This window comes from Symphodus melops, assembly GCF_947650265.1.
Source record: "Symphodus melops genome assembly, chromosome: 18".
In the NCBI taxonomy this organism is placed as follows: domain Eukaryota; kingdom Metazoa; phylum Chordata; class Actinopteri; order Labriformes; family Labridae; genus Symphodus; species Symphodus melops.
In genome coordinates, this window is record NC_136708.1 from 2,918,740 (window position 1) to 3,052,781 (window position 134,042).

Sequence of the window (134,042 nt, forward strand, 5' to 3'; positions counted from 1 at the left end):
GCTGACACAAATAAAACATCCACGTGTCCAGCTGTGAGTTAGAAGACGTACTCGTCTATTTCAGGAGAATGGGCTGCTGTCTCTTTGTCCTGGGACTAAGTTCTGTTAGACACATCATCGTTAGACATCTTCAACTCTCATCTGTCGGCTGTTTCTACAGACACATTCGCTTACACTGTTCAGCACGTTTCACAAACTACATTTCTATATTAGGATAGGATATGTAGTTAAACAAAGACTGTTGATGGGTTGAATAATATAAATGTCCCTAAAGCTGAATCTATCAACAGACAGGATAATATTAACGCAGCATATCACGGCCGTGGTTCTGATCCAACAGACAACACTGTTCAGTGTGGAGCCATTATATACTGTACAACAGGTGTCATAAATTCCTTCCCACTTTAGATATTTCTATACATGGTCTGAAGAATCACATCACCTTTACTCTTTAAATGTCAAACCTCTATTTGAGGAACACTTCATCATTGTACTGTCAACTGAGGCCATACATTATACTTTTGTGATACCTCATATATCGTGTTTCTCTTCAAATATGGTCATATCTTCTCAGAATAAATCTAGTCTGCTAACAGCAAAATCATCTCTACAAGATGTAACCAAACTGAACGTATTCACAGAAATCAACTGTGAACATGCAACTACATTTTTTAAGAGTCACAGATGGTTCAGGTCCAACAACGACTTTGTTTGGTTCAGGATTCAAATGTTCACTTTATTAAAACCATATAGGGGGGAATTCAATCGGAATAGCTAGGTGCTGTTTTATCAATTGCCTCCGCTATCTGCTCCATCTCAAGGTGCGATTCCCCGGGTACATTACACTAATGATATTCAAGCACAAACATGTCCATGAAGTTTTTCTTCTCGATGAACTCTGGTCTCGTTTTGTGCTGAAGGATTGGGAACAAAACCTGGCTCCGCATTTTTTAAAAACCGGAAAATCAATCAGGTGTGAGCTTACGCTATTGCGTCTCATGGGTCCTGTAATGTAATGTTGCTCATGTTAATCTAATGACATGACTGAAGCGCGAACATACATCGATATTCAATTAAGATCAATTAAAACACACAAAGAAGATTTCTGCTGGTCTTGATGTGCTGAGAGGAAGCAAAATTGTTTTCTTGTTGGAAAATCATTTCTAGAAAGGGGAGGGGCCTAACCTCCATGGCCGAGCAGGCAGGAATAAAGAGCACATCCAAACTTTGTATCAGCTCATGTTATTGAAGAAACAGACTAGTTAGCTTCATAGAGGAGGTGATATGGGTTACATAACGTGTTCAAACGAACACCAAGAAAACAAAACGTTGAAGAAATGGATTCAGTTGAGCTTTTTAGAGGAGAGTTTTGTTTTTTTTTCAAGTAAAGTAAAACAGGGATTTTAGATGGAATCACGATCAGTTTATCTCACGAGTCGTCTCGACCTTCCAGCAGACATTCAGAACAGTTCATTTAAGCACGCAAACATTCCCAGCGCACAGATGCTGTTTGCTCTGTAGCACAGTTAGAGGAGCATTAAAAGCTCAGCTTGGTGAATTAAGAGATTGTTTCGTTTTCCCCGGACGAATAGAGACGACTTTTTACTCAACACTCATGAAGACAAGAAAAAAAAGCTATCATTGAAGACGTGTAGAAACCGTGAACGTTGGCTGTACCTGTTTGAGCTCGAGCTGAAGGAGAGTTAAAATCCCTTTTTCAGTTCGCTTCTCAATAAGCTACGGTTAAATTCACGTGGCGATCCACAGAGTGCAAACTCCACCATCGTCTCAGGTTCACGCCAAGCAACAGATCAGCACACAGTAAATAATTCACATTATACGTTTTCATTATGTAAAGCGTTAAATCGAGCAGATTTGCACACACCTCCCAACTTTCAAATCCATGCTCAAAACTCACCTCTTTAAACTAGCTTTTAATACTTAACTTCTTCTGTCCCCTCTTCTCTTTCTGTTTCTCTGTCTTTTAATGTTTTTTACTGTTTTTACTGTTTTTAACTGTATACTGTGATTTTTACATGTAAAGTGCCTTTGAGCTCCTGTAAAAGCGCTTACAAATAAAATGTATTATTATTATTATTATTATTATTATAGATTTGACAGTTTTTAACCAGGGATGTAACGGTGTCTTAAATTTCACGATATAGCGGGGAAACGAAGTGCATTACAGAGACCATCATCCGTCGACCTCTTCTCGCTCGAACACCGGCGTGAGTGGGGAGGGAGAAAAGAGAGAGAGAGATTTTAAACTGAGGATGTTCCAGTGGCTGTCGGGTGGACGATGTCGCTGTTTCAATGCATCACACTTTTACAAAAGATCAAAACAAGAACACAAAATATTCAGTTTAAACAATGAAGATAAATGTGTGTGTGTGTGTGTGTGTGTGTTTGTGTGTGTGTGTGTGTGTGTGTGACGTCTTCGTCATTGTTCTTCACTGTCCAGAAAAGGAAGTTGGCCACATGTTTGATCCCTCTGGGCGTCGTGGGCAGGGCTGGACAGTGAGAGCATCCAGACCCGATCTGCCAAATGCTAAGGAAGGAAGAACCTCCCCACCCCACCCTCCAAAACGGCGAGCTCCATGCAGCAGGCTGTGGCGCTCTGGCTGCTCGCTCGGCCCACCCTGCCAGATGGAGGGCTAATCACAAGAACAGCGTGCAGCTCCAACCCCTGAGTTAGCCCTGCCTGTCTGGACACAATGCAGGACGTTAAGCTCTCCGTCTCACTGTATCCGACTGTCTCACTGCTGTTTGCTCGCTCCATCTGTCGTCCTCCTTCTCTGATCCTTTTTCTGAAGTTTGCCTCCAGTTTCCTGCCACGTTGTTGCTCAAAAAAAAGAAATGAATTAAAAATAAAAATCTGAGAAATCTTGCATGAAATCCTCGAGTAACTCTGCGGGCAGCCAACAAGAGGAGCAATTTATTTTATTCCCAGAGATGCAGTTATGTTTGATCGTCAGCTGCAGACGATTCTCCAGAGAGGCCGAGCTGCAGGAGAGAAGAGGGACTATCCGAGGTCGATGGTATTGAGCCCAGATTTCTGTCCCTGACGAGATTAGCCTTCAGAGGGAGACAGAGATGTTAGGTAAGCCACAATTTGAAAAGAATTGCAGTTTATAGATTATCTGTAACCTTGTGTTCCCCAGAAGAGACCCTCTTCCTCACACTTATCTGTCAGTGACACAATCCCATCATGATGACACACAACACAACATGATCGAGAGGGGCTCCTGTGTTTGTGGATGTTCAGGACTCTCTCACAAATAGAATTTAAAAACCTCCATCTCATGGCCGCGGTTGTAAAAACGTTTTCATACTGATTCAAATAAAATAGAAGAATGACGGCCGGCAGAGCAAAGACGGGGTTTAAAAGTGTGAATGGCGACTTTTCAGAATGGTTTCAATTAAAATGCATCCGGTGTCGTCGACTCCTCAGTAAGGAAAGCAGCTATTGGCTCTGCTAAATGCCAATTTGCATAATTGGCATTTAGCATGTATTTGTAACAGACGCTGTAGCCGAGGTGTAATGTAATGTAAACATGTTTTGAACTACAAATGAACTTTCTCCTGTTGATTCTTGGTTTGTTTGTTTTTATTACACCATTGAAACTTCACACAGCCTCCGAGAGGATTTTGAAATCCGCCATATTTAGTTGGCAGCATCGTCTCGTTGGATGGTCCCATAAAGCAGCCGAAGGTTAAAAAAAGCTGTAACGTTTTTAAAGAGTTACATTTTCAGTATAAAATAAAATAACTTTCTTTTGATGAACTCCTGGAAACATCCTGATATTTTAGGTTGATTTGCAAACGGACACGTTTTTCACTCCAACCTGCCGCTCCCTTTGTAGACTTCCTGTGTGACGTCGGGAAGAGCGGATATGAGAACGCAGCAGGACATGTTCAGGGTGGGGAAAAGAGAAGGGGGGGTTTAGTTCAGATTTCTGATCACCAGTATGTTTGTCTCCACTCTTTTGTTGATACTGTGAGTGTTTGAAGCTCATCGTTCACACTGAGGAAAGGAAGCCAAACTCTCCTGGTGACAGACGTCAGCAGTGGGTGATTTCACGTTTAAGGTTTTTAGGATCATTTTATCATGTTTCATTTATAAAGATCGCGTCCATTAAGGTTCTGTGTCATATCTGAGCCTGAGCACGGATCAGCTTGAAGAGAGGACTCTGAGGAGCACCCTTCATGTCTTTACCCCCCCCCCCCCCCCCGCCCTTCATCACGCTGCACGCTCTGTCTGCAAACACAAGGTCAGAGGAAACAACATCTGCATGCAGGACATGAGACTTTTTAAGCACAGATTATTATTCAAATGGGTTCGGGCTTGGAGCTACATTTCTTTTAAAATAAAATTGTGTCATTCCAAGAATTTCAATTTTTGTTGATAAGTCAAAAAGTTAACAAAATCCTCCTAAAATCCCGGGATATGCATCTGATTGTTTTTCCTGACAACAAATATATATCAGACCTCTCATGTAGAGTTCTGTATTATTTCTTTGGATATTTTTGTCTGTTCCACCAGACACGTATTCGATCCCTCGCCACTCCGTTGCATCAACGGGACTGTTAAGTTTTTACTGTATTTTTGATCCAGTTTGTGTTTCACCTCTGCAGCAAATACAAAATGCTTTTATTTGAACCGGATGTGAAAGAAAGTAGACGAGCGAGCGGAGCTGTCACGCAGCGCACACATGTGGTGTAAGATGGTCCTTTAACTATCCACCTCTTTCATTATCAGTGTGTGTGATGTGTTGACGATGATGATGATGATGATGCAGGTGTACAGTGACTCCTGCATTAAGCCACATAAACTGTGGCTTAAACTGAGTCTGGAGCCTTATAAGAGAGAGTGGTGATGTAACTGTTGTGCATGTGTCCTCACCTTGAAAAGAGTGCAGATTGTTTCATTGTGTTGACGTAAGCTGCTGCGGTGAACCAGTGAGCTGCATGTTCTGCAAAGTCACATTTCTGTTTTTGTCAATAATATCTTTAAAAAAAGAAGTTCAATGACTGTGTTAAAAACATCTTTAAAAAATCAAAGCTCTCCCTCTCTGCAGGGATTCTTCCTGTAATGATTTCAGACACTCAGAATAAAAATCTGATCCTGCCAGTGACAGGTGCACATGTTTCTTCTGGACTACAACCAATACGATCTGTTTAATAATTTTATCAATGTACTGGAGACATTACAAATCATTGTACTACTTTTTATCATTCAGATTCAAAATGATGTCAAAGATAAGCTCTGATTTAAGTGACAGAATTTTTGTTTTCTATGTTGCATTGTTTTTGGTATCAATTGAAAGTTGCCCTAAAAATGTCTTAATCAAGAATTTAAATGCAGAATGTGCAACATTTTACACATTAATACAGATAAAATACATTTTATTATTTGTAAAGTCTGAAAAAATCAATTTCTGTGCAATATGAAGCGAACTAAAAAGCGCTTTTTTTTTTTTTTTAACTTTATTCATGCCCATGGGGGAGTTCAAAGGTACAAAGACGCACCAAGTGGTCGACCCGCATACACCCCTGACACAGCAGGGGGAGCAATTCTGGGTGAAGTGTCTTGCCCAAGGACACATCGGACATGTTGTTACTTTCCAGTTTGAGAGACGACGACTCTGCCAACTGTCAGCCTGCTGATAGAGGAGGTGTCGCCAGACACAAGTTTGTTTCGGTTTCATCACCTGGATCAAAAAGTCGCAGATTCTTCCTTTAAACCTTATTGGAATCATTTTGCTTCATGCACACTCTTCTTGGGCAACCTGATCCATCCCTACACGTGGTGCAGAGGGGCCAAAAGCCTTAATATCTATCATCCAGTCCTGCTGGTTAAAAGCTGTCAGGACAGAAGATGAGTATTGTCTGAATCTCTCTTTGCAGATGAACACTTTCTTCTCCTTCTTTGTTCTCTCACATTAACCACAAAGTACCTTCAGAAACTCTCTGAGTGATTTCTGGCCCCAGTTTGTGGCTCTGAATGTAAAATGTGGAGTCAGGGCTTCTCATGGTCCGTGGCAGACGTGTAATGGACACTGACAGGCCGGCCCAGCTCCTCTGCTCTGCTGCAGCATGTGTGATGGAGGCTCATTAATTACCTCGAGCAGGGCGACCATCCGCAGCCTTCAGGTCGGCCTGCCCATCACCTGCCTGGTTAAGGTTAGAAATCATTCAGAGCTGGAAACGCACGGGTCCTCATCAGGGGGAGAAAAGCAGCCGTTGTCAGACTCTGTCAGGCCTCTTTTGTCAATACAGAGGAAAAAATGAACAAGACAGGCAAGGTGAGGTGAACTGCTGTTTTAGTAATACACTGCAAGTGTCACACAAAGAAAGAAAGTACAACTAAAAGACAGACAGCGGCTTCGCAGCTATCTCTCTTAGTTTCAGTGTAACATGAAATGTTATGTCTCCTTACAACAGAACCATTCGGATCAGATCAAATACAAATTGTGCCGTAAATGTTTTGCTCCTTCCGATGACCTTCATATGGAACTTCTGAGCCTCATTTATGCTGTATGTTGTTGTTGTTGTTGTTGTTGTTGTTGTTGTTGTTGTTGTGTCGAGTTTAGTTCCAACACAACATGCGTACATTACAACATTAATAACTCCAGTTCATTCAGCAAACAGCTTAAATGTGTATAATATAAAGCCTGTTTAGAGCACACATAATGAACCACTGCTTTCATTGTCAATGATCCCGTGTGATACTCATGTCCAGCTTTAATGTTGTCACTCTGTCAAACATACAGAGTAACTATTTTTTTATTTGAAGCTCAAGAACGTCATTATATATCTGATACTGGCATCACTAAAACTCCTCATTTCAGCCTGTCTCTTTAAGCCCCCGACCTCACGTGCCCACTTCCGTCTGATTGGCCAGCTCTCTGGAAGCCTTCCGAGTGGGGCAGAACACTGCAGGGCTGCCAGCGGTCCTGCCGTGTGTGGTGTGTAAAGACTGCTCCCGTCTGCTCGGAAGGACGTCGGGACCGCTCCGATCATAAATCGGGGATATTCAACATGTTGGCCCGATTTCTCATTGTGTCTGGAGTGTCCCCCCCCCCCCGAGGGGAAAACGAGCACGAGCCTGTTGACTGTTTTGCATCCTCTTCATCCGTTTGTTGAATCACGTTTAATCTCGAGAGGTTTTGCGAGATTTCCCGTCTGACCCGGGGATGTTCGCGAGTGAAATCAGTTTGTGTGTTTTAAAACACTGCCGTGTGAATCAGCCTTTAGGAAGCGTGAGCTGCTACTGAAAGCTGCCGTACTGTTGCTTTATGTGCTGCTGAGATAAAAACGTCACGTAACTATCACTCACATACATCGTTGGTGTTCTCTTATTCCAGTTTTCATGAGAGAAGATCCCTCCTGTAATGTTTAGATTCAGAGCCCCCCGGGGAATTGAATTCCCTGATTTGTGTGTTTATTCTTGTGCGTCGGACAACATTGAAGCATTTTCGGCTCTGGAGGTTGTTTTTTCTCTGCTGGCCTTTCGTGGTGTTGTCTGCGATTCTTGAGAAGGTCAAATAAAGGACATTGTGAGCTCACAGCTTTCAGTTTACTGAGGTAAGACAGACTTGGGCAAACATTTTGAACTGTGCCTCTGCAGCCCTGACCTGCTTTTCTACTGTAATGGCATTGCATTACAGCCAGTTCCAGCTTACTGAGTCTTAAGATTGAGCCCTTTGCAGTTCAAACAGGTGTGACATTCAGACAAGCTGTTCTCCTTTGTCCTTGCCCACAATGCCAGATCTCCCAAAATGTAATGTTCTGTAGCTGCCTGATGCTTGAGCGCTCAAAGGGACTGCTGGGAGAATTGATCAGCTGACATTCACCCTCTCAAGGTTAATATAAAATGTGTAATGTGTTTGACATATATAGTCAATGTTCCCTTTTTTTAAATATTTCTTTTAGGATTTGTTGACCTTTATTCAACATTCATATGTTGAGTTTGGTCCTTAAATCAACATTTATTGTGCAGTGGCTCTTCTACAGTCTGCTGAGGCCTGAAGGGCCTCCAACAGTCCTCTTAGTATTTCCTTTTTCACAGAGTTAATGCACACTATGTATGAGATCCATTGCTGTCAGGTGGGGCCCTCTCAGGGAGGTTTCCTACTGTCAGTGAAAACTGCACATTTGAACCACTGCCTGTGGAGGTTAAAGCGGTATCCTGCCCTGCCTGTGAACAAGCAGCACCTCAGTCATTGTGTGTAACCTCAGGATGTTAGAAGAGTCTTAACCAAGCGAAAAATGAAGCCAATACTCAACCGACCCTCCTTGTTTAAAAAAAGAATGGCTGAACGACGTGGTGTCTTGTCGAAATCTTTCGATATTTATGGTTGAACATGCGTCCCAAGTTTCCTATGTTTCTGAAGACTCTGGGTCCTTTCATCGATCATATTAAGAAGGAAAGAAATCAGAATGTGGACTGATTGTATTGTAATGCTTAATTTCACATGGGCTGCTACTTTACGACCCTGAACTGTGCTCTTTTTTATTATTGATATTTCACTTTGACTCTTGGTTGTCCTGTCTTGGCCTTGTCTCTTGTTTTTACTCCCTGATCATCAACGCATCAAAGGACGCTGTATTCTACTTTTGGACACATACTCTCTTGACTTACCTGGGTTGAGTTGTTGTTGTGTTTGTCCTTTCTGTTTGTTTTTATGTTTTGAAAAAAAAATCGAAAATGAGTCAAATCTTGAAAAAATCTTTAAAAAAAAATAAAAATGCAGCATGCATTACTTTGTGTTTGCATGCCTGCACTGCTGCACACTTTGCTTTGCTCCAAACACCTTTTTGTTTGACTGAAATAAGAAAAACACATTTTCAACGTAAACTCCAGAACGTTCAGAGAACGGATGTGTTGTTTTCCCTTTTTGAAGTAATCACACTTACTACAAATATAAATGTGATTTTGATCATTTTTCTCCAGGAGCCGGACTCAGACTGTCTCGCCACAATGTCAGATAAAACACTGCAGGTTATCACAGGTGAGAGATTACAGACGGACAAACAGAGAAGAAATTACAGTGAAAACGATTCTCAGAGAACGACTTTGCTTTTTATTTTTCGGCACGCAGACAGATTCTGGTATCATGACCGGCTTTCTGAATAAAATCTCCTGGTGAAAAGTGCCTCTAACCTGTGATTTATTCATGCTGAATGCTCCACATTTCTTTCTCCCTTTGGTGGGGCATGAAGCAGCGCTCGATTTGTTTATCAAAAGCTGATAGAAAAAGCGTAATTCATCCTGGAATGAAGCCGCTCATTGCAGTCAGTGAACATGAAAATTGGATTCAGGTAGATAAGTCAATCTGTGGGTCGGATCCTTTTACTGTTGACCTGAGAGCGGGTGGGGGGGGGGGGGGTGAGAGAGAGAGAGAGTGCTGCTACAGCGTTTCCATACGTTTCCATCAGCCCATAAATGTTATTTTCGTACCTTCTGTTTAACTGGGAAAAACTGAGAATTGGTTTTAACGTCTTTCTGTGAGTGTTTGCTTTGAAAAGGTTTAAATTGCACTTTAAGTTCTGAATAAAGCAACACATGAAAAAAAAATGTAGTTCTAATTCAATCTTGAAAAACAGAGTTATTTTAGAGGTAAATGTCAAGCAATCAACTTTGCATTATAGAGCTGCTTTCAGAGGAGATGAGCATGATTCAGAACCAAATCCACTTGGCCGGGCATCAGATCTCGGTGATGTATTTTAAGAAAAAGCCTTCTGTGCATGGCTTTGTGTTTGTAATAAAAAATACAAAAAATGAAAAAGTGGTCCCACAACATGAAAATGTCTCTGATAAATTCATGTAATCTCAATACGAGTGTGAAGGAGTTCAGCAGTGTCTTCACTTCCAGTTCATCACAGAGCTAAAATGATCCGCAGCAGACGAGTTTCTAGTTTATGAAAGGAAGTTTGTGGAACGCACACAGAGGCTGGTACACTAACAAAGTTTGGTTTCACTCAGAGTTTGGTCAAATTAAGTGCAAATAGTTTTCATTTAAAGGCCTGAAAACCAAGCGCACCACTCACTAGGGAGAAACAACAACAGTCCAATCATTTTCTACAGCACTTTTCCCCCCGTTCGTGGTTACAAGGGCTCGAGCCAATCCCACAAAGTCCTTTCTAAAAAAAAAAGAAAAAGCATGCATTTTTGCTACTGTAAATAAATGTTTAAACTTATGCACATTATATCTTTAAGGGCGCACTCACACTACATGTGCGTAAGCACGATGGTGTATCTTTTCCAGCGTTGTTTTCCTCTAACAAACGCTCAGAGGAACTGTTAGCATAATGCTAACTGATGAGCGACATGTTTTTACCTGTACGCCCAATAGCATAAAAACTGGAGTAACACTGGATTTGACTTTAAGTCGTCCTTACATCTGCAGGTTAACTCGCCCCATAGCAGTTAAGCGTTATGTCCTCATAAAGCGGGTTTTTATCTCTCCACGTTTGGCGTGTGTTCAGTAAAGTGCTGAGGTCTGGTGCTCATCGTGGTGGAATTACCATGAAAAACACTCGAGCCTGGACTCTCCAAAAGAGCGTTTGTCCCAGCAGGGAGTAAGAGCAGCGTGTTTATCAAAGGCTTGACGCCGCACATTCTCTTATCAGCTCGTTGCACTGACATGTTCCTGTTGGGGGGAAGTTGTGGAAGAACTAGCCCCCCCCCCCCTCCTTCCATCTCCTCCTCCTGATTCTCTCCACTCAAGAGCCTAGAGCTGCTTTTCTTCTCGCTCCAGCGCGAGGCTTTGCTGGGGGCTCAACTCCATGAAGACATGAAACATAATGAAGAAATGAAAACACTGAATGCAATAATTTCACATTCAGACAACTTTGTTTCAAAGACGAGTTAATGCTAATGTAAATACTCTGTTGTTAGAAAGGATGGTGTATTAATCCTGGTTAAACACTGTGTCGTCTTATGAACTCTCTCTGACTGAATCCCCTGAAAGGCTTTCCCTTATAGACTTTGTTTTACCAACTGAAAACAAATGAGATGAATATGGTTTGCACCCGCCTTTGAAAAACAAGCAGAGCCTAGAAAGTTGATTCAATTGTCCCAAAGGCATCACGTCATCTAATTCATCTATATGAACTATACTGAGTGGTTCGTCAAACTGGGCTCCATGTGTTGCAGCATGTAAAACTCTAGAAATCACTTTTTTTTAAAATCTATTTTTAAGCTCTATTAGCAGAAATCAGTGCTTCACTGCAAAGTTTACTTTGTCTTTCGTTTTATTTGGTTTACACTTTTTGTTCTTAATTTGTGTTTAGTTTTAAAATGTTCTAATTCTTGTTTGTAGTTTAGTTTTTCCTCTTTAAAAATTAATCTGTTTTACTCTAGTTTATATTTATCTGAATGTTAGTTTGAGGCTTTTCTTTTCTTTTCTTTTTTTTAGGTAATACCTGTCAGGTAAAAGACCCAAATCAGACAAAGAGGAAGTATTTTGTCATAAAATCTGAAAAGGTGTTTTCACCAAAAAAAAAAAAAAAAGGTAAAAAGATGAAGAACTGCAATAATGCACAAAAGAGAAAACATGAAACCTGACATGTGCTGCATCTTCTGTTGTTGAAAAAAGAAGCCGAGGCTGACGTGCAGTTCCTCGAGTGTCCACTCGGGGCAGGCTGCAGAAGCACAGGAAGTCACACACACACACATGAAACAGCAGACATTAACACGTTTACTGTTGAAAGTATGACACTCAGCTCCTTTCTTGATCGGCACACTCTGTATGACGGAGTGAATTCATTGATAACTTATCTGTTTTGATTTCATGAACAATAAGAGTTATTCACTCCAGCGCCCCCTGCAGGAACAGACGGATCACATCACTCAGGCTTCGTCCATAAATATTTACAGTCTATGGTTTGAAATAAATAGGATACGACACGACACAAACTCAAGCCAATACGAGAGTCCAGTAGCTCTTCTGAAGCTGCAAAGTGAACCTCCAAATATGAAAGGCCTTGACCGATGCAGCGTATGCATCTTTTTGTGGTCTTGGACAAAAAGGACGCATTTGTAGGAGCCTTTGAAGTGGGACGGTCCTCGATGCTCCGCTGTGATGCAATCGGTTCTCAAACCCGCCCGCCGAAGGATGAACCCTCTCTCCTCTCCAGCTCTACCTTCCGGTCCGAATATGGCCACTCCTGGTTCTAAATAAAACATGGTGGCTTGACAACCGGCTTCACAATTGGAAACAACCTCAATTCACACAGTGTATGCCCGGCATAAGTTAGTCTGTGTTTAGTGTTGTATCAGGTCAAAGCATTCAATATTTCTAGATTTAAAAAAACCCAAAATAAACTGTAGATAGAGGAAGACATCTTCAGCCATATTGATAGATGTATTTCAAGTTGTGACCTTACAAAGCTTCAGACACAAAATGTCAGCAGCAGCAGGAGGAGGAGGAGGAGGAGGAGGAGGCTTTATTTGCAAAGCTGTGATCAAACAGCAGACTGCTCCGAGATGATGAGGAGCACACACGGAGTCTCGCTCCCCCCCTGAATGTAGAAACAGACACAGAATGACAGACAGACGCTGCATGTGGCCCAGCCTGACTTCAGTCCAGTCCTCTGCTTGGCAGCTTCTAATTCCTGTTCCGATTGAAGGGTTTCTACGTTGCCAAGAGCTAATGGGTCATGCGACGTCCCCTCAGGACACCTGCCTGCTTCATATCAACCCCCCCCCCCCCCCCCTCCTCCTCCTCCTCCTCTTGGCCTTGACATTTGATCACGCAGAGATCCTCCTATTTGTTTTGGATCCTCTCTTTAATGCCGCCTTCAGGGGAGAAATTGACTGCTGGTTTTCACTTTGTTATATTTACAGCCAGTCCAATTGAATTTAAGCGCTGGCCTGAATTTCTGCGCTTAATAGCTTCATTATGACAGCAGCAATAGATGCACTCTAAGCTGATTGAACTAATTTACTGCCTTGCTCTTTTGTGTTGTTTTATTGTGCAGCTTAAGCTAGCCGAGGGGGGGATTTCCTGCAGCAGGTTTCCGGGCGCCCCCCTTGCCAAACTGATCTCTGAGGCTTTGTTTTCAGCCTTGTTGAACCACTGGAATTGCAGGCAAAGGATTGAGGATGATGTGGTTGTCTGCTGTTGCGGTTCACCCTGTCACAAGCTTTTAAAAACCTGTTCACAATAAGCAGCTGGTGAGGGGGGAGGGGGGGACTCTGTTTGACGCTGGCATGCTCAGACGCCCCCAGGATGCGTCTCCTGGCCATCCTCCCCATAAAACACTCCTGGCCGCGTGTGTAAAAAAGCAGCGTTTAGCATAATGAAATGTAGGAAGCAATCAGTGAGAACAGTGACAGAATGCAGACTGACACCCGGGATATTTCCTGCTTGGGAGAAGTCTAATGTGGTTTAAACTCACATCCAGTCTCATAACTGCATAAATAGAGGCGGGAGCGCTATGCAGATGCTACCCATCCGAGTCGCTTCGCTTCACCGTCCGCTCTGATGCACACACACACACACACACACACACACACACAGAGGCATGTACAGCACAAAACAAATGAGCTTAATTTACAATTTTAAACTTGGCTCAATCATGCATCCTTTACATTAGGTCATTGTTCTGTGTTTCTACACGTCGCCTCTTTTTCTCTGAGCTTCGGAGCCTCTGGGTCTGGTTTTGAATTTTATAGCAAAATGTGAAAGTCGAGATGCTATCGCTAATTGCTCTTAATCTCATCAGAAGTTTGCACAGTGTTGCTTTTAGTGATTACATTAATTTACAAAAACACACATTTTGAAATTATCTGGACGAACTTGAAGCAGAATTCTTATTGTGAACAAACCAACACATTTCACTTTAAACTTGACAGCCTGGTTTGTTGTCATAAGATTTCCAATGTGAAGATACTGTAGGAACCATTCCAGTGCCAAACGTGCAGGGGTCCAAACAGTGTGTAACCCATTTTATAACCAAGTCCTGATTAGACCCAGGAGGAGGGATGTTCATTCATGCTGACTGCACATGTTTAACCCCTTGATGCCTGAATTTTTTTTTTTTTTTTTTTTTTTTTTACATGTTTCTGCTTTTAGATGCAAAATAAAGTTGAGAACGTTTACTTGAAAATAGCACATAAATAGATATTACATAAAGATAGCAAATACATAGCACATCAAACGGATGTTGTTCTGTCTCCGGCTGGTCCTATGACAAACTCATGCTTGCTAAAGGTTCCTAGGTATGTATTGAAAGTGCATCAGCCGGCAGTGGAGGAATACTGGACTCTATTTTGGCTGCATTTGGAACGGAAGCGATTTGATGCAAATTTGCGACAATAGGCGTCAAGGAGTTGAGGGTATTTCCACAAACACACACAAGTAGAAAATCAAACAGGCGAGTCAGAGAAACTCTGCTCAACATGAATGACATCATCGCCCCGCCCACTCGCCGGCGTGAAATGTTCCAGATTATCACCTGCTGCGTTCACACCGCAGCTCGCTCCGACTTCAATCAGATTCTTTTAACCAGTGCTTTTGTAAAGGCGGCTTGGATGTGCGTTTCACGGGCGAGAGGGCTCTGACATGTATGTGGTCATGTGGTAGCGTCACTTATTGACAGAGGGAGTATTCATTAAGCAAGCTTTGAAGTGGATGCACGATGTTTTCATCTAAACTCCCACTCCTCCGTCTGCTGAAGTGCAGCCCTCTGAAGAATTCTTGCATGTACAAAAGTGTCTGGACTGAAGTTTCATCCCCCCCCCTGCTACTGTGACTCCTCACAATGGTAACAATTTGTGACACGGCTGCTGATTTTGGGAGGTGAATGGTACATCTGTCCCTGGAAGAGCCAGGAAGTGTAGCACAAAGAGCCGGGTTTGTCACAGATAGTCCTTCTCTGTGTAGCTGCCTGCATACACCTGAGCCAAAGCCGCCTCGCTGGCAAGGGAACCACACAATTGCAGCGCCGGAGCTGTCAGTCAAAGCTCCGGGGGAGCAGAACCAAAGGGGGGTCTCATGTGGCCTGCAATTTCCTTGAGGCCATTAAACGCACCCTTTTTAATTCCCTCTCTAATACGCTTGCTGTTGTCACTGTAAAGTGGTCTTTTAGCGCTCTGCCTCCCATCCACAGCTGAAAGACGGGAACGTGAAAAGCACTTTGCAAAACAAAGCCGAACACATCTGCAGCTGAAAGGGGATGTAATGGTGGACGCGGTCGATCAGTCAGCTTCCATGAGGATCTCAGGCGCATGGGTCAGCTGGATATAAAGGTTCAATCAAACACTCTGTCCATTTGCTTTTAATCTTTAATCAAAGACTTTTTACTCACATTCGGGTTTTAACCCTTAAACCAATCAAAATCCCTGACCACATAAATACCACAATGCGATACTTTTACCAGTCAAGGTTTATACTGAAAACTTCTGAAGTTAGGCGCCCTTTCTTTTTCTTATTTATATATTAAGGATCTTTATGACTCACGGTCACAAAGGTATTTAAACTTTCCCTCTTGATGTCTTCAGCCTGCAGCGACAAACCAGGCTGTAACGGCTGCCTCGTTCTCTCCGGTGAAGGTTGGCTTTGTTTGAGTACGTCCACGACAGGTTTTCAATCCCGACTCAGATTGTTTTTTCTTTCAGCAAATTTCCAAATACGAACCGTACTGTTCCCTTCCACTCGAGTAAAATGCTCACGTTCAAGAGGAAACTGCTCTCCAGCACTCACCAGGAGAATCTTCTCTCCGCTCCGTTTTTAAATGTGCTCTCGGTCTATCTTTGACAGAACACGCTGGATCGACCCAGACAGCTGTGTGTCAACGATTCTAACTGGACTTTTTAAATGTTTACACACACAGTTGCTCTGTTGACTAGCAGAGACACCTGAATGGACTCTACGGAGGTCACTGCTGCTTCATACAACTCTCCAACGACGTAAACCCTGCAGACAGCGCCGGCCGGTTTTGGACGAGAGAATCGGGATTCGAGAGGAAACGAGAGAAATCGTTTGCACGTCAAAGCTCATGACACCTTTTTTTGAGTTTTCATGTGGACGAAGTTGTGTTTGAGAACTTCGCTTAACAGAGGAGGAAATTAAAAAATACCTGCCAACGAGTGGAGTATGGCCTCAAACACAAGTTGTTTTTTTATTTCAATTAAAATAATTAACACACAAAAAAACATGACTTTGACAGCACAGGATTTTTATTTGAAAACTTGAAGTTTTAGTTGGAAAGTCAATCCAACATGTTTTTTTTTTACTTATATATGAAATATAAAGTCAGTGAATGTAAACGCTACCAGCAGCTCTAAAAAGCACCAAACTACTTCAGAGCTCTGCCTATACATTCAGGTAATTTAGGTTGAATAAATAACTTGTTAAACTCCTGAAAAGCAGCTTACCTTTTATTCCCCTCCCTCCCTCTCCACATAAGTGTGCCATACTCAATTTCCAGCTTCAGTGAGAATGAAGAAAGATAGGGGGAGAAAATTGGAAGTTTGGTTTAAAATGCAGACAGCCCTGGCTTTCTGCTCGACGGCCTGTGACATCTCCCCGCACCACACTTTGCATGGCAGAATAGGAGCTTGTAATAGAATTTCCCCCTCCGAGGAGGTTAATTACATCCCCCCCCCCTGTCCACCCCCCCCCCAGCTTCGCTGCAAAATAAAATAAAATAAAACGTGCCACATCGCCTGTAAGCTCCTGTGACAGCCGCAAATCCCCGTCGCCATCTTATCCTTTTAGATTTAATTCCAGGTTAATGTCTGCCGTCGTGTCACATTCATGGGGAGGCCCTCAGGGAAAGTTGAGGGGCCGTCAGCCAAAGTGACTGACATGACAGTTTATGGCAAAGAGGAGAGAAGTGGAGGGAAAACAGGCTGTCTGTCACCGTGCCATGAAGAGAGGTCATCGAGTTTCCTCAGCCAGAGGGGCTGGGACTGTCATGCTTTGACTCTATCGCAGACAGTGGCAGTGAGAAGTCTTAAAGGTCCCATATTGTGGAGGTTCATCTGTTTTATTGGTCTTCTCGAGTACGTTCATATTTTGCTGAAGTTTGAAATGTATAATGTAGTTTCTGCTGCTCCATCTGCCTGTGTTTCTAACGCTCAGAATCCCCCGCGCTCAGTGTCACAACGTGCGCCATGTTCGATCTGCTCTGTTGTCATTGGTCATTAGTTCGGCACGGTTCTCGTAAATGTTGCGCCCCTTTTAGCACGTTGGGAAAGCAGACTGTTGTTCTGAGCGGAGCAGCATGAGCTCGTGTTTGCTACAGCGAGCCAATGGGTGTCACGTGTTACGGGCAGAAAACAAATTTGAATTTGTTAAAACTAAAAGACCAAAACAACAAACAAAATCTTACTGTTCAAAAAACACAAAACGAGGAACAGTAAAAACCTCAAATCAAAAGAGAAAGGGTTCCAAAACACACACACGAGACCGACAAACTGCACTGAACTGACAACATGAGGGAAGGAACACAGAGACTACATGGGGTACGTCTCACTTTGCTTATTTGCAGTCTCCTCGGTCCTCGGTCGAACCGGAAGTAGTTCCAAAGCCGCCATGTTGAGGATCGTCCCAAAGCTCTTATAGCGAACGGAGGAGAGAGGATCGAGGAGAGAGGAGGCTGATCCGAGGAGCGATGACCGAGGAGACACGAGAGCCGACTTCACGGAAGTCTTTTCACTGACAGACACGCCCCCTTCTCGTATATCACTCACTGATTGGACGCTGCACAGGATCAGACTTCAGTGAAACTTCTCAACATGAGCAGAGTTTAATACCGGAGAAAAGACGGACATTAAAAAGACGCGAAACGGAGCGTCGGACATTTAAACAGATGATGAACATCAGTGAGTTTGTAAAGAGTCGCTCTGTGATGAGCTGGGATTAAAAAGAGTCTGATGAAGAGGAGTCCGTTTTATATTCTCACTTATCTTCTGAACGTTTCATCATTTAGATTCTAATCAGTCATTTTCAGTATCCTGACACATAAATATCCGTTTATAAAATACAGAGTTGGTTGTCTAAATACAGGCTAGGTTCAGTCCAAACTGTTTAATAATAATCAATAATTATAGACAATTCAAAATGAAAACTTTTAGACAGTAGAAACTGTCCTTTTGGTTTGAAACAGACTGCAGGTTGTTCTTCATGTGACAGGGCGGGCGTGGGGATTGTTTGAATTTTCTCTGAAACAATAAAATAAACTACAGACAACGCCACCTGGGGACTTGCACCCCAGGAGATACACAAATATGGAAACCAAAACAGGAAAATTAAAGACACATAAGTTCGAAAAAACTGAAGAGGCAGAGTCGTTTTACCAAAATATAAAAAAAAAAGGTATTTATTATAGTAAATCAAAAGGAAACAAAATGTAGGTTGAACCGAAGCTGTAGAGAGGGAAAACTAAACACAAGGACCAAATACTAATAAGTGAATTAAAATAATTGTTTATTTTAATACAAACTAAAATAGTCGAAATCAAATTTACTAGATATATTAAAACACTAATCACAAAAAAAGGAATAAACCAAAACTGAGCTTAAGCCACTTAGTTAAGAGGCAGACTACGCTGAGGAAGGTGCGGGGGTGCTACCACATACTCACCGTTGTGCAGCACAGCAAACCTCACAACAAACCAAAAACGTCAGTGCCTTGTAAGAGTGACCCAGTGCTCTTAACTCTCATGCGAAGTGGAGGAACCTCACCCTGGGTGACTAGCCTCTAAACATAGTGGCTCAGTGGCTGAAAGAAAAGCACAACAAATTAAACCAAACAGAGTAGGAAAAGAACAACTTCAAATGGTGGCAAAACTAAAGCAAACTAATATCAAAACTGAGGCAAAACAGGGCAAAACAACAGCAGTTAAAACACCTAAAAAAAGAAGAAAGAAACCATTAATAAAAACACTGATAACGTGTAAAGTAAAACCAAAGCCACCCTACTCACCAGGAACCCTTCAAACAAATGCCAGGCTGATCTCAGGCACTCAGGTGCATTAAATATGCCGACCTGATTGATGAGCAAAGGGGGGAGGGGCAGGTGAGAGACTGTGTTCAAGAGCAGCATGGTTGGACTCTACTACATTCAGGTGTTTTTTTTTTATCAGGTAAAGACACTAAACACTGTAACTGTGTTTGATTAGAAATAATACAGTACGTGTTTGTGTGTGTGTGTGTGGACATAAACAGCTGTTCGGCTGATTGACAGCTGAACGTGATCAGCTGATGTCGCGTCATGTGACGCTGTCGAGGAAACGACGTCTCATGTGTCTTAAAGCTGATTTCCTCGGTCCTCTCTCCTCGGCTTCGTTTCCTCCGTGCATCTCTGGTGGGCGGGACTAAGACGCAGGTGGAGGAGACAACTCGGAGGACACTCGGTGCAAATAAGGGAACTGAGGAAGGCCCATAGACATGAGCTAATCAGACACAGGTGAGACTAACGAGACAGGTGAGGACAATCACAAGGAACAAAGAACACAAGACCAGAACACTGAGGACAAGTACAAAGTAAAACCTGACACTGACACCAAAACCAGATACTACAAAATAAAACAGGAAACACTAAAGACTTAAAACACAACACAGGAAATAAACTAACAGGCAACATAGGAGGACACGGGGAGACACACTAAAGACTAAAATAAACACAAGACGATGAAACATTAAAACACACAAAGGAAACAATCAACACAAGGAAACAAACAAAACACTAAGGACAGAATGAAAACAAGATGAAACACAGAACACAAACCATGACATTTAGACTTTTAGACTTTTTTTTTTTTATTGTCCCCGAGGGGAAATTCTTTTTCCCCAACATGGTACAGTTTTAAGGGCTGCGCGCCGTCGCTTTATTTCTTTAAGGTTTATTATTTGGACTTTGTATTTTTTTATGGAGAGATAACACAGTGGATTGGGTCAGACATCAAGCAGGGAGAAAGAGGGGAGGGAACTCGCTTGGAGGGCTGCAGCCTCCGTATATGAGCCTGATTCTTATAAAGACAGACATTTTGTTCATGGGGAAAATAATTTAACAAACCGTCACATAATGTGTCCAACGAGTGCCTGTTTGCAGCCTTCGTTATCCATAGTGAAGTAATTATTGTTATCTTGTAAATTAATATAAATAGTTGACCTGCTTGTTAATCTGATCTGCTGTTTTTCTTTCTTGGGGATGCTGAATTTTGATTTGAATAAAACATGTTCAGTTTTCATGTATTCTTTAAAAAGGAGAGAAGCAGTGTAGGCTACTTCATCCACATCCCTCGTGAGGTCCAGCTTTCCAAGTCTGACATCAGCTTTTGGCTGACACTTAGCTTTCTGGAAACTTCTCAAACAATTGCTGCTGCTGCTCACCACAGTGAGGGTGGAGGGTTTTATCATTTCGTCATAGATAATAAAATGCGGGGTTTTCTTTCCTTTGATCCTCCACTCTTAACGCTATCTGAAGCAGCCGAGATGCAGCCTCCAAACATGTTGGTTCATGCATCAGCATCATGGTGGAAATCCCACCACAGGCCGCTGTGCTGCAGGTTAGAAGAGGGGTAAGATCCTCCTCCTCATCCCTTCAGGAGGAGCAGCTTCACTTCTGGTCCTTCAGCCCACGGGAGCTGGAGCAAACGGGTTTGTTACTTCCTCAGGTTACGTGGCCGGCTGCCCACATGGACTGCACATACACGGGAACTAAGTGAGAACACTGAACGTGGACCGTTCGCTCTTTTTTTTTTCTGCCCAGTCTTCTTCATGTTTTCATCGTCTAATCGTATAAGACCAGATGTGAACATTTCCCCTATTGCTCCTCATCTCTGATGAAACACTAGAACAAGTGAGTCTACTGTTTATTAGAGGTTTAACCAGATGAATCACTGCAGGGTGTTATGAACAGATTCATTTGAACAGTGGGTAAAACCTGCTCTGAGTCTCTAAGCCAGCAGAGAAATTTCATTAGTTTGGATTTTAGTGGCATATCGCAAAGTCCTCTGATAGTTTGAATCTTTTTATTGTAGGGTTTTCTTCCTGAGAGATCTCGACTTTTCAGGATTTCATCAAAACAGTAGAAAAAATATATTGAGGCACAGAATGTGGATCAGTACCTTCGATCGGTGCTGCTCAATGTAGACCATTTTAACTACTGAGCTGAACATTAAACATCCATGTTGTTAGTTTAAAACTAAAGAAGCTATGCATGAACCTTGTCTTGAACCAGCCGGTTCAAAGAGCCGTTTGGGAGCCGAGAGAGCTGAGCAAAAATGATCAAACAATTCCATTTATCTGATACTGGCACCATTATCAAGTCTCATATCAAATCTTCTGATTGGCCAACTCTCTGCCAGCCTTTCCTGTGGCAGAACACTGCAGGGCTGCCAGGAGGGCTGCTTTCCAGTGCTGCGAAAAGAGAGCCTGTAAAAGAGGTTTCAGCATCTTACGTAAAATGAAAGTCTTGGTTTCATATCGCAGAAGAACAAGATGTTTAGCGCCCTCTGTGGATTTATCCTGGGATTACTCCCACATTTGTTTACCTCTTGATCTGGAACTCTGCTCACGTTCAGTGTGTAACGCCCTCGGTTTGTTAAACTAGGAAGCAAATGAAATCAAGTTTAAATATTCTCCTAGAGCGGTAGAAAACTTTGGCCGAAGTCAACGAGGGTGGAAATTTGAACTCCAATCGAAAGTCCAGCAGCAGGTTTACACTGAAAGATGGGAAAATCATCTTTGTTTACAAGTAAGGAAAATCTGAACGAAACCACATGGTAGCAGGAAGCTCATGAAAAAGTTTTGTTTTTGTGAATGTTGGGACAAAAATGTGATATTTGCAATCCACTCACTCCTCGTTGAGCAAACGCAGGAATGTGTTAGATTGACCCACATTCATTTCCTCTGACACAGAAACCAGCCTACCTGCACAACTTTACAAAACTCTGAATGCAGAATATGTTATTTGTCCAAACCAACAGTGGCAGGTTAGCTACTGTATTTTCATGTTTCAGTCCCTCGGCTTTAATGCCGTGCGTGGCTTTGAGTAATCCACTGCAGACGATCGTTGTTGCAGTCCTAAAATCCAGCGTGCATGCTCTGACCGCAGAGCCGCAAACAATGACAAGATTACATTGAATATTGAAATATTCCACGGCTGAGCTCAGACGTAATCCCACGATTAATCAACCCTCTGCGAGAGCTTACATTGATCTTTAAGGAATAAAAACAAAGTCATATTTTTGAGATGATGGGGATCCGTTAGTGAATAAGTTAGTGTTCTTTGTAGGTCGGGGAACAGACGAAGTTTCATTCTGTGCGAGTCCACAGAGCTGTTTATTATTTTGTTGATGTAGGTTCATTGTAGATAAAGCTTCCGGAGAGGGAAAGTCCTGCGTTTATTTTTGCTAAGCTTAATTATATTTCTAAATGCTTCAGTGCGGTTTTCAAGAGCAGCTATCTGTAATGTGTAATATTTCATATTTATGAAGCATCTGCATAATAAAGATAAGGTATTCAATTAACTGAGCCATAAAAACTCCATGTTATTAAATATTAATCATTCCACATATTGCTTTGATTTCTAACTACTTAATTACAAACACACGGCTCGCTCCAGCTCCGTGAGTGAGTGAGGGCTTTTTGTCCTCTTTTAGCCGACTGGGAAGAATTCAGAACATCACACACAGCAGTAAAGAGTGTGTGAGCTGAGAGTGGGCCACCCGGTCGTCACGCTGCCCCCTGCTTCATGTACTGAGGATTCAGGCTGAAATCCCACAGCAGGTCTCAGCTCGCGTTCGCATGTCTTCACCTCTTTTTTCTTTTGTTCCATAACACAGAGTAAAGTATTTCACCTGCTTTTAGTAAATTGTTGCTGTACAAATAAAGATTGATTGATTGATTGGCCTCTGCAGATCACTGTAGGAAACACTATACTTTTGTCATAACTTAGAGCAGCACAAGCTAACAGGTGAGTCCTGCTTGTGTGATGTATTGAATTTCATTTTAGTCGTTCAGATTTAACGGGAGAGTTAAAGGAATACGTATCCCACAATCCACTGCGATTCCACCGAGACGCAACAAACATTAGTTTAGCTTTATCAACCTTCCTTCTACATTTCTCTTCTTTGCAGTATATTATATATAATGGTGTCATATACTGCAGTCTCATATGTGGTGTAGGACTTCAGTGGTCGCGTCCTAAAGCTGAAGTTTGCAGGTTTGGAAACATTTTGATGGTAACGGTGAGCTCCACCAATCAGGAACGTTCCAGTGACACTCTGGGATTATGGGTAGTGTAGTTCTTTTTTTTATTTTTTAAATTTTGCTTAAAACACAGTTGATCTCACACATGTGTGACTTCTGCTGGAGTGTAAACTGTCAGGATGTATAAAGGCAAAGAGGAGGAGTCAAGTGCACATAACAAAAAATAAAATGTGTAATTAGACCAAAAAAAAAAAAACTTTCTTGAGAAAGTCCAAATTCAAAAAGAAGTCCATCAAAAGTCAGAATTCAAAAAGAGCAAGACAAGAAGAAGCAATGAAAACACTTGAAACATGGGAGAGTTGACTGAGAGCGAGAGGGAAGGAACACTGACACTAAATCACAGAAACAATCAGGCACAGGTGAAGACAATCAGGACGATCAAACTGGAGGGTAATCAGACAAAGGGAGGACGAGAAACACTGGGGACAAGAACTAAAACTAAAGACTATTAAACAGGAAAGACTTATAAATAAATCAATAAATAATACATGAAACAACACGAAGGATGAAAGAGACAAAATAAATCCACTGAACTCATGACACCATACCATCGTTTTAAACTCAGGTAGCTTGTGGTCAGTCTATCTTGGAGGTTTATGACATTTTGATAAATAATGAAATCCACAATGGAGAAAATGAAAAGGGCTTTTTATTCTGGACCCACACTGAAGATACTCCCTCTCATGTGACACTGCTTTTATGACTTGGTCAGAACTATTTTAATCTAAAATATGTTTGCTCCTGTGTTTGATGGTGGCACTTTTTGTTGTTGTAATTGAGGTCAAATGTTTTCCTATCGATAGATCTGAGCTGGTAGCTACGGTTCGAGTGTCCAAACAAAGACTCGTGTCAAGAGCACTGCTTGAAGGCTTCGGTCTCGTCTCAGCCTCTGACTGGGCAGATTCCAGATTTTAAATCAAGACCACCGCTGAGAGGCTATTTTTGAGTGGAAGGGGAAAAAACCCTTTTTAAAGGAACAAATAACTTAAATTCATTAATGATTGGATTTGTATCCCCTGGTTAGGGCCAGAGCCATCCTTGTTTCATGATCTAGGGTTAGGCTTAAGATTTTTTACTAAAATCTAAAGTCTTTGGTCTTGGAGCACTCTGGTGTCTTGATTAAAACAAAAGTACAAAGACACAGAGTTTTCTTTGTCTATGCTCCTCCCTCACACACACACACACACACACACACAGCTCTCTCTGAAAGTGTACGCCATGTTGGCCTCAGAGTCTGAACGTGGAAAAAAAGAACTGAACTTATTCTGCAAATATCCAAATGTGAAGTAAGGGCACATTATTGGAGGGAGACTTGTGTATGTGTGTGTGTGTGTGTGTGTGTGTGTGTGTGTGTGTGTGTGTGTGTGTGTGTGTGTGTAAACAGCCACCACACACACAGTAAAAGGTCACAACTAAGGTTTATTAGCATATATAGATTCATGTAGATTAAATATGAATTCATCACAATGGATCAATCAAAGTTTGAGAAAAAAACACTTTTTAAATAACCTTTCTTTTCTGACACTGTGACCTTTTAATCATTGCAGCTGGGGGAGGGGAGGGGAGGGTGGGGTGGGGTCAGGGGGGGTGCATGGATTTGTTTCTCATCTGTTTCAGTGGCTGCCTCATTGATAAAATCCATTGACAAATAAAAGGAAAGCCTTTGAAATTGCTGGTTTTCCCTCTGCTTAAGTGTCAATCACACAAACACAATCAGCGAATTGAAGTGGCGCTGTCTCCGAAGTGTGTGTGTGTGTGTGTGTGTGTGTGTGTGTGTGTGTGTGTGTGTGTGTGTGTGTGTTTGATGCAACAATACACAAAAACAGGTCAGGCAGACTGCAGGATTCAGGTTTTTAGCCTGGCGGCAGTGGAGGGTGCAGAGCAGCCCCCCTCGGCTCTGCAGCATGAAATCCCAGGCTGTAGACGGGGATTTGGCTTCTTGGTCTAAAGCCAAGCAGGGAATTGCATGACTGGCCATCACTGGCAGCTACACCCCAACTCGGCCACGCTTCCCCTCTTATCTGGTCCTCGCCATCATGCGGCTGCAGCTCCTACCTCGTGGTGCATAAGCAATATTTCCACCGGCGTCCTCCCCAAACCCTCCCCAGAGATTTATCTGGCTGTTGAAGTAGAAAATGAATATTTTACAGTTCACTTGCCTGATCAATTACCTACAAGCTGTTGCTGTATTTTGTGGCTGGTCGGAGAGAGAGAGCGCTCGTAGGTAGTGATAGAAGGGTCCATAGGGAGCTTTCTCCTCATCCACAACAAAAAAATAAATAACATTTAAAAAAAAAAAAAAAAAAAAGGGTGAATGAGATGATCTCCTGTGAGCCTCTCCTCTCTGTATGCACACAGCTCAGCAGTTGTTGCAAAACAAATTAAAGCTTTTAGGCGATAATTAGCAGCGGGCTAATTTCTAGAGGTTACAGACACAGTGGGCTGATTAGAAGTTGCCAAGTGCTCCTTGATTCAAGGCCAATTTGAATATTTACTAAATAAATATATAATGTCATCAGTGTTCACTGATTAACATCAAACTGTGTTTAGTGTCTTCAAGGAATTGCTTTGTAATCATAAGTGTGACTACCTGCCCGATGATGACTGTGCAGCCTGTGTGTGTGTTAGACTGTTAGACTATAAAAGCAGACAGAGTGACGTACCTCTGAGAAACAGGACTTCATCTGAGTGAATGAGGCACGTCTCTTAATGGCCCATTGGTACACACAACTCGTACGGCCATGTCTGAAGCTAATTAAGATCAGGCTTGTGGAGTACTTGGATCGGAGACCTGGGATGGGAGCCTGGGAGTGCCAGGTCGAGCTATGCTTTTTCATGTTTCTTTGAGGGCAGCAGAGGTGTTGCTGATACGCTGTGGAGAGCTGGAGGGAGGGAGCTGTGATCTTTTGACTTCTTTAACTCTGTTAGATCACCAGTCAAAAGGCCTGAACTGTTATTATCCATTACATCTACCTTATAATTATATATATATATGATTTAAAAAAAAAATCAAAGCTCTTATCAGTCCTCTAACATTGGCAGGTCAATGGCTCAGTGGATATAAATAACTATCTCGTTCCTGTGGAGGAAGGAAAGGTCCATCGTGGATGAAGTCAATCCTACACTCTTGGAAACCTCCATCACATGGTACGGTCTGATTCCCTGTCCAAACATGTCTCTATGCATGCTGGGAGAACACTTTCCACCATTCACACTAGGCCAAGCTGCCTTCACACCACTCCAAGGCTAACTGGGCTAATGCTACACATGCATGACTTTAAGTGACGATGAAGGCGGCTTCGTTTACAGCGAGAACAGCACGGAGAACACAACTGCTACTTTCCTGACTTTGTGGCTTATTTTGCGTTACGTTGGTCAGATACAGCGAACCCACTCGGCCATTTCTAGAATCTCTCTTCAAACCTTTTCAGAGCCAACGAAGTGTACGAGACGGAGCACTCGCACTAGTCAAACAAAGTGGACTTCATTTTTTTATTTGTCCTTTATTTTAGCAGGGAGAACCCACTGAGGCCGAGGACTCTTTTCCAGGTACGCCCTGCAGCGATACACAAATAAATAAAAAAACAGCACAAATATAACTCTTTACAGGAGACTAGCTGGAATACTTTGAAATTCAAAAATTCTACTTATCGTGTTATTCAGGGACAGAACAGAACTTTATATCTGTTTTAACATTAAGTGTGATAAACGTTGACAAAGTTACCATATTTGGTTTAAATGCTACAAAAGCAGGATGAGTGACGTAGGGTGCTCTCTTCTGATTGGCTGAGGGAGGATCACATGCTTCTCCACCTTACTGAGGTTTCAGAAGGCTGGCCATATGTCATGTTTGTGGAAATTACCAAAAATAGTCACTTGCCCTATAAAGGGATAAACAGTTAACAATAGACACTGAAACACATATTTGTACTTGCAAAGCATGTCAGTGTCAATGAGTTCATGTTTTAAGACAGTTGCAATTTGTATCTTGAAGGAGTTCATCAAAGAGGGTGAAGGGGTGAAGCGTGCTACGACAAGGTGCAGAACGCCTTGTGTTGGTGCACCCTGAAATAAGGATGAAGTAGAATCCACACTGTCCTAATGTTGATTCAGAACGTAGGCCTCTATTCTTTAACAAAGCGCTTTATAAAGTGAACTTTGGGACCACAGCTCTTTATAAAAACAGCCCTCTCTGACCCCTCTGGGTGAAGCGCTCTCTATGGACTGTTGTCTGTGATTTGTTACCTCGTGTCTGCGTGCCGCTGATTTTCCTTTGATGTCAAATTAGTGAAGAGTCTGATTATGTCTCAATCAAACACACCCATTGTCCTTGCAATCAATGCCCTGATTGCAGGAGAGACACCAAATGAGCACGCTTGGTTTTAATAATGGAGTCGTACTCATCAGGGGACATTCAGAGGTGTGAGTTGGCAAACCCTGTAATCCCCCCAGGCTGTAATGTTAAAATGAAAACATATAGAAATTCACAGACTGAGAGTGTCAATTGGATTTCTTTTTTTTAAACAACAAAAATAGAGAAACTTAGAAAAGGTTTGTCTGGGAGAACAAATTCTATGCATGTGTTTGTAGCTGAGGAATCTCTGGTCTGATTATTGTAATGTTTAAAAATTAACTATAAAAGGAAGCCATACTGCAAATGTTGTTCGTGGATAACAAATGTATCTGCAAGAATCTTTGAGGACAAAGGGTCATTAGCTGAGACTCATATCTGAATTTCCCGGAGAGAAAAAAGTTCATTGAACACTTGTGTGAAAAAGGAGGGCATGAAGCCAGATTCATAAACAGAGTTTGAGTGATTATTTCTGGCCGGGATAGTGTAAATGAAATCTGACTTTATTTTGCTGCTGTTTATCAGCGGGGAGATGATAAGATAATCCGGATTGTGAAAATTGCTGGATTACACAGAAAATCATCACAATGGGGGGAGTGATGGAGACTTTGCATAAGCGCTTTTCTGTCTGGCGAGAAGTTGATGCAAGTAGATCATCACGTCAGATACGGCGGGGGGAAAAAAAGTAATTTAGGTCTTTGTGAATTTTAACAGTTATTCCACGCTAAGAGCTGTAACAAAGGTTTCCGTAATCCTCACCCTTCATTCAACATGCACGACACACATGATTGAAAAGATTATTGTGGGACTTATTTGATGAGAGCGGCTGGAAATGTCTGCTGGAGAAGAAGAGGAAAAAAAAAAAAACGCAGTTAGCTGGTAGGAAAGTAGCGCAGGACGCGCTCACTCCTCTTTTCTCCAGAATCTTCTCCAGGAATGGTGAACGGAAATCATCGCCATTATCAGCGCTCCTTTTATCCGTCCAAACCAACAGAATCCATCTCAGGCTCATCAACTCATTTGTGAAATGTTGGAAATTAATTTCAGTGCAGTCTTGCTGACAGTGACAGTGAGCACGTTCACTAATTATGTTGTTACCATAGTGACACTGCGGGACAAAGCACGGCTGCTGGCATGGTTTCATTTTCTAAAGAACAATTTTTCTTTTCAGGAGTATCTTTTATATCTGATTTATTCAGCATGTAAGCATTCACTTCTATGAGGTGCAGCGTTTGCATTGCTCCTGCTGAAAATAAATTAAAAAAGCCTGAACATTTTAGTGGCTCGAAAACACCACTTACATGCAAGAGGAATAAAGAGAAAAAAAACAAATGTAGACAGAAGAGGAAATAAGGCTTTCAGGTCGCAGTCTGTGGCGTTCTGATGGATTTTATTCACCGCACAGCCGAGTTCAAAGAGAGGCTGCAGAAATCTCTCTGAGCAACGCCGGTTTCTGATCAAGATTGTATCTCAAGTTCCAGGAAACAACGGGATAACAAAAGGTGAACGCTCGATAAAAACATTTTCTGAGAAACACTAAATGTGTGTTTTATCCGTCAGAGGTGTTGGGGGCGTACAAGAGACCCAACAAGATGTTTCAAGTAAGATTTACAATTTTAAAGTGGATTATTCACATTTAACAGTGGACTATCTGCTATCTGTGTATTGACTTTTTACAGGTTTATACAGGGAAAGATATTTATCTCAACTCATCATGTCAAGTATTTCAACAAAAGAAGGAGCACTAATTTGGGTTTTCTTGTGAAACTTTTTTACTCCTTTTCTAAGATGTATCCGTCGGCCTTCCACCATTATTTGATATGTGATAGAAAACCAGGGAGCGAGAGTAGGGGGGAACAAAAAAGACTAAATTCAGCCCAGACATTTTAAAGGGACACTTCACCCGTTAATACATGAATCTGTTTTGACATTGGGTCATTTATGTTGAAAACATCTGAAATCATTGTCAAGGTTGGTGCCTTATTGATCTAGAAAAGTGTATTTTTGGCTGTTGGATGAAAGACAACAACTCCCAGAATGCACAGCACCACAGGCCACTCCCACTGACGTGTTTCCTCAACTGATTCCGACCGAGATTTCTTCCAGAAGGAACCATTAGAAATTCCCGGCAGAAAACAGACTCTCTGACACCACCAGTCTGCCCGGGCTCCTCGTCTTGTGCCCCGGCTGCTGAGACCTGCCCGTCTGCAGCCGCAGCCTCCTGTTCCTCCATCAGCCTCAACTGTTGGTCGCTTTATTGCCGCTCAAAGAGAACAAACATCCGATTCAAGCAAAATCCCCTTCATCCATATCAGTGTGACGTTGAAACATCTCAGCTTTCTCCACAGAGCCTGTTAGCGTAGCTTAGCAAGATTTCAGCCCCTCTGAGCACAGCGGCCTCTGATGACGCAAAACGACGATTTTCACGTCATCCGAGACTCCTTCTCAGACGAGAAACACGGAGCTCTCCCGTCCGACGGGATGATGAAGGCGGGATGCACGACCATTCAAAAACACGACCAGGTTACTAATGATACAAAGCTTCATGCAAATGGATGAAGAATCCCTTTAAGATAAAACAACATGACAGAAACTAAAGCTGAAGATTTAAGAAATGATGAGCGTTAGATTGTACAGAATCACTCGTCATCCTGTTTTGGTTGTTTCTAGAAAATCATAGCACTCAAAAAGTAGTTGATTATAAATCCAGCAACCGTTGTGTTTTTTTTCCTTTTTTTTTATCACACAGATGTTAAAAGTAGTGGGGTAGGCCTGATCCTCGCCGAGGCTAGCCTGGACATGAGCTCATAAGTTTTGCTCTCTGAATGTATTTTTTGTTCTTCATGCTTGATTTTGCACGCAGTTATTCACGCCACAGTGTGACAGCACGCATCCCTCCTCTCTGAAAGATCACACCACAAACCGGACTCAACGACCCTGTGGTATATCAGCTGTATATATTTTATTATTTGGTGTGTGTGTGAGGCTGGTTCTCTGTCGGATAAATATTAATCGAGTGTTTCTGCCTGCTGGTGAAACATGTCGGTGATAGGAGGATGTGGTAGGAGTGGGGACAGAAATTGAAATGATGGAGCTGCTTTCTGGACTGCTGCTGCTACCACCGAGGAAGCCCTCCTCGGACAGCTTTTTTTAGGGGGGTGGGCAGATAAACAGAGCAGCCTGGGGCATGATGGGAAAGAGAGAAAAAAAAAAAGCTTTGTAATAGCAGGGCATATCCTCCTGTCCTCAAGTGCAGCTTACCATATTTGCATCTGAGCTGCTTGTGCTTTGAAGATTCAAGGATTTCTGTGAGTCTGGACATGAAGCCGGGATTTCTGCTCCTTCACTGTCAGACTCGTGTGTGTTTACCTGCTGTCTGTGTGTGTGTGTGTGTGTGTGCTGCATGCTACTGTACGTGTGTGTGTGTGTGTGTAAAGCATGAATGATGAGTCAGAACTTAAAGCTGCTTTGCATAATCATCTTTTCACCTTTTTGTTCTTACTGTACAGCGTCGCCCAGTATGTACACTTGAGGATAATTGGAGCGCCCTGTTTGTTTATTTGCCGTATCTTTGCAGAATATAATGACGGCACAGATTAATCCATTGAGTAATTAGAATGATTAAGTAGTGAAAGACTCGTCTTGTGCCACTACAATGACAAATCTCCAAACTTGAGGAAAAAGCAAAATTTAAAGTACCTTCATGAATAGGGCAGAAAAAAAAAATCAAAGCAGTAAAATGAGGAATGTTACCACCATGCAGAAAATGTGCACATTTTATGTGCGCAAGTTAATTATGCCACTTCAGAGGAGCTTGTGAAAGGATAAGGAAAGCTGCATAAATTTAGCTGTAATCCAGGCAGGCAGAACTCATTTGCAGGGATGGTCTTATCTGGGCACTGCAGCTTTCTCACAAAATTAACCTTGGATATTTGGGCCCAATTCAGCCAGCGTTTGATTCTCTCTCTCTCTCTCTCTCTCTCTCTCTCTCTCTCTCTCTCTCTCTCTCGCTCCCCCCTTCACTCACACACATTCTCTTCTACATACACCCCCCCGCCCCCCCTTTATACACCCCCTTCACTCTCCCTCTGTTTGTCTTTCTCTCTCAGCGTATTACAATGTGTGAGTCCAGAGTTTATCATTGAAGTGTTTGATGAAATAAATACACAGAGACCATAGATAGATAGATAGATAGATAGATAGATAGATAGATAGATAGATAGATAGATAGATAGATAGATAGATAGATAGATAGATAGATAGATAGATAGATAGATAGATAGCCCCTCACCCAGTGGGTGACACTCCCACAGCAGCAGTTTGTTCATGCTTCAAATAATGCTGCAGATTTAAAGTACAAAGTCAAGCTTTGTCAGGTTCGTCTTTAAGAGGAGCTTTTTGAATGTTTGGTCGTTGGATGAAGGTTGGATCGAGCACTTCTGCATTTCAGAAAGAAACTAAACTACGTGAAGCAGATTCACGGCTAACGTTTCAATGTTTGCTTTATCAGTGATTGTTAACTTTACCTTTATGCAGATATCTGTTTACAGAGACAAATAAATCACTGTTAGAATACAGTCAACGGGAGCTGGTGTGTCATTTATCTAAATACTGCTCTGACTGCTTTTTACTGAGCACACGGACAAACCAAAGCCTGCCGATATGTTATTGGTCAATGCACCTCGGACTGGAGTGGACTCAGTCCAATGAAAAACTAGCGGAGGGATTAACTGACAGAGTTAGCTCGTTACAAAACGTATTACAAAGGGAAGCCAGGACACTTGCCATGCTGCCAGTTTATGCAAACAGGAAGTACATGTTTGTTGTTTCCTTCTTATGTTACTTATATTTCCTACATGCACAGGTCAAGTTCAAACTGCTACGTTTTAAAAGGCTACAAAGAATGATGCTAAATGGACTTGAGCTTGTAAAGTGCTTTTCCAGTCTTCGGACTACTGAAAATGCTTTTAGACATTCACCCACTGACGGGAGAGGCCGCTATGTCAAGTGGCCATTAGTGTTGGCTTATCCCATTCATATGCCGCCAACGAAGCAGGGAGCGACTTGGGATTGACTGTCTTCCCTAAGGACACATAATGTGGCTGCAGGATCTGGGGATCAAACTCTAAAACCTTCCGGTTGAGAGACGACCGACTGAGCCACTGAGCCACAGCCGTCCTCGAAGATACAAATAGAAATCATTATTTTTGTCCTACCTTCAGTGATTTGTGAGCCATGACTTGTCTTGACATGAATAGTTTCCCATTCAAATAATCGGCCTAATCTCTCCAACTGTCCCTTCATACAGTGCTGTGCTGTATGGTGTCAACTGTATTTAGAGCCAAAGTGATAGCAATCATAAAGTATAATAGGCTATGAATAAGTCATAAGCTCACATGATGCGATAAATCTCCTCAGCATCTGGGCTCGTACCCACTGAACTTATATTAGTTGCCTTTATCGCTGTAATTGAGTTCTGCAACACAGAGACACTTTCAAAGCATTCAGAATTATTGAATTGTCGTTTGTCTTGCTGCAGGAGTGTTTTTTGCCCCGATGCTGACAAGGTAATCTTCAAGCAGGAGCTCCAAAAGCGAGCAAAAGGGTTTTTGTTTTTTTCCAAACTCTGACTCTACCCATAATCCTCGCTGCCTGCTGCTCTCACATCATTTTGGCAGTGCGTCACCTGGAGACTGATGATCCTGACAACGTCACCTGTCCCCATCTGTAACACTAATGTCCCTGTCAGGTGATGCCAACAGAATACATAAATCAGCCCTTCTGCCGGGCCGCTAATGGGACATCTCGTAATGTATGTATATCTCCCTTCAGATTCATTCTGTGAGCGCGAAACATATGCTAATCACGCCGCTGTGTCCGTGAGGCATGAGGCTTCAAAGTCAGATGCAAATCTGAAATCTAGTGATATGCATTTTGGTTTATTTTGCTCGTACTAAGGACACTTTTGGATCTGGACTCAAACTTGGAAGTTTTTCGTCGAGTGAGCCGAGAAAAAGAGCGAGGTGAGCTCTGTTGTTCTGAGACTAGATAAGAGGCAGAGGCAAAATTGCCAGTGTTTAAATTACTGCTGTCACTTCTGTATATACACTGTGGTTATTTCAACTTGAAAACATGTACACTTTGATTTGCCCAGCTTCCCCTTTAGACATTGTACTGCAGCAAACCCCCCCCCCCCCCCCATCCAGGACTTAAACCGGTCCAGGGTCAGGAAACGGGCAGCATTACTGCAGACTCCTCACACCTTACACAAACTGTTTTAACTGTTCAAGCGTTACAGATCACTGTAAGCCAAAACACCCCGTCATAAGAACAGTTTCTCCCCCCAGGCTGTAAATGATCAACGCTAACAGTCGAAGAGAATCACACCTGTCACTGGGAAAAACAGGTAACCCTGTTATCAACCACCCACTGTATATGCACATAAAATGATCTATTTTTATTTTCAATAACTTCATCATGAATATACTCCTGTCATATTTTCCTTTCATCAATCCATGCACACTGCGTATGTAAACATGTAAACACTGTAAAAACTCGACCTCGTATGTATTAACCGTGTTACATAATTACACATTTATCATCATGTTCATATCAGCACTTTTGCACTGCTCACCACTGCACTATTTTTTTATTTAGCGTAGTGTTTTTGCTTATATTATGTTTATGTTTAATGTTTAACTTTGTGCATTGAGAGCACAATTCACTGAAGATTAATTTCTTGTATGTTTAAGCATACACGGCTGCTAAAGTTGATTCTGAGTCTGAATTATATCATCCATCATTACCAGACAGCTCTAAAGTCTCAACAGAAAAGACTTAAAAGTTCTGCTGCTAGTCTCTGAATACAACAACATTGCTGGACTAAAATACTTTTGTTGATCTGCATTAAGAATAAAAACCTATTCGGACACTTGGATCCTTTGGAGGCTGTGAGTTGGAACAAGCTAAATCAGGTCCGAGAAAAATGAATTGGCTTTCATACATTGAGCTAACAGCAAGATCAATCTTTAAAGGTCACATATTCTCCTTCTTTTGAATCAGTGTAAATATGTCTCAGAGCTCCTCTTCAACATGTGTGTGAAGTGTGTTGTTATAAATCCACTCTGGTCCTGTATTTGATCATGTCTATAAACCCCTCTATTTCAGCTCTGCTCATAACAGGCTGTTTCTGTGTCTGTAGCTTTAAATATGTAAATGAGCTGTGTCTGACCACGCCCCCTCTCTGGAAGGGCTCGGGTGTACTCGGTGCTTTCTGGCTCCATGTCCTTTTGTTTACGGTGAGAAGGCAGACTCAGAGGGCAGAACAAACACCTAGCTGTGGGAGTGTCACCCACCTGGGGGAGGGGCTACTGCCCTTTGTGATGTCATGAAGGGAAAATCTCCAAACGGCCTGTTTGAGCACACATTTTCTGAAAAGTGGAGCAGGCAGAAGACGGAGAGGATGGACTTTTGTCATCATTAGAAGGTATTTTACATCATATGTGACCTTTAGCTTGCGCCATTATGAATGTTAATATTACTTAAAATAATTATCTTGAATGAGGACATTCAAGCCTCTCTTCACGTCTTTATATTGACACAATACATTCAGTCCAACTGTATAAACACGATGTGCTGTTGCTGTCGTGTTTCTTTTCACAGTCCTCATATTGATATTTAGAAATGTGCTTACAGCTGCTCCATGCAGAACATTCACCGCTGTGATCTCACAGGTCACTCACTCACCTTTAAGTGCTTTGACATTTCAATTTGCATCTTACCTCAAAGAGGGGTCTTCAACCGAATGGACCGCTTTTGATCCTCTCTACAGTAAAGAGTGATAGACGAGCGCCGCAGCTCCCACGCTGCCGCCTCATTTATTCACGAGGGAGTTATTAGTCACCAAATGAGCTGAACTTCATGCAGTCATGCAGGCGGATTGGAGGATTCACTGCGAGCCATTTCGAGAAAAACGTTACAACTGAAAAGAAGATTGTTTCGCACATAATGTTCGTATTCTTGGAAAGAGTGGAACATCTTTGCTGAGCATGACTTCACGACAAAATGGAAGCTTGTCTACAGGCAGATCCGCCCATTAAAGTTATTTTCTATGGAGGAGTACAACGTGCATAGCAATGAAAGGAAGCAGACGGTTCCTCGCTTTTTTTCTTTTTTTTTTTTACCTCTAATTGGACTGAAATTAAGTGGAAGAAATTGCAAGACAATTAACTGTGCTTTTTTTTATCAGGGTTGCACAGTCTGAAGGAGGTTCAGTGGTGGCCCGCCTGCGCTGCCAGCCTCAATCTTTCCCTCTGCTTTTCACAGCCTTTGTTTATCTCATTTTTCAATTAACCTCCACGATTTAACTCCCTTCATAGAGCCGGGTGCATGTTTGCTCCAAAGAACAAATAAAATGGTCTCTTTCTCTCTACCTCTCTCTCTCTAACACACACACACACACACTATCTTTTCTTTTTCTGTTTCCCCGTCTATCCCTCTGACTCCCCTCTCTCTTGGCTGCGGTGTTCTTTCAGCCCAGGATGCTGAGCTTCACAGCGCCTTGCAGGGTTTTAGCGGGCATGAGACTGTATGTGTCAGATTAAAGAGGGGAAATCTTTGGCGTGCAGGGAGAGCTTTGTAGATATGGCAATTTGGTGATAACTTCCTCTTCTCTGCACTCTCCCTCCCGCCTCCTCCCCCTTCCCCTCCCTCCTTCCCTGTGCCTTCCATTTGGAAAGAGACCACTGGCGAGTGGGAGGGGGCGATGCTGCTGCTGCTGCTGCTGCCGCCACTGCTGGAGAGCTTGGACAATCTTTCTCCAAAATCAGGTCCGCCCAGCCATTTATCACAGAGATTGGAATACATGTTTATTTCATTCCCACTGTCTCTGAATTTGCTTTCTAACTAAGCGGCTCAGCTGATCTTGTCGTTTAAATTTTAATTAAAACGCCGCTCAGACAATCTGTCCATGAAAAATGATTGTAAGCTAAATTGGAAACATGTCTCGCCTTCACACCTGAAAAATTAGTCAATGCCTTTAATTAAGCCCATTGATTTCAATCCCGGTCAAATGTGACACTTAGCCTGAGAGAGCAGAGATCACTCTGTGCTATTTCATATGGCTCCATATATATCCATACACTCTTGAAAAAAATAACACAAAGACAACAACAACAACAACAACAGCAAGAGAGGACACAAACCACGCTATGACTCTTTGAAGACGAGCCGACAAGAAATGAGACACATACCACTCCAAAGACTTCAACATAAAGAGTCAGTGTAAGATAGCTATTACCTTCATACAGCAGAACTGTGTGTATATGTGTGTGTGTGTGTGGGGGGGGGGGGGGGGGGGGGGGGGGGGGGGGGGGGCTCTTACATATGTGTGCCTAGAGGCTCATCATCTTACTATCAGCCAATGGCTTCATCCCCGGTTAAAAGTAAGAGCCCCAACCCCAAGACACATGTGGGCTTCTCCGTGATTAATCGTTACTAATGAGGAAGGAGGCCCAGGAAATACACTGCAAATCAAAATGAATTAATTGCCCCGCAGAACGCCGAGTCGTGGAGTAATTGCATTTCTTGTTTTCGGTGTCACAGGGGTGCCATTCCCTCTCGCAATCAAAGGCCAGTTTGAAAATCAAATACAATACCATCTTGGGGCTGCACCGCTTCTGACAAGGCTGATTGAATGAATGTATTACCTGGTGCCCAAAGACACGCACATTGTTTGCCAAAGCCCCCCCCCCAACTCCTTCCTTTTCCCTCCACTGTAGGGTGACTGTTTATCAGTGCCGCAGCACCATGGTTATGGATGATCCAGGAGCGATGCAGTGAAGGTTGTCCCACCCCGAGGAGCCTGAGCGCTGCTTATTTCAGCAGAAAGCTCCAGCCGTGTGCGGGCGTTTAGCAAGCATAAGCACAGGACATGGTGGATGTGATGTCAACAGAGCGGCTCTAATAGATCAATCTGACCCTCCCAGACAAATCTGCCGTTTTATGATCTTGAACACAGCACCGGGCTCGCTCCCACTCAGCAAGTCAGAGATTCTGGAGGAAATAGCTTTAGGATTAAATAAGAAGTGACGGTTAAACCTCCCTATGCCGTAATATAAACCATCTATTACTTTCTACATGTTTTTCTTCTCCGTTGTGGGTGGTACATCTCGTGATGCATCACTGAAGGAATTCAACTTGTAGCCTACAAACATAAACATTTTGAGATTTGTAGGGCCTTAAAATATGTTGAACACAGAATGCGGTCCACGTTGATGTTAGCTAACGTTGACATCACTAGCCTCAAACTAAAAAGTTGTTTTCAGAGTTCAGAGCACATTAAATGTGACGTAAGACGTGATAAGTCCAATGCATAACACAATATAGAAATAAAATTATCATAAGAACCAGATACATTTGTATTTCTTGGCGGATGGAGAAGCCATTTTTAAATGTCAGTTCCTTTTTCTCTGAAAGGAAGAAAAACTCCACAGTTTAGAAATGCATTCGGACAGTTTAGAGAAGTGTAATTAGCATTAGCATTAGCAGACTATTGTGTTATATTTTCAAAAAGCATTGAACAATCATTCAACTTTTCAGTATGCTAAAGGAAACATCAGTATGGATACCAGAAGAGGCAGAACACGTCAGCTGAAATCATATGGGAATGTTAATGAATGAAGACTGAGTGACGTCAGCCATCAGCTTCTGCAGCGGGCGCTGGGAGCTCATCGGCAGCAGCCACCATGCTGGAAATGCTGTCTCATACTAACTGTGGAAAACACGTATTGATTAAAAAAATTAAAACAAAGCCTTTTTTTTTCGATCATCTCGCACTTCCACATGTCTCAGGACTGGAGGTTGCTGCTTGGCTGAAATACAATCTTAACACCCTCAGCTTTTATCTGATAAACCATTCAACTTGTGTCTATACAGTTGAGATGACTTTACCCATCAGGTCTTCCGTTTAAAGGTGCAGGACTCTGGCATTACCTTTTCATATTCTAGCAATTCAACAAAAACAAACACGTTGGACGTCATGAAGGGCGCTGCTGATCAGGCTGCGATTGGTCCGTCTTTCCCTCCTTTACACGACACAGCAAACAAGGTGCAAAGCTCGACGTCAGAATCAGTCATGCGAATCATGTCAGGAAGCAAGTATGTTCGGCCTGAGTTTACAAGTGACCACCGTGTTCAAAGCCATTTCGGTGTTTCCTCTGCTGATTCTGTTCACGCACAACAAGTGAAGAAAAAAAAGGTGAAAACAGCAGCCTGAGACAAATTACCACACAGACATAATCCCCTTTCTCTGATCTCTACTGATTTCACTTTAATATATAAATATATATATATATGTACAACAGGATGGAATTATTCAAATAAAAATGCTCAGTGGAAGTCTGTTCTGTGTACCTGCGGGCATTCAGAGGGAAGCAGGGGGGGGGGAGACAGGGGAGGAGATAAATTGAAGGAAAGTATTGAAATGGCCTCCAAGGTTTTCTCACTGATATTTTGCTCCTCACTCTCTTCTCTTACTTTCTCTCTCGCTCACATCCTTTCTTTTTTCCCGTGTGTCACTGGAAGTCTTTGCTCCTTCAGCTCATATCCTGACTAAGCCTGGTAATTGACTCTGGGCTGTTTGGGTTGATCTCCTGAATCAGACAGTGGAGCGCAGACCTTCAGCCGGGCTCAGCTCACACCCCGGCTTTGAAGTAATAACTGATAGGCGGCTGATAGTCGGTCAGTGCGGTCTGCATTCATTTACAGGAGCATCAGACCGACATCAACCTGGCTCGGGAGTCTGCGTGTCAACACAGATAAAGAGCTGCTGCTGCTAAACATGCAGGTGAGCAATATGCAGGGAATCAGCTCCAGAAGGGTAGAATTTATTCATCTACCAACAAGAAATATGTGATTTAACCAAATCCTCTGTTTTTATGTGTAATAACAAATAAAGACACATTAATAAGTATCCATACAAGAACATACGTGTCCAACTCTGCATGTTGTGTTAGTTAAGAAACTAGCTAGTTAACCATAATTCAGCACAGATTTATTTGGGGGTATGCAACACAAGAAACAAGAGGACAAGCCTGCACATTTCCTGAATGTACAAAACGTTTAACGACCACAAAGTTTCATAAAGTCCTCCTCAAACATCTTAAAACATCATTCCAAGGTCAAATACAACATGCAAGGTGTTTGTTCTGCCCTCTGAGTCTGCTCACTGTAAACAATAGGACATGGAGCCAGAAAGAACCGAGTACACCCGAGCCCTTCCAGAGAGGGGGCGTGGTCAGACACAGCTCATTTACATATTTAAAGCTACAGACACAGAAACAGCCTGTTCTGAGCAGGGCTGAAATAGAGGGGTTTATAGACATGATCAAATACAGGATCAGAGTGGATTTACAACAACACACTTCACACACGTTTGGAGTGCTGTGAGACTTATTTAAACTGGTTGAAGAGGAGGAGAATATATGACGTTTAAGAAAAAGGAAGTTTTTGTTTAACTTAAAATGTGTTGGTTTAGGTTTTGCTCTCCCCTTCTTTGTTTTTGATTACAACAAACATGACAGCTTGGGGATTTTTGGTTCCAACAGAATGTCTCTGAGTGCAGCTGCACTTTTCATTAGACACACATAGAGCTGTTAACGCCTACCCCTCTTCAACAACATGCATTTATTGCCAATGGCACCAAAGACGTAATGAGGAGCCACGTTGACTCACAAGGTTCAATAATAATACAGGATTTTTATTTCCTGCTGCAATCACACGTCAACTCACCCTGACTTCACAGCAACTTATTACAGACGGGGGAAGACTGTCTGGGTATTGTCCAGAAATGTTCAGGTGTCTTTCTTAACAGATTAACAATAATGAAGTTAGGTTTTTAATTAACTGTGCCCACCGGTGACAAAGATAATTGTTTTCAAACTGGGTTGAATTAGACTTGGTCCAGGATGAGAATTATGCAGATTCTCACCTGGAAGACGAGGACATGTTTGTGGTTCAAGCTGCTGATCACTTCTTTCCCACAATCAGTTAATTGGCAGGTTGAGTAAAGCTTTGTGCTGGCAGCAGGTTCAGTGTCGGCTTTGTTGTCTCTCTTTATCTTTTTCGACTGCTCGGTTAGCTCGTCCAAAAGAAGCTGGATCCTTCGTTTCTTTGCATGACATCCTAGTAAATGCCAAGGATGCTGCTGTTCTCCTGCGTGAAAAAAAATCAGATGTGTACCGAAACCTTGACAGCCAGATCTGGGGTGCCAGTAACCTAGTTGTTAGTGTGCGCCCCCCCATGTGGCTACACTCCTTAAAAGTGGGAGGCTGGGTTTCCTTTCCTGCCCATCATTCCCCACCCTGTCCATATTTTTTTTACTCTTTCCCTAAATAATGGCATAAATAGAGCCCCCCCAAAAAAGTTCAATATAAACAAGCACATTAAGGTGAGTTATGTTAATGCTCAACTCTATCATATTACACTGGAAATTAGTGATTGGAATAATTCTCTGGGATGAGTGAAAGCTTCTAGATAGTGTCTGGCAGTGTTATTAATGACCTGTGTAATTAACTCACTGAATAAACAGTTCTCAGGTGAGATGTTGGTGTGTGTGTGTGTGTGTGTGTGTGTGTGTGGGGGGGGGGGGGGGGGTGATCAGGGCTGCAGGTAATCAAACCAATAATGCAGATTTTATTAAATTATGCCAGTTAAATCAGCACTGACAAACAGTAACTGCTAGCTCATTACCCTTCCTAAATCACACCAATCCATTACATTTACGAGCTGCAGATGTTTTCTTTGTGATCCAACATCTGGGAAAAATGCTCCTCTGATGTCAAATCCATAGTGAGAATTATTAAAAGAAACATTTAATTCAAAACGTTTTTACTCCCAACTAATCAAATACAGCTGGTTTCTACACATCTGTGTTATGACACACGTCTATTGCCCCTGACCACCGCCCCAAGTTAGCATTTAGCGTGCAGGAACAGACAGCTGACAATGTGTGTCCGGACCTTATCAGCCAATTCTATTGGAGAACTGTCCAAACAGTTTTGAACCTATGAGTCATTTAGACCCAAAAGACATGTAAACTAGGGCAAAGGGTTAAAATGCAAGATTTCCCTTAAAGGTACAGTATGGACAACTCAACCCCTAATGATCTGGGACCTTTGAAATGTCCCTCATCTGCTTGTGGACTAGCTTAAAGAAGGGGCAAACATTCATAGAGGATAAAGCCTCAACAGCTTACCTGTCATATTTGTTTTAAACTTTTTTGTAAAAAAAAAAAAAAAAAAAGGAAAATCAAAGTGATAAAAAAGAAATCATAGAATAAACATGCCTTCAGCTAGATTGCATTAATGCTAGCCATGTCTGGATGTGTTTTATGCTTTAGCTGCATAAACAGCTTGGGAGGGACAGTTTGTGATTCGCGGGAGGAGGCTGAATCACAAACTGATACCACAGGAGCAAAATGAGCTGCCAGTGGCAGAGCTTTTCACACTGAGGGATTATGCAGGAGTCTCCTGCTGCACCGTCTCTGTACCTGACTGGCAAAGTCGTTCACATGAAGGTAGAGCATCTTAACCCGGCACCCGACGACATCAGCTGCAGGTTCACTCACTGCTGCATGAACACACTGCTGCAGCTTTTAGATGAGCACAAAGCTCATTAAGCATTTTGGGTGTTGTGCATTGTGCACGTGTGTGTGTGTGTGTGTGTGTGTGTGTGTGCCTGCTTATTTGTTTCTGTGTTTTATTCATTTTTATTCAGACTGCAGGACTGAACCAGTGTCACTTATGTAATGTGTAGTTGAAGAATCAGGCGCAGACCTATCAGGTATACACAGGCGCATAACAACACCAGTGTTAGGACCCTTCTGGGGAAGCCATGAGACAACATGGACAAAGGCACGACTCACTAACCAAACAGTTTAATGCTTTAAATCAGAACGTTAATTATTTTTGCTACACAAATAATGTACAGAGATATAATAGTGCCCATATGAATAATAAGCATAAGGGAGAATCAGTGTCCAAACATAACAAACAAAATGGAGTCTAACTGGTGAAGCGAGTTGACCTGATAAATCAAAGACAACCAGCTCACTTCCCTAACTCACCAAAAACAGGAGAAAACAAGATTAACTGTTTCACCTCCTTCAAACACAAAACAAACTCAGAACAGATTAACGGTGGAAGCATGGCGTGGCAGGTTGGAAAGCGAGGAGGGCGGGGTTCACCCAGACACCACAGCAAGGTCATCCTCCTGCTCTTACAGGAAGTGATTGGAGCAGTTGGCTCCTTGGGCCAGTACACCGATTTACAGAGAAGAAAACAGCACAGACGCAGTTAACGCAGTCAATCAAAAATACATTTTACTGTCGGGCTCACGGTCGTAACAACCTCAACTCATTAAGAGTGAGAGGTTATGATGTCATTTAAAAGTTTGTTCTGTGTCAGAGAGGTGTTCCTGCACATGTCAGGCCATACGTATCTGATGCTGTATAGTGGCCATGGTCCAAGAATCTGCATCTGCATTAGACGTGGATGTGTCCACGTTGTCCTCCCCATGTGTTTGTGTTCACAGCTTGCGCTTCATGTCACACGCCGCCCATCTGACGAGCGAGAAAGGCTTCCTAATACTGCTGAACACGACGGGGGAGCTTAAGATGAAACAAAACTAAAAAGGAAACGGTCCGAATCATCCTCGATGTTATTACTGACCAACTTTACCTTCTTTAAGTATATCTGTCACTGGGAGGTCAAAGGTCAACGAGGCAAAGACTCAGCACAGAAAGTGTGGCGATGACGGGACTGAAACAGCAAAACAAGAGACGGAGTAGAGATTTAAAAAAAGAGCTGCTGCTGTGTGAATAACATCAACACATTTATAATAACGTGATCACTGTTGATGATGTCGGGGGGTTGATGGGACATGACTGGCTGACAAATGTTCAGGCACACTTTTTGTCGACTCTGCAAACAAAACAAACAAACAAAAAAAAAAGTGATTTTATTCAGATTTGGCCAATTCCTGATTGGTGCATGGAAACACAGCTGACATCCCCTCTTGAAACCAGCGAGAGGAGCACAAAGAAAGAATATCATGCAAACATTTCCAATGTGAAATAATAAAAACATTTTGATTCTGATACCGACAACGATAATGACGCAAGAAACTCGAGGAGAAAATACATTTGTCAAGCCTTTCAGATGTGTGAAATCTGCCTCCACTCACTGAAGTGACTTTATAATACATGTATAGACAGAACCGACACAAATCTCCGAGAGAATGACTCAAAGTGGATCTTTTCTGCTATTTCATGCTGTTTGCATCTTTTTGCATGTTAATACGACAGGGACTTTTCTGTTTATTTGCTCTGGCTTACATCAGCCTCGTGTGTTGGATGTTAGTTTTACTGCCCTCTGCAGGACACCGGCCCACCACACTTCAACAAACATGCACAAAAACACAGGTACTGCAGATGCACAACCTGTGTTCCATTAAATCCTTTGCATTCGCATTTCTAAGACTGTGCACGAGCACAAACACGGCCCTCTCTCCGTTTGTCTCGTTTGAAGTTCTGCACAGAGTCATGACAATTAATCACACGATGGTACATAACGCACCCTGCACGGTGTTCCTTGGGCCTCTAAATGGGGTAAATAACCCCGACGCTCGCCATGCAGGGAGACATTTCGTCAAACAAATATGATCAAAACAAAACTAATGACGTGTAAATTGTTGATGATGTATTCTGAAATGAGCGAGCCCAGCACTGTCTGGGAGTAATCACAGACACGAGAAAGACATAATCAGGAGGAAATGAATATGAACGTAGCTGCAGCGCACTCTGACACTTACTGTGTGTGTGTGTGTGTGTGTGTGTGTGAGTGTGTGTCTGTGTGTGTGTGTGTGTGTGTCTGTGTGTGTGTGATGGGATGTGTGGCAGCAGGAGAAACATGTGGTCTTTCTGTCATTTGTTCACGGAGAGAAAAAAAAAGTAGCTTGCAGAGAGAATGACACAGATATGAAAAGTGTTCCTCCGTTTGATAAAAGAGCAATCACAATACTGAGTGTGTGTGTTTGTGTGTGTGTGTGTGTGTGTGTGTGTGTGTAAAAGAGAGAGCGAGAGAGAGAGAGAGAGATCTATTGAATTTCCTGAACCAGCCGCTTTTGAACAGACTATAAATGAACTCAGAAGGCTTCATTACGCCACATTGCAAATAAACGACTCACGCTGGTACCAACAAAAGCTGTTATGGTGTTCTTATAGTTAAAAGCATGTATGCCAGACACAAAACTACTTTCTATTACAAATAATACAAAGTGTTTATTATGCTAAACAGGGGAGCGACGCCTCACAGGTACACATGTTCTCTTGTTATGTCAATCAGTGAGGAGCCTTCATGTAAACCAGGATTTGTCCACTCTGCAGGGAAAGACAGACAGACACCAGCTCGACATGTCAATGTAGAATCTGTTGCTTCTCTTCTCTGTTTCTGTCAACTGTGTTGTCCAAGTAGTTCTGATCAATCACGTGTCAGCAGGCTTTGCTGTGTGCTGGAGGACTAGACAGTGTGGCGATGGAGTAAATGGTAAATGCTACTACTCAGAGCGCTTTACACTGCAGGTCACCACGACACATTCACACACTGATGGCACAGGCTGCTGTGTTAAATGTCCATCAGAAGGAACTAATCACATTCATATTCGATAACAAGTGATGAGCAGGAATGCACGCGTGTCTATTCATCATAAAGATCACAACTGAAACCTTTCAGACACCACTGAGAACTTGTCCCCTTGTGCCCTTGGTTTTAGTCGAGTTCCTGGTTGTTGTCTTAGCTGAAGTTTTATTTACCAGCTATCGTGTCCAGCCTGTAATTTCACCGGTGGCCCCCTCCCACAAACAAAGCCGGGTGTCTCTGCAGCCGCTGTGCGACATGTGCAAACAGAATCCAGCCCCTGCCAAGACAGTGAATTACCAGCGCTAATCCCACCGGCTGAAGCTGAGCATCTTACATCAGAGAACAAAAGATTTATTTCCACACTCTGACAGAGGCGGACACACAGCAGGGGTTTATCAGGGTCCTAAGGGTGCTGCCCAGCAGGGATGGAGATGGAGCAGGCACAATGTTTTTTTTATTTGGTAAAGATGATAAGCACACACTGTGTTTGAGGAAATACACAACAGAAAGGTGAGGGAAGAATCAAATCAAGTCAGATTTATTTCTTTTAGCGCCTCTGAAGCCTGATTCATACTTCTGCATTAAATTGACCCTGAAGCGAACGCCATAGGATCGCTTGGACCTGTATAGGCAGAGGCGTGATCAAACAGGACTTCTAAAGAAATATGGAGAACAAATGACAGTCGTCAGCTGGGTGTCCTGCTTTGTTCTGTTTTGCTGCAAAAAAAAGAAAAGTGCAGAAAACAAGACAAACTATAAAAAGGAAATCTTGGCTGATTTTGTCGACTTTATTTAATTTGCAGCGCGAGCTGAGGGTGAGCTGTCAGAGGAAGCGACGCCCAGCTCTCATTGGCTACAGCTCATATTTTCGTCAGTGGGGGGAAACCCCCAACTCACTCTGGAGCAGTAAAATAATGGTAGTAACATCACAGACTTTGGGATTACTACAACCCGTGAATCAGACCCCCACTGCATCCCGATCATTGCAGGGGGCTCATCGGGTCCAAACTCCAGCCTTAAATCATCTCCTGTGTAGCCAGCTTTACTTTGAAAACATTGCAGCCATTAAAGATTGTTCCACAGCTGCTGCAGGAAGCAATGTGTCCGACTATCTCTGATGCATATTTCCAGTTTCTCCTCACAAAGGTGTGAGACACAGAAGAGCGCCGTGTTTCCAGGCAGTTCTCAGAAAACATTTACTGTAACCAAACGTTGTCGTATTAAATCATATGTGTAGGGAGAACTCAGTGTTCCCCTTTTCCAGCTGTGTATAATAGAACGTCCTCCCTATTTCACAGAAAATGCGTCACGTGCAGGCGTTGCCAGAAGTTAATTTAGCATGCCGCCGCTATCTCGCGTTGCTCTACCTGTTTTGATGTCGATGTAAATGTCTGTGTTTGAGGGCTTGAGGAAACATGATTTCTCCATACAATCCGTGCGTGCAACAGATGGATTTTCCCCTCCAGGAGCTGAATGAAGAAAAAGAACATTCAATATGTAATTACCTTCCATAGACATTGTCACGCTGTTGTCAGGAATTCAATATGCACCCATGACACGGTGCGCTGTAACGCGCTGTAAGGAAATAAATGTTTGTTTGGCTTTGTGGAGGAGGGAGAGAGCCACCTCGGCTGTTCATCACGAGGAGCAGGTCGAACCTTCGTCTGATACAGGAGGACGTCTCACTTCACCAACGAGTTCCTGTCCAAACCCACACGCACGCACACACGCACACACACGTACACACACACTCCCCCTGCAGCTACGACCCCATGCAGTATTTGTATTGCTTGTGTGAGACGCTGTCGCAATATATTTCTTATTCTTATTAACTGCATGGGTGCAATTTATTTTCCTCTCAGGCGATGGAGGTGGTTGGCAGTGTGGTCGGAGCTGATAAGCTGCTGCTCACACACGCCGGCCGGCTGCAGGGACCAGATTTACCAGGAAGACAATGTCCACCAGGTCAGGCGGCGCCATGTACAGACACGCGCTTGCTCATTTGTTTAAGTGTTCTTGTGAGGACAACAGCTATGAAACTACTACAACCTCTAACCCTCTGACCTCTCTGTGAAATATCGCCGTGTTCTACAGTAAACGGGGCTCTTCATAAAGAAATAAACAATCATGTCGCTCAAAAGCTGCAGAACAGAACAAACTGAAGTCAGCAGAAGTGTTTCTGCTGTGATGGCTGCAATGTAATCCTAAAGTAGACCTATTAGTAGTATATAAAAGTACATACACTCAAAGTGCTTTATTTTTGGCACTGATAGACATAGCTCCTCATCATTGACTGTAAATATTGCAAAGAAAAGTTATGATGGACATCCTGTCTCAGCCTAACTTTCCGTCAACCTAACGACAGGCTGAGCTGAGGCGGGTTTTAATCATCCTGATGAACCATTACACCGTGCCTACCTGTCACTTATGTCAGCTACGAGCCTAACTGTGGATAACAAGTTTCTCAAATAAAACTCGAGCCGTTTAAAAAAAAATCATTCCCCCGAAAAATGTGTCATTGAACTAATCAGACCGATTTCTTTTTTTTGTTGTACCAGACTGTAAACAAGTTTATTTCTTCAGTAAAAACACCTTTTCTTCCTGTGGTGTGTCTGTGACTCCTGATGTTCCTGGAGCCAGCCTCAAGCACACACTCGACAAACTGCAGGAATTTGCACTGGAGGTTGTCGCTTGTATTTTGCAAGACATTAAAAATAAAAAAATAAAACCCTCCACCTGTTGGATAAAAAGAGTACAAGCCCTTTTTCTTTACTTTTCCAGACTTCCCCTTACCTGGACTTAAAGCATCATATTAGGCTTTGATGGCTCTACCTTGTGTTTAAACTGCAATCCAGATACATTATACAGTAAACAAAGGGTCCAACTAACTAAACTTTCTGCTGCTCTGAAAGAGGCTGAAATAAGCAAGATAACAATGAAATAGGTAGTCAGGACTTTCAAAGGTTTGACAATGAAAAATAGCTCCTTACAGAAAAACACAAAAGCTTTTAAGAATAAAATGAAGGGGTTTGTTTTTGTTTATTTCTTTTATTGTGTGATTTTGGACAGATGTCAAGATGGCTCTTTTATGATTAATCCACCGGCCCTTTTTGATTACTATTTCTTAACCTTAAAGTGGACTCCTGTCCCCAAACACACCCTTTAAAGACCCCTACAAAAAAGACCTACTTTCCATTTGTTGGTAATATTGTCACCTCTCTTACATTCTTTCAGACACAGCACATGCATGCACAATTCTTCTGTTAAACAAAACTTAATGCTGATGATGAATCAGTGCGTCACAATGATGACTTTATACTTTATACGGGCTCCATAGGCTGAGATAAAGCCTCCCAAAGTCATGATTATTCAGCGGTACTGCTTGTTTGTTTACATGAGGAGGCCAGAAGCAGCCGTGTTAAGATAAGGGAGAAAAAGTGGAGCTTGCATTGCACCGTCAGGAGCACAGAGACGTCTATAAAGTGAAAGAAGCGCTGCTCTGTCGGGATATGACAGCCAATCCATCAGAGGAATGGAGGCTGCGTCTGAAGCGCCAAGGAGAGAGTGCTCGGAAGTTTTATAAATAGTTGCGTCTTTTAAAAGGAAATTGGAAGTTGTCAGACACATGCCATCTGCATTTTTTTGGTGGGATATCTCCAATAGAGGCACTCTATGAAGTATCATAACGTATAAAATGGCAGAGCTCAGAGCCGATTGGATCTCTATTTACAGCACAGTCACACAGTGTCAAGGTGCCCCGGCTAATGAATACTGTTTCCATGACATCTATTAACCTTGCTTATTCTTGTGCTGTGTTTGTGTTTGTGTGTGTGTGTGTGTGTGTGTGTCACTGTGTTTTCTGCACATCTATCTCTATGAGGGCAGCCGACCAAAACACTGGAAAGGCTTTTATTCTTGTTTTGCAAAAAGAGAAGTTTAAGTTTGGGACCTCAAGACTTGAGGTTGTTTGAGGTCAAATAACTCCAAACTTTTAGTAAATTGGCTGCAATCAGAATTAAGTTTAAAGTACTGACTGTAGATGAAAGCAAACTCACACAATAAGCCCCCCCCCCCCCCATTCCCCTGCTGGTCTGCTCTCTGCTCCATGGACTAACCGGGCCTGAGCACAGCTACCTTTGTATATAACGGTGTAATCCAACACATGCATGGCTTTAAATGATCATGAAGCTGTAGTTTTACAAGACAGGCAGACATGCAGTTGAGTCGCTGTGTGCACAATGGAGAACAGGGAGAATAACTGTAGACAGGGTTGGACTGAAAAACGGATGGTCACAAGCTCAAATCCGGGTGCAGAAACAAATCTGGATTTTGGTCTTGTAGCTGGAGAGGTGATGGGTCACTTCCTGAGCACTGCTGAGGTGCCCCCCCCAACATCTCTCCATTAGTGCATGTCCATAGGATGCTGTTTGTGCATGTGTTCGGTTCGTTTATCCTATGTGTGTGTGTAGCACATTCAACAACACAAGTGTAAAATTGAATTTCTCCTCTCGTGGTTAACAGAGGATCTCTTCTTCTAGCGTCTTTAGGTGCATGACTGTAAAAAACAGAAGAGTCAGCATGTATACTTTGCTGTGCTACCCAGATTGTAAAACGTTAAAGGACACTGACGACATCTTCCTTTGGTCTGCGAGGTAAAATCCCTGTTTTTGATGGTATTGAAGCAAGTGATGTTGTTGTTGAAACTAGTCGACCGACGGCGTCTAAAAGTCTGGATCCTGTTAGTCATGAACAAGTTTATCAGGACTTTAATTTCCTTTAAAAGCGGGCAGTTACATAAAATCGTGTTTGGCTCATGTTCAAACAAGCTTTGTTCTGTTGTCCTCCTCTGACTTTGCCCCGTTTAGCAAATAAGAGACGATTAAAATAAATGAGCTTAGATTGATCCTGATACATGTGAGGAGAAAGACTGATGGGGAAGGCAAGCAAAAGGGATGATTACAACTGTCCCGGCCTGATGACAAATGGCCCTGAATTGTGCTTTTTTTTTTTTTTAATCAGCCTGCATCAAAACACTTTGAGGATATCACAGCAGCCATCACTGTCATCATCACTATCAGTATTTCCATCGTTTTTGCTCCTGCCCGCCTCTGATCAACATACAGCCTGAGATGCAGCCCGATAGTGTTGGAGGGAAAATGGCAGGTAGAGGAGTCTGAAATTGCATTGATCATTGTGATAATGAAAGTGAGGCCAAGTGTAAATCCAACAGAATTACACTCACTGAAATTAAACTTTCCATGCAGCTTAAACATTTGTACAAAAGGATAAAGCGAAGGCTACGAGAGTAGAGGTGAGACGTTTAATTCTAATCGATGAGGGTTTGACCTCTGCTGGGTCTTCCTGAGGATAATATTGAAGAGGAAACATCATACTGAGAGGGCATGTGATTGTAAAGAACTACACATCTTTTATAAATCACATAATAGATTAAGCTTATAGTCACAGAAAAAAAAAGTTTTGAAATGATTTTCCTAATTTTTCCTCCAAAAGGTAAAGCTAAACAAAAGAATGAATCTGTGACAAACATCAGAAAGAGAGCACACTGTCAATAAAAGTGGATACATTTATTTTGTTCTGTTTATATCACCAGGGGACATATTGTAAAAACAATACGCTTTTATAATGTTTTATGTTATTTTGCAAAAAACAAAAAAAGGTAAAAAGGTAAAAAGGTAGACACAAACTCCAAGATGGAGCATTCTGAGAGAGCTGGTCTCTACGGGGTCAAAAACCTGTTTCTATGGAATATTTAAATGCATACAAAAGGTTTGAGTCATTTAAAAGGGGCCAATGAGCTGCACTAAATTACAGTCAACACTAAAATTTTGCTCCGACACATTAGCCTGCGAGGCTGAATGAGAAGCAGCAGACGATAAAACTCGACTTTAGTGAAGTTTGGTTTAACGGTAGGAGAGGCTGTGCAGGCTCAGCGCAGGAAGCTCAGATCTTGAGAAAGCATCCTGCTGCAGATATCAGTCAGCCTGATGAGCCAGAGGACAGAAGCAATTACACTGAGAGCGAGAATAACACAGGGTTTAGGAAATAAAAACATTACTATAAGGACGCACCACGACAAGTAAGGTTTAAAACCTCATTTGAAGAGGAGTAATTGCGTTGGAAGTTATTTATGAATCCGGAGGTGAAAATGTACCAAAATGTCTGAGTTGATGTACAGCCTCGCTCCACCTCAGGATTTTGCATTTAAATTGGAATATTTGTCCCTACACACGGAGTAAATCATGTGACACCATGTTCTGCATTTATCTTTCATGAAGCCCCTTTTTACATCTCATTCTACATCTGCAGAGAGTGAACTGTGTAACTACCCCACCGGCAGTGCTCCCACTCTGTCTCACAATTAAGTGTTCACTGGTAACCAATTACCTCTGAGGCATGCAGAACAAATTATATTTAAGCGAGTGTCATCTTCAGCTCTTAGTTATACAAACCTCATATTGCAATCTAATGAGCATAGGAGGAAACCTTTTTACTTTGAATTACAGCTGTTGACAAACAAGAGCAGAGAGACTCCCAGAAGTCTTTCTTGGTATCAGGGGTCCTTGTGATAAAGGTTTTAATTCATGGAAAATACATCAATTTTTACAGCATTTTTGTTTTATTGAGTCCAAGATGGATGTGAAAAAAAGTCAAAGCTTACACAATTTAGAACTAGAACGACACAAAGAAATAAATCAAATGCAGCAAAGAGACTAAAATGACTCTTAAATTTGGCTCAAAACATAAAGATGAATGTTGACACCAATCTGAGAAAGTTGTACCTTCAAGATTATTTAAATTTTGATCCAGGATAAGTTGAGGTCACCCAGTTTACATACCAACCTCTTAGAGTAAACATCATCATCAGTAACATTACAATCAGTGCAGGTGAACGTGTCTAAAAGGAGGCAAATCCAGACACATTTAAATACTGGTATTTTTAGGCAAGAAAACATACAAAAAATAAATAAAATAAATATAGTCCCCCCTGCAAAGATAATAACCAACCAATATGCATTACAAATTGAAGGAGTCTTTGCAGATATTAGGTGGCTGGTTGCATACGTATACGTGCTCCTTTGTAAAAGTCTGAATACAACTGAAGAGATGAGGAGCATCTTCTCAAAAGACATCCGTCAATGAGCTGCCTAACAAATCCATACAAAATCTACCATCTCTCCCATAATGATCTTAACGTTTCATAATAGGATAATAGACCTTTGTATTGATTTACATTGGTACTTCTTCTAATATAAAAGGACGGGTCGACCCCTCACTGTAGCCTATGAGATGAATGTTCAGACATTTTCATTAAAATTGTCATTCATGTAGAATTTTCAAATAAGTTTAGTTGTTGACTCCTGTTTAGGAATGTAGTTTTTTTTTAAATGTTGAATGATAGAAATAATGGGAGAGAGTTGTTGTCGTTGGTTAAAGCAGCAGCTTGGGACACTGGTTGGGTTTATTTTTTTAAATGCCTTTGTTGCACAAATAAAGTAAAAATAAAAAATATATATTGTTTTTTCAGTTCCTTTCTTGTAGACATCCTGTATCCCCGTCGTTAACTGTCGCCATGGCAACAACATCCAGCCGTCACTACGTCACCGCTGCTTTCTTTTGTCCATGTAGCATGCTGCTAAAGGGAGAGCTGCCTCGTTCCCTGTAGTTAAAACGAAATACAGAGTGAGTCCTGCTTTACACTTTCGTGTTCACATGAGATTCCGAACCATTTTTAAAAATGTTAAATACACAGAAAAGCTGATTTTATGAGGATAATCGTTGATTCTCTGCAGTGGCTAGCCAGCTAAGCTAGCCCAGCTACGCTCTGTGACTAGCATTCGGTGCTATCACTTATGCTAACGCGTTTTTGTTTTATGTTCACTGTTTTCTTTGTGTTTTATCAATTAACCGGGACACATCACGTCTAATGCAGCTCTCAGTGTTACATTTGTGTGAAGTGGAATTGATTGATAGAGAACGAAATGCTAACGCAAATGCTAGCCTTAATTAGCTAGCTGGCTGCGGTGCCAATCAGGCAAGATGTGGTACTTAGCGTGATGCTGTCTGAATGCTTACATGCTCATGAAGGCATTTAATGTTAAAATGAGCCCGTGGATTAAACTGTCGACGTTGAAAGTTTTGCCTTTTCATTAGAAGTTACCTGCAGCGTTTTGTTTGCTAACAGTTTGCTAAAAGCTAAGCTATGCAGTGTGCATGGTAGGACTGGGCAGTGTTCATGTTAGACCTGATTACTGCATCACTGACAGGTAATAAGAGAAGCTGGGTTCACTGAGATCAAACTCATGCTTTATGTCTTTGTTGTAGAGACTTAGCTTGGTCATCTGTGTGAAGTGTAATAAAATGTAAACAAACAATTTAACAACCCTAGAAGTGAGTAGCAGGCCACTAAATGATGGACATTCAAATATTACAGCGAAACATTACCCACCTGTCTGTAAATTGAAGCTAGCGCAATATCTAATGTGTTTCTATATGCATTGACTGTCTACCAACATTTAAGTGTTACAGTGGCTGCAGACAGTCTGCTTCATGCTGCTTATTGACTGCTTTTCAAGCTCTGTACTTTAAAACTAAAATTGATGAGTTCAGTCAGGATATCCTCTCTAACATACCTTCTTTTAATATGTTAGCAAAGAGAACGTTTTTTTATATCCGCCAATATCTGTATGTCATGTGTAGAAACTTAAGGCTCTTCCCCGTTAATAATAAAGACGCAAATCCTCCTCTAACTTACAGAACTCAAGAAGAGTCATAAGAGTCAATTGAAGCTCACACTTTATTCTTCAGACCTTTTAGAAGTTTTAGTTTCAATCATCTGTAATGACTGACAGTCAGTCTTATTATGTTTGTTTCTCTGTTTGTAGTGGACCGCAGTTTGAAGCGGCGGCAGGTGAAGCCACTTGCTGCCTCTCTGTTAGACGTCTTGGATTACGACAGCTCTGATGACAGTGACTTTGAAGTGGGAGATGCCACAGGTAAGCGCTTTTTTTTTGAGCAACAGCCTTACATTTATAAAAGTTAACATCCTGATCAAAGCAAAGATTCACAAAGGCAGCATTCACTCACATTAAAATACAGTCGAGTTATTTTCAGCGTGCCATAGAGTTTGTATTTATGTTCATAATATTATTATACATTTGTGAATCAACGTGGTTCCAAGTTTCATGGGGGGGGGGGTTAATGGGCTTTGTTCTAAACTTAGTAATGCTGCCATGTTTATAACTGTGATTTCTCCTTTACATTATTGGTAGTCTTCCAGTGAGAGGGTAGGGTTGAGATCATTTCAATAAATATGTCTTTAAAATGGTTTTACTTTAAATACAAAGTTCTGACTGATGCTGGAGCAGTCAGAAGTTGCACTTTACGACCTCGTTGTTCATCTTTTTCCTCCTCTGTCTTTGTTTCGTGTTCTGGGTCAGGGTCAGACGGCACAGGAAACGGCAGCGATGAGGAGGGCTCCAAAGCTAGCGCTGCAGGTTCAGGGAGCGACTCAGACAACGCTGGTTCTGCAGAAGATGGTATCGATGAAGAGGAGGCCAAAGACCTGGCTGCTGAGGACAACTTAACCGAGGATGAGGAGAAGTCCAAACAGCAGCCCTCCTCTGACAGCTCCTCCAAAGACGCCCCCGCTGTCACACCACCCAAGAGCCGACGCAAGAACAAGAAGGCGTCAGAGCCTGAGCCTCCGGTGGCTGCGGGCACCGAGTCGACCTCGACATCAGGCTCCGGCAGTGTCAACACCGAAGAGTCAGAGCCCAAGAAGTGGAACTTCCGCAGGAACAGGCCACTGCTGGACTTCACCACCATGGAGGAGCTCAACGAGATGGACGACTACGACAGCGAGGACGACAACGACTGGAGGCCCACGGCGGGGAAGAAGAAAGGTAAAGCTGCCACTCAGAAAGGAGGGACCGAGGAAGAGGAAGGTGGGAGCGCCAGTGATGATGATGATGACGACGATAACGACGACGATGAAGATGACGACGACGACGATGATGATGATGACGATGAGGACGAGGAAAAGGAAAAGGGAGGGGAAGACAACAACAGCAGCAGTGACAGTGAGAAAGAAGTGAAGAAGCCCAAGAAGAAGGTGAAGAGCGGCAGCACTTTTGATGAAGAGCTGACTAATGACAGCATGTCGCAGGGAAAGGGCAACGAGGTGAGTCTGACCTGGAAGTCAACATTTCAACAAAAACATGGTTCCCTTTTTGCTGCTGAACTGTTGATCATGTTGAGTCCAGCATGGGGTCTTGTTCGTACGTCCTTCAGTCTTGAGTATGAAACATTTGTTTTATATAATAAGTTCACTAAAGTATTGTATTCTCAGGTGTTTTAAAAAAAAAAGTATTTTAGTGTTATTCCAGTACTCTCGAAAAGCTCAAGTCATTATTTCTGCTCAAGAAACACATGTTGAATGACAGATGAGCAATAACTAATGTCATAACTCCTGAGTCAATAAAACCCAAAAGATTCAAGTTAAAGGCACAGGATGTCGTTTCTGCCACTAGGGGGCTCAAAAGCTGGCACTACAGCTGACAGGGAATCATGGGAGTTCTCTCTGCTCGACAAATAGATCAGCCATTTTTCCTCATTTAGTTTCAAAGTATGCATGCGCAGATCAGATGAGAGTTCCTGTTTCCACTTCAGTGTTTTCTTTGCCTGAGTTTTAATTGGACACACTTTCTGTGGATTCTACTGTGTTAATAGTCTGAACCATCAATGGGATCAATTCTACACCGACTCAGCTGTTATCTTGAAACTGGTCCTAGTTATATAAAATCTCTGCAGATGAACTAGTCTGCACATTGGGTACTTTTTTTTGGCACTCCACGAAACCAAACAACAATATGAGTCACAGAGTCAGCGTATAATCCGGGTTTAGATGGTATCGGAGTGATTCCAGGAGAATTTTTCCCTTTGTTTTAATCGACTTACTGCAGCATCCATGAGCATTGTTTATGGGATTTACTAACTGCCAGTTACTGGATCTGTGGGGGGGGGGGGGGGGGGGGGGGCAGATAAGTGGCTTTACTCAGGCTCTGTTTCCTGATTCCCCAGGACGCCTTACTGGACCGCTCCCAGACCTGGAGCACTCAGCACATCCTCATCTGCTGCGTGTGTCTGGGAGACAACAGCGAGGACGCAGACGAGATCATTCAGTGTGACAACTGCGGCGTGACTGTGCACGAAGGTAGGCTGCAGACGATACGTGCTGCGTTTTTTTTTTACATGCACTGTAAAACCTAGACGGATGCCGCTGGATTCTGAGGGAATGCCTTGGAGCTCATTGATGGTGGTTGTCGTGTTGGAAATGTTATCTTGACGCAGCTTTTGACACTCTGGCGAGAGGCGAGGAGGTGCAGCTGAGGAGAGCCCCGACCCTCCTGGAAAAATGTCTGCTACACACTGAGCTGACAGTTAACTCGAACCGTTCAGGTTTATTTAGAACTCTGAGCTGAAATAAAATCAAAACACGAGTTACATAAATAACTCACAGTCTGTACACAGGTGTTGTTTAACATCCATGAAGAACAGCACATAGACTGTGGGTTCCAGATGATATGCACTCTTTGTTTTTTTTTTATCACAATTCATATTAAGAATCAAAGTGGTCATGTGCTCCCTGCAGATACTGTACATGTATGGATGCAGATGTTACAGAATTCACATAAACAAAAGCTCTGGCCTTCAGATCTTTGAATGTGCCTCTGCTCTTATCCTCAACAATAAAGAAAAGCTGTTGTGGGGAATTCTGTGAAGGACGTGGTCGTTATCCGAGATCAGCGTTCATCAGGACGTGTATCATGTCGTGGGTTTGTGGGAAATACCTCAGTACTAATTCTTATAGTCATGGTAACACTGAACACTTGCTCATATGGTGCAGGCATAGTTGTGTTCTTCTTAGTTTGAAGTGACATCCCAGTGATCTATCAGACAGCCTTCGTCTTCAGACGTACTAATGATGCTTTGGCTGTTCGACTCTTTGAACAGAACATGCTCATTGTTTTGGCAGCTTCTCTCTCCTTCAGATTTAACAGTATGCATGTAAAGTCATTTAAGACTCCCCGGAGAGTTGGGACCAGACACAACAGAAGCCTCTTGTGTTGCTGTATTGTTACCACGTTAACTGAGGAGGAATTAAACTTCTTGTTCCAGCTTTATCAGCTGAGTGAGTCTGACTGCTTGGAAACACGATCAATGACTGAGTCCTCTCTGTGGGATTGGAGTTCTCCCACACAGCTGACCATGCAGGGGGGATCAATGGGACACCGCTAATTTTCAGTCACTTCATTTATTAATCTATTTCCTCTTATTTGGACCAATCGAACAGAAGCAGACAAATGCAGACGGACCGCAAAGAGCTGCTTCTTTCGATACAGAGAGGACATGTTTATAGTGGAGAAGACCTTCCTGCTGTCAGTGCAGTGTTTGAGAATTAGATTGAAACAGTATATTTATATATATATATATATATATATATATTATATTAAGCAAAGGTGCGAGGCTGTGTAGATATTTTTTGTCTGGAGTCAAAGAACTACCCATCCCACGATCCATTGCGAATGAGATCGTCTCTTCTTAAAAGTATCTGTTATCGTTGTTGCAGTGTGTGTCGTGGAACTTATAAACTACATTCACAGCTGCATGACAATGCTATGGCTAAATGTCGTGTTCACAACACTGCTAGCGAAACTTATCTGTTTGCATACGCCGCAGAAGGGCGGGAAATGTTGCCTTGGTAACGAGAAGCTCAACCAATCACAGACAGTCGATGTGACACTATTTGTCCCGATATCCTGATGAAATCTTGTTTCTCTTAAAACGAGGTTGATATCTGCTGCAGGAGCTCAAAGCATGGTTCTACACTCGGGGAGCTCGTGGTGCTCAGCCTGCTTTAATAATGAGAATAATAATCTGAGCTAATCTAATAAACTAATAATCACATCCACTATGGAGAAAAGGAATGAGTTTTTGACATCTGGAACCACACTGTTGAGTGGCTAAGTCCAACCCTACAATCCAAACAAGTGTGCGCTCATAAAATCCTGACCTTTAAAACCGCTTCACCTTTGTATTCACATATTGCGCCTCTCTAAACTACTTTACCTTGACATTTTAGGGCTTACTTTACATTTAATTAATATATTTGTTGTTATCGGATGCTTTGATGGTGTCAGACGTATCCTGATACAAATACCATCGTATGAAACGCTGACACATGCAGCGTCATGACCGTGTGAGTGCAGCAGCTTATCACACACCGCTCGGCTGTGGATGATGAAATGAGTTAATGGGCTAACCATTTTTTAACACAGCACATTATGTACGGAGTGTATGTCTAGAAAGTTTGACCAGTTTCATGATGAAACAACCCTGTAATATAATGAAAATAATGAGTTGCATGGGGTTACATAATCAGCCACGATGTCGACATCTGCCCAACACGACAGTGATTGGCTGAACTGCATCAGAGTTTAGCCTTGTAGCAGTGTGCACCTTTAAGAAGGACTTGTCAGATTATCTTGGTTTTATGATATGCAAACACACACACACACACACACACACACACACACACACACACACACACACTGCAGTGGAGGGGGGGAACTGTCCTAATCACCAATTCTCCATAGGCAGACAGGAGATATTAGGAGCAGGTCTTAAATTTATCTTGTTCGTTCGGTCGGCTGATATTTTCTTCCTCTGAGACATGTTTAATCTCTCTGAAAAGACACACAGGGGAGACTAAGTGGTTTGCAGTGGCAGCACTTGCGGCCACTTCCTATCTTCCTCTCCAAGGACATGAACGGTGCTCCTTTTTTTCTTTTTTTTCTTTTCTGGGGCAGTGAAATATGGGACTTAATTCGAGCCATAAGTTTGGCGCTGCTGTTTACTTGTGCTCTAAGTGGACAGATCTATTGTTCCATTGCAGGTTTAATTCAACTGCTCAGCTATTTTTTATTTTTTGCCATGTTGTAGAAGATCTTATCTGTGAGATTTACAGCAAAGCAGCTTTATCTCACGGGGTTTCTCCTCACGTGCCTCAATGAGGGAATGTGCGATGCTTAATGATTAGGTTTGGGAAATAATAAATTCTATTTTTTATTTGCAAATTTTTAAAGTGCCATCCTTCCTCAATGTGAAACAGTTGATTCAAGAATCACCACCATCTTTAATTCAGGAGGAAAATATTTTCAATAGCTCGAAAATACTCTAATCTAAGTTTATTTCATTTTTAAGCTTGGGATAGAGTCAGAAACTGGGTTGAGAGCGAGGTGGGAACGACATGCTGGAAAGTAGCCACATGTTGTATTCTTCCCCTTTCCCCATCTTTGTGTTTTTAAACCAAGGCTATATTTCTACATACTTTATGGTCCTAATCACAAACTAGATGTATAATTACGAGAGTAGGTTGCTTCATCCTGAAGCCATGTAGTGTAATCACTGCAACTAAATCCTTCCTGTAAAAACTGACAACGACTCTGTGAGGATCCTGAAAGAAAGCTTTATAAAACACCTTTAAAGATCTGTCCAAACTGAACCACGTCACGGCCCGTAGTCTTCATCAGGCTGGCCATCATTTTGTCATTTTGAAAAAAAACTCAGTTCACCAAGCCGGTGTTAAAAAGCTGTGTATGCGTTTTCTGTGTTTGACTTGATGAACTCTGTGTTACTTCATGAAATATGTCGAAGTGAAAAAAGTAAGTTGTTTAAAAAAACAAAACAACAGTTCAACAAACTCTGCCATGACGCTACAGAATCTGTTCCTCTGATGTGAACTGTGTTATTTTCCCTGTTGAAGGTGGATAAGGAAGCATGTCCTTGTATTTCTACTCTAGGTGTCATTCTTAAGTACTGCACTGTGATCCAAGGTGTTATTAGCATTAATGAATTCAGGACTTTTCATGCGTTTATTTGAAGGAGCGCTGAGCTGAATCTTTCTTATTTTAGATTTAACTATGTCATTTGAAAGAGCTGCTATGCTGAGGCAGGCCGGTCTGACAAGAAACTCAAAGTATGTCCTTCCCTCCTGTAAACACACGTGTTGATTAGACCATATTAATATCAGTCATTTCCTCATGTTGGAGTTACACTGTTGAATGATAGAAGTGCTAGGGCAGACTTTAATGGCGTGATCAGTACGGAAACAGAGATAGTGAATAAGTTCAGACAAATTGTTGATCATTCAAAACCTTTATTTAATCACATTTTAGATTTTGTAAATATTTGCAAAAACAGTGGCAACACTTTTATTTATTATCTCTCACTTCTCTAGGATCACTTCTGTAGGATTAACCTTTATGCCATGTATCTCTATAAACATTGCATTCTATCAATAATGCACACTGAATGGTAACTAATGACTTACTGAGTGAATGCAGAGGCTGTTTTTTTTTCTTTAACATGATTGAACATTATATTCATGTAGACAGATCTGGCATGGTTGTGTATCGTGTCTCTCTCTTGTGATCTCTTGGGTCTGGAGTCCCTCAGGGATCATTTCTGGGTCCAGTCGTATTTATGATGTATGATCACAATGACTGACAAAACTCTGCTCACTGCAGATTTCCCTAAATCATTTTCATGCTGATGACCCGTAGCGTTACCTGACTTTAGATTAGCTGAGGTAACTGTACGTCTGTACTTAAAATCCCCTCAAACAATCAGTGAAAAAGAGTCTTTTGTCTGTTAGACCTCTGATGTGTTTGACTGTGAGACAATGCTGAAGGGTTGAGGCTCCTGCTTTAGCGTGCTGTTATCATCCCAGCATTCAGGACACCCAAACAGCTGCCACGTGACTTCAAACATGAATGGGAAAATAGCTTTACATGATTTGATTTTGGGCCTACTGCTGCTGTTTTTAGAACGTTTGGATTGAAGTGAGTCTTCAGGTACTTAATTAGCATTTAAGCAGTTTGGTGTGGTCATGAACTGATAAAAGAAATGATAAAAATGTTGCATTGAACTTCCAATGTTCAAAGTGAGATACTACCCTGTCAACAAGCTTTTCCTATTCAAAGAGTTGTGGCTGATTTGTTTGTTTGAGTGCCTGTTACTGCTCTGATACTGGACAGTATCTCATCCACCTCCACTGAAAGGTGTTCACATAAAATGTTAGCTCGTTTTAGATATCACAAAGTAACTTGTTCAAGCCGAAGACAAGGTCAAACAAGGGAGGACTTTGAGGCAGAGATGAGAGACGAGCTGTCAGTAGCTGGAGCTCATAGCAGTCAGTCTTGCAGCTCGACTTCACTGCTTCTCTTTGTTGTTGCTTTTTCACTGCCGTCCGGACGCCATCACTCCCTCTCAAAAAAGAAGAGAGGCCGACATGAAAAGAAGGCACACCAGACCCGGCTTAAAGATCAAACGCTGCAATGGGCATAAGTGTCTCCACAGAGCACATACAGGAGTCCTGTTCTTACCAGCCTGCCTTTTGATTATCACACTCCAGCCAGTTGTACAGACAGACATCGTTACCATACCACACGTTCTCCTTCTGCTGCTTTTTGCCTTTGACTGTAAATTCCAAAGAAGGTATCCTCATTGTTAAGCTGCCACGTGTTGAGTTTTTATCCATTAGGTTGACTGTATATCTGAATGTATGAAGATGTATGGTACATCAGCCGCCTGGGAGTGAAGCCAAAAGATTCACAGCTCCCCCTGCTGACAGGCTGCAGTATAGGTCATAAACCCCACCTCCTCCATTTTGAACACATCGGACATGGGTCAAACCTGGAATCTGTCGTGATAGTTCTTATTCGATTTATGTTTATTTTTTCGTAGTCATTTTAACTGTGTTTTCGTCAGCACAGAGGAGGAAGTGGCTTCAATTCCTCTGTTCCACTGCTCAGATCACGACTGTCAATGTCTCGGCTCTACATGACATTACCAGCTCCATATGTCAGCGCCTGTTGTCGGGATATTATAACGTGACTTATGTACCATGGAAGGAGATGGACACACAGACACGTTGCCCATGTTTTCTAAATGAGTTTTCATTTCTTGTGACCGTCAAATCTGATATTAATTGTTATTCTTGAGAAATCGAATGGGGGAAAAAAAGTTTGTCTCTTAACTTTTAGACCTCCCTCCGAAAGGAGAACTCAAGGTAAATATGTCACGCAACAGTTTTTCACTATAGAAAAAAAGTGTAACGATGCTGTTTTCAGTATTATTTTTTCGTATTAATTTCTGCTGCTGTGGCTTTACAGCAGTTAATAGCAGTTTTGCAAGTTCACATTGCAAACTTCTGCACAATTGAAAATATACGAGACCATTTCCGGGGAATCCCCGGAGGGAGGGGTGACGTCATCGCCCGACAATAAGACTTAAAATATCTATAAAACCAAAACAGCACAAAGGAAAATATTTACAGCACAATCCAGCACAAACGAAGCACAAACAAACGCGACCATTCTGGGTCGATTCGGAGCAGATGGGGGGGCTGAGTGACGTCATCGCGTGAAATTAAAATGCGCTATTTCTATAAATTCATAATAGCACAAACGAAACTTTTTACAGCACAAACCAGCACAAACGAAGCACAAACAAACAAGACAATTCCGGGTCAATTTGGAGAAGATGGGGGGCTTGGTGACCTCAGGATGACCTATATAATAATCTTTAATAACTCAAAAACAGAAACAGCACAAAGGAAACTTTTTACAGCACAAACCAGCACAAACGAAGCACAAACAAACGCGACTATGATCCCGAAGTTTTGCGTGGGTTGGGGGGCCAACTTCACGCAGGTCTTTGAACAGCATCTGTGCCAACCTGCTGCACGAGGAGTGAATCTTTACTTCTTATACTAAACCATTAGAAATGTGCGTGAGGGAGATTTCCTGTATTTGTGCTTCTCTTCCTTTGTGGGAAAGAAACAAACATTCCGTTCTTTCAAATCTCAATACAGGTAAAAGTGCTTCTCTTGGTTCAGTCAACTCTTCCTCGCCCATCTTTTTTTTTTTCCTGCCAAGCTCGTCATTTCTGACAAGGATAATCTTTCCTCCAGGGATTATGAAGCTATCCTGTAGTCATCACTTTTTGTCAGCTTAGCTCATATTAGCCAGCAACCCGTGGCTTAACGGTCTGAGCTTTGTATCCCAGTTCAAAAGGAACACCGAAGATTTGTGCCACGGTTCAGCCGTAATTCGGTTAAACCAGCATGGTGGTCGTTTACAACCCCAGTTTCATGCTTCAAAGCCCAATCAGTGAAGATGAAGAGCCCAGCTGTTGCCAAAGGTATTCCAGTAATACCTTTGCTCTAAAAATAAAGTTGAGTGGAGCTTTATTGGAGCTAGCAGGACTTAGCCTCCTGTCTCATGGTGGGGATGATAATGGAAGTAGTTTTGCCCAGTTCCCGGGTAGTTAGTGAATCAGATGTTCTTGGTTTTGGAAGGTCAGGGTTAATTCCAGCTGCGTCTTAATTGCCCCAGAGGAGTAATCAGCAGCTTGATTGGTGTGACCTGCGTTTGAGTTGGATCTCAAGAAGAAACCCAAATGGCCTGTAAAAACTGAAGATGCTCCCCTCCAACTGAGACAGAGCAGAGTTCAGAATTAGAGATTCACTGTGACATCTCAATCAGAAAAGGACAATGCAATAAACAACTCTGTCTGCCCCGGCGTTTGTTTTCCACCAGCTGCACGACTCCCGAGTGTGGCTGGCAGTGACGGGCATGCAGAACATCGAGCTTTCGATTTGCGAGTCTTTCCTATTGCTCAGAAAGCCTGAAGGCTGGTGGAGTGAATTAGGAGTTAGAGCCTTATCTCCACAGCGGAGGCAGAGCACTGATTGCTGCCCTCATTGGTAGTGAAGAGCACGTCTGCCTGGTGTAATAGCTGCCATAGAAACCACATCAGCCAAGTAATTGTTTAGGCAACCTCAGAAAATTAAAAGGACAACACTGAAATTCTTTCGCTTAGCTTCTTCCTGTTTCCGTTTTTTATCAAATGTTCAATTCGCAGTGCTGCAGTGTCACAGCAGATTGAGAGCTTCAGGTCAAACCTTCTACTTCTTCTTCTGTATGATCCCGAAACTACACGGTTACATTTCCACTCCGATCAACCAGCTGCACACAGGACAAACTGTGTGTGTTCTGTGTGTCACGGTTCTGCATGATTTTTGTTCTTTAGTCCGACTGTAGCTGCCATCAATGAGATTTCCAAACATTGATGAGTTTAATGGTTGTTAAGTCAACTTTGGCGTGTTGATCGGTGGGCGCCTCTGGCCTAGTGGTTAGTGCACACGCCCTGTGTACAGAACATGTAGTAGATCCCCACTCTGTCTATCCAACTCTACCTGCTGTCCAATCTCGACAGTGAAGACATAAAAAAACTGTTGATCATGTTTAGAATTCAAACCAACTTCAATGTATTTCACAAGAAACGACTCCAAACTAAAAAATAAAAGAATAAATGAAAGCAACAAATCAGACAGAAAAGATGTCAAAACAGGCAGCAGCTGCAGCTTTGTCAGCGCGTTGACCACGTACCACATTCAAAGCAACACTTTGTTGCTTGGCAACTCAATTGCTGCTAATAATGTCATCTGAAGTGAGTGTGTTGTGGAGTACAGCCGCTGTACCAACGCGTGTGCTGCAGAATCCTCCAGGATCTAAAGGTCTGTGTGTGCCACTGGTGAGACTCAAGATCACCGACACAACGCTTATTCAGAGCAGCAACGTTGTCATTGGATGAAACATGAAAGTGAGAAAATGATAAATACTTTAAAAATAACACAGAGCAGTCTTGATCCCTAATGACATTAAACTTCATTAAAAGCACTTTAACTCAAATGTTTTTTTATTCAAGGAGATCGAATGGAATCTTTAATATTTACAAGATCCAAAATAGAGTTCAGAGGCAACAGCCTTTTGGGTTTGCCGTTGTTTCTTTATGTTCTTGGACTAAGACAAGGAAGACACATCTCCCTCCCATTTCCTCAGGTGAGGCAGCTCTGTCCTCAGCTTGACTTTTTAAAGCGCCGTGCTACAGGTCATCATGCTGTGCACAGTCATCCTCCATCCTCCACTCAGCCTCACTTTTCTCTGAGCTCCGACAAATTGGCTGGAGAGGCTTCCCAAGCAACATCTTCTGACCATCCTTAATGACTCCTGTTGCTGCCTTCCTTTCTCAAACAAAAGGAAAAGGGTGTTTTTTTTTTTTTTTTACAAAGACTCACCAGCTCTGCTTCAAGTGTGAAATCCCTCGTTTGATCTATTCAGTATTTTTGACCTTAAAAGCAGAATGTGCGACATGTTACACCTAAATAAATCATGACTCTACAGTGAGGGAGAAGCTGTAGTCCTGCTGGCTGTGTTGTTGTTGTTGTTGTTAGAGCTGTGTTTACATGGACGGGACGGACGGCTCCTTGTGTATAAAAGCTTCTAGAAAGAAGAAGAAGAACATACTCACTGATTATTTGAGCGTCTTTCTGTCATTTTGTGTCCATTTTATCTGCTTTGAGAAGCTATGAGTTGTTATAAGTGGGCTAACGTTAGCATTAGCTAACACAACAGTGAAGGACACAGGCGGCTGCAGCTTTGTCCGCTGCTTGCACTTCATGGTGCTTTCTGATTCCTGACAGGAGTGAAGCGGAGGTGTCACCAAACAGACCTCCACTGCATCCAAAAGTTTCTTCTTTTAACTTCAGATAAAAAGTGAAATGTTTGAGACCTGGAGAAAATGAAAGTGGAAAAGTGTATTTGACATCACTGTGTTTTTCATTCACTCTGCACATACTCGTCCTCTTAACTGAAAAGACTGAACTTAAAGGACGCTCTGATAGGTCAAGACCACGACCTTTTGATACACGTCATCCCTTACTCTCTTTTCTTTGCATTTCCTGTCCACCCATACTGTAGATATCCAGTCTAATAAAGAACAGCAGCATTGTAAAAGGTATTTTCTTCTCTACGTGTTTCCAGGATGTTACGGCGTGGACGGCGAGAGCGACTCCATCATGAGCTCCGCCTCTGAGAACTCCACGGAGCCCTGGTTCTGCGACGCCTGCAAGAACGGCGTGACTCCCAGCTGTGAGCTGTGCCCCAACCAAGACGGCATCTTCAAAGAGACGGACGCCGGGAGGTGGGACACAGTCGCACACTGACCCCGCCGGTCAGCCGCCATTTACCAGAGGCAGCGAGTGGAACGTGTTGAGAAACAAATGACGCTTTAGTTAATGACCTCAGCTGGCTGAAACGCTGAAGGCGGCATGGGAAGAATCTGAAAATCGCTCATATATTCAGCAGTGGCACGAAGGGGAAGTTGGATTAAGGAGGAGAGAGAGAGAAGTGGCAGAGGAGTGAGGGAGGAGAAGAGATAGAGGAAGAAAAGGAGTGAGAGAAAAGAGTGTGTTATGTGAAGCGTGGAGACTTCAGCCACGTTATCGCTGATAGTGCTCCTCAGCCAGGCTGCACCCGAATTTACTACTTCACTAGAGCATGAAAAACACAGCAAATTAAACTGTGAAGCTGTTGCTTGCTAGAGATGGATATCTTTATATTGGACTTTGGATTCTCTTCCCTAAAGTCCGCATTTGAAATTGTGTCACAGCAGACTGTAGCTGGAGTCTGGGCCTACACAAATCTATGAATCCATTCCCCTTTTTGAAGCGTCTGAGTGACTCACTGCAGCCGCTTTGATAATATTAAGTGGCTCATTGTCTGCAGTAATACTCAGCACTTAATGCATTATTTACTCACAGCCGCAGAGTTTCATCCTTGTGATGCGAGTGAGCAGAAATCAATACATGGAAAACGTCACCTTGTTAAAAACTCAGTTCTCTCGATGGTCCTCTTCCTGTTTCGTCTCTTCAACACAACAACCTGACTTTCCTGCCTCTGTGTTTTCAGATGGGTGCACGTGGTTTGTGCACTTTACGTTCCTGGTGTAGCGTTTGGAGACATCGATAAACTGCGACCGGTGACGCTCACCGAGATGAATTATTCAAAATACGGAGCCAAGGTATGAAGTCCTAAACATTGTGCTGCAGATAGGAGAGCTCTCTCATGTTTATGATTTACAGTCGTGTTTAACATTCTGCAGACAGAACACGCTTCTTAGATGTTTAGTTTTTACTGCACTTCCTCAATGTACGTATATCTAATGAAGTATTACACATGTAGCAACACTTCAATCAATCAATCAATCAATCAATCTTTATTTATATAGCGTCAATTCATAACAGGCGTTATCTCGAGACACTTTACAAAAGCAGGTAAAGGACCTTACTGTTTGTCTGTTAACATTAACGAAAGAGCAGGTAACAAGACCATGCTCATTATGTTTACAAAAAGCAGGTAAAGGACCTTACTGATGGCTATATTACAAGAGCCCAGCTTAATCCGTCATAGCGTGGCAAGAAAAAACTTCCTTTTAACTGGCAGAAATCTTCAGCAGACCCGGGCTCATGACGGAACAGCCATCTGCTAAACTGTGCTGGGCTTGAAAATGCTGTCTATTATTTACAACCAGCTTCTTTTTGTTGTACATCCATTTCCTGGTTTCAGATTTTAAATCCATGAACTCCACTGAACGGATGATGGAAGGTTTAGAAATATTGATGAAGTGTGCTCTGATTCTGAAAATGTGTTTGACAAGTTGAAAGTCTGATATTGGGTGTTTTTTAAAGCTGAAGCTGTTGGAAAAAAAAAAAGAAAAGCTCATGAGAAGGAGGAGAAGTAGACTCAGTGAAACAGCAAAGACTCTGCGTCCCAGTGTTTCTTTGGTTGCACTCGTGTGTTTTTTAGTTTTTAAACACGTCCTTCACTGCTTTCTGCTCCACTCAGAGCTCTGCACTCTGACCCGACATGCTCCTCAGGTCTCAGAGACGGGTTCAGTGAAGGAAGGCCCTGACATAAATACTATTGACAGTAATGTCTGCATTGTAAGGATCACAGTCTCAGGGCTCCGGCGTACGCCTGCACAGCACACGTCTTTCCTATTTTCCTCACAGTTGTCATTTTAACGCTCGGTGCTCACATTCTTTAAAATGCAACTGAACTTGCGCCCCTCCTAAACATCCAGGGTAGCTTTTTACTTTACATTTTAGTCTCATTTTATTATCTTGACAAACTTCCAAGTTTAGTCCTGAAGCTTTATGCCAACAAAATAGTGTCCAGAGTGTAATTTGATAAACACACATCATTAAACAGACCTGCGGCCCAAGTACATTTACTACCTGTTTAATTTTATTTATTTATTCGTAAAATTGCTGCATGTGTGAGAGAGAGTGAGCAGCTTAGAAATCAAAGGAGAGAGAGTTAGTTGCAAAAAACGAAATTATTTTAAAAGGAAAAAAAACCCATTTGATATAAATACAAACCTAATATTAGCTTTATACTGTCGTTCAGTGGGAAACTGCACATGTGAAAGCTGAAGGATGTTGTGATGTTTGATGACACTCTGCTGTTGTTTTCTTCAGGAGTGCAGTTTCTGCGAGGACACCCGCTTCGCCCGGACCGGTGTGTGCATCAGCTGTGACGCAGGAATGTGTCGCTCATATTTCCACGTCACATGTGCACAGAGGGAGGGGCTTCTGTCCGAGGCTGCTGCAGAGGAGGTGAGCAAAGAAAGAATTGTAAATGAATAAACAAGTGAAAAGGCTTTAAATCTCAACATACACAAATAAAGAGACTAAAGAGGAAATGTGTTTTATTTTTTATTTGATGTTTGAAGGGGAAATATTTTCCTGGTTTTCTTTGTTTGAAGTTCTTTGATTAGATGAAACGGCTAAAGGAAAGGAAATGTTGGGAGTAGAGATTGGGTGCAAAGGTCAGATTCAAACCCACGGCCGCTACCATGACAACTGTAACCTGCGTTTACGGCGTGCACAACATAACCACGGGGCCAAAAGAGAAGTCTGTCACAGCCAATCAGAAGTTTCATCATCTTTGTTTAGATCTGAACGTGACTGACATATGTTGAAAAGTATAATTCTTTTACTTTAGGGAAACATGTTTGTGTGAGTTATTCAAAGTGTTGATCAATGGATGTTGCTGCAGAAAGTCAGTGAACAAAACTATCCCAGAAAAAACATCTATGAAAACAAAAAAAGCTTTTCAATGAATCTAAAATAAAAACTGTGAGACAACTTGTACTGTAAGCAGTGATGATGACACGCGGGTGACAGTGTCAGCCATGGGAGGTGGGAGGGGTTTGTTTATTCTGATTTAAGTTGATCACGTTGTGAGCACATCGTAGGATGCATGAGACGCTCACTTGATGGAAGGTGTGGGTTTCTATATCTGCGTCAGCTTCACAAACCTAAACACATGGTTGACACAATTAAAAGATACATCCACAAATTTATGAAGATGGATGAATCCATGAAAATACGTCCTATCACTTGAGGAAATGACTTCACATGCGCTGCAGATGAAATTTAAACATCTTTACACTTTGTATCAGGTATTGGTGAACCGTTCCTGTTTCAGACCTTTAAGGGTTAATATAAATTCTCCTCTTCTGCTGGGATGGTTCATGTATGCACTAAACATCTATTTCTGCACAATTCAAATATCCAGACAAGTGCAACTCACTGCAAACCACCGAATCCACTAAACTGCAGTAAAATTCTTTAATTAAAATCTAACATGCTGATGATGATCAGCTGACTGATTAGCTTCAATGATTCCTGCACACGGCGAGGAGGCGGGTTTGGGACTGGCTCCTGTTAATTCCATGCTTGTGTTTTTGTTCCCTTAGGATATTGCCGATCCTTTCTTTGCGTACTGCAAGCAGCATGCAGACCGCTTCGACAGGAAGTGGAAGAGGAAGAATTATCTGGCCTTGCAGTCTTATTGTAAGGTCTCTCTGCAGGAGAGAGAGAAGCAGCTGACTCCTGAAGCTCAGGTCAGGTTCGCTCATTCACGTGTTCAACACTTACCATGTTTATCACCTGACAGTACAAGAGGCCACTGCTGGTGAGAAAACAAAACGTCCACTTCAAGTTCTTGTTTGTCTCACTGACGGGCTCAGATTGTTGACTGTGCTCATCGTTATCAATTCAGACTGTCTCCATGAATCAACAAACATACAAATCCTTGTTACCTGTTGTTGATGTGGAGAGCAATCAGAGCGTGTAACATCGTGTGTGTGTGTGTGTGTGTGTGTGTGTGTGTGTGTGTGTGTGTGTGTGTGTGTGTGTGTGTGTGTGTGTGTGTGTGTGTGTGTGTGTGTGTGTGTGTGTGTGTGTGTGTGTGTGTGTGTGTGTGTGTGTGTGTGTGTGTGTGTGTGTGTGTGTGTGTGTGTGTGTGTGTGTGTGTACGTGTACGTGTGTGTACGTGTGTGTACGTGTGTGTGTGTACGTGTGTGCGTGTGTTCCACCTGCAGGCCCGGATCACCACGCGCCTGCAGCAGTACAGAGCCAAAGCAGAGCTGTCCAGAAACACTCGGCCTCAGGCCTGGGTGCCCCGCGAGAAGCTGCCGCGACCGCTGACATCCAGTGCCTCAGCCATCAGGAAGCTGATGAGGAAGGCGGAGCTTATGGGCATCAGCACCGACATTTTCCCCGTAGACACATCTGACGCCAACGCCAGCATGGACGGACGCAGGAAACACAAACAGCCCGCCCTCACTGCAGACTTTGTCAACTACTACCTGGGTGAGGAAACCCCTTTTATTTACTCTCAGCACCGCCGCTGACACTTCTCTGTGTGAAAGATTTACGGCCTTGTTGTCCTCGTGCGCTGCTCTCCGTTAGCGCCATGGTTTTGCTCCTTGTGGCTGCGTTCGCCCTGCCTCACTGGCTCAGTTTCTGGAGAGGGAGCGCTGTACACACATCACAGGAGAACTACAGGATCACGCGGGAATAAAGAGAAAATGTAACTTTGTCTTTATGAGGTTAATTTATTCGATCGCTTTGCTGCGTCAAAAACAGGCTGACAGACTGCGGCACACACAGTATGTGAGCATTAGCAGTGAGTTATTAATACTATTCTTTTGTATCTGCTTACTGTTGTTTTACGTTTAAAGATTTTCAAAACACCAGAAGAACTATATTCCTTCTTTGATCTCCCCGAAGAAAAAGTACAGAGCTCAGAGATAATTAAACAGTTTCAGCTTCCTGTCTCTGTTTTTTTTTAAATGTTTTATCTGACTGATAAAGTCAACAAACTAAAGGGCGTTTAGTATTTATATCCTTGGTGTTTCTCTATAACTGTTGGACAGGAGGGTGAAGTAAAGTGAGTCTTGTCTCTCTCCTCAAATAAATGCTCGTGATGCCAGACGCCGGATGTCGCTAACCTTGAGAGCACTCTTCATCAGCCTGCGGCCGAGCGCCTATCTGCCATCAGTACACCCTCTCATGTGCCTTTTTTTCTTCCTGTGTATAGATTGCGATCGTGCTATTGATTTTTGTCCCATTGATATTCAGAGCGGAACATGCGAATGATCCAGATCCAGGACAACATCTCGGAGCAGAAGAGCCTGAAAGACAAGCTGGAGAGCGAGCAAGAAAAACTGCACGTGGAGTACAACAAGGTGAGCGTGCAGAGCGATGAGGCATCTCGGCTTCAGGTGGACAGCTCCAACCAATCCGTGCAAACTTTACTACGATTATTTTGAATAAATTAAGATGCTCATATTTAAAAAAAAAAAATGTTAACAGATGAAGAAAAAATGAAACCATTGACTTTAGGCGTTTTCTGATTGTGTAATTAAACCAAATGTAATATTTGCATCGTGTCTCCAGCAACAGATCATACAGATGGAATAATGAACTTTTTAACTTCCTACTCGTCAATATTTTGTCCTAATTAATAGAAAGGTTGACTGTGATGTCACTGAAGCCATCTTTAAGGAGTTTTGATGAGAATATCAGTATCTATAAAAATAACAATCCCCAGCCCTATGTGTGAGAAATGAAGCCAATGTGGAAGTGATCAATCCTGCAGTTCATCAAGTGTCCACTAGAGGCTTACTGCAGGAACACAGGAAGTCACATTCACACGATGAGCATTACAGCAAATATAAACATGTTTACAGTCTGACAAAACTGTATATGTATGTATATACTATCTGATTAGTTCTTGTCATCACTGACGCACACAGTGGACAGAGGTTCATTTTTGATTTTGAAAACAATATGTTATCCATACTTAGAGTATGAGTAGCTGAGATGATTGACAGGTCGGAGGAAGCTTAAAACCCGCCTGAGCTCCAGATCTCAGCCTGTCGGTAGGTTGACTGAAAGTTAGGCTGAGACAGGATTTCCAACATGGTGGCTGCTGCTGATGAGCCTCCAGCGCCCCCTGATGGGTGACATCACCCAGCTTTATTTTTGGGCCTTTCATGTCTTTATTTTAGAGAAAGGACGGTGGATGGAGTCGGGAGCCAGCGGTCAGTTTCGAACCTCGGCTGCACGCTTGGACAACTATCCCTGCTGCACTAAGCAGCAGACTACCGGCCCCTTGTGGTTATTTAATTTAAATTTAAAACACAGACGTTGGGAAATTACTGGAAATAACTTCCATCTCTTTCTTTATTTTAACTGCAATTTGCAACTGTGCAGAGCTTATCAGCAGACAGAAGAAAACAAAGTGTTGTTATTTGGTAGGATAAAAAAACCCACTCCGACTCAAGCAGCAGAGCTTTTATCAAAAATTAAGATTCTAATCTCACTGCTGACAGCTGGCATGTCTGTTTGTCGAGACGGAGGCCCGCGAGGAAACGGAGGAAGCAACAACAGACACAGCAGCGAGTAATTAGTTTGACTTAGTTTCAAATCGTCTCTTTAAAAAACGCCGTCTCCGAGCTGGATTCTTCCACACCGGGCTCTGTGAGAAGAACCGAGCGTCTTCCTCTGTGTGACCTCTGTTGAGAGGCTGCTGCTCCATCTGTCACCACGACGACGGGAACACGGCGGCACGGGAAAAGTCAGGAGAGTTAATGTTGCGTTCAGTGTTCCGCCGTGTGTGTTAAGCGTTATTAATGGAGTGTGTGTTGCTAATTGCACGCTTCGAGTCGCTCTTGCGCGGCTTTGGCCTTGAAGAAACTGTCGGTGGGGTGATGTCATTGAAAGCCTCTGTTCGACTGAAACATATGAAAACCCTTTAGACGGTTTCCTTGCTGTGTTGACATTGAGAAGTCACAGTGCAGTCAACATGCAGAGGTTCTCTCATCAGGCTGCTGCTCTCCCTCGTGTGTTCAGTCTGTCACACTCGCTCCTGAAAACCTCTCATATTCAGGAGGAGAAAACACTGACCGACACAGAAAGGTACCAGAGACCAGGCGAGACCAGACCAAGAGGGGCGCTGGTGGCGCAGTGGTCAGTGTTGGTCTGGGTTCGACTCCAACATGTGGCTCCTTTCTGGCCTGTCAGTCCCCACTCTCTCTCTCTCTCTCTCTGGTTTCCATCTTTATCCACTCTCCTAGCTCTCCAACAAAGGCACAAAAAGTCCCCAAAAAAAAACAGAAAAAAAAACAAGACCATAAATATCACTGAAAAATCCTCCTCTTGAGTGCCGGGGGGCGTGTCACTTACTTAGACCGTCACACCGAGAAGGTTTGACCTTAACTCAGGAATAAAAATCTAATTATGAATGAATTAAAGTTTGTTAAAGTTTGAATTGAAGTTTTTCTGTTTATTTTGGATCCCCGTTTGCTTCCCGATAGCGAGGAGCGATTCTTCCAGAGGTCTACAGCAATTTTTCACAATTATGCAAAACATTCAATCACATACACTGTGTCATATAGACAATAACTACAGGAGAATAAAGACGTCACAAACGCGGTCACATGAAAAGGTCCGTAGTCCTGTCAGTAATGAAATAAACAAAGATGAAGACGTGGCTGGGAATCTCTCTTCAGGATGAGATTTTTCTCTTCTCAGCATCAGAACACCCTCGAGATGAGAGCGCTTCACTTCAGCTCAACAGCAGCGCTCGGGGTCAGAGATCTGGTTTGATGATGCAAAAAAAACAAAAAGGAGAAGTTTGAGTCATGGGGAAGGATCTAAATCAGATGTGTAGGGAGAGTTTGCACACGTCTCTTCTGCAGTTTGGGACGACACACTTTGATTTCTGTCATTTTTCTGTGGATGCTGGGTGTCAGGTTATGCATGCACGTGTCTGATGGCTACAGTGTGCTTTTAGAAAGAGATGTTTTTTTCTTCTAATCACAGGAATGACTTGACTGGTCTTGATTTAAAATGCAGTCTGAGACCGAGACCTTTAAAGAGTTGACTTGAGACCGGTCTTTTGACCAAGACGGATTTCAAGTCCGAGAACAATATCCAAACCTTTCACTAGGACTTTATTCTGAGTTTCCCACACTTTAAGCCAATCAGCATCGAGCATTCATCCAGACCCTGGTTTAGGTGTATTTATCTCACAGGCCTGTGGGGGTACTTTGTCAGTGTCCTCATGTTGTGTCCTCTCTCCTCCTGCAGCTCTGTGAGACTCTGGAGGAGCTGCTCAATGTGAACGGGGAGCTGCGCAGCGAAGGCCAGGCCATGTGGACTCTGATGGGGGGCATCCTGGGTCAGGTACTGTCTTTGGTTGCGCTGGTTCATGTTTGAGAGTTTTCGTAGATTGGCCCTCAGCAGCTCCGACCCTGCTGCCTTCCTTTTTACGCTAACCGATGGAGCCGTCATCGGCTGTGAAGTCGGACCTGACAGCCGGGGAGTAAAGCTGCATCTCTCCTCTCGTCTCCATGGCAACCAATTGCTAAAGGGTTTCTCTGCAGCTGATGGTTTATTTAATGAATGTGAAGTGCAGTCTCCAGAAATAGACTGAAATCTTTCCGTTTGTTTGCAGGAAGAGAACAAGCTGGTCACGATAGAACAGCAGCATCAGTCCACTCGTCTCTCTCAACACTCAACATGCCTTTGAATTATCATTTGATGAAACGTTAAATATCTCTTCTGTTCAACACAATGATCCATTTTGTTCTGGTTCTGAAGAGAACAGGACTGGATCAACCTGATCCAGATCCATCATTTTAAAGATTCATTCTTAGTGCTCGACTTCATTCCACCGTGAGCACCGAAAATTCACACAAACTGAAAGTTTCTCACAGCTGTTCTAACATTGTTTTGATCCAACTCATCCAAAAAAGTCTGACTGATCCTGATCCCAGCAGAGGGCTCACAAACACAATCAATCTGTGTACCCGAGTGTCCTCTTCATATCGCGTCATATTGTTACAGTGACATAGCCAATAAGGTAGACAGGTTAAATAATAAATAAAATAAAGGATTTAGTTCATCAGACATAAAAACAAGATCAGATTACTTGATCTTATCTGAGATTGTTCTCCTTTATGTCTTTTCTTTGCTCCTGGTTTATTTTATTTTTTCCACCTGTATGTATGGTGTAAAACAGAGGCGGGAGCTGCGGCTCAGGGTTCGATCCCCAGCTAGAGTTAGCTAGTTAGAAGAGTCCATTTGCTCAATAATGTCGACAGGAATGCAGCTCTGCGGGAAAGGCAGTCTTTAAAAAAACCTTCTAGTTGATTAAAGTGTCTCCAGAAGTGAGAACATCAGAAGACTCTTCATTTAGTCTCCTGATGTTTGGTATCAACAGATCCACTGATGATGATCATCGTGGAGGATAGAGTTGAAAGTTGACCTTCAGGTTTTATTCTTCTTTATAAAACTGCTGTTTTCAAGGTCAACAGTCAACTTTCTCCCCGAAGGAGTGAAAACAAAACATCAAACATGCACCCACAAAAAAACCCGCTGTCTGTTTACTGTCAGGCTTTATTGTCAAGTTTCTCCTTCACGGACATCCCAGGTAAGAGGAAGTGTCGAACTCTGACCCTCTACCTTCACTTTTCAGCCAAACGGAGGAGATATGTTTTGTGTTGTCTGCACCGTGCAGTCACTTCTTTTCTGGATTTATGTTTAAAAGTACCGTCGTAATCCATAAAAAGTCTTTTAAAAGTGTGCTCGTTGAAGAGCCCGAGCCGTGTAGACAAATGGTCGAATGATATTAATGTGGTGGCGAGGCGGCAGAATGGACAGGGACTAGAAGGAAACTGGCAGCGAATCTGCAATGACCGCCATAAATCACCTAATTATGAACACGCACGCTTTAAGTAGCAACATCAGTCACAGCGCCGCATGCTTTTGTGTCATCTATCTGCCACGTTTTCATCTCCTATTTGTCATCCCGCCTGCCTGCATTTGCAGAAATTATTGATGTCCCCAGCCGGGACCCTCATCCCTCTTCCAGTACACAGTCGCTGCTTCTTGTTCCCCGCGCTCCTTGGAAGTTTAGCACGGCTGGCCACTTGACAAGAAAACACGCAGGACATTTTCAAGCAGCGTCAAAGAAAGGGCAGAGTGCCTCGGTAGCTACGAGGTGAGAGATATGATAACAGGGTGTTAAGTGACGAGCGACAAAAAAACCCAACAGATCAGCGAGGAGATAAAACGTGGTCCAAACATCTGAAGCAGTGAGAACTAACCCGTTTCCACCTAGTGGTACGTCTCGGTATGGCGTGCATATTGTGGCGTTTCCATAGACGAAAGCCGGGAAGGATTCTCAAATTACCGACCTGTACTGTCCAAATTTTTGTATCCTTCTGTTGGGGTGCCAAGTCGATCAATCCAACCCTAAAAGGAGGAGCTAAACGCTGCAGTCGATTGATCGGTCCCGTACGACAGCGGCATTAAGAGACAAGAAAGTCACATGACAGTGACAGATTAGATGAACGGCTGGATGTCTTCCATCGTTGGTTTTGTTTGTGTCACGTTTTTCTCCTTTGTTAAATTTATTAACGTGGTAGCTGTTAGCGGTTAGCTGCTATCATGTGACGCCATTACGTAGCTGACGCGGCTATCTGCATCCGTACCAAATAGTGCACGCCACGGTTGGCTGTGGAAAACGGCAAACAGGATCAGGCTTTACCCAACCAAACTGTTCTGATCCATAGCGGACCTCTGTGTGGAAACGATGCTTAACGCAGCTTTGAAGGCCGCCATTAAATGAAGAGGATTCGTTTACAAACGGAACAGATTGAGAGCTGCATAATAATTCATAAATTCATCATGGCAATAAAAGCATTACAAAAGTCTAGATGTGATTTAATAGATGTTACTAAGTTACAGGGTCCTGACAGATTAAAAATCTGTCCTCTGTAAAAACTTTGACCTCTACCGATATTGATATTAGGAAGAGGAGAAATCGAATATATCGTCCGTTATCTGTCTTTGATCTGTCTCTGATCTGCAGAGATCAATAAAGATATACACTCATTTATTTGCAGTTATCTGGAGAAGATTTATAATGAAGACAAGATGGTCACTGAGCTGCTTGTTGTGATCTATACAGCGCCCTCTGCTGGTGAAAGAGAACTGCTCGTGTTAAACAGAAAAATAAAATGAAATTTGATTGGTGAATAATAAATCTAGTAATATCAGCACATATCTGTGATGTGCAGCCATATCGGTAGCCGATACCGCTCGTCACTGGTTATGCTGATATCGGCCTGCAGATAAAGCTCTAATAGGGATATAATGATTTTATCAATTTTATTAAAACGGCAGAAAAGAGAGCTTAATCAAATTTCTCAGAGCCAAAACATAAAATTTAGGCGAGGGCGAATACAGCCACTGATACTGAGACCAAATCAAGCTGGCGCTCAACGACACCTCTGATTGGTCGTGTTCAGACTTTGCTGAGAGTGGCTGCCAGCCTCGTGAATCCTCAGGAGGCAGTGGAGAGATTTTAGCATCCCACAATCTGATATTAGATCAGAGAGCTTTAGATAGAAGCGGCTTTAGGGCCCGAAGATGGCAGCATGAGTGGATTAGTCTTACAGCTGAAGCTCACAGCTTGAACTGCTGGTCAGAGTTATGCAGGAGCTTTAAGTCACCTCTTCATTATTTTTACTGTATTGAGCGTGATGGAAATGCTCCCAGCGTGTTGTGCTCCTGCTCTGTAATGTTTCCCCAGAGGACGGAAAGCAGACAGCCTGTGTGTCGACTAACTCTCTCCTCTATCTAAACTTCTTCATCTATCTGATAAAGCACGTTAACGCTGTTGAAACTGCTCCATATCAGCAGTGGAGACGCGTCCCGGTGGTGGGACGCAGGCGGTCTCCGGTCCAGGTTGAGGAGATAGCCCCTGCAGCCCCCTTTGTGCTCCGCTCACCCCGTCCCTCCATCTATCAGGCCTCCCTGCGGGGACGCTCCCTCGCCCGCTGCAGGCAGAGCGAGCGCGCCCAGATTAGAACTTCCTGCGGGAAAAACCTTGTCTGTTTAGTGACAGACTCGCTCCCGACCAGATAAGTTTTCTAATTAACCCGTGTGGCAGTGACGCGCCTCAGATGGAGGCGAGAGTAGACCGGCTGTCTGCTGCTCCTTCTTCACCTGCCACATACAACAGGTTCCTTCTCGCCTCTCGTCGCTCCTCTGCTGTGAGTGAACTTTTACAGCTCTGATTAAGCCAACTGTCTAAACTCACAGCCAACAAAGAGCGGGCGTCCAGTAAAGTGTCACCTGTCTGTAACATTAACTCTAATGGAGCCAGAGCAGCCTGCTGCTTCAGCTCTCACACTCGGCTCATATGAAGGAAAGTTCACTCTCACTGACAGAGACACATCATGCTCGTCTCACTGTGCAGAATATTACAGGAGTCAATAAATATGACGACTTGGTGCGAAACGTTCAGAAAGTCCCTGGATCAAAGTGCTCGTTTTACTGCGGATAGGATCAACAAATGATTCTGATTGTCTCACAACATAAAAGATCCCACTCCTCCAGTGAAGTCTGTGTCGGTATGAAACAACGTGCAGCTTCCATACTGAAAGATAGAGATGTCAGAAAAAGTATAAAACAGTGCACATCTGCTCCACATGTTGATGAGTAACTATCAGCCCAACCATGAAGTGCTGATTTAAGATGAAGACCATCGATACACCTCGGGATCAGCTTTCTTAAAATGTGTCACTGACTGTTCAGAGAAGAGGTGTCACTCTGCGTTCTTATTTCTGTGGCAGAAACTGAACACTCCCGCTGTTCTGAAAGCTCCCAAAGAGAGGAAGCCCAGCAAGAAGGAGGGAGGCAGCCCGGGGAAGTCCTCCAGCCTGCCCGCCATCCTCTACAGGTAAAACCGAGCAGCGTCCTGAGAGAGCGCGCAGTCCTTTTGAATGTTATCACATGCTGGGGGGGGGAGACGGCCTTCTGATTGGTCCGTTATCCTCTTGCGGTTACGTGTGTTTGGAGAACGATCTGCTGTCAGGATGGGTTGCGAGCACGTTCTGTCCAGTGAATGATGCGAGGTCAGACGTTTAACAACTTAACTCCACGTTCTCTTGCAGCTGTGGCATCTGTAAGAAAAACCAGGACCAACACCTGCTGGTGCTGTGTGACACCTGCAAGCTGTACTACCACCTGGGCTGCCTGGAGCCTCCGCTGACACGCATGCCCAAGAAGACCAAGAACAGCTACTGGTGAGAGACGCTCAGAGAGCAGGGGAGGAGGGACGGACATCGCTTCAAAAGAAAAAAACAGGAAACAGATTGTATATGAGAGGGAAGCTCCTTTATTCCTCAATCTCAGGTTCAATTGACTTTATTTGTACCTGGAGGTTAGATAGAGAGATAGATAGATACTTTATTGATCCCGAGGGAAATTCAATTTAACGGACACATTTACTCGATCAAGTATCATCTTCATATTTTTCTATTAATTTAAAAACGAGTATTTGCAGTATGAGAGGAGATGCCACTTAGCTCATGCAGAGCGATGAAGCAGTGAAGATCATTCTGTGGTTCTTTCACCCCCTTAAACAAAAAAATAACAATGGTAGGTCCGTCCTCATGAAAACGAGACAAGCGCGAGGAAAGAAGCTGCAGAATGATCCAGATGATTTCGGGATGATTTCTGCTTATTTGTTGTAAAGAAGAAAAAAATTTCCCAGATTTTTTTGGGAAATGTTAATTTCGAATGCTCATGTTACAATAATGACAACATTGGGCTTAATGGTGCATCCTTGCCCTGATTTACCACACGGATCATGTCTCAGATAGAGGTTGCTTTCTGCTGCCAACAATGCACCAAAATCAGGCTCAGGCATCGAGAGAGAAAAAAAGCAAAGTAATCCTTCAAACTTTTCCTTGGGAACCCTGTGGAGTAAACGTCAGAGGCTGACAAGTTCGGTGAAGAGAAGTGTGTTGTTAGGACTCACACAGGCGACACATTCACTGTAAGCTTGAAAACCTCAGACTGCTGGAGAGCCATTAGTGAAGGTTACACAGTTCACGATTCCTCACAAAGCACAAACGCATATCAGGGAGATACTCGGCTGTACAAGCCCTCATGCTGCCGAACACGATTCAACATGACAGCGCCCAGAGTGTGAGTGGAATACACATCTTTCATCTGGTTACACACGCATCAATAACAAAGACTTTGTAGGTGCAGTAAAAACATGTCACTTTTAACTAACGTCCAAAATAGACAACAGGCTCCAAACACTCCCAGGTTAAAGGGCAGAGCGACGTGATTGGACGAAAACTCGCATCAAGAAATGAGAACTTTGACGATCATAGTTTACGGTGAACTCGTAAAAAGATCTTTTTTTATGTTTGATGGAGAGCGATTGCTTTTCATATTCATTCTTTCCGAGCTGGGAGTTTGTTTATTCGTATTGGTCGTGACATTTGAGGCCGCTCGGTGGCAGGAGGATTATCAGATGATGGATGTAGGGACGGTGGAAATGTCACAGTCGCTTCTCTCTACTTCGACACTTTGGATCTATCAGGAGGAAAGATTTAGTGCCTCTGTTTTATCACATATGATAGTCATAAGATACTCTGTCACATGCTGAACTTTTATTTCTTCCACTGTTTGATGGGAAGATCAGAGAGCATGTTGCGTTTGTTTTTTTGTTTTGTTTTTTATTTAAAAGAAATGAAGAAACATGGCCGCTGTTAGCGAGCCGGTCGTGTTTGTGTTCGTCTCCGTTTCTGATGGAAGTCATTTATTTAACGTTTGTTTGTTTTAGCTTTAAGCTGCTCTGTTTGATCGAGTCAAAATTAGAAACTGTATAAATAAAGCGCGTTGTTGCAAAGTCATAACTCACATCAGAGCTCTGCAAATAGAAAAAGACACAGAGGTGTCGAGGGCTGAGGTAGAAAAATGGGGAATTTGTTTTATAGCAGCACCAACTCCCAGGACTGACTTTCACTGGTTACACTACATTTCATTGTTATCTTGTTGGTTTGTCCACATGCTCTTCTGAGGTTTTGAGGTTTAGGCCTCGATAAAGCAACAAGGTTTCCAGAAGTCTCATGTTTTCATTCTGTTCTTTTTAATCCGTTTCAAGAAAGAAATCCAGGAAGACCTGAAATAACATCTTTGGTCAAACTTAGTGTGTTGATTTGAAAACAAAACAGTCACCTCTGAAATGTTAAATGTGAGTTGTGGAAAAAAAAACCAATAATATGGACGCATGCTCCTAGCGTTGCAACAAACTAAAGTCTGTTTCCACTGGAGTCTTCAGTCTGTTTACTTTCATTTACGATCGGGATTCAATAATGCACTTAAATGTCTCGTTCTGTCCAATACATCATAAAACAAGCTGTTACATTCAAGCCATCCCGACAAGGTTAAAAAACGAACATGCTTCATAACTCACACCTGGATCCAATTACCTGCAGCCTTGGCTTTATGCACAAGCACAAGTCAAGACTCCACCCAGTGTTGGAATATCACTCGAATACAAATTCACCGTGTTGTGTTGGGTTTCTTAGGATCAATAAAAACAAAGGTTTTGGCTCCTGCACTGAGTCTCAAAGAAAGTTAGTTTTTAGTGCTCAAAGATCAAAATCATCTTGACTGAGCTGTGTGAGACACACGTTCTTCTTCTTCAAGTTTGCTAGTTTTGTTGGAAACCACTTTATAGTTGTGAAAACTCCACATGCTGAACCAGGGATTTAAATCTTTTAAAGCAAGCAGCAACCTTCACTGTGAAAAATGAACTAGAGCTGCAGCTATCGAATATTTTAGTAATCGAGTAGTCTATCGAATATCCCGTCGATTAATCGAGTAATCTAATAAATCATACTTTTGCTTAATTAGGGCTTAACTCGTCTTGGGTCGTCCCTACAAACCTGCTTCTTTGCAATTACCATGGAAACGCCTGCTTGTTACAGCCAACCACCTCTGCTCTACAGCTGCTGATGATGCTCACCATATTACTGACAGGGTCCCAAATTCACTTTCTGATTCACTGGTCAAGGCAGCAGATCAATTAAAAATACAGGCCAAACACGTTTTAATGGCTGAAATAGCAAATAGTGTTTTGTGTAGCCTACACATCTGTTACAGTACATTTAATTGAGAAAGCATTATGGTGTGTTGAATCAATCACAGAATCAATCATTATGTCAGATCAGGAAATTGAGAAACTTTAAATATATATTTGCTAAATTATTATTCCACAAACAAGTTCTGTCTTGATTTAGCTTTGAAGACGCTCACAGACTACAGAGACCATAGACGTACGTCTATGACAGAGACTGTGAGAGGACGCTGCTATCGTTATGTTAGCTGCAGACACGGAGAGAGTGAACGGAGAAAAGCCGACCGTTTGACCGGATCACGTGATCCCGACTGGGTCATATGGATCACGGATCAACTGTGTGCTGACTAAAAGCTAAAAGTGGCACGCCGCGCTCGCGTGTGTGTGTTAGCGCAGAAGTGTCTGTGTGTAAGAGAGAGGAGCAAGTAGCTGCAGCTACATTAAACGTGTTTTATACTCATACCAAAGTTTTGATGACGCAAAAAAAAACTTAACGAAGCCTCGAGGCAGCAAAAATTCCTCAATGAATTTTTGTAATCGAATTATTTGAGTTTGTTCGAGGAATCGTTTCAGCTCTAAAATGAACCCAATGTAGAAATGCAGCAACCTGCAGTTCCTTGAGTGTCCACTTGAGGCTGCCTGCAAAAATCCCAGAAATGACAAACCGCCAACAAAAAATGTGAATTTAAGAAAATAAACAAAGTGAGTCTCTAAACGCATTCCTTTTTTTCTGCACATACCGTACGGGGGGAGGTAAAATTTTTTTATAACTCATCCGTTTTGATTTTATGAAGAGTAAGTGTTCATCATAATTAGGGGCGTGGCTGATCTGACTAACCAGCAGACGGGCGCATTGTGGCTTTTAGTCAGGCTGCCTCAGCTCCTCCTGGCGCCCCCTGTTGATAGGCCTCTAAGTTACCCTTCAGTAACAAACAGGGGACGTCACGGAGACGACATGTATGTTTTATACAGCCGCTTAATTAAAATTGACAACCTGGTTGAATCAATAGTGCTGAAATGACGAGGGAAGGTCTTCAAGAACACCGTGTTTAAAGACTAAAGATTTGGACCTTTGATGGTTAAATCAGTTCGGTTCAGTGAAATGAGCTCTCTTCCCTCTCTTCAGGCAATGCTCCGAGTGTGACCAGGCCAGCAGCGATGAAGCTGATATTGCCATGGAGACACTACCCGACGGCACCAAAAGATCCAGGAGGCAGATCAAGGGACCGATCAAATTCATCCCACAGGAGATGTCGCCAGAGCCCAAGAAACATCAAGTGAGGGGCACGGTGTGTATCAACACACTGAAAATCTCTTTTTATTACCAGCAGAGATATCAAGCTTTTTTTTTTTTTTTTTTTTTAGGGCTGAAAATAATGAAAAGTGCGAACGCTGAAATCGTCCTTCACTCTCATTAGAGTGTAATTGATGTCAGTGTCAGCTAATTGATTGATCTGTATTGATTACAAATAATTAACTTGAGTTCTCATTAGTCTGATGCTCTCTTCAAGCTTTCAGAAAGTCATACAAGGTGATAGTTTGTTCCCCCGAGCACAAATAGTTCAATCTAGAAGGAGGGGACGAATCCTCTCCGAGGGGACTCTCATCCTGAAGTGTGTTTACCCAGCACTATTTCCTATTGCCTGCATGGAGCGACTCCTGAGGTCTTAAAGGTCACATGTTCTGCGACATGGTGAGAAAAGTCCATCTTTTCCGTCTTCTGCCTGCTGCTCTTTTCAGAAAATGTGTGCTCAAACAGGCCGTTTGGAGATTTTCCCTTTATGACATCACAAAGGGCAGTAGCCCCTCCCCCAGGTGGGTGACACTCCCACAGCTAGGTGTTTGTTCTGCCCTCTGAGTCTGCCTTCTCACCGTAAACAATAGGACATGGAGCCAGAAAGCACCGAGTACACCCGAGCCCTTCCAGAGAGGGGGCGTGGTCAGACACAGCTCATTTACATATTTAAAGCTACAGACACAGAAACAGCCTGTTCTGAGCAGGGCTGAAATAGAGGGGTTTATAGACATGATCAAAGAGAGGATCAGAGTGGATTTACAACAACACACTTCACACACACGTCAAAAACAAACAAGACAAAAACAACTTTACTTTGAATCATTGATTTGCAGCCATTACAGCATATTTCACACCAAAAAACAGTTGTAAAAAAAAATGGCAGAATCAATTTACGATATACGATAATCAATATGAAATAGAAGTGAATTCTTTAGGTATCATTTTAAAAGAACTTAAGTTTCAAAAGACACTCAGGCCATTTTTCGTCAACATCGCCATAAATCCCGAGAACTTTGTTCCTAAGCACAGCAGAGCGACGGTCTGTGGACTGTGTCAGCCTGTAGAGAAACATTTTGTGTCAGCTGTGAGGAGGAACACAACCCCTCACTGGATCCTGCTTATCTGCTCCGACCATGCTCTGATCCTGAGATACAGAGCTGCCTCCCCGCTCCCTCAAGAAACACTCCAGATTGATATCTGACGGCTCCGTGCTGAGGATTGGGGGGGAGGAGAGGAGAGGATGGAGGGGAGGGGGGGGCTGGGCTTGTCTTTCACTTCCTGTTTGCCATTTTTTTCCCCCCACTGTCAATCTGTGACCCAGTGCCACTCACCTGGGACTTGAAGGAACTTTCCTCTCGTGACCGTGGATGCTCTCGTCCGAGTGAATTCCCGTGGAGCCACTTGTGACTGCAGCCTGTGTTACAAACAGAGGAATGAACAAAGAAACGGAGGAGTGGTGTCTGAGCCACTTCTCTCACTCTCTGCACTCCATCTGTCTTAGAGGGGAAACAGTGGAGTGTTGGAGCACAGTGGCGGTCTGGGTTAATGTGTTTTTCTGTTCAGGTTTGGAAACCTAGGGCCCAGACATGTGCCGAGGACCCTGCTGGAGCTCTCGGGGATTAAGCAGCTTTCTGATTTTTCTCGCAGCCACAGCCACTCGGGCGAGGCACTTCACTGCAGCATTTATCTTCAAATGCAAGGCGCGCAATGGCAGACGCTAAAAGGGCTCTGCTTTGCATTTTTAATGCTTTTACCAGGGCACCCAGGCACTGGCACTTCTCTAAAGCCATGTTTCAATTTATCAGAACTGGCTAATCGACCTCCTGCTGGCCTCTGAGGCTGCACTGTGCGCAATGTGTGTGTGTGTGTGTGTGTGTGTGTGTGTGTGTGTGTGTGTGTGCAAAATACACACATTTACAATTGGCCAAAAGGGCTGTCATGGCCCGGTGCCACCTTGATGAAGTTGAGAGTCTTGTGGCTGTTATTCATGGTCTGTCGTGCCCGCTGGAGAAAATCGTTCCCAGTCAACCTGTGAGCTGAATATTTTTTGTGGTATGTACGCAACGTCACAGCTGTAAAATTAATGCTGCGTGGTTTTAACACGACAGAACATCTCAAACACTCACCACGCTTCATGCGAGGACGAATCATTAACACACATTTACCGTAAATTCCGGACTATAAGCCGCTACTTTTTTCTCACACTTCGAGCACTGCGGCTTCTACTCCGGTGCGGCTAATGCATGGATTTTTTATGGGGGACAATGAGCTTCTGCCGCAAAAACATTTGACTTCGTCACGTCGGATCTTAATATCAGTCATTTTGCGCTTCATGCACGCACCCTCATGATGGAAAACACACGGAGAAATACATATGATGCAGCTTTCAAGTTAAAGGCGATCGACCTGGCTGTCAAAGAAGCTAACAGAGCTGCTGCACGTTAAGATGACACTGACAGCGACAACAGAGACTGAGGAAGTGAGTAATGAAGTCATTCTGAGGCAGTGAATGGATGGACTTTTTCTTGTGAAATATATTACGGTCATCTTTTTCATCAGCCGTGTTACAGACACCGTCGGCTAGGCTTCGTATTGTAACGGTTCATGTTGTAAAGTCAGTAGTTGATAATGTGTTCATAATTCCGATTATGTGGAGAGTCAGTGAATGCACCAGCGAGAACGTGTTGAGTGGCTGTATGAGAGAACGCTGGGAGAGAGAGTTGGATTGTTACGGCAAGTTATGTGTTGCTCTCTGCTGTAAACGGCGTGGTCACGGCCGACAGTGATCGGGTTAAGTAAAAGTTATTATTTGAACGCTCTCGTCGTCCTTTAACGTCCGTACGGACGCTACAGTATTTGCGGATGTTACCGGTAGCCTACGTCTGTGTAAATAGCTCTTGTTATAGCATGGACACCTGCGGCTTATAATCAAGTGCGGCTTATATATGTACAAATACATTTATTTACTTATTTTTAGCCGGTGCGGCTTATATCCAGGTGCGCTCAATAGTACGGAATTTACGGTATTCTTCAACACGTGGCGTGTAAAAGAAGCCAACCACGGTTTTATCGAACTCCGTCATGGACTCGTTTTTATACCCTCATCTCTGCAGCTGATGTTGGTACGAACCTGTACGCACTCTTACTTTAACATCAGTGGACTAGATGATAGTTCAATCCACCTTTTTTTGTTGCAGGTTTATTTTTGGGCTTTTTCTGCCTTTATTTTAGAGATAGGACTGTGGATAGAGTCTGAAATCAGGGAGACAGAGACATGTGGGAGAGGAGCCACAGGTCAGATTTAATTTAACCACAACGCCAGCAATGGCTCCTTTTAGAAGCCGTATTATTCAGCCTGATTTGTAGACTTGTACTGAGACATTTCCAGAGCTGAAGGTTTGTGTCTTCTACTTCTTGTTAATGCGAAACACTGATGGCTGGTGAGTCACAAATACATAAAACTCACTGCACTTATGAAGGATAATGACACCCTCTTGCTCTTACCTCCAATTCCCACATACTCTCGCCCATACTCTTCCCACGCACTTTTGCCCCACGAGATCCGTTTCTGGAACTTCAGTGCAGCCGTGATCAGGTGTTCACACATCACAGGAGAACTACGAGATCACGCGGGAATGACGAGGAAAACATGCGTTGTCTTTCTGAAGATCATTTCATGTTGATTTGTTTCCTGTTTTGATGAAGTGAGAAAAAAAAAGTTTGCCATTCCGTATATTGTGCTTTATTTTGAAATGCTGTGTGTTTCCTTGTTTGACTTCCTGTCCGGCGTGACTCAAGCCTGCAGCGTACTGCAGAAACAGAGCGTAGTGATGGCTCGCTCCGAGACGGCCCGCGGCGCTCGCTGTGGAAACTCAGTGATAAACAAGAGTGACGGCAAACTACGGCGTAGTGCGTGCATGTCGCAGGTGGAAATTATGTGCAACATGTAACACACCTCATGCAAAATTGAAAAGCGAATTTGGTACTTCACTTATCCCCCAGGAGAAGTAGTAACAGCAGTATGAAGGGGCGGAAATACTTTGGGGATGTTTCATAAAATATACACTTAAGTAATAAAAAAGTAATATAATATAATGTTAAGTAAAAATAATTCAAACTTAATCTTAAATCAATAATTTATACATAAACTAATAAGCAGATTTATTCTAAACAATCTGTGAAAATGAGGGAGCCAGTTTTACGCCTTAAAGCAGAAATGCTTGGAGGAGGAGCTCAAGGTTCGGGAGCTGAAGTAGTGAAAGGTGGCTGTAAAATGCTCCTCCTAATGAGTCATGATTTACTGCTGCCTGCTACGACCACAGCTCTACCATTAAAACTCCCATACGGACATATGTCGTTAATCAGTTAGAAATTATGAGAATGAAGTTAATACATGTAGTTAGTAAGACTTCCTATGCTCTGTTAATTCCTCTAATCCTGTGTGAAATGATTCATGCTTGTTAAAGATGCACTGATGTACTTAATTAAAAGATTGATTTTTGCCGACGACTTATAAACTGCCTACAGTTTTAATTTCCTCACCTGAGCAGAGCCTGAGATTAGCTGTGCTGTACGTCTGAGCGCGTTCAGCTGAACCAGCGACAGACCTGCAGCCGGCTCGGCTCTGCCTTATAGACCACGCTTTAATGCAGAAATAAGTAAATATCGCCCGGCCCCTTTTGTTTAGTGGGGGAGAAATAGTTAAGGTGTGCAGGAGCCACTTGGCAGCGCTCTTGCAGTTAGCATTCTTAATGATAAGTGCTCCATCTGGCGAGTGGTGGCGAGCCAAAGGCGACAGATGGAATTGTTTTCACAATCTGTTTAAATATGTTGTCGATTTTTCTTCCCCTTTTTAAACTCTCCAGCAGCTCTGCGCTTGTTTGCTAGCAGCAAAAAGAGTTTGATAAAGCTCTTCTGAAGTTTGATGCAAACAGCTTGAGCCATGTGAACCAGCGTTCGGAGGCGTCCATCTTGCCTTAGTTAAATCTTTGACTTTGGCATGTTTAGTGCAGTGACGTGACGAGTTCTGGAGGTGGTTAAACTTCAGGCCTGCAGGTCAGACCTTTAAAAAAAGACAGATGACACGTGAACCAGACCCTTCAGCTGTCTAAAACCAGTCCACATGTTTCAGACCACATGTTTCAGTCCACATGTTTAAGTCCACATGTTTCAGACCACATGTTTCAGTCCACATGTTTCAGACCACATGTTTCAGTCCACATGTCTCAGTAAACATGTCTCAGTAAACATGTTTCAGACCACATGTTTCAGACCACATGTTTCAGTCCACATGTTTCAGTCCACATGTTTCAGTCCACATGTTTCAGACCACATGCTTCAGTCCACATGTTTCAGACCACATGTTTCAGACCACATGTTTCAGTCCACATGTTTCAGTCCACATGTTTCAGTCCACATGTTTCAGTCCACATGTCTCAGTAAACATGTTTCAGTCCACATGTCTCAGTAAACATGTTTCAGTCCACATGTTTCAGTCCACATGCTTCAGACCACATGTTTCAGACCACATGCTTCAGTCCACATGTTTCAGACCACATGTTTCAGACCACATGTTTCAGTCCACATGTTTCAGACCACATGTTTCAGTCCACATGTTTCAGACCACATGCTTCAGACCACATGTTTCAGACCACATGTTTCAGACCACATGTTTCAGACCACATGTTTCAGACCACATGTTTCAGACCACATGTTTCAGATCACATGTTTCAGTCCACATGTTTCAGACCACATGTTTCAGACCACATGTTTCAGTCCAAGTTTCAGACCACATGTTTCAGACCACATGTTTCAGTCCACATGTTTCAGACCACATGTTTCAGTCCAAGTTTCAGACCACATGTTTCAGTCCACATGTTTCAGACCACATGTTTCAATCCACATGTTTCAGACCACATGTTTCAGACCACATGTTTCAGACCACATGTTTCAGTCCACATGTTTCAGTCCACATGTTTCAGACCACATGTTTCAGACCACATGTTTCAGTCCACATGTTTCAGACCACATGTTTCAGTCCAAGTTTCAGTCCACATATTTCAGTCCACATGTTTCAGTCCACATGTTTCAGTCCACATGTTTCAGTCTACATGTTTCAGCCCACATGTTTCAGTCCACATGTTTCAGTCCACATGATTTCAGACCACATGTTTCAGTCCACATGTTTCAGTCCACATGATTTCAGACCACATGTTTCAGTCCACATGATTTCAGACCACATGTTTCAGTCCACATGTTTCAGTCCACATGATTTCAGTCCACATGTTTCAGACCACATGCTTCAGACCACATGTTTCAGACCACATGGTTTAGACTACATGTCTCAGTAAACATGTTTCAGTCCACATGTTTCAGACCACATATTTTGAGTATTGTTTATCAGTGAACTTTTTGTGTTTCACAGAGAACCAGAGGACAGAAGAGGAAGAGAATCCCCATCTGTGAAGACAGAGAAGATAAAATAGAGGTTTGTAACAAACCCTTTTACTCCCGCTGTAGCTCCTCCCACTCTCCTTAGTACACATTGGTTTGTTACACTCTTTGATTTTGTACCAAGCGGAATTTCCAAAAAGGTGGTCTTTGTTAAATCTAAAAAGTACTTTGATTAGATTTTAAAAAAAGCTGTCGTCACATGTTGCACACTGTTCAGATTTTAAATACTAAAAGTTACGATCGCTCCTTTGTTTTGCCCTTTTCTCTTTTGTTTAACACATTATTCCTTTTTAGATCCCAACCACAATCAAGTGCCCATACATACAGCTCTTGATTCTAATGCCCTGTGTTTCCATAGGAACCGCTGCCACGGGAACGCAGACAACGCCAATCTGCAATGCAGAAAAAAACACCCAAAGCCGACGACACGAGGACCGAGTGTACAACCTGCAAAGGACCAGGTGACAACGAAAACCTTGTGAGGTGAGGGAACGTGTGTGTGTGTGTGTCTCAGAGAGGGAGGGGTGGGGGGTTATTAAACATGCTCAGTGTGTGTGTGTGTGTGTGGGAGGGTTCGTCTCGTGAAGCAGCCATATCCTCCTGATGATTAAAGTTCAGTCTTCATTAGGCTCCGGCCGCCTGTGCTCTGCAGAACGAGGGGGCTGACGGTGTCTCCTCCATAGGCCGCCTATATTGACCTGCCACATACATTTGCACAGTTCATTAAGGCGTAATGAATAGCACAATTTATCCGCTGCTTTCCTGGGATTTCAGGTGTCAGCCATCTAATAAGCAGATTTTTTTCTTTGACATTGGAATTGTGTGAGAAACAAAGTGGATCACAGCAGGCGTCTTGTCAGCACGTCGTCATGTGATCAACGTCTCGCACTGAAATGATCTCCATTTTCATGACAACAGAATCCCTTCATCAGGTTCTTATAGTCTCTCATGAAACACTTACCGCTGTCCGTCTCCAACTTAAACCATTTCACCGATTATAAGAGAAACGTCTGAACACGTGTGTCAGCTTCTGACATTCTGCATTAACTTTAAACTGTGGACAGGAGGCCTTAATTAACAACAGACCTGCATTACTGATGGGCATCTACTACATGTAAACCTGCACTCTCTGAAATGACCAGCAGTTTTAAAAAGGAGCCAACCTTCTGTCGGTTCGTACACACATCGTATGAATACAGTCCCTGACATATTCTTGGCCTTTTTTTCCAGTTTTGGAAGCATTTATCTTTTTTTTTTTTTTTTTTTACATCTCTGTCTCTTTTCTCTCTCCTCTTCATACTTCATGTTTTATTTGTTGACACACTCTTCTCACTGCTTTCATCTTCCTCCATCGTCTTCCATCCTCCTGTCATCTCCATACAGCTGAAGTGAGCTGGAATCATTTCTTTAACTACAGGAGCCCAGGTGACGTGCAGTCCACTCTCACTGACAGCGTGTAGCAAAAGAACTTCATTTAGGGCCCGACCGATATGGGCCTTCTGGGGCAGATCCAGATATATGTCGGCCGACATCTTTTTTTAAATCTCTGAAATCTGTAGAGATAGATCTAGATGTTCACATTCATTGTGTTGATCCTTGTGGAAAAGATATTATGAAGACAAGATGGACACTCGACTGGACAGTAACTCCACATGCACGTGCGTCACCACTCGACTCTCTTGTGATCCATACAGCGCCCTCTGCTGGTGAAAGAGAACTGCTAGTGTTATACAATGAAATGCTTTTTGACTGGTAACATCGGCGTGAATCAGCGGTGAATTTAGCCGATATTGATAGCTACTTGATATATCACTATCAGCCGATATTATCGGCCGGCCGATGAATCGCTCGGGCTCTTAGCTATTACTTCAATTTAGTCGAGAAAACAGCTCCTGAAACATTTAATAAAATACTTTTCGATAAAGAAATACATGCTTACCACATTGATGAAGTTTAATTTATGTAAATTCATTCACCCTTCACCCCAAATATGTGATCACTCTTCATTTGTCCTTGTAGCTGAAATCGATAGATTTGAACAATCTGTATTAGAGCTGACTATGAAACTACTTATCTTACTTTACACACGTGTTATATTCCGTGTGCTGAAATGAAGTGCTGCTTTAAGAATAGGATGAAGCACGCAGACAGCGGTTGAATAGAAGACGTGTGTTTGTGTTCTTCTGGAGCCTAAACGTTGGTGCTTACACTTGTTGAGGGTTTCTGGTCGGGGGTGTGAGGTGTGCTGCCCTGACTCTTTCTATCTTTGCATTGCACAGGTTGTGAGAGCCCGGGCAGCCACCTCACCTCCCATAGACACTCGGGACAGACGACCGGTTGGCTTAGAGAGAGACAGACAGAGGCAGATTGAGGCGTTTGAAGGATGCCGCTCGAGTCAGACCGAAGAACGGGACCCGTCACGCTGCAACGCAACCGCCTCTGATCCAAAGTGGACCGACAACTGTCCAACGAAAAACTGAGCTGGACTATAAATCTGTAACATGAAGCCAATACATGTGTATGGAGATAACATTCTTGGGTTAAGTCTGGACTTTACACACTTCCGTCTTCTAGGTCTGATTATTTTTCTAGCTCCAGTTGCATCCACTTAATAGCCTTCATCTTAAAATGTTAAACATGCATGTACGTACGAAAGCATTTTTAAAAAAGCTCAACATCTTTTAAGCAATACTTCACATGGAGCCCATTGATGGAGGCAACTGTTCCACATGTCACGAGTGGAGATGTCTTCAAAGATGCCATAAAAAGGGGGTCTTTACTTTGTTTAGGGGATGTATGGTTTTAAAAAAGAGGATGCACTTCCTGTCCTGCTGTTGATCAGAGATGGTCGAGGTCACTCATGATAGAGAGGAAGTCTTTCTTCTCCTGGGTCTGACGCGTGTAAACAAACCTGATCCAGGTCTCTGATCACTTTATTGTTGGAACAGAACAACAACGAGCGAGACGGTGAGAAATGAAGAAACAGATGATCAGACACCTGGAGAGTCAGAAATTTAAAAAAAAACAGGTTTGTCAGGATGCTGCACTGCAAAATACTCTCATCTCAGCACGTGTTTCTGTCTATTTTAAGCCACATTCACAGGACCGATATAAAACTCTCATTTAACGGGTGTCAGGAGTCTCGTGGTTAGTGCACACACCTTAAGTTACGCTCCAAGCAGACGACCCCGCTTTGAATCTGACCTGTAGCTCCTTCTCTCCATTTTCCTCTCTCTCTCTCTCTCTCTCTCTCTCTCTCTCTCTCTCTCTCTCTCTCTCTCTCTCTCTCTCTCTCTCTGTGTCTCTCTCTGTGTCTCTCTCTCTCTCTCTGTGTCTCTCTCTCTCTCTTCTGACTCTATCTTTCCCTGAAATTAAATGTTTTAAAAAAATCTTATTCAACAATATAAAAGCCTAAATTAACGCCTCAATTTCTTGTAATAAGATTTAAAAAAAAAAAAAAAGATCTGCCTGTGTGGCATCAAATGTCTCTTTAAGCAGTCTTAAAGAGAGATGTAAAATCTTTATTATTATTAGTTTAGTGTAACCCATGAAGACACGTGTGCAGTAAATCAGTCTGGAAGTTAAAGTCAAACTCTTGCTGAGGTTTGACTTTCTGCTGTGTGTAACGAGCCTGTGAAGACAGACAGGGAGCTGCAGATCAAACTGACTGGACAGGAAGAAGTCAAGTGCACCTTTTATTTGTTCTTGTTGATGTAATTGTGTTTGAATGTGAGAGATGGTGTTGAGCGTTGTGGAAGTAATACCTCGCCTTTCATCCCTCTCTTCACCACCAGGGGATTTCCTTATATTGTACGTGAATAACTTTCCATCAATTACTTTCCTGTTTGTTTCGGTACCGAGCTGGCGTTTTGCACTTTTTTTTCAATTTAAACCTACACATGTCCGACTTCTCATCAGAGCGGCACCGAGTTACCGATTTTAAAGTCGCCCTCGTCCTTCCAGAGGGAATTCTTCGCAGACGCACTTGAACTTTGTGTTTTTCATGTATAAAGGAGGGAAAGTCGGTGTGGTGTTTTTAAAAAGCCAACTGCAGTAAAGTCATGTTTACCATACGTCAGTAGAAACAAACTAGCATAGTTAGCAGAACTAACCACTTAGATATTAGTCTTTAGCGTTTTAGGGCATTCAGAAGTCTTCCTCTCGTCTCCGTACGGCTCAGTGACAGTTCGTCTGACACATTTGCCTCCACGTCCCCGCTGGGACGCAGTCAGAGCTGTCAGAACAAGAGCTGCCCGCTGCTGCTCCGTCAGGACTCCTGACACGTGTCACATGGCGCCCTGGCGTGTCACCCGGCCGCCCGTACGGGCTGCGTGTGCGTGCTTCTGGGAGAAACAGACCTCGCCCTGGGTTTGTTTTAGTTGACTCCTGACCCCGTCACTCACAGCCCGCGTCAGATCTACAGTGCATGGCTCAAACTATTTAATCTGTACAGACGTTTCAAAACCCACTCGTAGAAACTGAATGCCAGGTAGCTGTGTAAGTGTGATGATGATGATGATGATGATGATGTGTACAGTATTTATGTCTGAGGCCAAACCTTGTTTTTTGTGTGTGTGCCTACATTCAGCTTGTGTTGTGAACAGAGTCAAACTCTAATTTATCACCTTTGATTTGACTTGCCAAACATTTGTTTACAGACGTGTTGCTAAGGGAGTGTTTCTGTTGAATCGTGTTGCCGTGTTGTTGTGCTCCTCTCTGAAGGAAGAATGTGAACGTGTCGCTGCTGTTTGTGTACGTGAACGTGTCTCAGCCTCTGGCCTGCAGCTCCTGAAAATGAAGCGGGGCTTTAATAAACTCTTGACTTTTTCACCTTATTGCTGCAGTGATAAATGAGTGTCAGCCAGCTAATTAATTGTTCTAAAGGTGCTGCAGCGGCGGTCCGTTTGTGCGTGTAATGCCCTCTGTCATCTGTGATTTATCACCTGGGAAGTGGCCTTCTCGTTGGGAGGGGGGAGGGACTCCACCAAGTGTTTCTCCTCAGCCCACATCGAGCCGAGTCCAGAACAGATTCTCACGCTGGTACAGGGAATCACTTGCAGAACTCACATCTGAAGACTTCAGACGTCTGAATCGTGAAGAGGTCAAACCCTGTTGACTGGCTGGTCAATATTTCATCATTCAAAGTTTCAGCAGCTTCATTCACAGTCAAGTCCCTGAAAAGAAGACTAAACTCAGAAATAATGATGTGAGTGCAACTTTTTCTGTTTGATTCACACGTTCATGTGTACATAAAAGACTGACATAGACTCATTCACTTCCATTATGACACAGTGGATGTAAATGTTACAGGTGAATTTGAGCATACGAAGATGGTCGTTTAGCCTCTGGGATAATGTGACGAGCACCTTCATGGACTTATCGAGGTACCAAATCAGTCTTGAAGATAAACAAACCTCCAGTCCTGAAAAATGAAGCCAATGAGGAAGTGCAAAATCCTGCAGTTTATCGAGTGTTTGTCGTCTGACGCTCGCTGCAGGAACATCAGGAAGTTACATCCAAACGACAGACAAGAAAGACGTTTTTACAGCATAAATAAATATATTTACAGTGTGGAACAAAAACACAAAATAGGTCTAATTAGTTATTTTCATCACTGTACGGGGGGGGGGGGGGGTGTGTGATTGACAGGAGGAAGCTTAAAACCCACCTCAGCCTGTTTTTAGGTTGACTGAAAGTTCGGCTTAGACAGGATTTCCATCGTGGCGGCTGCTGCCGATGAGACTCCAACAGACGTCAGAATTCATCCATTCATGTTTACAGTCGATGGTTGCAGCTCCTTCTTAGAGAAAAGAGTGAATTTACTGTGCAAAGAAAGAAAGAAAGCGCTGTACAGAAATGTGACAGGTAGTTGAACAACAACAAAGACAAAGAACGAGATAATACAAAAGATGAAGATAATTAAATGAAAGAGGTGCAGGAGAGAGAACCTCTGAAAAAGCGTCGACTAAATGTTTGAATAACTCAATTCTGGAACTTTTATTGAAATCGAGTCGTTCATGAACAGATTCATGTTTGTTCAGATGTTTTTTTTGAAGATGATTCACTTCCCACGTTTAAAGTTTTGCTGCTTCTTCCTGTCGCCGACTTCAAATCATAAAAAAGCAAACGGCGGCGTGTACGTCCGCACTAACACAAACAGTCTCTTGTATTTAAACAACAGTGTGAGAAAGCAGACAGAGACATTCTGGGTCCGCTCACCTCTCTGCGAAATGGAACCAACCCACCGTGGAGAACTGTAGCCGCCCCAATCCCTCATCCTCGACCCCCCCGGGCTCCTCGGGGGACGCAAACAGGAGCCTGCAAACCAGAGATGAGCTGTGCTACAGCTGCTTTCTGGTTTGATTTGGGGATGAGGAGGAGGAGGACATGCAGGAAGGTGGGGGGGGGGGGGATGAGGGATAAAGAGAGAGAAAAGCTAGCAGGGGAGGTTCTGGAAGGCAGTAACCTTTCTGATGATGAGTGCGTTTCCCATTACTGCTCTGACACCAGATCCGGGGAGATGATTTAATGGCGGCATTTTGTTTTTGCTGACTTCACCTTTTTTTTTTTTTTTTTTCTCCTCCGCCCTATTAAAACAGAAAACACCCGAGCTGGGACCACGGCTGTGTGGGAAGAGTGGCCAAGCAGCTAAAATCTATTACTCCTCAACTTCTTCCCTCTTTATCGCAGCGACTCTGCCCCGGTGTGGGCGCGCTCCAATCCCCGCTGGCTTCACTCTCATCCTCTCTTCACTGAGCCGTGCTGCTTCTGAACCCAATAATTCAATCATGCTCCTCTGAAGATCAACCACAAAGACCTCTTTTTTCATCGATCAACACAATATAGTCTCTTTTTTTTTGATTCTCCAACAACCAGAAGATCGATCATCACAAATGCAGCCTGTGGTGCTCATCCTCACCGTGCATGTAGCTTCTGCATGGTTCTTTTATGATTCATTCAGAATCAATGGATCTGAAACATGAGGGTGAAGATTACAGTATCATTAGAAACAAGTCAATCAACATGCAATCATTAGATGAAATATATATCTGTGATTGTTGACCTGGAATATAAACGGATGAATGTGAGGAGTCAAACTGTTTGATCAGTCGTTACTTTTTGATTGGACGCTTTTTAAAATGTAAGGATGTCCGTTTTTTGAAGTTAAAGACGGTACAGTAAAGTACTTCAGAGTTAATGAACTACACATCTTTAGTTATATTTCAAACCTAAAGCTGCAAAAAGAGAGCCGCGGTGATTCGAATTCACCGGCTGGTAACTTTTTATGTTTTTTAAACTTTTTTTATGGGATCTCAAAAAGATGCAAAAAGTACACGTGATGAATCTAATAACAGAGAGTGAGGGCAGAAGAGTAAAGTTCAGACAGCCTGCAGGAAAAAAAATTATCTTATTTTTTGGTGCTAAGGACTTCTATTTTCGTTGCTGTGGTTTCATAACAGGTATCAATATAAATCTTTATATTTAGTAGTATCAGGGGCGTCATGCAGACCAGTAACAGAAGGGTCAAGTGGTTCTTCTTGGAAAAAACAAATGTAGCTTTTTTCTGAATTCTGAAACGCGTGTGATCAAAGTCCACACAGATCTCTTCCACACCTGTAATATTATCTTTCATTACTACATATCATAGAAATATAACTTTCTTTAATAAAAATAAGACAGATCTGAGGGGATCCAGACCCTCGTAAGTTTGAATGAGCAGTCGACTGTAATGTCAACATTTCATTCTGATGCTGTCGACCCTGCAGTAGTGTAACTGTAACGCCAGCTCCTGTGTGTTTCAGTGCAGCATTAAACAACATTAAACAACACATGTTGAACACATTCACCCCAGGAATGACTGAGATGGTGAATCACTCCATCACAAGAAGAGAAGAAAACAAACTAAAGTGATTTTTATTTCACAGTTTTTAGTTTAAATGAGGAAGAAGCTTTTGTGAAATGTCATATGAAAACAATTGGTGTTAATCCTTTACTTTCTAATTATCAGGATGTTGTTGGAGATTCGTTCTTCTTGATTTAAAGGGAAACATTCTCGGCTTTGCAAAAACAATAAAACTATGTTATGGGCAAAAATTGGCACGTAACCTAAAGATCATAAGAAGGATCAAATGTTAAAATGTAGAATCTGTAATCCACGCGGTCAACAGGACCGTCATTCTTTTGATTTTAATAGAAAAGCAATGCAATGAATGAAATATTCCCACGTTTTTCTTGCACAGTGACAGTAAAGAGTGAAGATCCTAAATCTTCAATGAATATCAACACGTTTCATTTCTTTGCGTCATTGACAAACCGTTGAAGAAGTGAAAGTGTTGAGCTTCAGGCTTTGTTGTTGGGTCAGCTGGATATCAGGACTCCACTTTGGTCCTGCAGAGGAGAGGCCACAGACCTGCTGCTGAAACCGGCTCCCGCTCTCCCGGTGGTTCACTGGGGCCCCCTGCTGGCGAACACCAGAAACATCACTTGTGAAACAGCTGCAGAGATCTGTCCCCTTCTTGTCCCTTCGTCCACTTTAAATGTCCAGATGAGCTCATAAAGGCAGCTGCTCTGACGAGGTGCGACTTCGGCTCTCTATTCATGATTTCCCCCTCTCTTGTGAAACAATGGCTCCTTTATAATGTTGCACTGACCAGACAGTAAATCAAAAAAGTAGGAGCCTCACAAAGTCTGATAATCCACTCCTTTCAATGGGCGGAGAGCGGCTCACTCCGTCATGGATGAGAGTCAATGGCTGAGTGCTTTGTGTCATATTGATTTCCGTCACGTGGCCACTCCCCAGATAATTGCATTGCCCACCTGTGATAAATTCACTGCCTTGTTTCAGTCACTTGGGCTGCCGGAGAGAAAAGAGTTTTTTTTTTTGAGACTCAGTTTCTTTGATCGGATGTGTTTGTCAGTGAGTATCATGTTGCAGCCTGTGTCACTGCTGCAGCCACTTGTCTGTTAACAGGAAGGTTGAGGGTTTGATCCCCAGCTCCTGCAGCTTCATGCCCTTGTGCATGTGAACGGATGAGTTCCTGCTGATGGTCTCTTTCCACAGCAGCCTCGACCATCAGCGTGACCTGCAGTGTTAAAGCCCTTTGAGTGCTCAGAAGACTCCAAAGACGTTCAAGTCCATTCATCTAAAACTTATTATTCCTGTTCATCACATAGAAAGTAAAATATCACAATTTGGACCGTTAGATTTAAAAAAGACTTTTATCAACCTGAAGCTAAGTCACGTAAATGACTTCCTGTCTTGTCTTGGAGTTTCGTTGTGTTGGTAGTTATGACCATTATTTAAAAATGTTGGGCCAACACTGATGACATGAGCAAGTAGGGATTTGGATGAGTGTTGTTTTCGCTTATCACCAACTAAACACCACGCTCGTTATTGCTTGTGAAATGAATATATTTAATTCCAAACAATCTTTGTATAAAACTCTTCTAAAACAAACTGAATCGTGTATAAATTAAACCATTGAATGATTTGAAACCCATCCAGAGAATAAAAGTATAACAGGATATAAGTCTTATCTTAGTCTAGAGGCCTGGCATTTCAACAAAACAATGAATGTTTTTATTTAGTTTCATCTTCAGTCTTATAAAACTTTGATTTTAAATGTTATTTTAGTGACCATTTCAGGAGTTCCTGTTCCTGTTTATGAGACCTGGACAGAGATGTGACAGTTCTTTTGAAGATGTGGATGAGATCAAAAAAACATCTCACTTTGGTTGGCCATCAGCACCGCTGGGCGAGCAGTCGGGTCCCCGGGGTGACGCCTGGAGGGTGGGACGGGATCTGAGAACTTCACACAGAGATTAAACACCAGATGAAAGTGGACAGGAATCGCCTCCCGAGTGCAACACGTGTAGCAGACAAAAGCAATCAATCATGTCCCCTCCAACACCTCACCTCCAATAAGATTACATCAATCAATACGCTCTCTTATGAGTGATTGGATTTTGTCTGCTTCCAAAGTACAAGGGAGGAGGGACGAGGGACGAGGGGGGGGGGGGGGGGCTGCTCAATTTTCCCAATGATTAAAGCGGGGCTAAATTGGTTAGATAACATCAAGGACCTTGCTGTGGCGAGTGTGTAAGGGCAGCGTTGGGAGCAGAGAGGCAGGAGAGACACTCGCGCTCCGTGATGTCGTTGCTTTATTTGGCTTTAATGGATCAAACAGAAGTTTCGGGCGTCTGTTTCCTCATGAAGCGAGTAGAGTAACAATGGCTGAAAGCGCAGGCTGTGCAAACACGTGGGTCATGTGACACCCGTTAGAGTCGTGGTGGAACGACGAGCAATCAGCGGGGTTCATGCACAACGAATTCTTCGTCAGGTTTCAGTCGGAGGCTTGTTGTTTATCTGTCCTTTAGATTCACAAACGTCTCAACGTCTTTTTAATGTCTCATGCAAGACGTGCCACACAGCCATGTGAGCACCATGATCGTCCTCCATATTGGTCATGTTATATCTCACAACTCGTCGCTGACATCTCGTGTCTCTGATCGTCTCTGTGAAGCTGCAGGTGTGTGTTCTCGGTGCGTCCGTGGGATTGTGAAGTAAACGGAGTGCAGGTCACAGCGACACATTCACACACTGATGGTAGAGACTGCTGTGTAGTGAGACCCTCAGTGTTAACGCATACACATTCATACACGCCGCCGATGAAGCAGCGGGGACAATTCAGCGTGAGTGTCCTGTTGAGAATGTGGCAGCAGGATGATGGGGATCGAACCCCCAACCTTCCGGCTGAGATGATGAGTTTTGAGAATCATCAAACACGTAGCCCGCCTTTCTTCTTTCTTTCCCTTAAACGTCAATACTACCAACATGTTTCCTCCAAGCTGATCTTTGTGCATCTCGTGCATTCGACCTCGTTCAATAGAGTCTCTCAACAAGGTAGTGACGCTGATCGGCCCTCACTTTGAAGATGTGTAACCATCCAAATGTTGAGCTGGTTAGCGTTGACAAAGTAGTGAGTGAAGCTTGGTGCCCACCTTGCATGGATGGATAAAGATTAAAGAGCGAATTATCACACACACACACACACACACACACACAGAAAACTATGTACCCGCATCAGTGAGCACTGCTTTAATTCAAAGATACACAGCAAACATTACAAAAGATTCATTAAGGTGGAGTAATTAGCGAGCGCGTGCGTGCGGGCGTCACGGTGTTGCCGGAGGAAAACGAGCGAGCCCTCCTGTGAGCCTGGAAGCTCTTCAAAAGTCTCCAGCAGAGAAACTGAAGAGTTTGCTCCTTCCTCCTCTCCTTAGCTGCAGATTCGTGTGAAATCAATCGAGCGGTTTGTGTGCAACAAAAGGAGCGAGCTCATTAGCGGCGCACACACACACTTTGGTCATTTGTCTTCTATTCACTGGGTGGCCGGAGGGCGCTTTAAATTCCCATCGTTACCCAGGCAGATATGCCTGCTCAGCCCATCCAAGATCCTCTGCTGTGTGTGTGTGTGTGTGTGTGTGTGTGTGTGTGTGTGTGTGTGTGTGTGTGTGTGTGTGTGTGTGTGTGTGTGTGTGTGTGTGTGTGTGTGTGTGTGTGTGTGTGTGTGTGTGTGTGTGTGTGTGTGTGTGTGTGTGTGTGTGTGTGTGTGTGTGTGTGTGTGTGTGTGTGTGTGTGTGTGTGTGTGTGTGTGTGTGTGTGTGTGTGTGTGTGTGTGTGTGTGTGTGTGTGTGAGAGAGCGTTCCACCAGCCTCTGCATATCGTTGCTAATGTGCAGCAGCTGTTAGCTTCTTCTCCTGCAACTCATAAGATGCCAATTAAACGTCTTCTCTGATTTCAGTAAATCGTCTTCGCCTAACGTGTAAACACTTTAAGCTTTAATATCAGAATGATTTCATATCTTTTCTCATTTCTTCATTTCTTCTGTCCGTGGGCTTCCTGCCATAACTTCACGTGCTACAGACTTTGGCTCTGTTGCTTAATTTACAAGATCATTCTTCTTAATTACAGATGTGGTTTTATGTGCTGGTGTCGGCCCTGAGCAGAGGGCTATAATTGTTTTCTTATTTCTTGGTTTTAAATGACTAACAGGTGAAGATTTGATTGTGCTCCATGTAGTTGATTCCTTCCCTCAGTCGGCCGCTGTGAAACAGGCTGTAATGGCTGCAGCGTCTTCCCTATGGGCGGAAGTTCCCTTTCTACATAAGTGCACTAAAAGGTGATCAATCCAGCAACAACTGGAGTCACGTTAGTTTGGTTGCTGTCCACCTTATTGTGTCTGTGTAAGAATCTTATCGGCTCTCAAACAATCAAACTGACTAATTTCTTTCGGCTCAAACATCCAACACAACGCTGGCTCCACGGCCGAGGACGATTAACTGATATCCAAAACACACAAATCATGCACAGACAGCTTCTTGGACCGAGTGTTTTCATTTCATTTCATGATGTTCTTCATTAAAGCACGGCGTGAAAAGACTGAAGAAGGAGGACAATGAGAGGAAGAATCATTCGTTGAGCTGGATCATTTTATCGACAGGGAGGAGGGCTGCTGAAACAATAAAGCTATCGAGAAATTTTTTAGCATGGAACCAATTTAGATCCTCAAAAACAGCCGGACTGTCTTCTAACGGGGAAACAGATTTCTATTAAAATCATATTGCACCTTTAATTTGCATTTTCTGCATGAAACTGATATGATCATCTTAAAAGAAGCACACTGTAGCTTTAAAAGCAGAGTGGGTCATTTTCTAAAACTAGCATGATTTTGAAACGTAGCATTCCCTCAGTGCTCCACCCGGCCCATCTCTTTGTGCTCCCTTTGAAGCCACGCCCCCTCACCTACATGCACGAAGCGGACCTCGCCTCATCTCTTGCATTGTGTAGAAACAATGTGGTCTCATGGCTCGTTCAGCGGGGACGCACTTTGAGTGCGTCGTGCACGCAGCGGGTAGAGAACGAGCAGGGAGAGAGGGAGGCGTGTGATTGGTTCGTCAGATCGGCACCTCGTGGCAGACATTGGTCGAAGTTTTTACAGACTTACAAACTGCTACAGATGACGGATTTCCGTCATTCCTTTTTCAGAGAACCTGAGTTATTAATGTCTCTCAGGACCTAAAGACCATTTCAATCAGAATTTAAAAAAGTGTGTCTGGAGAAAATGACCAACCCTGCTTTTAACTCATTTAATACTGAAGAACATACAAGAACTATACAACAAAAAAAACTACATGTCAAACTTTGTATAAATGGGCTGATTTGCAGGATAAGAATGTGTTTGATTTATTCTGTCTCAGTACATTTCCGGTTAGCAGAGCCAGTCAGACACCCTCCAGCAGGAATCAGCCGAGGGAGTCAATAGAGCATCGACTGACCATCAAATACATTAAAGTGGAGGGTGCATCAGAGCCAGCCGTAGATTGACCTGTGACTGCAGCCCAAAGACAGGAGACTTTTCTTTTTAATCATTTATGAGGCTGACTGCCCTTCAAGAGCCCCCCCCCCCCCCCCCCAGTAAACACACAAACACACACTCCACAATTAGAGCCAATTATGTCCTAATCAATGAGGAGATTCACATTCTCCAATGAAAATCTGATAACAGCTTAACAGCCGGGGAGGTCAACCTGAACCCTCGCCATCCGTCTCCATTACTGAGGGAAGAAGGACAATGTGTGAGCGGTTTGAAGAAACAGAGAGAGACACACCAAGTGAAGGTTTCAAACCTTTATTAGTACGAATGAGAAGACGACAACAGCAGCTCATGGATGAACAGAAATGTCTATTTGAGCCTTTAAGGAAGCAGCAGCTACTTTTCAAACCCTCCATATGAATAAATGTTGGCCATGAAACATTTAATCATTGAATAAATGTAAATAAATGAAACTGTAAATTATTCTAATTACTCCCCCTGGATCCTTTTCAAGTGTTTTTTGACCCTTAAACATCACGGCGTCCTTAAAGCCCGCCTCACACTGCACTGATTCTTCCTTCTCGACGCTCGCAGGCTGATTCATTTCAAACATGTTGGATATTTAGGATGTTGACGGTTACATGATTACTGTGTCAGGCAGAAGTCGAGCACAAATACAGACGGCGGCGTTTGTTTTTTGGTTTTCGTCTTTTCGGTTTTGACATCGATCGTCAGTGCAGCACTTTTCTTGTATCCGCATATCTACAATTGCATCAACTCTATTATATCCTAAAACAACTTCCACTCCCTTCTCTTTTATTTGTTTGTTTACTATTGTTAATGCTCTGTCCCGATTTTGCTCTCAGGTCGCGCCTAAATCTCAAGGTCAAGGGCACGTGTCGTAAATGATTCAGTCATACGGCGTGAGCCGACACGCCGCCCCGACTTTTAAACAATCATACAGAGTTGAGCTCGGCTTAAGAGTCCTACACGCTCTTCCAAGCGGTCTGTCTTTTAAATGAGAAGAAAACATTTTTGAAATCTTCTAATTTTCACTCAATCGTCTTTAAAGAAAAAAAACTGTGGGTGTGATGTCATCACAGGAGGAGAGCAGGTTGATGAAATGACCCACACTCTGAACCTGTGAGACCGACTTTATAAAACCTGTACTATATAGATAATAATATAAATATAATATAATGTATAATACGTGATGTGCTGAATCTTTTCAGCTTGTGTGTAGCAGCAGGGCGGTCGTCTTCTTTCTGCAGCAGCATGTTTTTCTTAAAGGTGTCTTCGGTGTTTCCTGTCCCCTTGTACTCTCTTTCAGCTGACACTAACAAGGCCTTTATTCATCTACCTGCTGATGTGAGCCATGAGACAGTCAGCGGCTGTGTGAGGTCAAGGCGCTGCGGCGATTAGAGGAACTTTAAAATGCATTAACAAAGCCTCATGACTGCCAACGAGCCGCCCTGTCAGCGTCCATCACAGCCGCTCGTCACTGTTGTTATTGATGTGAGGAGTAACACCAGGCCTTCCCGTCCGTCCCTCAGGTGTGACGAGTGCCGGCTCTGCTATCACTTCGGCTGTCTGGACCCCCCGCTGAAGAAATCGCCCAAGCAGACAGGGTACGGCTGGATCTGCCAGGAGTGTGACACCTCCTCCTCAAAGGTGAGTGTAGATCCTGTACGGCTCGTGGTGGCTAGCGTCGGGATCTCTATCATGGGACTGTTAGAAATAAGAGAGTCCATATACTGTAACTTGAGTGTTCAGTGGCAGCTGATATATTTTCTCCAAAGGGCGGGGGGGTTCAGTTTCTCACAGAAGGACCCGGATGCACATATTAGTAATTTAGCTTGATGCTAACACGCTATTTTTTTGTAGAAGAACTTTTAGGTCGCGTTCACACAAATGAAAACTGAAAACTGACCCCTTAAAATAAAGGTCTGCGTTTAGACGCGCACACAAATCAGAATACGACGACGACGACGACTACTGCAAGGAGTCACGTCCTGGGAGAACTCAGGAGTCGGCCATTGTTGTTGTAGTCCACATACTCTTACACATTGACTGGTGGTGTAACGTGCGTGCGTTTAGGAGGACCTGCATGTTGCCGGTCTACCCGACGATGGAGATGATGCCAACGCGTTCTCAGTCACCCAAAGCGTCTCGTATAGACGCGTAAACAAGGTTCCTTCAGTGGTTCTGCTTTGATCCGAGGCTGCAGGATGAAGAGATCTACTCGAACACTGTATGCAAACGTTTTGTACTTTTATATCATATCCGCCACAATATATGAAATTCCCTTCTAGATCGAGACAACTCAACATCCATGTGGTGGTTATTGGTGTTGTTTGGACATTTTCAGTGAAGTCAGCTGACTGTATTTATTCATTTTCTTCTATTCCGCCGAGCTTTAACTGTAAAGACAAACGAGTCTCTGTCTTCTTCTTGTGAAGTAGTTTCCATCCTCCTCCTCCTTCCTCCCACTTGTTAACATCAAATGTTCCAACCTCCGAGCTTCAGCTCCCTCTGCCCTCGGAGCGCGGCGACATTTCATCGCTGACGGGAGGATAACATTTTCTTCACTGACGTGCCAAATAAGTGTGAAGGTTTTTTTTATTTCCTTTTAATGAGCAAAGACGGCTCGTTTGAAGAACTGTAACACGTTCAAAGGTTTCTCCTCCTGTGTATGTTAGGAATGCCTTTTTTTTCAAAAAGCATCTTCACTTGTCAGCTTAAGTTAAAGACGTATGTTTAAGCAACAAATGGATGAAAGGAGCCAACACGGGTAGGCCGTTTGAAATGTTGCAGGGTCTGCGTTTGGAGAGGCAGTTTACAACGTGACATTTTTGAGAAAGCACGGCGTGCAGACCTCTTAAGGCGCGCGGTGCTCCGAGTGTCTCAGTAATAGCAAGTGTGGGGAGATAATTGACTCCACTAAGGGCATCAAAAAAGCACTCTGAGATGAGAGCTGTATTTAAGGAAAGTTTTATTATCTGCTTTTAAATGCCAAGCCGTGCTCCGTTTTTGCCTGTCGGAGGGAGGGTGTTTCTTAAATGCCAGCATTAAGTGCAGAATATTACCTGATCGCAGCCGCTGAGATTCAGCTGCCGGCAGAGATAGTTGGCGGTCAACTCCTCTGCACGACAGTCTGCTGCAAGGAGCGGCGCAGGAAGTGATTTGTCAAAGCTCCCTGCAGCCACGGCTCTTATCTTTGAGGAAGATGTATGAGACTTGTGAGGGGGGGGGGCAGGAAGCAGCACAGAGGATCTTACAGTGTTTGATGCTGACCACAGTTTTAATGTCTTTGTTTGAACGGCAGCCTGTTTGTGTATTTCAAAAGATCTCCGAGGTTTTCTTGAAGCCAGAACAACACGAAGAGAACACTTCTCTTTTTATAAAACATTTATGTCACCGCTACATCAAGCGACGTCTCTCCGCGTCTTCAGGCAAAAGTATCAAGGTCTTTTATTTTAGTCCTGGTCTCTGACTTCTGCAGATTCTGGGCTCTGACTGGTTATATAAACATATCTGTCAACGTTACAGAAAGGATGCTGTGAGCTCAGTTCTTTCAATCCATCAGGCCCAAAAGAGAAAAACAGCCTTTAAACCTCACAGACAGGTTGCAGGTCTGCAGCTGCTTTCATCTGTTATGTCCATCCAGCCATTATCTATACCACTTCTACTGTTCGGGGTAGCACACCCACGGGCAGGAGCACCCAAAGGGGGGAACCCACCCATGCATGGGGAGAACATGCAAACTCCACACAGAGAGGCTCCTGTCCGACAGGGATCTGAACCAGGAACCTCCTCGCTTTGAGGCAACACAGCACCACCCTGCAGCCACAGCTCGTTTCCTCTCTTGTGGACAAACCTGATAATGTTTGAATTACGACTTTGTTCAGTAAACTGATTTAAGACGTGGATACTTTGGTCATCTTTGGGCACTTTTTCTTGCAATAAATTCACAGTATCAATGATAGCGGCTCTCAGCAGAACCCTGGTACCCTGTGTCCATCAGGGAGAACTAACAGGTCATGGAACCGGGCGCTGGAAGATGCAGGTCATGGAGAAGGAAGAGGAATCATTGACAGTGTGTGCAGATGAGTCTGCAAGCGCGTGCACATATTTACTGCTGGTGTTAAACCAACATTCATAAACCCAAATCAGGTGCTGCTGGTTCTGCTTGTCTCGTCGTCCCTGGTTCTGTCTGTGACGACCTGCGAACAGAAAATCAGTCCTGTTGATTGGCTTGTATTGTTGAGATGTTTGTGGCTGCTGGTTTACAGTTTTGCAGGAGCATGCTCGAGCCGGTCGTCGGTGCCGTTGCAGGCGTGTTTCCTTTTGTGCAAAGGGCCAATAAAAGGCTTTATTAGACAAGCTGGAGTTCATTATAGACTGTGTGTTTCTGTCAGGCTGCTCGGTTTAGATAAACCTCGCTCTGACCAAGGCCACATCCCTCCCGCTGTCTCCACGGGCCCTCGTTGAATTGATTTCAGTAATAAAGTGACAGCCCGGCTGTAATATACGGACGGCCTTTAATTCCAGCCTGTTAGCGTGCCAGGCGCCGCTTGTTTAAAGCTTTTATTTACACCCCTGCAGCGCCGCCCGGCCTGCTGAGCTACACGCTGAATCAGAAAGCAGAAGATTTTGATAAAAGGTTTGAAATGCCAAAAGCTCTTAAAGTTGCTCCGGCGGTGTTTAAAGTAGTCGGCTGTGTGAACTTGTGTGGGATGCAGCACTTTAGCTGCTCTTCCATGTGTTGTCATCAAAAGGATTGCAACTGTTGAAATTACAGCGTGTGAAACGTTCATTTTCTCCACTTCCTGCACAGCCACGGGCCGACGCCTCCTCAGCAAGCGGCTCGTATTTGAAGTCCTTCCACGCCCACGGGAGCGTTCGTGTCTGTTTGTGTACATGTGACAGTAAGGAGAGCGTTAGCCTGTTTCCTCTGCCGCCTGTTTATGAGGCTTAAGTGTTTGTAATTATTGATGTTTGTAGCCGCTGATGCTCGTTCGTGACGTTCAGGCGAAGATTACCTTTTACAAGCGGCGCCATCAATCAGAAGCTTCATCAGTTGACCTGTGAAAGACTGTAATTAAGTTAGCCTAATTAGCTTAATGAAGTGTCACACTCGGCTGGCTTTACTATATCGAGGAAAATTGAAAGAAAAATAGGCATCATTACTCATGAGGCGCTCTGAGCGAGGCACGGGGAATGTGTTTTTACCGACTATCTCGTGGCAGAAATCTCACCTTTAGCCTCTTCTTCAGCTCTCAATGAGGCGTTTTTTTCATTAGCACTGTGATTGGTTTAATCAGTATCATCGCTGCATTCATGGAATGAAGATTAATCCCTGAGTGTGATTAGAGTTTATTTCTTTTTTTGCTCCTTACTTTGTCTGATCTGTATTCAAGTTTCACTTAAAGCCGTGAGGACTGAGCGATCGATGAGTCGCGGCTTTTACTCGGGCCTATGAAATGCTTAGAGCGAGATCGCCTCATCGATGAGGGCTGTCTCCTGAACGTGGCCGAAGTTTAACCACAGTTTAATGTGATTTACAGACGGCAGGCGGCGGCTAAACAGGGGCAGCTGTAGCTAAAGTAGCCTGCAGGGAGCACAGGACATGGTCAAGGGTGGCCAGGCGGGACGCCCAAGACGAAGAGAAAATCGATGGCTGGGAGTCACCTCAATCACTTTAACTAGGCGCTGCAGACGCTCGTGCGCCTCTCAGGGGCCAATTTGTGGCGTAAACAGGAGTGTGTGATTGCAGCGCGGGTCCCCGGTGGCCTCGGCACTCCATTTTTCTGGACCTGGCTCATTTTAATAACCCTCTTAGCGCGGGGCGTACATGAGACCACCCTCAGTATTTTATGACCATAAACAGGCCGACATGAGCAGCAGCTCCACCGGCCTTCGTTAAGATAACCCCCCCCCCCCGCGCGCGCGCGCTGCGTGGGTGGAAAGCACGCTGGATGCTAATGGCCTCCTGCATGGAGACACAACACTTTCTACAATAAATATACATCCTTAACTTTAGTTTAACAGCTCTGTCGTGAAATCCCCACAGCCGTGTAAAGGGAAACTTTTGCCCTGAAGATGTGGAGGAATAACCTTCATATATTCTGCATGCAGATAAAGGACCTGTGCGTGTAAAAACATTCTGTTTCCTGTTTGATGTGTCTTTTAAAAGCATTTCAGCTCTCATTTATTGTATGCAATATTGTATGCAGCTTTTCATTCATTTCTAAGAAAAGACGTCTGCAGGTGCAGCAAACAATCCACTCACCACACGGGAGGCCCCAGAGTGTCGATCCTGAGAGAATTTATCGTCTTGAAACTCCCAAAATGGGGGTCACTAAACAGAAAGAATGGGGTTACGAGATCCCTCCAAAAAAAAAAAAAAAAAAAAAAAAAGGTACAGGTTCCAGGTTCGATTCCTGATGCTAAAGGGTAACAGAGGAGAGGCTGCAGCGTCTGTTTCCAGCGTGCACGTTATGTAAAACAGGTTCAGTGCCTCTCCTCCTCTCATGAAACACCGATGTGTGTTTTCATCCTCGTTCAGGATCAAAGCAGAGAAACACGAGCTGCTCAGAAGCACTCACACCTCTTTATGACGCCGGGCTTTATTCTTAATGTTTCAAACAGGAATCAGAGAGAAGGCAGCCAGCCAGCGTCTGTGGCCGTCTGACCGGCTGATAAAAAGCAGAAGCTGCTTGTGAATTTCACTCTGATTAAATTAGGTGTTGCCTGGTAACTTCTCCTCCGTATCCATCGGTCACGCCTCACTAAAATGGAAATACGTTTCCAGGAAGAGAAAAGAGGACGTTAAAGAATGCCCTTTGTAATAAATGAAATGGGAATTGCAAATATGCGCAGTCATGAAATTTAATTGTGCTCTGAGGTTTGTGGAAGCCGTGGGGGGGGCGAGTGAGACGGGGGCAGAGGTGGTTAAATGTAGCGCGTAACGCAGCGCCCGTACAGGCTAATGAAGCCGCTGTTTATGACCCGCTGCAATTGTGTCATCTCTTGAAGTGCGACAAGACGCCAGCGCACACACGGAGACACTTTAACACACCGTGGACACACACAGTGCTGCACACACACACACACACACACACACACATAGAGGAAATTGCTTCTGTTTACTAAATGTGGAATTGTCTGCAGTAAATGTTATTAACGGTTGAACATTTTAATGGGAAACGGGAGAACGAGCCGACCTGCTGATCCTGACACGTGCTGAGAGATCACAGTTGACATAACAGCAGGATAAATAAAGTCTATGAAATCACTTCATGTTGTCAATGGAACAAAACACAGGAATGAAGGAAAACAGAAAAGGTTAAGGGTTCGATCCCTCGCTCCTGTAGCCACATGTCTGATGTGTCCCTAGGACACTTAACCCCCGAGCTGCTCCTGCTGCTTTGTCAGCGTATGAATGTGGACGCTAAAGACGCAGCATGTGATGGAAGCCCTTAAAGTAAAGACGAGAGCGATAACCTTTCTGTTGAAACCAGCGTGGATCAGATCTGTAAAAATCTGATCTCATCTGGCTTTTTGTGTCCAAAAAAACCCAAAAAACTACGGTACATACAATCTGGACGTGCTAAAAATGTGATTTGGAGGTGCAACGTGAACGAGGCCCGAGAGAAGTCCGAAATATTCAAGCTCAAGTCTGTTTAGCATTATTTGAGCCAGTTGTGACAAACAGATGTTTGATCAACTGAAGAATTAAATTCAAATTGTGCAGCGTGGAAGTTTGGATTCACATCTGCTCCGGTTGACTTCCACTTACATAAAAGCCTGGTGCTCGTTCCTTCCCCTGATGTTTGTAAGGTTGCACAGAGACGTGCAGGATTGCGTTATTATCAGTGCAGCTGAACATTTATCTCACAGTAAGTGTGTGTGTGTGTGTGTGTGTGTGTGTGTGTGTGTGGGGATCCATCAAAGGCGAGGAGACGCTATAGAGCCGAGCGTCTTGTGCATACACACGCTGCGCAGTGTAACACACACTCATAAATAAACACAGAGAAAGCAGAAAACAGGATAAGAGAATCAGTCACACTAATTAACGGCTAATTCTTCTGAGGACTGTCGAGGCTCGATAAAGAAGGGGAAGCTTATTAAAGTGCACGCTGTGTTGTACATTAGGATTCCTTTACAGTCTGCTCTAATCCCACTTTATGAGGTTGAATGTACGACTTGTGTGTGTGTGTGTGTGTGTGTGTGTGTTTTGGGGAGGTCTCTCTGTGCTGCTCTTTGTTGCCTCCTAATGCGTGTTCTGTTCCTTCCTCCTCTTCCTCCACGTGACGTGTCGACGGCGTTCTGCTCCTGCCCTTTGAAAAAAAAAAAAAAAAAGCCGACCCCAACCAGAATGCAAACTGTGGCATTTCATTATCATACATGTATATGTGAGAGCCAGAGGCGCCTGCCAGCCTATGGAAGGAGAGCGGTGACAACAAACCCACCCTCCTCCTCCTCCTCTTCTTCTTCTTCGTCTCCCCGGAGGGACCTGATGGAGAAATCCCACAATGCCAGAGCCCATCACTTCCTGCGGGCTCTTTCGAGGTTGGGTGTGGGGGGGTCTAAAAACAAAAATCTCCCGTCGGGGCCACTGATGCGAAACACGTCTCCACAGCTGAACCTGTGAGGTCCACACCTCACAGTCTCCATCGGCTTCTAAAAACGTGCTCAAATGATTCATAACACAGAGACACACTTTGGTTTGTATGAATACATCTGCTTTTTTTTTTATTTCATACTTTATACACATTTTTCATTTGAAATCATTGTGTCTTTATATTTCCACCCAGTGAAATATAAATCTGTAAATATGAGTGTTTGCATGAATCAATGCAGAAACATCCTTATCTTTAATATACAAACACATTTCACTGCCCGACGTTGAGCCTCGTTACTTTAACTACAGGGAGACTTTTTATTGACGTTCAAGGAAACTTCCAGATGTTATGAGTCTGAATTTTTCCTTCTCTCTTAGTGCACATCTTTTATTTAAACTTTGGGATCCTTCATTTATTGATTTATTTATTTAAAGTGTATTTGAGTCAGGACAGACACAAAACCACCGCTCAGTCATCTGATGTATGCGTCGTAGTGTAACACTTTACACACTCATTCAACACAGAGAAGTAGAAAAGAGTCAAACAGAAGCTTTGTCATGATCAAAGCCTGAGCTCATCCTTCCTCAGTGTGTGGAGGTAAAAACGTAACAAACCAGAAGAGACAGTCAGGACACGTCCACAGCAGCCCTGCTTCCCGTTTGCTCCTGGAGACACTCGATTGGTTGACGGCAGTGTTGGAGACACTCGATTGGTTGATGGCAGTGTTGGAGACACTCGATTGGTTGATGGCAGTGTTGGAGACACTCGATTGGTTGATGGCAGTGTTGGAGACACTCGATTGGTTGATGGCAGTGTTGGAGACACTCGATTGGTTGACGGCAGTGTTGGAGACACTCGATTGGTTGACGGCAGTGTTGGAGACACTCGATTGGTTGACGGCAGTGTTGGAGACACTCGATTGGTTGACGGCAGTGTTGGAGACACTCGATTGGTTGACGGCAGTGTTGGAGACACTCGATTGGTTGATGGCAGTGTTGGAGACACTCGATTGGTTGATGGCAGTGTTGGAGACGCTCGATTGGTTGACGGCAGTGTTGGAGACACTCGATTGGTTGACGGCAGTGTTGGAGACACTCGATTGGTTGACGGCAGTGTTGGAGACACTCGATTGGTTGATGGCAGTGTTGGAGACACTCGATTGGTTGATGGCAGTGTTGGAGACGCTCGATTGGTTGACGGCAGTGTTGGAGACACTCGATTGGTTGACGGCAGTGTTGGAGACACTCGATTGGTTGATGGCAGTGTTGGAGACACTCGATTGGTTGATGGCAGTGTTGGAGACACTCGATTGGTTGATGGCAGTGTTGACATATTTGAGCTTTAGCTTTTCTCCACGTGTAAAATGTTTCCTGTATGACATCATCGCTCTTCAGCTTTGTGTTTTTGTCATCTGGGGAAGAAACCAGCTGCACTAAACAGCAGAAGACGTCGCAGCTAGCTGGACACCATACATGAAAAAAAAACCCTGATTACCTATCAATGCTGCTCCTCAGATGTTTGACAAAGTATTTACAATTTAATATTTAAAAGGCAAGATCATGTGTCAAACATGACATGAGTGAATTCAGCTTTAAATAATGCGTCCACTTCTTAAACAGCTTGAATCCCTCTTTAGATGGCAGCACAGATTCTGACACACTCTGACAGGAAGTGCTTCTCTCCACCGACAACTTATCCGAGGTGAAATGTGCATTTCAAGAAATGATGAACACGCTCGTGTTCTCCGTCTCTGTGACATTTAAATTGCACGCCGCTCACACACTTTCTGCAGACTCACTCCACAAGCTCCGAGTGTGAGGGCAGATAAATGAGGAGTGGGCACTCGGGGAGGGCAATTTTCTGCTGTAGTGTCACTTTAAGAGCTGCATTTCACTCAAACAAAAAAACCCAGCAACATGAAAACAAATGGAGATTGGGCTGCGTCTCTCCTCGCTTTGGGGGGGGGGGGGCTCTGCAGGCAGACAGACAGCAGGATAATACCAACGACCCCCGTCTGCTCCTTGAGGCGGAGGCAGGAGTGATGGGTGGCTGAGGGGTTGCAGTGAGTGAGGAGGATAAAGAGCAGAGGAATCCTGTGAAGGCCCCAAGAGGCCAGCAGGCCTGGTGTCAGCCCTCTCCTCAGGGACGCGCACTAAATCAGAGGAGGCACCTCTCGGGCTTTATGAGATAGTTAGCATGCTCTGGCCCCTCCCCACCTCTTGTTTCCCATTTAAGAGCTGACCGGCCCTCTGATAACGGATGGCGCCACAGGTAATTGGAAAATTGGCAGGCTTGTCAGGGAGATTTGGTGGATGGCGGGAATGTATACGACGGCGGAGTTCATGAGGTGTCACCCCGCAGCTCGATTTATATCAGCCCCGTGGACCGACGCCTCAAAGTATCCAGAGCTCAGGAAAAAGTAGCACATTCTTTCCCCCGGCGAGACCGCATATCAAGACGGCTCCGGAGACAGCGACAAGGTTCCTGTTAGTAAAGAGATGATGTACGAGCCGTCCTTTGCGTTAACCCTAACCTTCATTTACTGCTTCCACACATGCTTTAACAACGTCTGCAAATAGCTGCACACGTCGTCCACATGGGATTTATTTAGCGCTCGGCTCGTCTTCATCCCGGGATGTCTGACACATATCTGAAAACACAGAGTATGAAATATTTCCGGTAAGTTCCTCAGGACTTTCCTCCACAGTTTTCTCATCACTATTAAAGTTCAGTCATTTCCCGTAATGATTCCAACCCCCCATGTTGTTCCTGTAAGTGGGTCGAGTGGTTTCCACTTATCATGGTGGCCCCCAGTACATCCGTGATTAGCTTTAATCAGCCTGTGTGTGTGTCTCCGTCATACTTTCATGAAGTTAACATGGCAACCAGGACACTTTCTCCACTTCTAATGACTACAGGCAGCATCATCGTGGTCTTCTAAGGATTTACACACCGAGTTCAAGTTCTCTGAAACACAACTGGCTGAACAGACTGGTCGATTTGATGCATCAGAACTGAACATTTGACGAACAACATCACCTTTCTGTGACGTTATGATACAAAAGATCCAAATTACTTGGGAGAAAGAGACGAGACTCATTCTTCTAATCCTTTTCAAATTCAAATTCAAATGAACTTTATTTATCCGTTAGGAACTTCATTGCAGGGAAAGCGCCAGTACAGAACACAAGACACAACACAACATTCACACTTTAAAAATTCTGATTGGTCATGAAGTCCCTAATAAATAGCTTAAAAACAACAATAGATTAAAAGGGCGTAAACTAAGTGATAAATTAAGTGGTAAAAGAAAGTGATCACAGTCACAGTCAGCCATTTAACAGACGGATGGAGGTGGGGAGGAAGCTGGAGCTGGCCATCTTTGTCCTCAGTGGGAGTGCCCTGTACCTGCACCCTGAAGGCAGCAGGGTGTAGTGAGGGTGCAGGGTGTGTGAAGGGTCAGTGGAGATCTGGGTGCCTTTGCTCAGTGCTTGTTTTTGCAAAAACATTTTTTTTTTCTGAAAGAATTCATAACCATCCAAATGTCAATAACAGGAAAGAAACAATAACATTGAATTCACTTGCAAATTTCACGTTTTATATCCTGACTCTTTAAATATCGTTTCCATCTTTTCATGTAGATATTTACATGATGTTTAAACTCTCAACCAGACTCTTCACTCTTTGAGTCCATGTCAGTCATCCAGGCCTGATCCAGAAGGCAGCTGGACTCGGTGAAAGGTCTGGAAGGATTCTTTAGATCTTAAACTGACTGCAGGAGACATTTAGAAGTGTTGGCCTTTTCTGATCATGAGGATGCTACTGTACCAGTCAAACCAGTGCAAACAACATACCAGCAGTCTTAAAGTCCAGATTTCATTTTATGTCACAGACATGCATGACAGCATGTGCAGCCGCCACGATCACACAACCTGGAGATGCTGAAAATTCACCCTCCTTCTTTGTGTATGGCAGCAGCAGCAGCCGCTTCACTGCGCAACGCAAAGCTGACTTTTTAGCCTCTTTTCATTAGGTGCAAGAAAACGTGACACGAGGAGGCGGGCTCTGCTCGGTCTTCAGGTCCTGTACCAGCAGCAGGCAGGATATCAAACTCCACATGGTGAAAACAGAAAGTGCTGGTTGGCGACTCGAGTGAACGCAGTGGAAGTCACAAGACGACAGACTGATCGAGCTCACTGTGTTCGTCGTGTGTTCTGATTCGGCCAGTACGCACGATGAGATCTGCAGCATGCATAGAATACCCCGGATGCACCAGACCGGTCTCCCTCACAATCTGTTTCCCACAATGCAAAGCACCAGCGACAGCCACCGTAACAAGGTGAATAATCACAATCAGACCAAACCACACAAAGAAGCATCAGAGATCTTCTTTGATTCTTAAAATCATGAAAATCAAAATCAGCTTTTTTCAGACTGTAAGTGGACGCTGCTCTGTCGCTGCTGTTTACTCCTGCAAGGCCAGAAATCAGCAGTACATACGACATACTGGCTTTAATAATAGTTTGTAGCAGGCAGGTTCAAAACCAGTCAAAGTCTTGACTCATGTTGGGATTCTGTTATACTAAACGTTGCTGTTAAACATGCTAACTAAATCAACCATCGTGTGCATGCTTGGCCTCAGAGCTCCTTGCATCTTCACACTTATAATCACAATACATTTACACAGAAAATGTTTTTATTATATATAAATGCAAGCGTAAGAATCTTTAAAAAGGTGTTCAGTTCAAAGAAGAGAGAGTTGTTTTATTTTGAAAAACACAGACAGCCATGTTCAGAGTCTGCTTCAGACTTTTGTTAGCAGATGTATTTTGTTTATTTTAATTAGCAAGCCTCTCGTCGGGGACCAGGCGCAGTATTTCACACTGTTGCCATGGGGATCGCTTACAATATGTTTTTTTTGTTTTATGTGGAAGTTTTGAAGTCCAAACATTGGATATCTGCACGGAGCAGATTTGAGCTGGATGAGTGTGAGTGTGAGAGGAAGTGTGACTGACAGAGAATTAGAGCTCACGTTGCCTGTCGGCCGGCTGCAGGACTCCTCACCTGGCCGTCGCACATTCTGCTGTGTAGATGTGTTCATTAACCTCTGGAGGGAGGATAATTGTGTCTGTCAGAGTCGTTTAATCACCGCTGCAGCTCTCGCCACTGTCACTTTCACTTTGTCTGCTTTGCTAAATCAGCCGGCTCCTCGCCTGGCCCGCCGTGACTCCTGCTCTCTGAGTGTCACTGTCTTTGTGTCGGGTGCAGGACGCGCTCTTCAAATCTGGAGAGGGTTTGTTTTTTTTGTCTTTAATAAGTTGTCAATATTGTGATTTTTAAAGATGTGTTGAAAAGTGAAATGGTGTTTTAGAAAATGCTTCCTCACTCTGAAAAATGTATCAACACTAATAAACACGTATCAAATTATGAAACCTTTTCATGCCATTAAAGCTGGAAAATGAAGATACAAGATGTACAAACTTGTGTTCAGTGGAAACCACTTGGGGCAGGATCCCCACGTACAGAGGTTATGACCCTTCAAGTGTGCGTCACAGGTTCGAATCCCACCTGTGGCTCCTTTCCCATATGTCCCTCCCCGCTATGTCTCCCTGATGTCTGACTGTCCTTGGTCCTCGAGCTCTAAATGAAGGCAGAAGAAGAAAGCCCAAATAAAGGGAGAAAACTGAAAAGCATTTCAAGCAGACGTTGTCGTTCCACCTTCACCGTGCACCTTTCTCTTCCTCCTCTTCTGTGCATGAGCTCCAGTGCTACGGATCCTCGAAGCGAACAATCCTTAAAAATATGAACAGAGAGCAGATTTTTTTTTTAACAGAGGGAGGGGGGGGGGGGGCTCTGCTCCGTGTTGATTTCATGTACGAGACTTGTCATCCATAGTAAAGCACGTAGCTGACATGATTGACAGGTGGGCGGGACGTTACGGTTCTTTGAGAGGTTTAAAACCCGCCTCAGCTCTCAGCCTGTCGTGAGCTTGACTGAAAGTTAGACTGAGACAGGATTTCCAACATGGCGGCGGCTGCTGATGAGCCTCCAGCGCCCCCTGCAGGAACAGACGGGTGACGTCACTCAGGCTTCATCTGCTCATATTTACAGTATGTGCTTCTTCGAGATAATATGAACAGTTTTGTTAACAGAGTCAAGAGGCTTCAAACGGGGGGGTGGGGGGGAATCGACTTTAAGCACTCGTGTACTTTGATGTGGTTTGATATGGTGTAGTGCCCACTAATGTTGTAGTGCAGTGAATACAGCCTTTTTAAAGGTTGGTAGGTGGTAGACTTGAATTGCCCTCCGGGGACAAATAAAGTTTTTTGAATTTGAATTTGAAGCAAGTTATGCATGAAAAATCAAAATGAAGTCATATAGAGAAAAAAAAAAAAAAAGAATAAAAATGCAGGTTTAAAAAAACCCGAGTTTTTTTAAAGTTCAGGTTTATCCTCAAAGGTTTATCGTGGTGTGAATTTAACACTGGTACTGTGTTCATGTATGTGAAGTGTGTCATGAAGCCATCCTGACTCTTCAGCTGTTTGTGACCTGACAGTGCCACGTGCCGTGTGTTTGCAGGAGGAAGAGGAGGACGAGCAGCTGGAGGAAGAGGACTCTGTGAAAGAGGAGACGGCAGAGCAGGAGATCCCCAACTGAACCTGAGCGAGAGGACGCAGACACACACACGGCCCTCTCCCAGGCTCCACCTCCGATCACAGCATTTCTGTCCAGACGTACAGCACACGTAACTTTCTACTAGCCTCCCAAAGTTCAAACACAGCCAGCAGCTAGCCTAGAGCGCTACACATAGCTTAACAAGAGGTGTATTTTAGAGAAGACATTTTAAACTGTGATACCTTTAGATTCAAAGATAGAGTTTGTACTTTTTATGAACAGAGCTGGACAGACGTCAGACATCCTCATCACACACACACACACACACACACACACACACACACACACACACACACACACACACACACACACAGCACTGTGCTTCTTCTACAGCAGAGACACACGTCTGACTGTTAACGCCCAGCCACACGGTTTAACCATGACACTTTCCACGTATTCTATTTTCATACACTACGATGATCAGAGTCCATGCAGAGTATCCTCAGTGTCCTGTTTACAAGGTGAAGCTGGCCGAGCGGGCGTGAGGCCGATGATTTCCACTGTCCCCTCACTTCACGTCCGACTGGAGGATTTTATTTTTATAATTCATGTATATCTTTTTACTCTTCCCTTCTTTGAATATCGACTTATTTTCTTAGTTGCTTCAGTTGTGCTTTTTGTGAAGCTCTGTGTTCCCCAAATCAATTTGCTTTACACTACTTTAAAAGGGGAATCCTCTTTGTTTTTAAACCTGGGCAGCATTTTGACATTTTTTGGGGGCCCTAATGGCTCAATAGGTAGAAAAACATGAGTGGTATATTTCTCCATTAGATTGCTGCAGGCCATGGATCAGGCTGTATAATGGCTGCAGCTTTATTTGAAAAGTCCACAGATGTAATAGACGGGAAAGTTCTCAAAAAGGATTAGATCCTTTTCTTTGTGCAGAAAACACAGACCTGACTCATCATCAGTGATGAGTGTTGGACACTCAATCCATTCTCGTCCAATCAAATCCACAATCGATTCCATCAACTGGAATTTAAGAGATTACTTTCACATTGTCTCAAAAAAAAAAAAAAAAAAACCCTCAGTAGGAATCTTTTCTGAAATGTTGTCGGACTCGCTGAGTGGAGATCACATGGTGACTCAGTTTAATGAGACACGCGGCTCATGGGCAGGAATATGTTTGATTCATTCCCCTGAAAAAGACAAAGAGCAGGACTGAACATTAACTCAGTTTTCTTCTTTTATTCAGCCGTTAACGTCTTATAGACTAATAAACTTCTGCTCATGTTGCCCTCGTGCTGATCATGAGGAATCATAAAGTGCGGACGTGTTGAATCGATGTTTGGCTCTGACCCGTAGCGTCCTACTTTTTAGCCACCATTCCACCCTGAAGGTTTGGAGCTGGACACAACGCAGTCCGTTGATTGGTTTAAAAAAAGAAAACAAATCTTCACTTCCTGTGCGACAGCGGCGATGAAGCACAAACGCACAGAGCTGAGCCATTTGAAAGCGGAGCTGCTAAGAATCACTGATCTTTATGTCCTGTGTCACCTTCTTCTTCTTTGTTTTATTTATTGGCCGTCTATGTTGTTGTCACGCGGCTGTGATTTGGTGATGTGAGGCGCACAAGCAAGTTCAAGGTTCACTGTACCAAACCGTACTTCTGCGAGATGCATTTTGCTGCCAGTTCGAGAAATCTACTTTTTTTTTTTTTTTTTTTTTTTTTTACCTCAAAGCCATTAAAACCCTTAAATCTGACAAAACTGTCCCGGTGTTAAAGCTGCAAAGATTCCCCTTCAAATGTTACATGCCAACAAATGTCTTTGTTGTATTTCTTTTAAAGATCATTTCAATGTTTGTGTCTCATAGTTTGTATCTACACAGGTTGTAAAGTCTGATTAGTTTGGGGTTGTTTTGAATCGTTTTCTTTGACCTGCTGGAAGTCTTTGGTCCAGCTCTCTGAAAAACGACCAAACAGAAGTTCATTTCAGATCATCTTACATGCAATGAGCTTGTTTCTTTGACTTTTCAAACTTCTTAACTTGAGCGCTCGGAGCGGCTGCAGAGAAAAGGCGGCGTGCTCAAGAGAAAGACGATGGTCGTCGTCCTTGTTCCGATTCTCTTCTCACTGAGTAGTTTTTTTCAAAAGATGCTAACTAAAGAAAAACACACATGGACACAGACCGCAGCGAATGTATGAAAGGAAAAAACACTTCAATCATTATGCTCAAAGTAGTTGATGCTGTTTGTCAGGAAGGAACAGATCTGTTGCTGAGAGGAGCCTGAAGGGAACGTTCAAACAGACCCTCTGCATCAAAGACAAGCTGTGACCAACAAAGGGTTAAAGAAGGTCATTTGACATTTGTGGGATTTCAAACAAAAGATTCAGAAAAAAGGTTTCATTTGATCGCGGACGCACCTGATCTGATCTCAGATATAAAATCATTGAAAGTGAAGATGACTGGAATCAGAGAGAATCGACCGGAGACTACTTTCAGGTCAAAGCTCTGTCAGCCGCTCACAGCTGATCTGGAGTTACCCTTAAAGTGCCAATAAATCTGAACTGTCAAAACCACGCTCGCCGTGTCCTTCACTGAGTCTCCGTGTTTAACAATGAAGCGTCTCACAGACTTTCACCAACATGACAAAGTTTGATTTGTTTTATAAAGGGAAAGAAAAGTGACTTCACGTTTCATTTAAAGCCAGAGTAACGCTCAGTATGTAACGTCATCATGGCACACGTCATGCAGGGCAGAGAACAGAACGACAGGAAGTCAGGCAAGAGAAGCGTCCGGTCAGTTTCAAAATAAAACTCTTGAGGGTATTTTTTTCCTGTGACGTGTACAGCTGAGCTCAAGTGGGACGGAGGACGGGAGGATTGCTCCCGCTGCATCGGCGTATAAATGAGTCTGAATGGAAAAACTCTGATAGACAGTTTAGACAGCAACATCAGTGAGTGAAGTCCGGTGAGACGTGGTGTGAAAAAAAGCTTTGAGTAATCAGAAGGCGAGAAAAGCTGAAGTCGATTTCCAGCTGGAGTTAGATGAAGTCGATCTGTGGTTTCTGGACCTTCTGTTGTAAACAGGATTCCAACATTGATGCATTACATTATCCGGTAAATAACCTTTTTATAATAAAGGTTTCAAGTCAAATCAGTCCCTTTAAAAGTTTTTTTTTTTTTGCAAGTCGAGCATTTAGTTGACAGGGAGAAGAGCTTTGAACATAACGTGATGTGAAGTCAAACAGGCCAGGAGAAGAAGCCTTAATAGATGTGGAAGGGTTTCCCTCTCGATGCTGACGATTAAACACTTCCAGTCTTTCATGCAGACACCACACAGTACAGTACGGCTCCACGCTGAGCAGGGTGTGTGTGTGTGTGTGTGTGTGTGTGTGTGTGTGTGTGTGTGTGTGCGTGTGCATATCTTTACACCCCCTCACATGGTGTGATTCTCAGATCTTCATATCCCATCAGCAGTCAGACCCGGGACGTCAGCGCTTGTCGCTTTCTGACATTAAGGCATCGAGGGGTGTAATTCCAATTTGTTTCAAAGGAACTATTAATTTGCCCATTTCAAGGCCAGGCGGGAGGGAAGCCCTGTGAGCGCACTCAGCCGTGAAACACATTATCCCCGGCCTCCGATTTTGGTGAGGAGACGTGTGGAATTGATGACGGGAGGCGTAGGCGCCTGCAGACGTTTGAGCCGGGCTCCCCGCGGTCGGAGCTCACAGCACGCCATCTGAGAGCGATGTCATTAGGCGTATGATAACAGCGATGGGCACATTAATGACAGAGTGGCCCGCTCTGCCACCCAGTGCCCTGCCAATCTCCCATTTACACCCGCAGCATACTAAACAGCTCCTGGTGCAGAGAATTACACCGCTTTGTTGCGTCCTTACATCCACGGCGCATCGTCACAGTCCAACACGCGGAGCGACCTGCCTTTGTGTTTCTGAGGAGAGATTGAATGTGAATAAACATTTATGTTTATGCTCACTTATTAAAATAAAAGATATATTTGTAGTTGCAGGCTTAAGGCTTTGGCCACACGTCGTTATAAATCAGGTGAGGCTGATTGATGGCTGATTGATAACCAATCGCATCTTCTGACGTCTGAAGATGTTTTTAAAGGAGTTCTGGGAGGTTTCAGACAAAGTGTGATTTTCTTCTTCAAGGTGAACTCTGGGGATTTCAGTACGATGAAGGTGGTTCACTTCTGAGATCGCCATGGTAACTCGTGTTGAACACCCAGCAGGTGCAGCTTATGTTTAGGATAAAAGACGATCACCCACTGACCAATCAGAGCTCTTCATCATGGAGCGCTCGGAGGGAGGAGCTCGACAGCTACGTTTCATCTGTTGTGTTTTATTTTACATAAGATGAATAACAGAGAGATTTTTATTGTGCTAATTTGATATAATTCTCCAACAAAAGCAGCAAAGACGTTTTAGTTGTAAATCAAATCAATCGGAGGAAGAGATAAATCAACATGAATAGAAAAAAAAGGAGAGCTATTAATGTCAGATCTGAGCTGCATATAGAAGGGAAAGAGGTATAATGAGCCTGAATCTGCACATTCACAGTGTTGACTTGTGTCTGTTACCTGTCTTTAAAGGTGCTCTGTGTTTTGAAGTGTTCAGATTCTGTGGTAGAGCTTCATAACTCACAAACACAAACTGTCCTCAGAGGAACATTTGGTCCCTGTGACACGGTTTGAAGATAAAATGCTCCATGAGAAGTCATGGTGAGGTGTCCTTAACAGTGAAAGCGTAACTCTCCTCATCACTTTTTTTTTTTCAGCTCCAAACTGTGTTCAGGGACTCGTTTTGTCCTTTGAATAAAGTTTGTGTATTTAGTTCAGAAAATAAGGCGTTGTTGTTTCACTTCTCCAACTTTAAAATGTCACCAAATCTACATATAGAGTACCTTTTGACTTCTTCATGTATTAGTTAGTGAGGTTCCTGGTTTGAATCCCTGTCTGACAGGAGCGCCTCTGTGGGGAGTTTGCATGGTGGGTTCTCTCTGACTTCCTCCCACAGTCCAAACATGCTCCATAGCTTCTCTGGTGACTCTTAAACTGTCCGTAGGTGTGAGTGTGGCTGGTTGTCTGTCTCTGTATGTCAGCTCTGTGATTGGCTGACGAACAGTCCAGGGTGTAACCCCCCCCCCCAGTCCAAGCCCAGACACTGAGCCACAGTGCTATCATCATAACAGCAAAGATGGACAACAAGGTTTTATTTCAAACCAGCACGATGTGTCAAATGTTTTTCACATAACGTCTCGTTTTTCTGACGTCTGAAGTTCACCTCGGCTAACTCTTCACCACGGGAGCTCGCAGCCTGCGAGTTACATCAGCTGCGGAGTAAGATTTGCGTCCGCGGTGACATTTAGCAGAAGACTTGAGTATGTTCATATTCTGTGTTTCTCTGTTTTTAATTGCTGAGGATAATTCCTGAGAGAACATTTCCTCCATGTGGTGAAGATGTTTGGATGACCTTTTCCAGCTTCACTTTAATGACAAACTCTGCGTCTGCTCCCTCCCTCACTGCTGTCTGTGTGTCTGTGTGTCTGTGTGTGTGTGTGTGTGTGTGTGTGTGTGTGTTCTCATATGCACGAATACCAGTGTGTCGCCTCGCACAACAAAGCCCTGTATCTGTGCTGTATATTCTAATGTATTCTGCCTTTACAGACATTTATTAGAAAGAGCTCAGTGGGCCTCTGTTGTTTAATAAGCTGGTGTCACTCACTAAAGATCACCTCAGAAGACGTACACCTCTGACCTGCACCAAAAAAAAAAGACAATTCACAACAGTACGAATGGAGCAATTATCAGAAAGTGTTCAGCTTCTGCTTTTTGTGCTCGAGGAAATGTGAAATCAGTGCACAAAAACATATTTATTTACATCAAATAAAACTAAATGTTCACCTGATTGGATTGATGAACCTCAGACGGAGCTGCTTGAAGGTCCTGCAGGCTGCTGTTAATAATGTTGGAGACTCACTTGCAGTTTGAAATGTGATGCTCAAAGATGCAGCAGATTACCGGTTAGTGCGTGAACAAGTTCCAACCTGACGTGCCTCTTAAGTACAGACAAGGCTCCATGTTAGCCGTGGTGGTTAATGTCGTGTAACAGTCGCAGTTTTGTTAGATTTTGATAACAAAATGACCTTGTTATTGTGGAAAGGGTTACCATGTTTACAACCTGGTACAAAACATGATTTTAGATTATTAGTTCACTGTACAGGGAATGAGTTATAATGATTGTATAAATTATGCATCATTCAATCTGACTCCCAGCATGCAGCGTTGGAGCTGTGTGGCGTCCAGAAACATGTTGGTCTTTGTTGGAAATCCTGATTTAACAAAGAGGATCTGAAATGATTTCATTTGGTCATTTATCAGCAATTTCAGCAAATTGATGTTTAATTTTGACTGATCTAAAAGCCTGTTGTTGCTCGAGATGAAATAATACTTTAGACAGAAAACTAACTTTGTACACGCTGTGACAGTAACACAACATCTTGCACAGGTAAATGTTGAAGGAATGATATACGCTTCATAAAAGAAGGCAGCTCGTCTCCAGGAAATTAAGCCTCCTTAAAAACAAGAAAATAGACATCAGGATTTTACAACTGACGCCCGCGTTTCAGGTCTAGAATCCTTATTGTCGTGTTTATGTTCACCGCGTGTTAGATAAAACGTATTAATGTTCTTTCCTTTTCTCTGATCAGTCCAACAACCCATAATTCAGTTCCTGTACCTGCAGCTGTTATGACAGATCCAACAAGCAGCAATCAGAGACGCTCAGGCACACGGCTTTATACTTAGGATGCATTTATGCCGTCTGTGCTCCTTAATGGCTCTGAAGAAAGCCTGCAAGTTTAATTATATAACCAGCACATGACTAAAAATATTCTGTCTTTTGTATGTTTAATAACCGTAGTTCTCTTTCCCTGTCATGGATTAGATTTTGCAGTTCAGTGTCTTCAGATATGATGTTTGAAATCTTTCAGTTCCACCGCTGTGTTGAGACTTTACCACTGAGAGAGAAACAGTGTTTTATCATGTTGTTCTGGCTCTCTCTCTTTCCCCTGTATCCTGTCACGACCCGGCTCTTAAAGACCACATATTATCCTCCTTTTCAAACAGTCAGGGCTTCTCTAACTTTTTTTAGACCATGGACCCTTTTCAGGTGAGACATGTTTCCAAGGACCTCCTCATTATTGTATAAATTCATGTACCATGGAATACTTTACCACAGTAGAATTAGGCAACATTTATACCTTTTTTAAATAATTCATTTTATAAACTTTGAGTCAAGTCAAGTCAAGTTTATATATATAGCACTGTTCAGACACAAGGCAATTCATAGTGCTTTACAGACATAGAAACAGAAAAACATTAAAACAGAGCTTAAGGAAAGAATGCAAAATACATCATTAAAAGACGGGGATGAAAGTGAAAATACTCGATAAAGGAACAACTGTTAAAACTATCAAAGAAGGAAGAATGTGTTGCAGTAAGGCAGACAGTATATTTCTAATTGAAAGCCTGAGCGAATAACAAAGTTTTAAGGCCTGATTTAAAGGAGTTGAGAACACATTGGCTCTGAGGTGGGGGGTTTTTAATCATTTTATTATTATTATTTTTATTTGTTTAAATCGTTGAGACTATGAAGTGACAGACATGTCAGGATCATAAAACTAAAGTGGGCGGCAGTATTGGACAAAGTAGCTGATGTTATTGGTGAAAGTAAATGTAATTGTAAATTATTCTGCGGACCCCCAGGCTATCGTTCGCAAACCCCACGTTGAGAATCACTAAAAACATCTGTGCTGGACTTTGGTCCAAATATAACATGAATCAAGCAGCAGAGGAGGTCTGTGACCCTGCTCTCTGAAAACGCTCTGTTTTGGTGTGTGTCTCTTTAAATAAAATGACCCGGGTGGAGATACCAGCAGAGGGGAGAGTATTTTTTTTACCATTATCCCACATCACACGGAGAGCACATTTGAAATAGAGCATTTTTCTCTGTGTTGTGCATATCACAGACAAAGGAGTGGATGTGTTTATTTTACATGTTGTGGGTAGATAGACACTCATTGGATTTTTCATAATATGTCCCCTTTAAGGGGGATGTACGGTTTTACATAAACAATCTGAAACTGTTTAACTGTAAAGATATATGTTTTTTTTATTTTGAGAAAATGAACACATAATATTTCACTGCAGGAATAAAATCCACCACGTCCCCCTCCTCTGCCTCCGGTAAAACCTATCAACGGGCTCATGCTTAAATTGGTCAAAAACAAATAACTGTGCATTACTTTTTGTAGGTAAAAGTGAGAACGCCATCGTCTTTGAGTCGGTACAAAAGGGAGAGACGTCTGGAACGAGGCTTGTCCTTGGCACAAGTCAAATTTACACCCACATTAAAAGGTAAATACCCTGCAAGGCTGCACAGATACAAGCTGCTGATTGTCCTTCCTATTACAGCTTTATGGAAGGAGTAATTCATACAGACATCACCCACCAGTGAGCCTTAACCGAGAATTGTCTCCGCTCTGAAAATTATCAGCCCATATACAGTACCTCCAAAACACCTCAACCAGTGAAAGAGCCCATAAAGGAGTGGATAAGATGATGGAGAATTATATGCTGCTCACGTTATCTGCTGCTGCTCCCAAGCTTTTTTCTATTTCTGCTTCTACATGGGGATAAACACGGTGGTTAGGCTGCAGCCCTGTTCTTGTTTTCAATGGAGCATGTTTAATCATGCCTGTAAATGCAGCGACTGAAGAAGCGTGCATCAGCAGATAACACGCATGTGCTCTTTGTATCAGACTGATAGATGAGCGGTGGAGTGTGTGCAGCAGGGCACAGGCTCGTGTTTGGGGGTCACACGCCGTTTCCCTCTGTCCCATAAAACATCCCCCTGCTGCTGAGCTCTGCAGACCCTCCCTGCTATTCTTCTCCCCCCCCTCCGAAGGACGCACACATCACTTCCGTCGCCTTTTTCCCCTCCTGTCAGCTGTCCAAACACTTTACTGTTCGTGACCATGGGAGCAGCTCAAAGAGGGTTACAGTGAGACGAGCAGGTGAAGCTGTAAAGACTGCAGTGAAATCGACTTCACCTCGTCGTAAAGAACGGCTAACCGACAGAAAAGTGAGTGAAGCGTTACAGCAGAGCCAATCAGAGCCATCAGGTAACAGACGCCGCTTTAAAGACCCTGTTATAGTGACGACTGCTCCACGGAGACCACTCAGAGTAATAATAATTTAATGCATTATTAAAAGGACAATTGTGGGTCGAGTGTGTAAGACTGTGTGCTTCACTGGCAGAGCCCAGTGTTAATGGATTATCTGTATGTTCATCCTGAAAGTACAGAAAACGTTTGGTTAAATCACAAACATCTTTTTCTAAGCATCCATGTGATGTGTGACGACAGTAAAGTATCATGTTCGAAATACATGTTAAAAGGCAAAGTCGTTTTCTCCAGATCCACTTTTCAAGATTTTGGTTGAAACTGTCTTTAGGTCCTGACAGACATTAATAACTCAGGTTCTCTGAAAAAGGAGCAAAGAAAATCCATCATCTGTATCAGTTTGTGTCTGTAAAAACTTCGACCAATGTCTGCCACGAGGTGCCAATCTGATGAACCAATCACACGTCTCCCTGTCTCCCTGCTCGTTCTCTACCTCTTGCGTGCTCTCGCTCACACTCAAAGCTCGTCACCCATGACGGAGTTCATACTGTGAGTTTACTTAACGCTGAATGAGACGACGTAGTTTCAACACAATGAAGAGATGAACTGAGGTCTGCTCTTGGACCAATGGTGCTAGTGCATTTAAGTGAGGGGGCGTGGCTTTAGAGGGAGCACATAGGGGGGAGGGGGCGTGGCTTTCGAGGGAGCACAGAGGGGCGGGGCTTTAGAGGGAGCACAGTGGGGGGAAGGGGCGTGGCTTTAGAGGGAGCACAGAGGGGGAGGGGCGGGTGCAGACGGAGCACTGAGGGAATGCTACTTTCAAAATCATGCTAGTTTTTTAGAAAACAACCAACCCTGCCTTTAAGGCCCAAACAAGACAAATAAACAGAAACATTGCTCAGATATAGAGAACAGTTGGGTTTTTATCTTGCAGAGTTTTGGTCTCATATTCGTCAACAGTTAGCAGCTGTCTGTATGGGTACTTGGACTTGTATTAGTAACAATAAGTCCATGTTGTTTCTAAATTAATGACCCACGAATTAAAAGAAAATGGTGAAAAACGGAATCCAAACTCACTTGATGTGGGGACTCTTTCCTTCACTCCTGTCCGTCTTATAGGAGGCCTCTATGGCGGGTAAAGTATTCACTGTCACCTCCTGTCAGGGTCCTCGCCAAACCTGAATAATGCGACCTTCTGATGAGCATGTTAGCCGGGGGTTTATATCTCCAGATGGGCTCACTCTGGTCAAAGAATTGCACCATGTTTCACCACCATGATTCAAAGTAGCCCAAGAGAGACGAAAAAAATTGGTCCTTTTGTGAGTTTTGTAGTGACTGTAGCTTTTCCTTGAAGCTTTGAAGGGAGCGCTGAGAGGGCTGAAACATTTCCCATTTTCAACTACACACACAAAAAAAAATACACCAGAATGCAGGAAAAGGGATTTCTTTTCACCAACCTTTGCAGTTGCAGAATGAAGCCAATGTTGATGTAAAAAAAGAGAAAAGTTTCATGTTTTGTGTTTTACTTTGGTTACTCACTCTGTGTCGTTTCAGGACTGATCCTTCCTGCCCTTCCCTCCAGTGTCTTCCCCGTTGTTGATTACCTGACGTGTCTCACCTGTGTCCTGTTGTCTCCACCTCCCTCCAGTATTTAGTCTCTGAGTTTCCCTCCCTCTGTGCCAGTTCGTCTTGTCCCTTGTATCCTAGTTTCCCTTTCTGATCTGACCTGTTTTTGTGCAGACTTAGCCTTCAGCCTCTCGTGTTTTAGATACACCTGCCTGGAGTTTTTGCACGTTTGTGTGCTTGTGGATGAACAGACTTTGAAGCTGCCTGTTGTCTCCTGAGTCGTGGTGCTGGTCGGGTGCGTTTTGGTTTGGTTGCGACGCGTGTTTTGTGTTGAGCAGCTGACACAGTTTTGTCAGGATGAGACGCCAGAAAAGAAATGTAATGGTTGAAATAAAGATAGATATGTCCACACGCTCAACACCACGAAAAGGGTTTATTAAAATCACAACATTTCACTCAGAGGTCTTCTTCAGGTGGTCCTTTTCAAAGTATTCACTCTCTAAACTCCTGGGGAGTGACTCATCCATGCACCCTCCCCAGATATAATCCCCTGATTTACAGATTATCACTCGTAATAGTTCTCCCAAATAAACCCTGAAATATGGGTAATCATGTGTTTAATGGATGACCTGTGGGCATGAGGACACTTAACGTCTCCACGAGCTTCTGCATGATTTGTACTTCTTGTATCTTTGCTTTTTAAAAATCAAACTGGCTTTAAAGTTTTCAGTCCATCTCTTGCATCCATATTTTCCGGGATTAAACACATTGATGGCTTTGGGCTCGTTTCAGAGTCAGACTGAGGTTACTCTTTAAATCTCGCCCCGCCTGAGTTTGTTGGAGCGCTCCTATTAAACCTCCGTACTGTTGTAGCTCTCTCCATGACCTGCCAGGGATAAAAAATCTGTTTACTGTAAATTGCACCCGGCTCCCTCTCAAATACCATCTGCTGCCCGAACCGCGCTGCTCGCAGCCTCTAAAAATAGAGCTCCTGATTGGCTCCTGAGGAGACGGGGGGTCCACATCAGCCTGAAACCCCTCAACACTTGTTTATGAGTGTGTGTTTGACTTATGGCTGTTTTCATCTGCTGCGGTCAAACCTTACACACCAGGCACTTCTCCAATCTGCTTCCTGTTTAATGAAACGGCCGTGTTCGTGTTCAGGGTGGACGGGCAGGGTGAGAAAGCCAAACACTGACACAGCTCTTTCACATTTCATAAACATGGAGAAGTAAAAGTTTAGTCAGAACTTCATTATCATTTAGTTCAGACGACTCCATCACACAAACCGCTGTAACTAAATTACTCTTGAGTGAGAAGGATTTCACCAAATCCATCTGATTGGTGCTTTCATGCACAAGACTTTTTAAGGGTATTTAAGGGTATGAAAAATTAGATGTTTTGTCTTGCTGCAAGTGTTTCTGTCTTTGTGTGTTTTATCCTGCGATGTTGGGATTTTTCTGTTCTATGGTTTTTGAAAAACTAAATAAAATGTATGTAAAAAAAAAAAGTTACATTTTTTCTTAGAGTTTTCTCCGAATGTTTCCCTCGGATCAGCCTGCGATGTAAAGAGTGGTGTCGAGGTCAGCTGATGACGGGGCGGTGACATCCTGCGACCAGCACTGGACAATGTATGAACAGGAGGTCGCCGTCAGCACCTCCTCCATAACTTCTTCATGTTGTCTGTTTGCCAGTATGTTCTCCTCTCTTTTATTTACTAAAAACACAGTTTATTGATATAAAATCATGAAGCTGGCATTAAAGCCTGTTGGAGTGACGTTGAGCTGACGTCAAACAAACGTGGGACTTCCTACTCAGAGCCCAAAGTGAATCCAGGAGTCGACATGGCCTTCATAGGTTTAAACATACAGGATGAAATTTATTAGAATTTTTACACTAAAATATCTTAATTATGTAAAAATATTTTACTTAATTGTACCTTCATCACTTCAAATATTTCCAACAGAGCCAGAAAGATGGAAGTTGAGACTCTTCGGCCCTCGTTGTTGGACCTCCGGGAACACAAGCAGGATGCCGTCAGAGAACAAAGAGCTGAACGGGGGAGGTCTGGTCCTGCAGAGCAGAGTGCATACAGCTTTAATTGATTTTGCTTTAAGTGCCCTCTTTGAATAAATATCTCTTCTCCATTATGACCCCTGTCCCCCTGATGAATGCAGTGCGATAAAACGCCGTTTCATCTCTCGATAAGGTTAAAAGGATTTCATTAATACACGTGGTTAATATGGATCAGCGTGAATATTTTAAAGTCCTCCTGAATTCTAACATGGCTGCCTTGCACTCTCTCTCTCTCTCAGAGAGGGGAGCGGTGCTGGTGTGTGTGTGTGTGTGTGTGTGTGTGTGTGTGTGTGTGTGTGGGAGGGGGGGGGGGGGGTCATTTTAAAAATGACAGATCGTATAAAATGTCCTCTGAAGAGCAGAACTTTTTCCAGTTCTGCAGATAAAGCAGCTCATAGAAAAAGAACAAGCAGAGGAATCTATAACAGCGGTGCAGAGCCCGTATCTCCGCTCTGCACATATTTAAAGGTCACCGCTGGTTTTACAAGAGGAGGTAATGGCGTTCTTATATTTCCATGAATTGGCTGATCTGTCACTGAAGGCTTGTTTATGAGCCGTTTGTTCCTCCGTGCGCTCCTCTCACACCACACTGCTCATTTCAGACGCCATAAAATACACAATTGCTGCGATTCATCACCGAATTAGTGGCTCGCTGACACTTCCCACCATGCCGCGGTGCGTTCACTGACCCAGGTGCAGACACGAGCTGTTATTGTGTCAGCTGATTGGCAGAGGCTGTCATCACAGGCTGAGTGGACTGATAGAGGTTCCTCCACAGACAGCGTCCAGCTCACACAGAAGGTCTGATGACGAGCTGCTGACGTGTCAGAGCTCACGACCTCGTCGGAGGCTTCCAGGATTTACTTTGAACTGACAAACCCACCACACAATCTTCAAATTTAACCCTACACCCTGAAAGTGGTCGACCATCTGCACAAGCTATCAGACTCTGAGGTTCGTTTAGTAAACAGCTTATAGGAAACAGCACAATCTCTCAACCAATCAGCTATCGTCCGACGACCTCGCTGTTATTCCAGTGTAGAAACCAAGACTTATTTTTCTGTTCGCTGTAATGTTTACGGTCCAGTCAGTAACTTAAAGCGAACTTCATCCCCCCAGCAAGTCCACAGTGAGTTTTGAGAATTACAGACTTCTCTTAGCCAATGAGATTTACCAGAGGTAAACCAGGTGATACTAACCCTACAAATAGTAATCATAAATTGTTTATGCTGCCCCCAAGTGGCCCAAAGAACAATCAGATCTTTGAACACGAATTACACACGAGGGGTTGCACTTTTTCAAAGGGCTTCAGTGTGAACTAGGCCTGCGCTCATCGATATGGCAATATATCGTCATGTGCTCCTTTCCAATATGTGTATCGACGCAGATTTTACAGAACCGATACAGCTGCGAAGCTGTGAAAGACGTTTAAAAAAAACTCATGCAGTTCCCATTCAAGCCAATGGGGGGCAGTAGACGCAAAACTACATGATGCACGGCACTGTCCAAATCAAAACAAACAAGCATGGAAGAAGATAAGAAACTCCGTGAACTAAACGTGAAATATGACAAGAAGTTAGCAACAAGAGCTCGAATGATGCGTTCATGGTCACTCAACTTTTAAGCTCAGGAGACGACAGAAGCTTTTCTCTGCTGTATTTTTATAAAGACTTGTGAACGTACAGTGTGTTTGATAAGGAAGGCTTCAGACAGCTGCTCAGTGAGTCACACTGTGTAACTCCACTCCTTCCTTCACTTCAGTATCTACACTGCTTCACTTCTGTACAGATGTAAATGAAAAAGAGGTTCTTGCAAATTCAAGTGAAACTAAATGAAAAAAAAACAGAGAGACAACAGGGAGGAATATTTTAATAAAAATCAGAATATTGTATTTGCATGTATTAATAGCTCTTATTATAAACTGAATATTGTGGTTTACTTCTAGGATCTCTAAGCGTGCACATTGATTTTTATGTTGTAGGATCCTTAAATCTATGTATCTGCTGTTATTCTGAACATAAAAAAGAACAGCTGTTATTCTTTATCGGACATGGTCATGATCCGACGCCTATCATGTCGTGAGGTCTAGTGTGAACGTAGAAATCAGTTTTCACACTTTTCTGTTTGATTGTGTCACACTGAAGAAGACAGAGGAAAACCTCGTCTTCCTCGTCATGATGACTGGAGTTATATTCCGGGAATCTGTCTCGACGCTCGTTGTTTTCTATTTTGCCTTGACAGTG

The 134,042-nt window shown here is 43.3% G+C and overlaps 1 protein-coding gene and 1 long non-coding RNA gene across 6 annotated transcripts; one reads left to right on the forward strand and one right to left on the reverse strand.

Moving 5' to 3' along the window:
- Positions 1-52,766: 52,766 nt before the first annotated feature.
- Positions 52,767-120,809, forward strand: phf14 (PHD finger protein 14). 5 transcript variants are annotated; one of them, XM_079367900.1, is made up of 18 exons: positions 52,767-52,981; positions 54,184-54,294; positions 54,745-55,481; positions 56,381-56,513; positions 66,250-66,409; positions 67,177-67,288; positions 68,748-68,885; positions 70,031-70,177; positions 70,658-70,928; positions 71,700-71,806; positions 74,715-74,810; positions 79,271-79,377; positions 79,592-79,723; positions 83,705-83,867; positions 90,300-90,362; positions 90,687-90,811; positions 105,258-105,381; positions 118,911-120,809. In XM_079367900.1, coding segments are annotated over exons 1-18 (2,805 nt in total). In that variant the 5' UTR covers positions 52,767-52,980; the 3' UTR covers positions 118,989-120,809. The 5 variants fall into 5 exon arrangements, with proteins under 5 accessions (XP_079224026.1, XP_079224024.1, XP_079224025.1 ...); XM_079367898.1 differs by having other exon boundaries at positions 52,770-52,981; positions 54,739-55,481; XM_079367899.1 differs by having other exon boundaries at positions 52,771-52,981; positions 54,739-55,481; positions 118,914-120,809.
- LOC306839294 lies at positions 119,216-121,584 on the reverse strand. Its single transcript, XR_013781175.1, has 2 exons — positions 119,283-121,584; positions 119,216-119,250 (listed from the first exon to the last, which is right to left on the reverse strand). It is a non-coding gene; the product is annotated as an uncharacterized lncRNA (long non-coding RNA).
- Positions 121,585-134,042: the final 12,458 nt, after the last annotated feature.

Excerpts from the sequence above, each read along its gene's own strand:
- phf14 (XM_079367898.1), top strand. Across the intron at positions 83,868-90,299 it reads AACATCAAGTGAGGGGCACG|AGAACCAGAGGACAGAAGAG; the intron begins GTGTGTATCAAC and ends TGTGTTTCACAG. Across the intron at positions 90,363-90,686 it reads ACAGAGAAGATAAAATAGAG|GAACCGCTGCCACGGGAACG; the intron begins GTTTGTAACAAA and ends GTGTTTCCATAG.